This window comes from Pleurodeles waltl, chromosome 4_2 (assembly GCF_031143425.1).
Source record: "Pleurodeles waltl isolate 20211129_DDA chromosome 4_2, aPleWal1.hap1.20221129, whole genome shotgun sequence".
In the NCBI taxonomy this organism is placed as follows: domain Eukaryota; kingdom Metazoa; phylum Chordata; class Amphibia; order Caudata; family Salamandridae; genus Pleurodeles; species Pleurodeles waltl.
In genome coordinates, this window is record NC_090443.1 from 257,036,373 (window position 1) to 257,180,551 (window position 144,179).

Here is a 144,179-nt window from a genome sequence, read left to right on the forward strand (position 1 = left end):
CCCCTAGTCTTACAAAGTACAGGTATTCATCTTGTTTTTCTTTTTCTGGTTCGACTGTAAATACTGCAGTCTTTTGTGAAGTATAAGTCTTTTCTAACCATTCATTTAGTTGTTGGACTGTGAAACCCTGCAATGAGATGTTCCCTGCATGCATCATTGGCGAATGCGAGGTGTTTGTACTCATTGTCTGTGGAGTTAAAACTCCTAACCCTGCTTGACGCATTGCTTCGATGGGTGCTCCCACTGGACTAAGGTCCATTAAAGACCTCGGTTGTTCAACTGCTTGTTCTCCTGGGGCCATTATCTGGGGGGTTCCCATAGACCCTCCTCTTGTCGCATTTTGAGTCATCACTCCCTGATCACATACGCCAGGTTTACCCTGTGCATACAATGTAGTTGGGATAGTAATTTCGGAGTTGATTCAATCTGTATTAGCTTTGGCTTTGTATATATCGGGTCTGGCGGTACAATCAGATTTGTAGTAGTCTCAAGTACTGTTACGTCTGGGTAGATTCTCTGTATCTGCGGTGAAGGTTGCAACTGTATCGGTACGTCTGGTGCAGTGGGTACACTGACACCATTCTGTATCGAAACCGTATCACTAGTCTGTACCGTATCAGCAATTCCCTTTTCCTGCGTCTGGTTCCCAGGATCCATGCTAGTGCTTGGAGCACTGTCGCTCACCGCATAAGGTGTCGGGCAATCGTGCAACAACCTGTCAATAAACTCCTCATCGTCTGAATCATCTTCCTCTTCCCAAGATCTTTTATTCTCTTTAGATTTGCCTGAGTCTTTATCTGTTTTACAGGAGGTTTTCTTTCCCTGTGTCTCTTCTCCCTGTGCTATTGCTGGGAACAATTTTAATCCATCTATAATCCCCGTCTCCACATTTTGTTCTCGTTATCCCACCTAGCCTCTGCATAAGATTCTTCTGCCCTTCTCAGTCTCTTCTGAAACCTTTCTTGTCTATGTTTAAGAGCCATCAAGTCCCAAATCGCTAATACCTCATACTGAGCTGGTCTCGGAAGTGGTTTCTGTGTACTTAACATCCACCTTAAGTTCTCCAGTACCTTGGGATTGAATGTCCCATGTTCTGGGAACGCTAGACATCCCTCTTTCTCTGTTAGTTTGCGCCACTGTTTCATCCATAAACAAGGCGCGACACCTTTCTCTTCCATGATTATATAAGCTGGAGCACCCTTGGGTGCTGTAGGTTCCCCATCAGTTGCTACAATATATACGTCTCCTTTCAGAGCGCTCTTGAATGCTTTAACAAAATTATTATTTTTTCCGATTCTGTCTTAGTTTTGTATTTAATCAGAAGTGACTTAGTTCACAGGACACTCTTCACCCACCTTCCTCAGCCTATTGCCTCCCACGGACGGCAGCCAATCCATGCGCGACCCCTCTCGACAACTGACCAATGTCAGCACGGCACCACTGACGTCACACTCATACACACTGCAGCTGACAAAGTCTTGCGGCTTGTCCGCTCCTCACTGAACCCATACAAACCCACACAAACTAATGCAAATTATTGCGAGCACCTTAAATGACAACACAAATCTGCCGGTTTACAACAGGAAGGGTAACACATTAGCTTCAGAACTTTACAGAGATTTCACTTGAAGCCTCAGCCGCTACTTTCTCCTTATCAGTTCCCGCATACGCAAGCAGAATTCGACCCGCAAATCCTACTCTCGACTTGTCAATGGCTCCTCCTAGTGCACTTTAGAATTTGACAAATCTCCATCGAAGGTTTCACACATACGTTTCGACTCAAACTTGACTTGTCAACCACGCCCGATTGACCTATTAAACCGCACAGATTACAACATAAACAAAAGTGTCTCCTACACTTGTCAACATACTCCGGAGTCTTAGACCTCAACAGGTCCGTACACAACAACCAACCACGTGGATAATTTTGAGCATTAAGCGCCACACTCACATGAAGTGCGCCAACTTCCCTGCTCTCATACTGTTGAGTATGCCCACTCCTACTAAACAACACATATTTGGCCTAAATACATACAAATTTCACAATCACCTGCAAATAGGCATAAGCTAAGCAAGCGCAGAACCCTTAACCTCATACATTATGGCGCCGAGAACATTCCCAACTCACTTAGGCAGGCTCCGAAATCCCGGGAAAGTCATGGTGAACTTAGAAACCCATCATACCTCCAATTTGCATTATCACAGAAAAACAAATTAAACAATAACTCTCCGTCCTAGGGCCCCCAAGGGCCAAACCGTCGCTCTGCTACCAGAACTGCTAACGCATCCCTTTATGTCAATTTATACACATTAGGACTCGTTTTAGGCCAATTAATCTTTTGACCCAGTGGTGACACCGTATGACGAGATAACTGATCAATATGTCAAGCAATATATCGATGATGTCACCAACATTTATCACCACAATACACTTTATTTTGGATAAAGACATTGATCAAACTGTCAACGCAACCATGAACTTTCAGCCATGAATAACCACACCCTTTGATAGAATTTTATGAATTTTATTCCCTATTCATTACAATCTACTAGCAGAAGTGTCAATCTCAGAACCAAGAAGCATAAGACCATAGTCACAACATGGCAACTGTGATAAGATTTCATTAATGTGAGAATCACAAACATAAGAACATAACACAGTGTAAACATAGATCAGAATACAAAGAATATTCCGTAAGTCTCAGTTCAGCATAGCGCAACGTCAGTCTTTGTCTATTTATGCCAGTCAGAGTGATCACCTATCCTAACCACTAATTAGCATCAGCATGTTGGGCTTCATGCAAAATAATTTAGAACACCAATTTAGAAAACATCGATCTATGGCCTCTATTCAAAAATACAGCAGTTGGTACCTAGAAAGGAAAAGCAAGCAGACAGATTACAATAGCATTGTCATAATTACCCTCCAAGTATTTAGTCAGCACACAGGATAAGTCTTCGTCTTCAGGACATCAGTCGAATCGCCATCCGTTTAACTTTATCTAGAGGACAAGGGACACTTCCCTCATAAGGAGGAGAAGCATAAAAGGGCAGTCTATGGGTGAGGATAGGTTATTAAGTCTCAAAGTCACCAAACAGAGTGACAAAGTTTCTGGATAAAATCAACAGCACTCCCTACATAGTTCTTTCTGTCCCTTCTGTGTCATGAGTTTTTATCCCTTTTTCGTAACACCTTCCCCCAAAATTCTATTGGTCATTTACTATACCCACTATCTTTAACCTCTCAAATTATACATTAGGTAATTTCAATTGTCACCCCACGATAATTTACAACACTTTGATTGGTCTTCATAATTGACGTCTTTGTAGGTGGCACATCCGGGGTTACTTCACCGTTTTGGCAATTTCTCGGGTCACAAGTTCCTTTATCCATGGTCAAATGCCCTTGTACATTCTTTCATTTACTTTTGTTTCTATTTTGTATATAAAGTTATACCAAAGCAGCAAGCATGCGGATGGGAACGGAATCACAAAAGATACATGAATCTACCGAGTTGGAAGAAAAGAACATTTTGTAGGGTCATGGCCCTTTACAAGTCAGCACACTGAAAAACAGAGAAAAATGCTTTAATATGAGAGCTAGGCAGCCGAGTCTACAACTTACGCTAACTTAAGGCCTATGAACTTTTAACACAAACGCAATATCATAAATGTTAATACAAATCACAGCATGAACAGTTTTACTTATCATTGTTAGCTTCACGTATATAATTTTGACCACACACGTTATAGTCAAATTTTCAGAAGCATATTTTAAGCATTACTCTAATTATTATTGTTTTCTATGCAGCATTATTGATCTTTAACATAAGCATTTCACGTCTAGTATATGTAATATTTAAACTACGCTCTCTCACTTGTGTGAGTGCCTGTGGGATGTGTGGTGCTTATGTTTGCCTGAGCTTCCCTTGTGTGTTGAGGTGTGTGCATGCTGGTCTGAAGGTGTGCTTGGGATAGGCTGAGGTAGAGGGGATTGGGTCTGGGTGGAAGAAGTTGGAGGGGAGAGGCTAGAGACAGGGACAATGGCTGCCATCAGTGCTGAGGGCAGAGTCTGAAAAGCTCGCTGAAGGACCGCCTGACCAGAACAAATGCCCTCCAGGAATGCATTTGTTTGTTGCAACTGCCTTTCTACACCCTGGATGGCATTCAAAATGGTAGACTGCCCAACAGTGAGGGACCTGAGGAGGTAAAAGGCCTCCTCACTGAGGGCAGCAGGGGTGACTGGGGCAGGGCCTGAGGTGCCTGGGGCAAAGGTGATGCCCACCCTTCTGGGTGAGCGGGCACGAGGCAAAGGCTGAGGGGCTCCGGGAGGGCAGTGCTGGTAGGGGGGGTGTACCTGTAGATGCGGGGGGCACAAATGTTGCCGCCAGCACAAGGGCACTCCCATCAGAGGACGAGTCTGTGTCACTGGTGTAAGCTCCTGTCCCCGCCGTGGTGCTCCCCTCACCCTACGTCCCACTGGTGAACTCCAAGTCAGTAGTCTCACCCTCCAGGGTCATGTGGGATGCAGCTCCCTCCTGCTCCGTTGCCACTGCTCCTCCGTCTGATAATGCTAATGCACACAAGAACAGGGAGACCACAAAAAGGGGGGGACGACAGAAGAAAGACATGTTGAGTGCATGTATTACCACTACCGTTGGCGGACACGACAGACATAGAAGCCCCCTGCATTATGCCCCGCACTTGGGCTCCACTGTTCAATCCCTGGGACATGGCCTACAAGGCTATGGCCGACATCTGCACACATAGATGACACAGAAGCCTGACTAGGTGAACTTGGCACTGTACACAGGTGGGGTGTGGTGGCCTGTGACTGTGACAGGGGAATCGACTGTCCAGAGGTCCCCGATGGGCCGGGCTGGTCATCTAGATCCAGTTGGACAGAGCTGATGTCATCACTGTGGGCCTCTTCTGTTGGTGGTGTGGACATGTGTGGACCCTCCTGTCTGGTGACGTTGGGTAGAGGTCCTGCAAGGGTATAAAAGGATGTTTATTACATCTGTGTGTGCTATGGTGTGCAATAGGTGGGTGACCGTGTACCCTAGTGCTTGCATTCCTGTGTGGGACCATGTGTGATGGTGGTTTAGCGGGGTGTATGGGTATGTGCAGTGGCCATGCATTGGTGATGGGTGTCCATGCTTTCTTATTGCATGCAGGGCTTGGTGTTGGGATGTGTGGTTTGTGATATTGGGACATTTGTGAGGAGTTGGAGTGATGGGGTGAGGGCGAGCGTGGGGGTATGTGATAGCATGCAGGTAGGGTGGGGGATGTAATAGTTAAGATTAGACTTACCAGAGTCCATTCCTCCATCTACTCTTGCGAGGCCCTCAGGATGCAGAATCGCCAAGACCTGCTCCTCCCATGTTGCTAGTTGTGGGGGAGGAGGTGGGGGTTTCCCGCCAGTCCGCTGAACCGCAAGGTGGTGTCTTGAGACCACGGAATGCACCTTCCCCTGTAGGTCGTTCCACCTCTTCCTGATGTCATCCCTATTTCTTGGTGCTGTGCCACTGCGTTGACCCTATCCACTATTCTTCGCCATAGCTCCATCTTCCTAGCTATGGAGGTGTGCTGCACCAGTGCTCCAAATAGCTGTGGCTCTACCCGGACGATTTCCTCCACCATGACCCTGAGCTCCTCCTCAGAGAACCTGGGGTGTCTTTGCCGTGCCATGGGGTGGTGTGGGTGATGTGTGGGGTGGTGTGTGTAGTGATAAGTGGGGTGATATTTAGTTGTGTGTTGTGTGAGGTGCGTGGAAGTCCTATGGGTGATGGTATTGTATGTCTGTGGATGCTTGGTAGTTGTTTGTGGTGTCTCTCTCTGGCCTTCTCTTGGTGATTCTGGTCATAGGGGTTTGTGGGTGATGTGGGTGTGTGTTTTATATTATATTGGGTGTGTGGGAGTGGTGTGTGTATGTTTATCAGGTGTGTGTATTTGGAATTGCCCAATGTGGCTGTGTTTTGTAAAAGGGTGTGTATTTTGAGCGTGGCGGTGTGTACCGCCAATGGAATACCGCGGTTGAAAGACCGCCGCGTGGATTCGTGTGTTGTGATAGTGTGGGCGTATTTCTGTTGGTGTGACGGTGGAGGTTTTGTTTTGGCCAGTTTATCAATGACCTTTGGTGTGGCGGACTTGTGTGGGTGTCTGAATTTTGGCGGATTCCGAGCTGTGGGTCATAATAGCTGTGGCTGATTCCCGCGGCCGCTGCGGTGTGTTGGCGGTCTTCTGCACAGCGGTAAGCGGCTTTTACCGCCAATGTTGTAATGACCGCCATGGTCACTTCTTTCACATGACAAAATGCATGGGAGTACACAATGTACTGCAAGTGTACAAAAATACTGCTGATATCCGGTCAATCAGCCAAACACCAGTTTAGATAATTAAACAACCCAATGCTGATAGTACACCCTAGAAGCCTAGGATTCTACACAATAACACAAACACAGATGAGTAACAGATAACACAAGATAACAACTGCAATGCAAAGTGATAATCAGGGTGCATGCTACATCAAAATATTTTTCACTCATTTTCTATTTCAGCTGATCAGGGGTATGGGATCTAGCCATGGATCATGACCTCATTTGCCAACCCAAGCACAGCAGCAGAGCGTGCCCATAATGTGGCATATCGGAAGACACACACCATAGTAGAGAGGACTTTTGGCATCCTGAAGTCATGATTCAGGTGCCTCGACATCACCGGAGGCAGCCTCTTATATTCACCTGAAATGGTCTGCAAGATCATTTTGACCTGTGCCATCCCGCGCAACATATGTGTAAGGAGGAACATTCCCCTCTATGAACCAGAGCCACAAATGCCTGAAGAGGAGGATGTTGTCCATCAACATGAGGGGGACCATCCAAACACTGCAGCATGATTGCGTTGGAGACAACACATTGTACAAAACTTCTTTTAACTCTACTCACCATCACCACTGTCTTACCATATGTCATTAAATACCTCACTTCGGGCCAGATGTAGGTAAGTTCAAATTTGCGACTTGCAATTTGCGAGTCCTACCGACTCGCAAATTGCAACTCGCAAAAGTGCATGCAGAAAGGTGTCTCAGACACCATCTGCGACTCGCGATGGGGTCGCAAAGACCCACCTCATGAATATTAATGAGGTGGGTCGCATTTTGCGACCCCATGCACTCACAGGGATGGGGGCCTGCTGGAGACAGCAGACCTCCATGTCTGTGACTGCTTTTTTAATAAAGCACTTTTTTTTTTTTGCAGCCCGTTTTCCTTAAAGGAAAACGAGTTGCAAAAAGAAAAACTTCCGAAACCATTTGGTTTCGGTTTTTTCAGAGTAGGCAGTGGTCCATAGGACCACTGCCTGCTCTGAAAAAACATTTATTTCGTCATTCACAAAGGGGAAGGGGTCCCATGGGGACCCCTTCCCTTTTGCAAATGAGTTACCACTCACTTCAAGTGGGTGGTAACTGCGAGTTGGTTTGCGACCGCATTCGCGGTTACAAAGCAACTCAGCATGGCGATGCGGTCGCAAATAGGAAGGGAACACCCCTTCCTATTTGCGAGTCGCAGCCTCAAATTGCGAGTCGGTACCGACTCGCAATTTGAGGTTGTGCACTGAGTTAGGCCATTTGCACATCGCAAACTGCGTTTTTCGCAGTTTGCGACGTGCAAAAGGCTTTCTACATCTGGCCCTTCATCACTAAATCATGGTATGGGTAATTATTTATGCATCACTTGATCCCCAGGAATCATAATCATAGTTTAGCCTCGAGGAGCATTGCAGATATATAGTCTAGGATACTGAAAAAGCCACATCACATTTGATGGGTATGAACGTACACCCAAATTCACTCACAGTGGAAATCCTGTCCATTTCACATTTGAAGGGCAATATCAGAGTAGCACAGCTATGGCACACATCCATGTTGGCCAAATGGTTCATTGCAGCATATAGAACACAACTAAGACACCATCAATCATAAGTTAAAAAACTGCTTCAAACATGAGGAAGTGGATGTGCCATTGCATTGGTAACAGGAATGTATGACCAGACCCTTGACAGCAGTAAGTGCAACATCATCTATCTCTCCAAGGAGCATGTATGACAAGAAGTCCATCTAGGCTGAAAATGGACAGCACGAGTGTCCCAGGTATGACATGCATTGCTCACAAGACATACCCTGCACATGCTACATCAGGTTATAAGTCCTGCCACAGTCATGTTTTCACTCTCTCCCCACCCTTCTCTAGGGCGCCCTGAAAATGGACTATCTGTACCCTGATAATCCTTCATCTACACACACCCAGAATCACATTTTGACTCCAGTGTGCTTCCCTCTTTAGTATGGCATGCCATAGTCCTAGTTCATCTGTCTGCATGGACTTCAGGTCCATTAATGCACTGCCTGGTAGTCTGTAGGACCTGTAATCACCTGTCCATTGCTTCCCATGTGAAAGGTACTGCTGGCCCTTTGAACTGGATTGTCACCTTCAGGACTTGTGAGAGACTGAAGCTGCACACACCTGTGAGCACTTCCATGCAGAGCAGCCATTTGAACCTGCACTGCCATTGCTGCTGCCTGGAACAGCTTTGAAGCTGCCATTTTATGTATATCCTCGTTGTGCAGTGCCGTATAAATCACTTGTCTAACACAGGCCTTAGGTTATTGTGTAACGTTGCAGCCTACAGCACAAATACAGTTTTTAGTTTCCACAGTGTTGTTCCAGCTTTTCCCATTCAGAGTCTGCTCACTGTGCATTTGCCATGTTCATGTTAGTTCCTGACAGAGCCTGCATCCTGTTAGCCTGATTGGGTCCTGTCTTTGTGTTACCATAGAGGTTCAGTGTGGCTACAATTGTTTCATAGTTGCTTTCCATGCCCTCTCTTTCGTCATGCGGTATTGTGTCTGGTAGGTCTACGATGAATCCCCAAATAGATTATATTGTCTAATCAGTTTACTTATTGTATCATGGTCTGGGACATGTATTCTAATGGCCTAATCTCGGCCCTATCCCTTGTGTGGGTCTCATGTATGCATGAGTGACAAACACTGACAGTGTACCATGGCTGTATCCTTGGATTGGGTATGGTGCCTTCAGCACAACAAACAACGTTTGCTAATGTGCATGAAAGGAAAAAACATTTTTGTGCCCTGACGGTCCACACACAGATTCACACTGACGGCAAACCAATGATGGTGCTTTCGTGGTGAGATTAATCAGCACAGACGCACTGATGTTCCCTGTTGCAGTGGGAATTTCAGAGGCCACCCTGTGTACAAATGTTGTGATGAAACCTGCAGGTTTCTAATTACTGGTCCATTACGTTTGTGAGCACACCAAGGTTGCCCTGTTGTCAGCCTCATAAAACTTCTGCAGTGCCATAGCCGGACTATCCCCATGTGTGTTGTCAATTCCTCTTTGGCTTTCTGTCAATTCTGCTTTGAAGGATATTCTGTTAATGCAGGGAATGTCTCCAAAGACTCATGGCTAGACCTGCACATAACTGTGACAACATGGAGGCCGAGAACACATGCAGCTTGGTCTTCTGGTCCTCCACTGCCACAAGAAAAACATAGGTCATTTTTATGAATCAAACTGTAGAGTGACTTTACATTTTTGGATTGGTTTTGGGACTCTGTGTCAGAAACACTGTACCTACATAGCATTTTCAAATGCCTGACTCATGGGTAGTATACAAACAAGTGACCAGTGACCAGGAAGTGGTATCCAACATTCCAGTACATGTGATGGATTACTCTTGTAACTTTGCCATTATCAAACATCCTATATCTATCCTGTGCATAGTTTGTCATGGGAGATGTTTTGACCCAAAAGTCAGGGAAGTTCACACAGCATTAGATGCTACTTGTATGACAAACACATACTGACTCATTTCCACACTGAATAGCATCTGAGGGTTATCTACATTTACAGCACATGCATACAAGCACATTAATGAATGCATGTCTTGAGACATTCACACAGAGGCCCACCAACAATTGAAATAGCCAATTCACACACATAAACACACAGGCCATGAGTGGGTGTATTAAGTTGCGTATCCTTGATATCCTCTATTTACGCACCACCTGCTCAAACTCGGTCATACCAATTTTCATCCAAAATGTTTGGGAAGCAGCTGCGTCAGTTAAGACTGCTCATCCGGTACAACAACATGAGTATTATGGTCGACAGTAGTGTGGTCTGCCACATGTGGCCAAACAATGGAACACACAATGCAGGCGCAGACAGACTATCTCTGTACAATTACAGCTTTCATGTACGTTAACAATGATAGAAATGACACAAACACAGTTAAAGACAGATATTTTGATGCAAATGTGTAAAATAAAAACACATATGCATAAAGCTTTGCTGCATATGCATTGAAAAATGATGCTCACAGCCATTTTACATCCATTGGGCCCAAGTGGTAATTCCTACACTGTACCCAATGAATTTGGTTACCAATGAAAAATATATGGAAGTATGAATGTGTGCAAATTTTGAAGCATGTGCGTCCCAAAATTTTGACGCACAGCCCGTAAGTGTCATAAAGGTTTCACGCATCATAACAAAAACGCACCGCATTTGAGACAGGAAGTGATGTTTTAGGATATCCTGTTTACAGAAATGATACAGTGGGTGTACTTTCACTTTCACTTTGCAGTCTATGATTTTTCTAGACTGTGTGGCTGTGCTGAGAGTTTTGTCTGTCTGAATTGTGCTTTTGTCCCCTGTGTGCCATCCTATATGTCATCTGTTGTTTTAGTAATTGTCTCAGTTGTTCAGCGTAAGTATGTTTTTGTCATATTTGGTGTCTAATTTTGTCTTTGTACTGTTGGGAGTGTGTAGTGGGTATTGTTAGTTTGGGGATAGTTGGGCTGTTTGTAGGTTACTTTACTTTCATTTTCCTCACTCCTTTCCCTGTTTCTTCCTCTGTATCCTTTCCTATTAATATTATATTGGTCATGTTGGGTAGGCCACGTCTGGGGAGAATGGGTGAGCTGGGGGCATTCATTTGGCTGGTGTGCACTTCCTCCTCCTGATGATTGAGGCTGGGGGCAAGGTGATACAGGGGTTTCACACGGAGGCAAGGAGGCTCAGGTGGTTTAAGGTGCTGTAACACACAGCGCAATGACCACCAACTCAAGCACTGCTGGGCTGATCTTGTTGCCAGAGAGCAAGACCTGCTGGACCACCTGGGTGTGGTGATCGGTGGCCCTGTTGGTGAGTACAATTCAGAGTAATGTGCACATTTAAATGCTCTGTAGTGGCATTAGCAGATTCATTGATGTGCTGCATGCAATGTTGTTGGATATGTGGAATGCAAGTTAAACATACAGTGGCCCTGAGTTATACAATATTTGCTACACATTACCGCAAAATTGTTGACGCAACAGCAGCACAAACTTACAAAACACAACTTGATCTTGTAAATTAGTGCTGCTTTGATGTCAATAGATGATGGTAATGCGGATCTAACATATGTTTCATTCATGGTCTGTGAATGTACCAGGAAAGAGATGTATTTCACAAGCTAAAGCAAGGAATTAATGTTGTCCCCAATTATTTGGAATACATGTCTGAACTGTATTCCTGGCCATACATACAAAGTTCTTCCTAATCTCAGGTAATATCTTAGGCTGATACTTTGACTTGGTTTGTGCCGCAATTAAATTAGAAATGGATGCCAAAGTAATGCACTAGGGTTCATATCTAAATGTTTGGTGCTAATTTCCATAGCTGTAGCGTAAAACCTGAAGCTAATGCTGCCAATTGAGGATTAAAAAGTATATCTGGCCCGCTGTTCATTGTTCCTGTGTGTTTTAAATTGCCTTGGGCACAATAGCTGGAACAGAGCTTATGTATTTGCCATCTGTGTTCGTTTATAGCCATGCAATTCTCATAAGTGATTGGGTCATCATGGGATACCTGAAGTTGGTGATTGCTTGGTCACAAATTATTACTTGCATTATGTTGTGCAAGTGACCCCTGGCCGATTCCATCATGCATATCAAGTCCCCAAATACTTTGCAACTTTACGTTTGGTACACCCCTGCTGATCTAGTGCAGCATATGTACAATAGCTAACTTCCCATTATGAAGGCTATCACAGACATGGGTGTATGCTAAGATCAGAAGACCAGCATTCCTGTGACTGCTGCCATTCCCTAGGTACATACAAATTGAAGCCTACATCATCAAGATTTCCATGGTAGGACATTTGCTAAACCATGTTTCAATAATGGGACAGTGTCAATTTACTGTATACCCGCAGATCACCCAACTTGGCTGATGTAAGATGATGAATGTGGCTAACTGTGAATTCCAATACCCAATATGGGTACACAGGAAAATGAGTGCCACATTTCAGGTGCAATGACTACACCTGTGCCCATTTATTCTGTCACGGATGACCAAATTAAACACTGTCAGCATATATTTCTTTGTTGTAATATTTTCAATTAAATGGCCAATCCATGTTTAGCGTCAGATTGACATCAAGTAACACACATTGATCCCTGCCATTATGGTGTCATAGGGGGCATATCTGGCTCAGGGTACACTGTCAATTTAGCATATGTACCCTACACACAACACAGGCTAACATGTAATGGACCATAGAAAGCATAATAATTCATGCGCTAAACTCAACCCATATGAGCATCACACAGTAACTGATTTTCCCTTGATGCACAAGCAACAACACCTGAGTGACTGGTATTGCACTGCACCAGGAATGTGGCTTTGCATGTCTCGCATAACAACAAAAGAATAAATGGAGTACACTCTATAAATGAGTCTACAACCAATTGAGGAATCATGTTTGTCACCACATGATAGTTAGGGCCACTGCATGTGTGCAAATGTGTGTGTATCACTCACTGGAGTGATAGGGTCTTTACATGATTGCAGTGGTATCTTTGTTGGAGTGTCATCATGCCTGAGGGGCTAGACTTTCAGATATAATGTTACACAGTAATTTTAGTTCAAAGTGTTGTACAGTGCACAGACATAGAGCGCATTTCACCCTTCCATGCTTTACAGGTGGACCTGCCCCCTACACAATTGGAGAAGTGGATCGATTTGCCGACCCAGACATATCCAGTAAGTGTTGATATTTCAGTTCTGTGTTGTGTTTGCAGCTGTTGTGTGAATGACTCCTGTGTGTTGGACACATAGCAAGGTATGAAGATCTGGCACTGACTTGACTGGAGTTTGACTTGTTTTTCCATATTTGAGTTGGACAATCAGTGGCGTAGAGTCATATTTTGGGATTGTAGTGCATCCTTGTAGGCATGGCCATGTGAATAGGGTGACATTTGTTGTTGCATTTCTTGTAATGAAAAATTTGGAGAGAGCCATTTTCATGATTTAGTCAGCAAGGTTTACCCTGAATCACACAGAGTAGGGATGCCAAAGTATTACCCACAGACTTGAACCTCCCTGTTCACTCATGAACATGTTATACTGTATGTTTGACTTCCTAGCAGCATCTAGCTCCACATGTTGTGCTACATTTATGTGGCACTTGAGTACAATGTCATAGGTGTGCATGCAGCTCATGCCTAGATGGGTGCTTGCATCTATGTGCTTGTTGTAGGACAGGTATTGGTGGTATCAAATGATGTTGACAATTGTCCGCAATTAGGAACATAAATGTGGATGTGATCGTACAATGTTTGTGTCTATCCTAGTTGAACACCCTCCTTACCTGTGATGGACTGACTAAACCCATGGACATCTGTCCAAAGCTTCCTGGCTGTCCTTGATGTTTGAAAGTATGTGTTGCTTGTCTATTCACCCCGAGGCACAGCCTTAAAGTTATGAAATATATGTACCTAGGTGTGAGGAACCAAGTGTAGTACACAGACATGTAATTCTGAAATTCATTTGTTCCAACCTAGGATACCCACTCATGATTAGAAACTGCATACCATCTTGGTAATTCCATTTACAAATCACAGATCTTGTGGACCTCGATTGTCATCCAGAAGATACTCATTAGTTGGCCTGTCACATGTGGAGGACGTGCAGCATTTGTTATGTGACTAATGGCAGAACAATGATACTTAGAGCATTTAAGTAGGTACACATCTTTTTGAGCATTGCCGTGCTGTTAGATAGGACATGTGAAGGCTGCGTTGGCATGTACTTCCTCAGGGAGAATCTGTGATCTGTACTGTGATTTGGCCTGTTTAAGCTAAATTAGATTATTTTTTTGATTATCATCAGTAGCTGTATAGCACAATGATGTAACTAATGTTTGTCTTTATCTTTTTTAACAGCAGCCAACATGGTTGCCAACCAGATCCACGAATTCCAGAGGAGGGTGATGCGTTACTGACACATTCTGGATGTTTAGTCTGGGTTCCGTCACATGGCACGACATTATTGCCATGAGAGAGCCACCAGGGTGTGGAGTGCATTTGCACAAGGGGGCCCATCTGTGTCCACAACAGCCGCCACCACCAGCCCCACCACTCTGACCCAAGTGGCAGTAAGTATGACAGCCACCACTGCAGGTCCGTCAACATCATCCGCTCCTGGACCGCTGACAGAAGCCCCTGCACCTCTCCATCCAAGCATGGCACTGGCAACTGCACAACCCTCCACAACTGGCACACAGACCACACCTTCTGCAGTCATTGACAATGTTGAATTTCGTAATATGCAACATGACATGCAACAAATGTTGCGCAGACTGGACAGGCTGCAGCAGGAGGTGTCCCGGATCAACAGGAGAGTGCGTGGGATAAAGAAGACCCTGCGGAGGGCAAACTTGTGACATTGTAACCCTCCCCTCCCTCCTCTTTCCTGGTTCTTATATTTAGTTGGTTTAGGGGCTTAGTGTGGGTTAGAATAGGCTGTTAGTTTAGTTAGTATAAGTGGGTTGGGGTGGAGGGTATGATATTTTTACATGTGTTTTATTTGTGGGTGGGTGGGTCTATGATGTTGGGGTTTTTGTGTATTAAAACATAATAAAAAACACAAAAAAATTATATTAAAAAAGAAAAAAAATGTATCAATGGTTTAAGATAAGATAGTATGTGTTTAGGTTAGTATATGTTGTCCTCCATGTGTCCCATCATATAAGGGAGGTGGGGGGTTGATGTTTAGAGTTTTTAGTTAAATGTGATAAGTAAGTTTAGGGTAGTTAGGGCCAGTTGTGGGTAATGTGTAGTTAGGATAGGTTATGCTAGATAAGATGTTTCCCCTAGTTTTTAGCATCCTTTTTTTTACAGTTAAATAATATTTAAGTACTCCTTTACAGTATGTGTCATATGCTTGGGTATCAGGGCCTTGGCATGGGTGAACAGTGTCAATTTAGTATTTACATTTGTGTTCCATCCTGCATCCAAATCCCAATTGAGCTGTCACATTGGCAGCTACACCAAAGCTACTTCGCTATGCATCTGCCATCCATTGCACCCACCACTCAAGGTTACTATGGTTCCCAATGTGTAGTTAAGTTTGGATGTATGTTTTCAATCTGTCATACTTTGAGACCAGATTTTGTATTGAGGACAATGTTGTACGTCTGCCTGCAGCCTGATGTTCATGTGAATCCTGATAAGGTGAGTGATGGTATAATCTCATGTAATATAGTATACATAACTCACACCTATTATTTCTTACATTGTACTGCCAGGTTACTTATTTGTCCATTCACTCGTACACATCCATTCCTGCTGTATAGTGTGTGTGATGAAATTTTAGAGTCAAATGTCACATACCTAAATATTGTCTAGAAGACAAATTTTGAAGACATTGATTTTCTGCTTAGACATCCCTTGAAGCAGGATTTTTCTGTTCAACACAGCATTATACTGTAATTTTCCATTTACTTCAAATTTAACCCTCAGGAAGGGCAGATGATGGTACAATCCAGACCCCAGTGCATAGTTATCAGCCCACAATCTTTCAAGGCAGTTGTATTGACATTCTATGGGCATTCACATGAGGCAAACATCACTAATCTCCTACACAGTTGATGTGTCACACTACACAGAGACAAAGTAAGTGCTATTTATTTTAAAGTGCTGTAGTGCTTTACGTAGTCCAGGATTGTGAGTCCAATAGTGTGACGCCTTCTATTGTGATACTACACAAGTGCAAAAGGACATGTCATTGGGCATGCTGGGGTGAAGTGTCATACAGTGCAGAGGGACATGAATTGCAAATGAGGTAGTGGGAGACAATCACAGAGCATAGTGTCAAGGTAAATAGTGGACTGGAGAACAGTGCTTGTGAGCAGCTGTTGCAAGACTGGCATGTTACAAAGCAGAGGACCTTGGTTATAAGTGCCCAATTGGCATGGACTAGTGCTACCGGGTACTCTTATGGGTGAAGGTGATCTGTTCCATGTCTTCATCTGATGTGTGTGTCGTCTCCTCTGGTGGTTGTGGGTTTGAAGGGGCAACACATACTTCAGTGTTTGAAAACGTGTTGTCAGAAATCCCGGTAGCTGTCAACTGTGAGGCTATTAAGGGCATTACTGCAGCAAGGAGGAACTAATGGTTCTTAAATATAGCAGCTACATCACTGTGGTAGGAAGCCAGGTCAGCCCTGAAGAGGTCAATATTGCATTTGTACACATGTTGAAAGGTTTGGTGTGCGACTCCCTTACTGCTGTGCTGATTTCCTTCACACTCTTTTGAAGTTCTTGCAAGATAGGTGTTCACCCTTGCATGGCTGCTGCCTGTTCTGCAGATGACATCATATGCAAACGCACCCCCTCTAGGCTGGCTACCATATTTTGCATCCCCACCCGCACCTCCTTGGCCCGCTCCCGCTGTACTCCAACTACAGTCCTCTCAAAGCTGGTGCCAGTGTTGTCAGAGTCCTCAGCTGGGTTGGAGCTGGCAGGTCGTACAATTGGGGTGGTGGGTGGGTCCTCTGTGATGACTGCTACTTCTGTGCTCCTCCTTGCGACTGAAAGTGGGGTCTGAAGGGTTCCAAGGACATCTTGGAGGGTCTGCTGGCTAATGTTTGTCAGCTCATCATCCATGTCATCAGGGAAGTCCAGGACAGGCATATCCCCAGGAAAGCCTTGGTCCTCTGCAATGAGGTATTGTACAATTTGTGTGTCTGTGTTGTTGCATTTGTAATGTGACGTGCCTGACTTCCTATTAGTTGCACATTGTGATCTTGGTTCCTGTTCATTGTTCCTGTCTTTAAGATTAGCATTCTCCCAGGCCTATGCCCCGCCTGCATGTCACACGTAATGTGGGCAGTTTGGGGAATTGTCTGTGTCACATCCTCTAGGTGAATGTTCTGCCCACATTTTATGTTGCCACCTTCTTGTACAACTCAACCCTCCGTCTACCTCCATTCTCATGTTGTGGCCTTGCAATGGCTGTGGGTGTTCTGATGGCACTTGCACCACACTTAACAATCTGGATCTGCCCTACTCTCAGATATTTCACATACAGCTGTATGTTGCTGAAACCTAGCATATACTATGTATAGCATTGGCATGGCACAATACGGGTGTGCGCATTGGTAGTGTGTACTGCTGAAGTTGGGGAATGTGTGCTACATAGGATTGCACTGATGGTCCTAGCAGTGTTCCATTTCCTCTTCTGACTGTGCGGGTGTGTTTCACTAGCGGAAACATATGTCCTCCCCCTTAATGCTGTTGTCTTAGCAATATGACAGTTGGGATGTTGTATGGTGGCATTGCAGCTATTGTGACCCAGGCACAGGGTGGACCCTGACATGTGCAGCATGGGTATGACATTACTGCTGTGTACCTCATATTGTTTATGACAATGGCTGATGTTTGTAGCGACTATGGACATTTGCATTTGACAGGATTCGCACTTTGTTAGGAATTACAGGGGATTGATAACGTTGTCATCCTGAATCCTCTAATTTGGGTGTGTTTGATCCATGGGGACGTAACTGCCATTAGCTACTTGACCTGCACACACAGCAGAGGTGGTAGTGGCAACTGTTGTCAATGTTAAATTCCACTTGTGGATATGGCCTGAGACTGTTAATTGAGCCGTAGTTCATGTAGCGAGAATAGCAGCTGTTGTGTGACAGCATGCCAGTTTTACGTTGTACCCTACTCTCCTGGACTGGCTTTGCTTTTCCAACATCCTTGGCATGCCAGCATACCCCAATGCAAAAGTTGTTGGTGTAGTGTTGCGCTGTGCACCAGGTTTACCCTGTACCGCCCATGCCCCTGTGCCATGCCCCTTTGCCCTTTCCACTGCGTGATTATCATGACTTACATGCATTGTGTAGTAGGTATGCCCCCCCGGTTGCAGTTAACAATTAGGCATTTTTGTTCCCCATGCCACTTACCCTGCATCTGTGTTGTCTCGTGGTAGCCTGCGCTGTCCTGTCCTTGAATCCCTGTGACGATCTCCTCTGGGATGACGGCTGCCACCATCTCCTCCATGTGGTCCTGGGCCTCCTACTGTGCTGGACTCCCACCTCCAGTCTGCAGTGCTGCCTTCCTGTTCCTTGCCATCTTTCCCTTGGTCCTGCGCTTGCAGTCTCTCCAGCGTTTTTTGCACTTGATGACTGTTCTCCTTACTTCTGCAACACTGTTTATCTTATCAACAATTTGTTGCCAAATTGCCTCTCTCCTACTAATTGGCAATTTAGAGGTGACAAAAAATTGGTGCTGGTGTTCCGTCACCTCTTTCACCAGTATTTCATGATCCTCTGCAACGAATCGACATTTCCTTTTCTTCTTCTCCCTCTCCTGGGTCTTGTGTGGGTCCGCCTGGCTGGTTACTGGTCGGTTGTCATCTTCCTGGGCTCTCTCGTAGCTTCTGGGATCCATTTTGGCTCTCTTTTGCACATTTTGCTGTGTTTGTGATGCTTTTTGCCGCAATTGGGGCAAAACCAGGTGCGTATCCTGTTTGTGATGTCGTAAACCGGATAAAAGTAATTTTCGCTGCATTAACATTGTTTTTCTTTACGACGTGGCGCATTGGTTTGAGTAAAAAAAAATGACTCTAACCAGTGGTTTGCGCCGCCGAGCGTCAAAGTATAAATTTGACGCCTGAGTGGCGCAAAGAAATGGCGTTAGCCGACATTAAAAATTTTGACGCCACAAAGTATAAATAAGGGCCTTCGGCCCATTTTTATACTGTTTTAGTGCCGCTTTGTGATGCAAAAGCAGTGCAAACGTATAAAATACAATTTTAGCTTGAAAGTTTGCACTGCTTTTGCATCAAAAAATGACACAAATGTGGCGCTAAAAAAGTATAACTATGGCCCTAGTTTGAAGTACCACAAATCTCACATCTTGCATCACAGAATACCAAAGTTTCTAATTGCATGGAAGAGTTCCAGTCTACTTGTTCATTCTCACCTTGCACTTCAAAAGAGTTGATGAAATAATCATTCTGAAGGTGTGAATGCAGCAGAGATTGCAGACAAAAAGAGATTGACGTTCTCCTGCTGAATTCCAAATCCAAAATGCATAAGGTCTGAACAAAGCAGAGAGAGGAGTCCTCAAGATAGGAAGATTAATTTATTCTTATATGAATAGTAGACTACTAGTCTCTTTGGCACGTTATTCCTGTTAAATAAAAAAGGAACAATGCATCTTACACTAAAAAAATCACCAAACACTCTTTCTTGGAAGTGTTACCAGATGGATATGCAGTCCATGGTTGATAGACTATTCTCAGTAAAAATGTATACCATTTCCACCAGTGTCACATTAAAATAATTTTCTAGCTATTATATTTTTTGCAGTAATGTTGAGTTTAATGTGGAAAGTGCAATGAAATCAGTTTTAAGAAATATCATATAAACAGGATTTAGCAAGCTTGGAAAAGTCATTAGATCTAGATTAAATATGGCACCTATGCTTGGGCAAAATTCTGCTGTAGAAATTTTTAAACGTTCTCAAAAGTTTGTGTATGTGACTGTTAGAAAGTGTTTTATTGATAAGTGCAGGTAAGAACCAACACTTAGCAATAGGCCACAAACCCACACTAGGTCCAGTCAGGGTCTCAATAAATTCATCCCAGCTTGGCAATGGGCAGTTAGGCTTAATTTAGGAGACAGGTGTGTAAAGCATTTAAAAATCACAACATATAAATAAGTAAAACACAAAACACAATAAAAATCCAGTACCAATGTAAAACTGATAGATTATATTTTTATCATTAAAATGACACTAAAACAACAAAATTCCAATAAAGGGATCCGGAAATATGAATGTTTAAAGAATATATTTTTCTAGCGCATAGAAATCAAAAGTGCTAATCTGGACATCTGGCCGCTCTCAACTGGGGCAAAGGCAAAATTTGAGGCCAACTGCGATGGAGCCCTGCTCAGCAGCAGTGAGTGGGAGGCCTCGGTTAAAGTTTTCCCTTCGGACATAGGGGCGTATTTCTACCTTTTGACGCAAAACTGCGCAAATGAGTTTTGCGTCAAAATGTTTAGCGCTGGCTAGCTCCATTTTTTAACGCCACCCGGGCATCATATTTGTACTATGACGCTAGGAGGCGCTAAAAACTGGTTAGAGTAAAAACTTGTGACTTTATCCATTACGCCTTGTTGTAAGGCAATATAACATTAACGTTAAAAATGACTCCAGCCTGTTTTATGACACGTAACCATGTCGCAAAATTGAAATGCACAATTTTTACCTGCATTAATGTCAAATTCAGATGTTAATGCAGAAAACAGTGCAAAGGAGAGGCAAAATGAACCCAGAATGCCAAGAGAGACCCCAGGGTGACCCAACACAACCAGGAACAAGCCAGGAGGACACACACAAGTCCTAGGGGCGGGAGAAGAAAAAGTGCAAGTGTCGTTTCAATGCGGAGGAGCATGAAATTCTTGGGAGAGGGGTGACGGAGCACCAGCAACAACTATTCATCACCTCCAAATTGGCAATTGGCAGGAGCGAGGCAATCTGGCAGCAGATAGTTGACAAGATAAACAGTGTGGCAGAGGTGAGGAGAACTGTAAATGAGTGCAAGAAACGCTGGCATGATTGCAAGAGAAGGACAAAGGAGAAAATGGCAAGGAACACGAAGGCAGCACGGCAAATTGGAGGTGGAAGTCCAGCACCAAACACGGACCTGGACAAGATTGAGGAGATGGTTGCAGCAGTCATTCCAGAGAAACTGGTCACTGGTATCGCAGGACAGGACAGCGCAGACTACCAGGAAACACCACAAATGCAGGGTACGTTGCATGGGAGAAAATAATGCAAAATTGTCAAGTGCAAGAAGGGGGAGGCACATAGGACACACTCATTGCATGTCAAAGGAGCACAGAGGGACACATTGCACATGAAGCAAGTTGCACCATTCAAACGTAAGCAACATATGTACATACACCTTGGCGGTGCCATGCACCACAACACATAAACAACGTGGACATATGTTAACCACCAGGGATAAATACCTACATACATACATATGCAGCACATAGGATGGAAGGCGTGTGTAATGACTCTGCCCCTGGTTGTTTCATCACTACATCCCCTGCAAATAGTCAAATAAACCCTACCAACAAACCCAACACATCATAGACTAGGAAGTCAGTCAATACCATTCCTGGGGTTATGTCATGGTGGTGTCCCTTGTACAAACACCTTGCAACAGCCTTGTCTCATTGTCAAAACACATGTGTGATGCATTTTATAGCACACAATACATTGAAACCTTTCCCAACAGTACCCAGACATGTGCTGGAAGCACCAACACCCCACACATAAACAACACATCCCCATAAGGCAGCCACAACTCCATCATGCAGTAAGGATGCCACTCTGGGTGCATGAAAAATTAATCTGGGCAAGCCCTGGGGAAATAGAAGGGTTGTCCTGCATCACAGAAAACATGCTACTACCCAGTGTGGCTAACCTGGTGTTATTTGGAGCCGCACATTTTGACGCTGATCAGGAGTGTGCCACTAGAGAAAATATGTACTACTGAATGCAATCTGTAGGTCACAACAAATACAGGCTGACCCCCGCAACTACTCACACACAACCATGTGAGACACATAGGAATGAGGAAATAACCACACAAATACAACACATGCTGTACATCTGTGAACATAATTATGTACAATGTCACGTTGATGTACGGGGATGATGCATGGGTCAGTCTGGTATTGGTAAGAATGATAGTGCAGTGTACTCTTTGCGTTTGAGAGTATGAGTAACATGCTGGGATGGCAGGTCGAAATCTGTATCCTCGTGGTAGCTCTGTGGGGCAGTTACCACTACATTGTTGATGAACCAAATAGAGTAAGTTCCAGTCTTAGGGTGCATTGGGTGTGACAGGAAATGCTGCTCTTAGCTCGGCAAATAAGGCAGTGGAAAGCACAAAGAGCCTGGACATGGGGCCCCCTGCACTGCCGATGCCAGGTGCATGGGCTGTACAGGGGCACCCAGACACACACCACACCACATGACCACCAACCTTTGCTTGGGGGTTTCACTGCCATGCAAAGGCTGGTGGAAAAGCAGGAACATACCTCCAATAGCAAGTCAGTGATGTGACATGTTAACTGCAACAACATTGAAAGATTGATTTACACCATATCATTGCAGAGGATGATGGCTCTCCTGCTGATCTGCCTGTCCTGGAGTTCCCCGATGACCTGGATGACCAGCTGACAACCACCAGTCAACAGACCCTCCAAGAAGTCCTTGTATCCCTCCAGACACCACCTCCAGTTGCAAGGAGGACAAATAATGTAGCATCCACCCAAGATGCCCCAACCAACACTCCAATAGTACGACATGCCAGGACCCACACAGCTCAGGACTCCGAGGACACATGGACCACTTTTGGGAGGACAGTGGTAGAAGTTCAGTGGGAGCTGGCCTGGCAGGTGTGGGTGGGGATGGCAAAACATACTGACAAACAGGTAGGAATTGGGGGTAACATGCCAAGAAAGATGTTACTCTCCTACAGTATTGCTTTTGCGTAAAAAAGGATAATGCAAAGGCTGACATAACCTTACATAGATCAGGCCCAAACTTCCTCATTGTTAGAAATGGGGTCTTTGGTTGGCAGTCAGGTTACCCCTGTCCAAGCAAGGACCCTCACTCTAGTCAGGGTAAGTCACACACAATCCAAATTATCCTGTGCCCACCCTCTGGTAGCTTGGCACTGAGCAGTCAGGCTTAACTTAGAAGACTGCAATAAATCATACAATAACACAATATAGCACCACAAAAATACACCACATAGTGTTTAGAAAAATATATAATATTTATCTGGATATTTGCAGGTCACAACGATAAAAGATGCAATAAGTAAATGTAGAGGTATCACTGAAAAGTGATATAAAGTGTCTTAAGTCTTTTAAAAGCAAACAAAGTCTCTTTCAAGCACAAAGTGCCTGGTTCACATGAAAAATATCTGCAAAGGTCCGCAGAGGAGGAGAAGCGTGGAAAAAAAGGGGTGTGTGTCGATTTTTCGGGGCGCAAACAGCGATGCGTCGCATAGTTTCCATTCAGGGACGGCTGTGCGTTGATTTCCGGCACTCGGTCGTGGATCCTCTTCGGGTTGCAGGGTTTTCAGATGCCCCCAGGTCTGTGTGTGGAATCCTGGGCTTGCAGAGCGAAGTCCCAAGCTCTGCGTCGTTCCGGTGGGCGTTGCAGGGAAGTTTCTCCCACAAGGCAGCTGCTGCGTCAATTTCCCCTCTGGAAGTCGGGCTGTGTCGTCCCAGGTCAGCTGTGCATTTATCTGGTGGGCCGTGCGTCGAAGTTCCAGTCGCAACACAGGCGCTGCGTCGATCTTTTCCTTGCGAAGTCGGGCTGCGTCGTTCCGGTTCGGCGTGCAGTGAATTTCTCACCGTGGGACAGGCTGTGCGTTGGTTTTTGTAAGCGGTGCGTCGAAGTTTCTCCGCACAAGGAGTCCAGTTGCAAGATAGAAGTCTTTTTGGTCCTGAGACTTTAGGGAACAGGAGGCAAGCTCTATCCAAGCCCTTGGAGAGCACTTCTTCACCACAGCCAGAGAGCAGCAAGGCAGCAGGCCAACAGCAAGGCAGCAGTCCTTCACAGAAAGCAGTCAGGTGAGTCCTTTGGGCAGCCAGGCAGTTCTTCTGGGCAGGATGCAGATTCTGGTTACAAGTTTCTTCTCCAAGACGTGTTTGAGTTGGAAAGGGCAGAGGCCCTGTTTATATACCCAAATGTGCCTTTGAAGTGGGGGAGACTTCAAAGAGTGGCTTAGAAGTGCACCAGGACCCCTTTCAGTTCAATCCTGTCAGCCGGGGTCCCAGTAGGGGGTGTGGTAGTCCTTTGTGTGAGAGCAGGCTCTCCACCCTCCCAGCCCAGGAAGGCCCATTCAAAATGTAGATGTATGCAAGTGAGGCTGGGTATTCTGTGTTTGGCATGTGTCTGAGTGAATGCACAAGGAGCTGTCAACTAAACCCAGCCAGACGTGGATTGTAAGGCACAGAAAGATTTAAGTGCAGAGAAATGCTCACTTTCTAAAAGTGATATTTCTAAAATAGTAATATTAAATCCAACTTCACCAGTCAGCAGGATTTTATATCACCATTCTGGCCATACTGAATATGACCTTCCTACTCCTTTCAGATCAGCAGCTACCACTCAAACAATATATGAGGACAGCCCCAATGTTAGCCTATAAAGGGAGCAGGCCTCACCGCAGTGTACAAATGAATTTGGGAGTTTTACACTACCAGGACATGTAAACTACATAGGTACATGCCCTGCCTTTTGCCTACACAGCACCCTTCCCTATGGGTTACCTAGGGCATATCTTAGGGGTGTCTTATATATAGAAAAAGGAGAGTGGCAGTGGCAGGTCGTGCAATGGCAGGCCTGAGACAAGGTTAAGGGGCTACTTAAGTGGGCGGTACAACCCACTAGTAGCATTTAATCCACAGGCCCTTGACACATATAGTACACAGTACTAGGGACTTATAAGTAAATTAAATAGTCCAGTTGGGTATGATCCAATGTTACCATGTTTAAAGGGATAGAGCATATGCCCTTTTTGCACTGGTTAGCAGCGTAAAGTGCGCAGAGTCTAAAAACCAGCAAAAACAGTGTCCAAAAAGTGGAGGGAGGCAGGCAAAAAGTTAGGGGTGACCACCCTAACGCTGTCAGGTCTAACACTCATCATCTGTGTCTATTTCCAACCATACTTCACCAGTAACTTGGACGTGTTGTTGGGAGGATGGGATGCTGTTGGCAACCGTGAGGGGTCAGAGCTGGTATTCATCTCCCCCTGAGCATAAGGGAGGACGGCCATGCAATCCATCATCTCAACTGTCCTGACATCCACCAAGGCCTGCCCACTCATACATGGAGTCAAGGAGTGGATCATATGTTAGGAAGGCTGACAACTAGGAAGCTGGTATCCATAGGTCAATCACATCTACATTCATGTGTCCAGGTGTAGACAGACATCAATACCAGATCTGCCACTACTATTCCTTTCACACCCATTTCCATGCCAGCACACATTTGGGCTGGACCTGCATGCAAGCCAATTACATTCCACATAAGTGTAATATACGTGGAGTGCAAAAGATGGAGCACCATGGTAGGGGAAAAGTGCCAGCCAAGACCTCCAACTTCATGACAATACAGGGATGCCCCAAATTGGGTTCAATATGGTGCATCCTTGTGTTGTGAGAATGATGGAGTATGCCACCGCAAATATTCTCACAGTCTTATGCACATATGGCCCAACATGTGGCTTTTCACCACCTTGTGTACACAATGCTGACCATTGTGCACCACGAGCCTCACAAGATGTCACCCTCTGGTGGTGCATGGGGATCTTTTAAATGGGCCTTAATGTCAGCATCCAGCCTACTTTGATATCTGATCATTGGACAGCTTATCACATCTGGCATTGTATTCAATACAGGACTCACTCACACCAAACCCTGAATTACTTTACAGGACACACATTGTCACACTTATGGGATACATCTGAGTCCTCAAATCACACCACTACCCCAATCATTTAGGGGGCAGGTCCACCTGTAAGACATGAATGGTAAAGCATGCTTAGTGTCATATCACTGTCACTACTAGTGGACAACAAATTTCAGTGTGACCTAGTTGAGAGGAGTGAGCTATTTATCCTAGTGGAAAAGAGTGCAACAGACACTCCACTACGATCACACAATGACACAGACACTCAGGTGAGTGAGAGCCACACATCTGAACACTAACACTGGGCCAGAGACTCATATAATGCTACACCCTGTAACATCCATTTGTGGGCCATCTATAGCAGATGGAACAACATGGCATAAGGGGGAGTTGTGTAAAAAAAACATGACTCTACCCTGGCGATTTGCAAGACTTATGACTCAGGTACGCAAGCATGGCTGCAAGGCACTCAGAAGCACTTTGTGATAGATATACCGCTCAATTGTAAGTCTGCAGTGATCATGCGTTGATTAATCTATGCTTGATGTGGCAAAGTTGTCTAATGGTATCAAATGCCCCATAGTCATTGCCCCCTAAGGTGGGTAAACCACCTTTGCTAACATAATGGCTGGGGCAGAGGTCATGAGCGTGAAATATTGACAAAGTTGCACTATACATGCATTGCACCACTTTATTGACACAATCCAGAGAAAATATGGTAGGCTGGCGGTGCCTTGACGTTTCATACATGACACTATGCCGGGGCACAGGTGTCGCTATGGGCTCTGAAATGTGTGGCTTCATGATGGTTGTGCAGGACTCCTCAGACATCTGACCTGCATTGGTATCATGGTTGGACATGTGAACTACAGGCCAAGACTGGTACAGATACACTTCATTCTGGTTGCATGCAACCTGTCCACAAGCATTACATGCAGCACTCCAACTCATCTGCTACTGTCATCCAAGAGCAGTGAACAGTCAATAGTATGCAAATGGGAGACTCACCAACAGGGCCGCCGATCTCAATCGCAAGGCGGTCGAGCAGATCATGCTCCCTGGCCACCAGATCTGCCCAGCAATGTTTTGGCTGGTGCCCATTTCTGCCGATCCTGTAGACTCTTTTCAGTTGATGGAGCACCTTGCCACACTGCAGCCGCCTGGCCTCGGTCCGGTATCCCTGGATGACACCCAGACATGTCGTATATGGTCAAAGTTGACCCCAAATACCAAGAACGAAAAAAATAAATGGAAACTTAACCCCACTAACTAATCCCAACTATCCCAATTGAGTAACTACCCCGGACAGACACCTCATAGTACAACTACGAATATAGACACAAAATCACAACTACTGGCACAAAATGCACACAATATATAACAGGACATGACAGGAGGGACATCACAAACTTCAATACACAATCAAGACACAACCACCTGTTCCAAAACACAACCACAAGGTCAGAAAGGCACAGACTCTAAAGAGAAAGTGAAAAAACACACACTGCACCATATTTGTAGACAGAATTTCCTATTACATCAGTTCCTGTCCCTGTGCATCACGTTTTTCAGTTATGCGTGTATTTATTTGACTCATTTGACATTTGTGTAGTTTTTTTTAGATGCATAACGAATGTGCCTCGTTTATATTGACGCATGACGCTTATGCGTCGATTTCAGTGAAAGTAGCATTGAGAGGAGTGCGAAGGTGGAATTCACTCCAAGGGCCCATGTGTCATTTTCTTTGCGTTTGTGAATTTTTTAGATGCATTTGTGTCATATGTCTTTACTCAATTCCTGATTGCGTTTTTTTTTTTGCATTGTCCTTAGATGCACCCTGAATCAGCATACATATGACATGGGCTGTGCTGCAGTGTGGCATATTGGGCAGGGCCACATTTGGTAGTCCATGCAACAATGTGATAAGGGTCTGTTCCACCAATGTGTGTGTTACAGAGTCAACAGCATGCAAATTGTTGTACGTTGTGCATATACAGTATATGCATGTGTGACAGCAGTGTATCAGTACAATGAAATAGTTCTGATTTGTGATTGTGTATTGTTTTTGTCTGTGATTTGTGATGTTGTTATACAGAGCATAATATTTAAACTACATACACAGGTCAGTCATTGTTGATAATGGGTGAACCATTGCCAGGAAACATTACCCGACAACTGTCTCCGTATGTAGATTTTGAGTTGATGGAGACTTGTGTGAAGCCTGCATATTTGTCTGACATGTGTACATCTTTGATACCTAGTGTGTATGACACACTCTGCCTACATTCCACCCAGAATATTTTTTGCTCACAAAAGATTGATTGAACTTGTTGCAATTACCAATGGTTGTTGGTTTTGTGTGGTGGAACTACAGCCCTAGCTGCATATGGTCTCGTCCATACTGATGTGCATTCCACAGACGTATCCGTGCAATGTGTGAGGTCATGTGTACACTGTGTCAGGATTGGGCCCCATGGCAGTTGCAGAACAGATTACCATGGATATTTCGCGCAGGCCCAGCTTCTACCATTGGTTGTTATGCCTGGGCAAATCATGATGACCATAGTTAACAATGATGTCCCCCCCTTGTCACACATGTTCCTTGCAGCCATTGCAACTCTCACAGAGTTGTGACAGTGTTCAGTTCCAACATGACTTAATTTCTATTTTTTGACATCTACTTTCTCATGTGTGGGCCCCTTGCATACATCCTATTTGGACATGATGTAGTTGTGTCTGATGACCTACTAATTTACAAGTTGGCAATGTGGGTGTACAAAGTATATTGTGGTCCATAGATTGTGTACAGTTGTCAAATACCAGTGATGAGGCGGTTAGTGATGTGTGTGATGGTGACAGTACAATCTTACACATCATATATGATGTTGGAACAGTGCTTGTCAGATTCCTATTTGTAACATGATCCCTGAGGTTTGACTCACATTCTTATGGTATATGCAGTGGAGATTGAAAAGACCAAAGCAGGGTTGGTTGTATTAGTGAAGTGTTTGTTTACAAAATCAACAAGGTGAATTCAGTGGATATTGAGAGTAAAAGTTGTCAACTATGTGCTGTCTCCGGCGTACCCCAGCAGCTGTGTTTTGCTGTTTCCCCTCCATATCGTCACCACCATACTCATCCTCCAGCAGGTCATCTACCTGGTCATACATAGGAACGTTCATCCGCACACATATGTTGCACAGGATAGCACGTCAGGGTGATTTTGCACACAATGTGTGGAGCATATAGGAGGCTGCCTCCTGTGAGGTCCAGGCACCTGAATCTTGTTTTCAGTATGCCAAATGTCCTTTCCACAATATTGCGTGTTTTACGTTGTCCCTCATTGTATGCACGCTCTGCTGCTGTGCTTGGGTTTGCAAATGGGGGTCATCATCCCCGGCTGTATGCCATAACCCCGATCCACTGCAAAAGATAAGAGGTGTAAGTTGTTGTTTAGGCTTGCAACAGGTTTGCCATGTAGCATGGCAGTTCTTATTTTGAGTTGGTTGTGACTCATATATTTTTGTGGTATGGTGTGAGTTCCTGGACTTGTGCAAAATGTTCTTAGCACTGTGTTGTTGAACATGACAATCTTGGGTATTGGCTGAAGGACCCAGAACATATATTTTAGAATCCTAACTGATGCTCAGTTTGTATGTACTGTGTGTTGTGTAGTGCACCTTTGCATCAGTGTGATGTCACTAGAGGGGACATGACATATCCTCACAACACAATGGGATCACATGTGGTGACAATGTGGTAGCCCTACAGAGCCTGGCCATTTTGACATGTGTCATTACACATGAAGTGCAACACTTAAGCTAAGTGACAATGCACAACACAGCTCCAACATTGACAGCATGTGTTGCAAAATTTCACTGTGCAGGAATGCACCATGTGTGACACGTTACTAGGCAACCCTTTGTTGTCCCCTGCACAGTGACTAATATGCAGCCATGCACTAACACTACCAACCTTGCACCAGGGTGCTTGGCTATCTGCCCTGTGGAGGTGGATGTACAATTGGTTCTTTCTGTATGTGAGGGAGTATACAGCATGCATAGGTGGCACATTCATATGAGGTCAAATCACAGACTATTTTCTTATGCAACCTGCAAACGGCACCCCTGGGGTGGTGTTTGTTGTTGGCACTGCCACAGGTTTTAAGTGACTTCTGAGTCAGCATTATCATGCTATGTATTTTGTGGTGACAGACCTGCAATAACACACATTGCAAGCCCCTTCCATGCTAAGTGCTGCATGGGAGGTTGGCCGATTTACAATGTGGCTTCAAGTCACAAAAGAGTGGTTATCTGCAAACTTGTACATATAGTGCAGGCCATGGCAATGGCACTGGGGCTCTTACATAGATCCCTTAGTGATCCTGAGTGGTAGCTGATGTTTGCGCTAGCCATCAGGTGCCCAAGGGTGTGTATCCCATTGTTTCAGGATGATCAACATTACCACTGGTGTCTCTCCTATGTTCGAAAACATGAATCATCATTTATACTGACCACACATGCACAGTGCAGGCTATAGGATGGAGCTCAGCTACTTAGCAAACGTGTCCCTTAGCACAGTGCATGTAAGGTCAGTGATGTCCTAAATACTCCTACAGGGTCCCACTATGGCATCCATGATATGCACTGTCTAACAGTGACTCTGCCCCATGGTGGGCCATGTATTGTTTACAGTACAGACATGATGGTGTTGTGGGTCAGTAAGTGGTGCATGTGAGGTGGCACTACAGTAGGTGTGGTGCCACTTCTCACAAATCTGGCACATGGTATGTGATGGCCATTAATGTTGTATTCCTATGTGTGTGACCCAATACATTAGGCAGATGTATAAGCACACAACAGGTAAGTCAGGCCTGTGTTGATGAGATGTAGTTGGTATTGGCACCAGTTGTCTGGCATTTGATGTTTGTTCTGGCAGAGACTTGCACCGCATGATTTGAGGGATCTGTGCCTATGTGTGACTTACGTTACATGAGCATGGTGTATGCTGTTGACATTGCTGTGCTATTCTTTGTTTGGTGTACTGTGTGTAAAGTATATGTAGTAGGCAACCTGTGGGCACTTGTGGTGGTTTGTGTACATCTCCTGTTTGCAAAGAGTACATATCTCCAATTGTCCTTCACGTGGTGTGCCTGCCAAGTTGTGGGTGTGCTACGTACATGTAGATGTATTTGTGTGTGGTTTGCACTGACTGTGCTGTACTGTAGCATGGTGCCTATGTGTTGTTACCTGCACATCTGTGTTACCCTGGCCATGTGTTTTTGGATTGGTATATGTCTTGTGTATCCTACAATATTGGTGTGTTGTGTGTAAATTGCTAGGTTTGTTGACTCACCCACAAGTAGGACAAAAACATATTGGCCATCCTGGAAGTGTTTGTTGATCCTGCTGTGCCTGAATATGTAGGCGTCATGGACACTTCCAGGATACTAGGACAAAATATTTGTAAATAGTCCCCGGTGGTCCACTATGGCCTGCACATTTATGGAATGCGTGTGTTTGTGATTCCAGTATAAATGCTCTGTTGCTGCAAGTGGAACAAGTTGGACATGGGTGCAGTCAATTGCAGTGAGCATATACAGGAAGCCATCAGATTGGTAGAACCCCTGTTTTATCTCCTGCTGCATTTGCTGGGTGTTGGGGAAGCTGATGTGGCGGTGTGTTAGAGAGATAATTGCATATAACACCTTTGGCAGGAACACTGAGAATGATGGATGGCTGTGACACACCAGCAACCAGGGCACCCGTAGTTTGAAATGAGCCACTTGCCAGCATGTGCAGGACAGCTAGCAGCTCAGCTTTGTCACAGGTGGTATTTTATGTGGGGTCTGCCGGCTGGCTGTGATCTGTGGCTCAATGTGGTATATGGCTTGCCAGTTGAGTCTGTATGTCCTTATAATGTCTTATTCCCTGAAGCCAAAGAGGTTTGTCCTGTTTCAGAATATCCCCTTCTGCCTTCTGCACTGCCTTTGTGGGCCCCGTTGTGGTGGTGGTGGTTGCTGTTGTTGTTTAAGTCCTCTGCGTCATCTCCCAGGCTGGAGCAGTAGCACTTCATCTTGTCTTGTTGGTTGGTAATGTTGCTTCTGTGTGTTTTCCTTAATTAGTGGTGTGTGGGCCTCATTTGAATGCCTGTTCTGACCCAGGTGTTAAAATGTGCCCCAAATCAGAGTTAACGTCATTTTTTGAGTCCGGCTCCCACCCCTGCATCATTTTTGACCGGGGAGTAAATATGGCACTAGGGGCTTAGAGTTGTTTTTTGGATGGGAACACCTACCTTGCATCTCATTGACGCAAGGTGGTTTCACACATCCAAAAAATGACGTTAACTCCAATGTTTTGACACTAGACGAATCTAGCGCCAAAATATAAATATGGAGTAAAGTTTGCGCTGAATTAGCGTCAAATAAATGACGCTAATTCAGTGCAAAGCAAGTATAAATCTGGACCTCAGTCTTTTTCTTGAAGATTTTCTGGACTGAGGCAAACTCACAAGTGGAATCCGATCTTCTTGAAGCCCTCTTCAGATATGCGTCACAGTAGACCTCGATCAGGGATTCTACATTTGAACTTAGATGATTTTTTGGGACATAAACCTTCACCCGGGACCAAGCTAAAATGGAAGCTGGCCTCCCTGAAGCCCTCCTCGTATCCACTGCACGGTAAGCCTCCGTCAACTTTTTACATTCGGACTTAAAACATTTTTGCAGCTTTTTCTCTTGAACGTCGGACGACCCGCCACAGCAAGCTGATTTAGAGCCATCTTCGTTGGATTGTCTTTACATGAGTCCCCGGTTGAATCCTGGTAGTCTGGGGCTCTGGAGCTTTTCAGTGGGACAAAATCAGCAAGTCAGGTCGGGTCGAAGTCGATGTAAGCCAGCTTGAATCACGACGTCGGGTCGGTCCACTTTTTTTCCAAAGTTGCTCCAAACTTCTGGATCTTCTTCCAGAAGTTCCTCCAAGGTTCTTCAGTATTCCACAACTCATCCCCAGGTTCCAGAAGCTCAGAGTTGCTCCTTGAGGGTTAGGACTCCAAATCCCAGAATGCACTTGACTAAAATCCAAAAATAACCGCTGGTCACTGGTCAGCTGGACAATTTCTTCAGGGCTTGATACAAGGGACTCTGGCAGCTATTTTCTACCTGTAGCAAACAGGGAGTCCCTCCTTGAAGCAGTAGAAGACAGGCAAAGTCCTTTTCTTGGTGAAGCCCAAAGTGTGCAGCTGGTGCAGTCTTTCTGAATGCAGTATCCAGGTGCAGGCCAGAGGTCCAGCAAGGCAGTCCTTCTTCTTCTTATCTTGTTCAGTAGGTATCTGAGGTGGGGTTTAGCTCTTCCATATTTATTCTTGCTCCTGGGGTGACAAGAGAGGGGTGGCTCTGTGCAATCATGTGCAGGCTACCACCATCTTGCGTGACCACCCCCTGGGAAGTGTGGCAAAAATCAATCCCAGGGAGCCACATTCTCCAAAAATCCAAGATGGCAAAAATTCAATCTGCGAGGTTAGCTCTGGTTGAGCTCACCACCTTGTGTGGCTAAGGTTCCCTTAACACACCCCTTCCTTAATCTAATCAGGGTCACCTGGTTGTATGGGGCTGCCAGAAATGGGGAAGGTACAGTTGCTGTGCCAAATGGCCTTCCTTCCTTTGAAGTCCAGTTTAGCTGCTCTCCCCTCATCCTGCTCTACCATCTGCTGAGGCAGATCTTCTCCCACCAGAGGCTTTCTTTGTGTCAGCCCAGGACATTTCACACCTCTTCAAGGCAGCCTGGCTCGGGCTGCCAGAGGCAGACCAATCAGAAAAGGGCACTGCAGAACTGAAGCTGGTACCTTTTAGGAAGAATTCTAAAATTCCTTCCAGGTACATGTTGTATTAAATTCAACAGTGGCAAGTTGTTGGATTTATTGTAACTTTTAGTTTGGCACTAAACATGCCACATTTAGCTCCTTCTTAAGGAAAATAAGACTTTATTATTTTAAAATAAAGGCCCTCATTACAACATTGGCGGTAAAAGGCACTTACCGCCGTGCAGAAGACCGCCAAAACACCGCAGCGGCCGCGGAATTCCGCCACAGCTATTATGACCCACATTTCGGAAACCGCCGAAATTCAGACACCCACACAATACCGCCACACCAAAGGTCAGTGATAAACTGGCGAAAACAAATCCTCCACCGTCACGCCAACAGAAACACGCCCATGCTATCACGACCCACGAATCCACGCGGCGGTCTTTCAACACATACACACACCACTCCCACACACCAAACACAATATAAAACACACACCCACATCACCCACAAACCCCTACAACCACAATTCACGGACGAAGGCCAGATAGACAGAGAGCACAGCAACTGAGAACCTCACCACACAGAGGCACACAACACCATCACCCATACAACATTACACGCACAAAACACCACACACCACTACACATCACCCCACACATCAACACTTACACCACCCCACACATCACCCACACCACCTCATGTCACGCCAAAGACACCCCCGGTTTTCCGAGGAGGAGCTCAGGGTCATGGTCGAGGAAATCCTACGGGTAGAGCCACAGCTCTTTGGCTCACAGGTGCAGCACACATCCATAGCCAGGAAGATAGAGCTATGGCAAAGAATTGTGGACAGGGTCAACGCTGTGGGACAGCATCCAAGAAATCGGGAGGACATCAGGAAGAGGTGGAACGACCTACGGGCAAAAGTGCATTCCGTGGTCTCCAGGCACAACATCACGGTACAGCAGACTGGCGGCGGACCCCCACCTCCTCCCCTACAACTAACAACATGGGAGGAGCAAGTCTTGACCATCATGCATCCAGAGGGCCTCGGAGGAGTCGGTGGAGGAATGTACACTGGTAAGTCAAATCTTAACTATCATATCCCCCACCCCACCTGCACGCTATCACACCCCCCCACCCTCACCCCCTCCCCTATCACCCCAAATCCTCACTAATGTACTAATAACACAAACCACTCATCCCAACACCAGCCCTGCATGACACAACAAAGCATGGACACCCCTCACTAAAGCATGCCCACTGCACATACTCATAACACCCCCTAACCATCATCACACAAGCCCCCACACAGGAATGCTAGCACTGGGGTACACGCTGACCCACCCATTGCACACCATGACACACACACATGCAATAATCATGCTCTTATACCCCTGCAGGACCACTACGGAACGTCACCACACCGGAGGGTCCAGACAACTCCACTCCACCCACAGAAGAGGCCCACAGTGACGACAGAAGCTCTGCCCTACTGGATCCTGATGACCAGCCCGGACCATCGTGGGCCTCGGGACAGTCGGTTCCCCTTGCACATGCACAGCCCAACACTGACCTTCCACCCTCTAGTTACACCAGCACAGCACCCACCCAGCGGGCCCATACCTCCGTACCCAGGACACATCAATCAGCGGTGTGTCCACCACTACAGGGAACCCAGGATAACCCACCACCCCAACAGGGACCTGGGGGCAGTGGTGGTGGGCACACGGTCCAGGGGACGGAGGCACAGGAACACAGGGGAACTGGGAGGGCTGCTGTGCGACAGGGGGCGGACAGGCCAAGGGAACCCACTCTCCACGAGGCCCTCTCCTCCATCATGGGAGCATACCACCACTCCCAGAAGACGATGGCGACGGTCCTGGCCAAGTTTCAGGAGACCCAGCGCCTGCAGGAGGAGCAGTATTTGGGGTTCAGGGAGGAGCTCAGAACCATCAGCTCCGCCCTGGGCACCATCGTAGGGGTGCTGAAGGACATACAGCAGACCTTGAGGGACACCGTGGCACTCCAAGGGGCCCCTGACACTAGCATGGACGATGAACTGCCCACCACCTCCGCCGGCGCTAGTGGACAGGACGCCCCGCCACAGGACCACCACACCAGCACCCCACCCCCTGCAGACGGACAACCAGCACGCAAGCGGGCCCTGAGATCCAGGAATAGGACAGAGCACGATGGCAAGACCCCCAACAGGAAATGAGACCACCCTGATTGTCCTCACACTGTCCCACTTTGTTACCCTGTCCATACTTTAACTGCCCCAGCTCCACTTCCTATGCCCATATGAGCAGTGCACCTGTGTGTCTGATGGACTGTACTCTGCCATGGACATTCCTCCACCGTCCCCATCACCATATTACTACCCCCCTCCATTTTTGAGCACTGAAATAAACACCCTTGAACCACAAAACAATCTGGAGTCAGTCTGTGATTTGGTACATGTGTATAATCAATGACAGCGTCAACATGCGTTTCAAATTGTAAAGCCAACATACCTATGTCACACATCACAATTCCTTGAAGGATGCAAGCAGATGACACACGTTGCTAACCACACCTGTGAAACCGTAATGGACAGGTACAACTCAGTGACCAAATAATGCTATGAACTGACAGACAGGATAGAGTTAGCAGTGTGAAAGTGAATGTCATGGTAAAAAGAAAACTGTTCTCACCTGTGTGTCACTGGAAATATTGCTGTATGACTGACTCCCTGTTGTCTATGTCTTCTTCCTCAGCGTCATTCTCATCACTGTCCACAGGCTCCACAGCTGCCACAACACCGCCATCTGGACCATTCTCCTGCAGAAAAGGCACCTGGCGTTGCAAAGCAAGATTGTGAAGCATCGAGCGGGCGATGATGATCTGGCACACCTTCTTCGGTGAGTACAACAGGGAACCACCTGTCATATGCAGACACCTGAACCTGGCCTTCAGGAGGCCGAAGGTGCGTTCGATCACCCTCCTAGTCCGCCCATGGGCCTCATTGTAGCGTTCCTCTGCCCTGATCCTGGGATTCCTCACTGGGGTCAGTAGCCAGGACAGGTTGGGGTAACCAGAGTCCCCCAATAGCCACCCACGGTGCCTCTGGAGTTGACCCATCATATACAGGATGCTGCTATTGCGCAGGATGTAGGCGTCATGCACAGAGCCAGGGAACATAGCATTTACCTTGGAGATGTACTGGTCTGCCAAACATACCATCTGTACTTTCATGGAATGATAACTCTTCCGGTTCCTGTACACCTGTTCACTCCTGTGGGGGGGGGGGGCAGAGCTACATGGGTGCCATCAATAGTACCTATGATGTTGGGGATATGTCCAAGGGCATAGAAGTCACCTTTAACTGTAGCCAAATCCTCCACCTGAGGGAAAACGATGTAGCTCCTCACGTGTTTCAGCAGGGCAGACAACACTCTGGACAACACGTTGGAAAACATAGGCTGGGACATCCCTGATGCCATGGCCACTGTTGTCTGAAACGATCCACTTGCAAGGGAATGGAGCACTGACAGCACCTGCACTTGAGGTGGGATTCCTGTGGGATGGCGGATTGCTGACATCAGATCTGGCTCCAACTGGGTACAAAGTTCCTGGATAGTGGCACGGTAAAACCTGTAGGTGATGAGTAAATGTCGCTCCTCCATTGTCAACAGGTCCACCAGCGGTCGGTACACTGGAGGATTCCGCAATCTTCTCAAATGTCCAAGCTGACGGAGCATAGGAAGGACAACAGCGGCCACAGAGTAAACAAAATCCTAGGTATGTACCCACAGATACACAGAACACGACAGCAAAGACAATTATCATCCTGTTTGTGTGTCGAGTGTAGGCCTAGGTATGTGTGACGCAGTTGCAAATGAAGCCATGTGGGCCCCTGAAATGGCGGCTGCCTGACCTCTAAACTGTCACAATGGGATGTGAGGTAACTGCGCTGGCGTTGTACACCGTCGTGGTAGGCGGTCGAAGACCGCGGCGCAATGCTGCATTGGTTAACATTGGACCCTATGGGTCCCAGGAGCCAAAGACGAAGTGCGCCAGCGGTGATGATACGCACCGCCGCGGATGTCATCGCTGCGGACGTGACCGCCATTTTCTCTCTGTTCAATCACTTGATACCTGATCTTCGACAGGAGAGGACCTACACTGCAAGTGCTGCTGTGACCTCGGTCTGGAAGAGACAATGGCTGCTGTGTCTGGGGAAAGGGCCCCTGCCTTCACTGCTCAGGATTGGAGAAACTCGTGGATGGGGTCTTCCCCCAGTATACGCTACTCCACTGTCCTCCAGACCAACAGGTAAGTACACAGGGAGCACGTTGTATGGGCTATGCCTGGGTTCAGAGTGCTGTTTGTAAGAGGGAAGGGGGCAGAGTGCAGTGAACATGAAGAACTGTAAATGCATGTGCCACATGGCAAGGGCAGGGATGTGGGCCACTCACTTCGACGGTGCTCTTGCTAATGACTTCTCTTCTTCTCCTGTGCATGTCTTGTAGTTCAGCGCCCACCACAAGAAGGACATTTGGCGTGCCATCGCCAAGGACGTCCATACCCTGGGGGTCCACCAGAGACGGGGCACCCACTGCCGTAAAAGATGGGAGGACATTTGCCGCTGGAGCAAGAAGACGGCGGAGACTCAGCTGGGGATGGCCTCCCAACGTAGGAGGGCTGCCCGTCGCCCCATGACCCCCCTGATGTTCCGGATCCTGGCGGTGGCCTACCCTGAGTTGGATGGGCGCTTGAGGGCATCACAGCAGACACAAGGGGGTGAGTACACCCTCATTCTGAGGACTTTGCGCGCAGTTGAGGGGTCTGGGTGTGGGAGGAGGACTGTGGGTTTCCCTAGGCCAGGGCGACTTCCATAGGCTAGGCCCCTCCGTAATGCAGGCCATGTGGCACTCCACCCCACCGCAGTAGAGTAACAAGTACAGGTATGCATGCCCCTGTGGCATCCATGTGTGCAGATGTCCACCATAGCCATGTAAGCCATATCCCAGAAATTGCATCTCTAGAGGCCAGGAGCATGGCGTATTGTAGGGGGCTTCTGTGTCTGTATTGTCCGCCAACGGTAGCGGTAAGCCATGCACTCAAACTGTCTTTCTTCTGTTCCCCCCCTTTTTGTGCTCCCCCTGTTCTTTTGTGCATCAGCATCATCAGGCGGAGGTACAGTGGCACTGGAGCACGAGGGAGCTGCATCCCACATGGCCATGGAGGGCCACACCACGGACTCAGAATGCACCAGTGGGACGGAGGGCGAGGGGAGCTTCACGTCGGTCAGCGGATCACCAAACAGCGACACGGACTCGTCCGCCGATGGAAGCTCCCTTGTGGTGGCGGCACCATCTGTGCCCCACACTTCTACAGGTACAGCCGCCACCTCCCCGACCAGCACCGCCCTCCCAGCAGCCCCTCAGCGTTCGCCCCATGCCCGCTCACCCAGGAGGGTGGGCATCACCTTCACCCCAGGCACCCAGCCCCTACCCCTGTCACCCCTGCTGCCCTCAGCGAGGAGGCCATTGACCTCCTCAGGTCACTCACTGTTGGGCAGTCTACCATTGTGAATGCCATCCAGGTTATAGAAAGGGAGTTGCAACACAGTAATGCATTCCTGGAGGGCATTCATTCTGGTCAGGCTGCCCTTCATCGAACCCTGCAATCTCTGGCCTCAACACTGATGGCAGCCATTGTCCCTGTATCTAGCCTCCCCCCTCCAACTTCCTCCACCCAGACCCAATCCCCTGTACCCCAGCCCATCCCAAGCACACCATCAGACAAGCATGCACACACCTCAACACACAAAAGTAGCTCAGGCAAACATAGGCACCACACATCCCACAGGCACTCACACAAGCATCACACACATACAGACACAGCAACATCCACTGCCTCCACAATGTTCCCCTCCTCATCGTCTCCCTCCTCCCTCCCAGTGTCGTCTACACTCTCATCTGCATGCACTACATCTACAGCCACTAGGACTCGCACCAGAACACCTAGCACCACACCCCACTCACCTGCACTCACCACCCCCACTACCATTTACACGTCCCCTGTGTCCTCTCCCAGTGTGTCTGTGACGCCCCCTCCCAAAGTACACAAACGCGGGCACCCACACACCCAACATCCATCCACCTCACGACAGCCTCCAGTACCTGCACCTGCACCCAAAACACCTAAAGTGACACCTCCTACAACCACCTCCTCTTCCTCCACTCCCAGACCCCCTCCAGCTACCCATCCCAATGTTCATCATAAACTCTGCCTCAGCAACGTTGACCTCTTTGCCCCCATCCCCACCCCTCCAATTCATAAGTCCTGTAGTAGCACCTCAGCCAAAAAGACTCCTATACCAGTGGTGCATGTTCAAGGTGTGTGGAGTGCACCGGCCACCAGGGCAGCCAGTGTGACAAGGAGCCAAAGCACTGCCAGTCCACCCCCTGTAAAGCATCTCAAGTTGGAAAGTGGCCGACAGGACAGGGTGAAGACTCCTGGCGGCAAAACTGCTCACAAGGGTCCCAGGGGGATTGCAGAGTCAGCTGTGACTCCTCCAAAGGTGGTGAAGGGCCAGAAGAAGTTTGCACAGTCTGGTGAGAGCAGCACGGTGGAGAAGGGCGCCATCCACCCGGCGGCCGGGACGCCACCGCCAGCACCGTCGTCACTGGTCAGGAGACCATCGCCGGAGTCATTGCCCAGGAGGGCAGGAGTATCGTCACTGGTCAGGAGACCACCGCCGGAGTCATTGCCCAGGAGGGCAGGACTATCGTCAGTGGTCAGGAGACCACCGCCGGAGTCATTGCCCAGAAGGGCAGGAGTATCGTCACTGGTCAGGAGACCACCGCCGGAGTCAGTGCCCAGGAGGGCCCCGGCTCCCACAGCTCCGCTGGGCAATGAGGGGCCGTCATGCCACACACCAATGCACAGGTCAGAGACCGCCATGGCAAAGCACCGCTGAACAAGGGAATCACCGCCATGGTGAAGACCGCTGAACAGGGCAAAGCACCGCTGAACAGGGCAGAGAACCGCTGAACAGATCAGAGACCGCCATGGCAAAGCACAGCTGAACAAGTGAATCACCGCCAGGGTGAAGACCGCTGAACAGGGCAAAGCACCGCTGCACAGGGCAGAGAACCGCTGAACAGATCAGAGGCCGCCATGGCAAAGCACCGCTGAACAAGGGAATCACCGCCATGGTGAAGACCGCTGAACAGGGCAAAGCACCGCTGCACAGGGCAGAGAACCACTGAACAGATCAGAGACCGCCATGGCAAAGCACCGCTGAACAAGGGAACACTGACACATCAAGCATCGTTATCACATGTAGAGCTGGGACTGTGACGGAACAGGAACTGTCACGAGGAGCCTAATGCAGTGTGGGCACCATTCCCCTTCCAGAAGCAGTGGAGACTGTTATCTACTTGAGAGACTGTGACTTTGCACTCCCCAGGATTGAACAGTGGGCAAACCACCCACTGTAGAGACTTGAGAGACTGTGGCTTTGCACTCCCCAGGATGCAGCAGTGGGCAACCCACACACTGTAGAGACTTGAGAGACTGTGGCTTTGCACTCCCCAGGATGCAGCAGTGAGCAACCCACCCACTGTAGAGACTTGAGAGACTGTGGCTTTGCACTCCCCAGGATTGAACAGTGGGCAACCCACCCACTGTAGAGACTTGAGAAACTGTGACTTTGCACTCCCCAGGATTGAACAGTGGGCAACCCACCCACTGTAGAGACTTGAGAGACTGTGGCTTTGCACTCCCCAGGATTGAACAGTGGGCAACCCACCCACTGTAGAGACTTGAGAAACTGTGACTTTGCACTCCCCAGGATTGAACAGTGGGCAACCCACCCACTGTAGAGACTTGAGAGACTGTGGCTTTGCACTCCCCATGATGCAGCAGTGGGCAAGCCACCCACTGTAGAGACTTGAGAGACTGTGGCTTTGCTCTCCCCAGGATGCAGCAGTGGGCACCCCACCCACTGTAGAGACTTGAGAGACTGTGGCTTTGCACTCCCCAGGATTGAACAGTGGGCAACCCACCCACTGTAGAGACTTGAGAGACTGTGGCTTTGCACTCCCCAGGATTGAACAGTGGGCAACCCACCCACTGTAGAGACTTGAGAGACTGTGGCTTTGCACTCCCCAGGATTGAACAGTGGGCAACTCACCCACTGTATGGACTTGAGAGACTGTGGCTTTGCACTCCCCAGGATACATCAATGGGCATGGAGCCCCGTCGTGGATCTGGCTTTGCAGTCATCCGGCTGAGGTGCCCCCCCTTCCCTTTCCCCTGAGGTGCCTGTAGTATTTCTATCTGATGCCCCGGCAGTGTTCTCTCCGATTGTGGTCAGGTATCCTTTGTGGGTCTCGCCCATGCATTTTTGGACTGTTGGTGCACGGACATTGTTATTTACATATCTGCACTACTTCTCGTATTGTATGTAATTATGACAGATTTTCAAATATATATCTGTATATTTTTTTATGACATGTATATTGCCACATTACAATGTTTGACCGAATTTCGCATTGTCTTTTCATTCTTCCGGGTGGGATTGTTGGTTGTTACTGTGATTTTTTTGAATGCATTGGTGTGTATGTTGTAATATGAGAGGGTGGGGTGGGGGTGTTTGGTGGGTGTCCCCCTAACTTTTGCCTCCCCCCTCCCCCGTGTCGTAGGTGCAGTACTCACTGTTGTCTTCGGCACCTACGTAGCTGTTGGTCGTAGAGGAGCAGAAACACAAGGGCAGGGAGTATTTGGAGTTCCGGCTCCATGGAGTCCTCGTTCCTCGTGGGATGTGTTCAGGTGAGCGTTTTCCCATAGCAAAAGCTGTTTCCGCCGTGTTTTTATCCACTGAGAATCCGCCCCGGAAAAGGTGGCAGATTGGCGGGTTGTAATACTGTGGGCGGTACATTGTCTTCCGCCTGTCTGTTGGCGGTGACCGCGGCGCTGCTTGTTTGCACCGCCATGGCGGGAGGTGTGTTAAAGTGGCTGTCTTTGTTGGCGGTTTCCGCCAGGGTAATAATTCCCTTTTTTTGTCCGCCGGCCTGTTTACGGTATTTCCGCAGCTTTAACACCGTCCGCCAGGGTTGTAATGACCACCATAATAAACTGCTTTGGCCTGCAGAAAAACCATGCATACGAGTGTTGCAAATATAACATAATGAGAACCTCATTATGCAGTACAAAAATCAAACAAATCATAAATGAAGGGGAGCAGACATAAGAAAACAATAAAAAAATATCTCTCAATAGCCAAGTGAAGGGTTCAAACTAATTTCCAAATCAACAGGAGCTGCAAAGAGGGTATGAAAGAGTTGTTAGATATATGTAGGGAATTCAGCGTTTGAAATAGCCAAGCTGATTCCTCTGATGCGTAAGTTATTGTCCCAGCTGCATTTTCCCCATCGTTGACATTCTGAATAATGGTCTGTGCATTTGCTTAAGGGCTGCCACCCTTTCACAAACCGTTTCTGTTCCTGATCATCTTCCTCAGTTGTGCCCTTCAAGTAGGTCCAAGCATCCCTCCATTTTGTTTAGGTAGTGGTCCAGGTCGGCTATAGATTTGTTAATATACTCCCTAAACAATGTTGTCTTCTTACAAAGTTCACAGATACAATTATTTCAGTCATGTTTGGTGACAGGGGCCTACAAATTTATTGTTGATGATGAATCAGAGTCTTTCCTGTGTCAGGACGAAGATGAGTGAGCTTGTGGCTCGGCCAGCAGCACATCCTTTAAATTGGTTCTCTTTTGTGCCTTCGATTAGGTGGAAGCCATAGCCAAGAGCAGAGGACAGGGGTAGGAGGATGGGCCACAGCTCTAAAATAGTCTTGAATGCTACATGATGTTTGATTAATTTTGGAAATCAACTTAGTGCTTGATGTTTTTTTTTAAAATAGTCAAAGGGAGGTGACCAAACCCCAATGGGAGCAAAAGCTGATGCCTCAAGACTATTTAACAGTCATGCATGAGGAATTCAAGGTCAGGGTCCTTTACAAGGAGCCCTCATCCCTACCTCCACCATATGACCGAATAATCCACTTAGTTGTCCAATGAGAGCTGTCAAAGCTCAGAGGACACATCAGGGGAGGCATGCCAGCATTTCTGTTGGGCGCCTACAAAGCAAGAGCATCCAATGGTTACAGTCACTGGAACCGATGACCAGGCTTGAGGCTGCCCTCACATCTAATGGCACTTCAAGTGGCAGGTACTTAATCAGAGATGCAGTACTCGACTAACCGGGCTCCCACCACCTCTTAAAAGCTGTGGGTCGGCATCAGTTGGCTCACCAACAAAGCCTGCCGTTCAGTCTGGTGTCCATTCTGCATGCACCTAGTCTCTTAGGAGGTAGGCTTCTGGCTCTGTGGTACCTCCTGGGTGCACGTCACCTCCCCGCATAGGATGACTTCACAGCCAATCCAGCTGCCCCTCAGCAGATCTCAAAATGATTAGGCTGGAGATTTAGGTCCCCCGGTATGTCTCCAGCAGGCAAGATGCGTCAGGTGTCAGGTGTCAGGCGTCAGCATCAGCCACAAGATCCGACAGCCAGATAAGCCAGAATCAGAGAAAGCCTCATGGGATCAGTGCTGTATGTTTGATCCAGCGTCAGGCACCTGCTTCCGGGTTTCGACTGACACGAAGTACGTTATTTCAACGTCACGTCCTTCTTCGTTGTCTTGTCATCTAGAGAGTGGAGGAACCAAAACTGATCAGCAGATGGGAATAATGTGGCAATATTTAAAGTTCAATAAAACGAGGGCGGGCAGGAGCAGCTTCTTATCTGTCTTTATCTCCTGATGTGAGGCCACTTAGAGTGTCATGTGAAGACAGAACACACCACCAGGAATGTAACAATGTGCATGGTGCAGGGAGCAAAAGGCTGCTGGTGACCGAGACTCAGCTGCAGCGCAGGCAGCAGAACGGAAAACAAAGAGCCATAAAATTCCGATAAGGATGCAGAAGTGCCTGCAAGAAGCAGGTTTGCCAACAGCGTCAATCAGATTGAGGACCCACTGAGGATTCTTCAGCAAACTTCGACATGAGAATTAGCGGCCCCTGTCAAGTGCAAAAATAACCGGAGATAGAGGAGCGCCCAGAGTCTCTGAGAGTAGTGACGCAAGTACGGTTTGTGTGGTTCAATCTGGTAGATGCCCACCCGCCGTCTCCGCTGTCACCACCGCGCCGCGGAGGTCTCTGGCCGCCAGCCGCCTCGGATCGTCTTGGACCGGGTCGGGCGTGCCCACCAGCGGTCGGAGGGTGGAGCAGAGCTCCGAAAAAGCACCTAAGCACCAAAGCTCCGAAAGCTTCTGCTGGACAAATACCGCACAATAAACACCGGAGCACCGCAGGAGCCAGCTGGCGCGCCGGCTTCTCCCATCCCCACCAGACTCCCCAGACCCACCGGCGGCAGCACCCCAACACCCCAGGCAAGCAGTAGCTGTCCCCTGTGACCCCTCCGCGGACCCCTGAGGAAGCAGCCCGAAACGCAGGTGCGGCTTGCAGGGGGCGAGGGGGCGAGTGCCTCTGTCCTTGGATCCCTGGATCCTCATTGGGCTGAACTTTGAAGTTGAACTTCAGTAGCAGGGCCTTGGTGGTGGTGGTGGGGGGAGCGACACTGGGCTCCAGAAAACTCCAGAAAACTCCAGAACACCGTCTTTTGCCCGCCGACCCCCGCAGCCCCCTGCAGCTATGCAACGCCTGCCCAACCTCCAACCTTGCACAGCCCAACCTGGCCAGGACCCGGACCACACCTGCTAGGTCACGCGCAGCAGTCCTGGACTGCACTGGTCGACAACCGTGGCAGTGCAACCACAGAGCGGAGTATGGAAGTGCGTGCAGAGATGCGTAAAAGTGCTCTGTGTCCGGCAACGGCAGCGACGAGCAGCGAAGCAGGAGCTCGGCCTGGACTTGCGAGCCCACTGATGATCCACGTACCAATCAACAAGCCACAAGCCATAAACCAGGACCGCAGTTCAACCCAACTCAACCTCACCAGGAACAGAAAGAGGTGAGAGGCGGCCCGGCGGTCCGGCGGCCCGGCAAAACCCCTGAGAGCCATAGTATCGGAATCACTGCACCCGCCTTTTCGGCACCAAAGGCTAGCAGTTCCTAACCTGCCTGCCCGCCTGCCCTTCGACAACGCAAGGAGAAAGCAAGCAAAGTGGCATATCACCCATAACCCCAATTCCAATAGGAGGTTATGCAGTCAGCGAGAAAAAGGGCGAGTGAACACTCCCATTTGCCTCTCAACAACCACTCTTAACCACTCTCAACTGAAAGCTTTCTGAAGGTCTCTTTGAGTAGACCACCCTGCCACCAGTAAACCAGCAAACAGATTGATCGACCAGAGGTAGGAGCATGAGATCAGGTAAAGCATGAAGTAATGCCACCAGTCAACCCACAAATCAAACGAAGAGGAAAAGAGAACCGACTACTGATGGTGTAGCAGTAAAAAGGAGAGCAAGCAGTGACCTGGACTTGAATCACCCCATTTCACGCAGGAGAAACTCCCCAGGCATTGGGCCAGGCAGGGGGGAGGTTGAACAATTCTCTAGCACTGAAGAAATAAACTGGGGAAAACCAGACGCTATGGAAGAGGGGGACCCATCACCTAATCACGGCAAGATAACTGACAACTTTGCTGCTGTAACAACTTCTGGTGCCAGAAAAAGAACCAGATCGCCAACACCAAGCCATCAATCCATAGGGGGCGGCCTATCACCCATCTCCGATTTGCAAATGCCAGGAATCCTCGGAGAGAGTCCCAGAGTGAACACACCTGTCCCCATCCCCGTCCCTCTTTCGCCAGCAATAGTGATCATGAGGAAGCAGCCTCTGAAATTAGATGATCCGGACACAGCGCAGGAGCCCCGCACTTTGGCACCTGGAGCACCCCCACTTTTGGGCAAGAGAGAACCATAAGGAGCACCAGTGCAGATCCCGCAAAGCTCAGTCGAACATCCAGCTCAGCAAACCAATCGATTCTGGACTCAGAGATGGTAGCAACTGCGGAAATCCTAGAACAAGACCCCTGGCAAGGCGACCCCCTGTGCCAAAGCCTCAAACTCCATTCGTTCCCAGCATTTGGATGTGAAAGTGAGGAATTAGAGCTCTGGAATACGGATCAGGGTTGTCCATCTAGACTACCCGAGAAAGAAACTGTGATAGTCGCTCCGATCCACACCCATAAAGCAACTAAAACTTAAAGTACCCCAAGCAGGGACTACAAATCCAACCTGCAACCACAATCACAACTACGACCCATGGGATGTTATAAGGGCAGATGACATGTGGGCTGCAATCCCAAACTCAATGCAAGCAACGATTATGGCTCTGCAGTTCCCCTCAAATAAAATGGATATTCAAGTAGACTTGTTAAATACAATGGCAGTATTTGTCTCCGGTATTGAAAGCAAACTGGAAGAGTTAAACGTCTTAATCACAAGGGCACAAGCTAAACAAGCCAATGACTTTACCATCTGCTCCTTCAAGGATGTAGTAGATAAATTGTCTAGAAGGTATACTTAAAGAAATCGTCTCAGCCCGGAACGATGAACACACACATACAACTCCCCTCTCTACCTTGCTAACATCTGACCCATTTGTGCAAAACAAGAGGAAAGGCCACGCTCCCCTCAAACAACCTCACCGTCAACCATAAGAGAGAAAAGATCTCAGGCAGAAAGTATTGTTTCAGCAAGCTTCAGAATGGAAAACATGGAGAATCACTTTTCATTGCAAACTACTGCCAAACCTGGGAACTGTGAGAAAACCTCAACACGGGTTCTATCAAAAAGAGAGTGCAAATGGGCAAGAAAAGGAAGGAGATCTGCTCGATCACTTCAACTATCCATCTCAAAAACCACCAAAATGATTTCATATGAACAAAGTCAGGAGCATTTGGCTCCAAGTGGTAGGCAGAACGTCGATATCCACGTTCCAGCAAGTACTAGCATCGACACAAAAGCTGGAGCGAACACCACCTCTGACCCAATAGGGGTCATCCAGCTATCAAAGCCCCCGTTGGGTCCCCCCACTGTGCTTGGCAATCCTACGGACAATCGTACAAGTCCCTAAGGGGACCAGCAGAGCACAAAATCCAAAACCATTACGCTCTGACAATTCAGACAGCCACAGCAGGCAAATTCAAGCGGCAAGAGGAATGTCCACGGCACAAGGCTGGGTGAAGTGGTCTACGTGGAACATATCGAGCACGCAGAGCAAATCCAGTCCCCTCAGGCAGGTACCCAAAACGACGAACCAAACCTCCAGCTGCTCTGGGTTCCGGAATTCACCTCAAGATCTCCCACCGATATTCTTAATTGCTCTACTATTCTAAGACTCATAAAGGCACTCCTGGATCTACTGCACGTGGCCTTGGATGACATCGCTGCAATAAAATGTATCCAAGCCAGAGGTAGCCAACACACGGACCCAATGCTTAATTTCTTTGCAGAGCCGGTCCTACCCATGCAGATTATGGAAAGAAGGGACCTATTGAAAGCCTGGGGTATTGAGGTGGTCATTTACAAAGGTGAACGATATCCACCCCCACTATTAGACTCTCAAAATCTGGAAACGCCAAAAGGCATGCGGCCCATCTTGCATGGAGCATGCGCAGCCACCCCTGACAGCAGAGTCCCTGCAGAAACCATTATCGAGAAAAGGCTTCCCAAATCCCCGTTGCAAGTCCAAATTTGGAAGGAAGAAGGCAGGAAAAGACTGGTTCGTGGTCAAAGACCCCTCCACGGAAGGGAATGGGTAGTGCCAGCTCCTCCCCCAGGAGCGATGGGTAACAGCTGAACAGCTGGAGAATCATTTACACAAGGAACATTGAACATCTGCCCGTGGAACATAGGTGGCCTGCGGAGCAAAAATGGTGGACCGAGAGGTAACAAAGTATTTTAGCACTTTTTATATCATACTCCTACAGGAATCCTGGGCGATGGAATCAATACTGTTAGTAGGATTTACAGAATATCGCAGTCCAGCCACAAAAATGAAGAGGCCCGGCCGGCCAAAGGGAGGCCTAGTGACATATATTAGCACGAGCATCCTAGCAAAGATCTAAGAGCACAAGGAGGAGGACCTACCCTTCCAACTTATCAGGCTTGATGGATCGGGAAATAACATACAGGAACCAATGATTTTGGTCAATACATACATCAACCCAAAAACCAAAACAATTGAAGAAAATAAGCTATTACCCGAACTGATAAGGATGAAAAGTAGGGTACAATCAGCATATTGGCTAATATCAGGTGATTTCAACCTCAACCTATTCCACATTCCTGGCAAAAATCACATCCAAACAGTGCAACAGTGTCCACCCAAACCCTCCCAACAAAAAACAGGAAGGACAAATTTGGTGAGAGTTTCATACGCACCTGTGAAGGTGTATGCCTTTTCGCATTAAATGGTCGAAAGCTGCCTGACATCCCACCAGCATGGACAAGGTCCTCTGGGAAAACAGTCTCCCACCTAGACTATACACTGGTAACCCCCGCCCTGTACAGATTAGTGAGTAATTTCAGCATTTTGGACTGAGTGGAAAGTAATCACAAGCCACAGGTAATCGGGATCTGCTCATCACCACACAAGCTGGAAAAACGGTAGCCCTGGAAGGGGCATTTGGCACCGAAAACCTAAAACGGCTTAAATGGTCATCCGATACCATTGTAAGCCAAGCAGAAGGCTAGAATCAATGGCCACAGGCAGAGTGAATTTGACAACAGTCGTAGAGAACTTTGCCACCGACCTTATTAATAAAGTCAACGTAGGAGGCACGAGAAAAGGAGCTCAATTGATCCACCAAAAGCGTCTACATCTACCACATTCTGTATGGAGAAGGAAAGCAATCTTAGCTAAACTACTAAGGCAAATGCAAAAATTCCCAGACAATAGACCTCAATAGGCTGCCCTGCGAGAGCAAAGGAAACTTTTAAAAAGTAAATTATGGTCCTTTAAAAAACTGCAGCAGGAGACGCTTAGGGCCAAACTAAACTATGCATCTAAATCATCTGACCCCAAAAGATTCTGGAAAATCATCAATTCAATCGACAAGGGTCCAATTGCAGCTAATAAAGCAAACATTTCAGAGGAAGCATGGGTATGCCATCTAAAGTCGCATCTAAAGGAGTTGGACACCAAATCGTGCTGCAAACCCAGGGGTTTTTGGAAAGCCACGAACCCAAGGTTGTAGAAAGCCTAAAGATCTCAGCATCGGAATTAATAAACATTATTGGGAAGTCGCAAACTGATTGCGCTCCAGGGCCTAACGGTTTACCAGAGGCACTGTTCAACCAGGAAAAAGAAAGATGGGCCAATTTCCTGGCAACAATGTTCAACTGTGTGCACACAACGGGAATTGTCTGGGCAACCTAGAGAGGCTCAATAATTCACCCCATCTACAAAGGAGGTAACACGGCTTCTCCAAGTAATTACAGACTCATAGCTCTCCTAGATGCCGACCATAAGTATTTTTCATCTTGTGTGTTAAACCACCTAGAGACCTGGATTACAGAAAAAAACATTCTGCCATTCAATCAAAGTGGTTTTTTCCAAACATCAAGGAACACTAACAAACCTCATGGCACTGGGACTCATTAACAACAGAGCAAAAGCAACCAGGACTCCCACCTATTTGTGTTTTGTTGACTTTAAAGCTGCCTTTGATTGTGTTTCCCGTGGTAAACAGTGGGTTAAACTGTAGCTTTGGGGGCTTCCAGCTACTATTTTAAAAGCCATTGAAATGATTTATTCTGATATATGGGTGAAGGTAAAACTAGGGGGCTGCTCACATCTATCCAGGGCGGTTAAAACAACAGCTGGTGTTAAACAAGGCTGTGTATTGGCCCCAACACTCTTTAACCTGTATATAGCGGATCTGTCTGCAAAGTTAAACATGGAAATATCCCATTCCCCCTCACTGGGTGGCCAGCAACTATCTAATATGTTATATGCAGATGACCTATTACTAATTAGCAACACCAGAATAGGCATGCAGAAACTGCTAAACAAATTAGAAGAGTTTGCAAGGATAAATGAATTAGACATCAACCATAACAAATCAAAAATGATTACCATAAATCGCAGACCAACCGGCCAGAGTAAATGGTTCCTAAATGGAAAGACCCTGGAGGAAGTAAGCTCCTACAGATACTTAGGAGTCGTGGTCGACGGCAGGTGCAACTTTGTGTCACAAAAAGAAGCAATAAAAAACAAGGCACAGACTCTTGCTTATGCCTTCTGCAAGCTCTCTAATTCAATCTGTGGCCATGCCTTGAATCCCTTAGCAGCCATAATGAGAGCTAAATTATTACCAACCCTCTCATATGGGGCAGAAATAATGAGGGGTATGGAGGTACCCCTTTTGGAGAAGCTTTTGATAAAGACGTACAAGCATGTCTTTTGGCTACCAAGGCATGCCTCCACAGCCCAGGTCAGACTAGAATTTATGTTGGTTAAACAGTCGCTGGCTCGCCCAGCAGCATTCATCAAATGATGTTACAAACTGAGCTGCGCCCAAAAAGGGTTTCTAGCCAACCTAGTCTGGCAGGAAATCACCCTAGAAAGAGGGAATGGAAACTACAAAAGGAATCTGGAAAAGAGTAAAAGCTTCTTGACTGTAGGTGGGGTATGGGAGCAGTCGCTTACCATGACAGCTTTTAACAAAGCAGTCAATAAGTCAAGTAAACTTCTTAGCTGGTTAAAAGACAGAGAGGTTCTGACCAAAATGTTGCATGGCTGGCTGACCCTTAATCTGTATAATACTCTTAAAGAATCTACACTTATGGCCACCCCCTACTCACAGAAAATTAAGCAACACTTTCTAAGGCTCAGGCTGGGTGATGTCCCAACGCCAGATCTCCTGCCAAATTGGAAGAAGGGGCCACGAGCGGGCATACATGAGTGCCACCTTTGTCATATGGCGGAAGAAAACTTGGTGCATGTGGTCTGCATTTGCCCGGCACTGGCTGTAGAAAGAAAACGCTTACTGAAAAAAGAACTAAATGGCCTAGGGATTAGATCCTGTAGACAAGCACTAATTGAAGCATTCAACCCACAAAACACCATATTGAATATTAGATTGGTTCAATTTTTGGAAATCTAGTCCGATAAAATAACGTCGGCTGGAACAAGCCTGTGATAGGGAGGGCACAAATAGAGACATAATCCACCTATTCTGAGTAAACACATCAAAGAAAGAAAGGTAATTTGGTAACATCGCCACACAGCTAGATCGCTATGAAGTCCTGCACCAGAATCCGGAGTCAAGTAGGAGCATTTTAAATTTGTGGAATGTATTTAGTTCTTCCCAGTTTTATAAATTTATGTAATTCATATGTTTCAGTGTAGTAACATCGTTCTGTCAAATTTTATGTTGAAGGATTAGTTTTATGGTTTTAATTAACTAATAAAATAAACATTCTCTCAATTTATTATCATTCTTACTTTCCTGTATGTTTGATCCGGTTCTACTTCAGTAGCTCCTGGCAGAGTCACAGTCCCGCACTAGCCCGACCTTGTGCATCTCCTCAGGGAGCTGCTTGCCAGCAGCTTTTAGCTCACCAGAAAACTTTGACCTATAGGCTGGTGGCCAACTTGAAAGTGGTACACCCTCTGAGGAATCAGCTTCATTCCAACAGATTGCCCGTCACTGCACGTGATAAATAGCTGCATCAGGACCCACAACACAGATTCTGGTGGTATCTGGTGTCTCTCAGGCATATGACACCCCCATTTCTACTTTTTGGGGCAAAAGTCCCACTATGGAGCTCAGAAGAGGCGCATCCAACTGGTTTCTCGTCTTGGCCATGCCACTGCTTTTTATTTCTTTTAAACAAGAATAGCAGTACATGGGCCCAAAATCATGGGTATTCAATATGCTCTACATTTGTGGTCATGTTAGTCTCAGAGGGATTTCAATAATGTGTGTTCTGAATGATGCTACCCTCCCACCTCTATTCAAATGAAGGAAAGGGAAGAGGAGAAGCTGACTGTGTGTCAGACCAAACTCTCCTTATCACAGCTACCAATGTAGTACCTTACACACTTGAGAGAGGGCATTTATCCTGGGATTCTGCTTAGAAAAGGGCATATATACTGGGTTGCATTGAGCCAACACCAGGCGATTAGATGAGAAGGAGTAACTATTAAAGATCACATAGTCACCACTCCGCATATCACAATTTTAGCCTCACAAATATAGATCCAATTGAACCCTGAATACCAGTTAGGCACACTATTCACTCCTCCAACAAAAGCGTTCTAAGAGGAGCCCTATGTGTATCTCAATGTTACCATGCTGAAGGAGTTGACCAATGATGAAGCATGTTCCCTCAATTAATAGTGGCCTGTGTCCTGTTTAAATAAAGAACCCATGTGTGCTGCGATGGCTCCAGTAACAAACCCATATAGGGCACTCGATAATCAGATTTTCTATTTGTCAGTGTGTCAGATATTTCAGTGGCATAAGATAAACTCTTCACCATTACAGGCTGTGACTTAACCATAAGTTTAAGGATGTTGATTCCAAATAGAAAAGCGTATATATTCTGCAGTGAAAGTGGTTGCTTGAGTGATTGTGATTGGGTTTATATTAGGGAGATCCCTGATTTTCTTCTGGAAGAACCTGACTGGTCTTAGTATATGCTTCTGATTTAGCAACACTCAAACATCTACCCAAATGGAGATCAGGGTTTGTTTCAACTTTAGAAGAAACAAAAGTAACAATAAAATACATACTGAAAGATTTTGAATGATACAGGTAAATACACATCACTCACAGTTCTAGCGACCTACAATGTGGCTAAGGAGTGGGGCAGGATAAGCATACTCCACTCACCGACCCACCTGTACACACCATGCACCTACACCCACCCTTTACATGCCCACACACTGACACATACCCATTCACAGCACATAGCATATAGTGATATATACACATACATTCATACACACATGCACTACCCAAACACAAAAAAGGTACTGAACAGGCCACTGCTAAGATGACAGTTCCAGTGGGAGGGGAATCAGAAGGCATCAGAGGGAGCTCAGCTTCAGCAGGGACAGCAAGAAGATCCTGCTTACTCATCTCATTGACTGTCTTGGTCAGCCAATGAGAAAAGGACCTTCTATCACTTGTCACAGAGTGGGATGGGGTCAGTGAGAGTTGCTGACCACAACTCGCTCTGTGATGAGACGTCACTGATTGACAGTCAGCCCTGAGCTTTTCAGAGCATAAAATTGAAACACCCAAGTCCGAATCAATTGGTGACATGCCCTCTTGTCATTAGGAGAGATCTCTCAGAGGTGTGCCAAACTGAAGAGGTCACACCCTTTTGACTGTGAAATCTTCAGCCCAGCACAGCTTGGCTCATACTATCAGGCACCTGTGTATTTAGCACATTAAAATGCATGGCTGCCTGACCCAACAATGAGGAGTGTCTGTCAGACTGACCTTTTCTCAACCTGACAGACACTCTTCATGCTTTGCAAAAAGTTTGGGTGCCGGCTGCATCTGACCCATAGACACCTAACTAATCAGCCACTCTCTTCCGAATAGGAAATTTAAAAGAGGGCAAAGCCGGCTTCCTGGCAGCAACAGAAATGGTGGAAAAGAAGGATCTTCTGTCTAAAACTGCCTTTCTAGATGGAATTGCTGATGATAGAGGGTCACACAACATTGCTGCTGGTTCCCCACATCTGTTAGTAGAAGTAACAATGACAAAAACAAACCTTGGCTGAATGCAGCTTTAGTGAAACCTGCAGTGGCTCAAAATGAGGTGAAAAAGTGACTCATATAAGGAAGAAATTAAATGAAAGCAGTTCAGATCCTTTAGTTTTAACCTCCTCCAAGGTATGCTTTCAAGTCATGAAAAGTAGTACCTTCAGCTCACCTGGATCACCCCATTTATGCATAGTGGCATCTTCAATAGCAATGTGCCAAGGCAGCTCGTGAGGTAAGAAGCACTGTAGCACACCCCAAGGAGGCAGGACACACAAAAATGATGGGTTAAATCAGGTTCCTTCAATAGCATTTATTTGAAATACTTGTACGTTTGAGTACATATGTATGTCACTTAAGTTGCAGTGAGATCTACTACATAATTTTCTGTTTTTATGTTTTTGTATGTTGTGTTATGTTATGTATTATCAATTTGGAGAGCACACTAATCACCTGCAAGAGTATCCAGCCACATGAGCAGGCGTTCAGGTGTGTAGCCCCTTCAAAATTATTCGAAGAGCCAAGTTTTCTTGCAAAACTCAAGTAGCAAGGAGGAGGCTCTGATGTGTTGTGGGAGTTTGTTCCATGTTTAGGTGTGATGTAAAAGAACGAGCAACTACCTACACTGCAAATGTGAAATCGGAGCAGATGCGAATGAGAGTGAGGCTGAGTGTAGGTGTTTGGTTAGGTTGTGGAAGTGTATGCAGCTAGTATATGGTCTTGATGAATGGGTCTTGTTTTGTTTTGGGATTGTAGGTGTGCAATGAGGAGTTTGAATAGCAGTATTTGTGAATGGGGAGCCAATGTAGCTCCCTGAGGTGCGGGGGGTTGTGGGTGCTGCGAGGAAGGATGAGTATGACTCTTGCAGTTGCATTCTGGATGGTCTGACATCTGTCCAGGAGTTGCTTGGGAATTCTGGTGTACAATGCATAGCCATAGTCAATAGTCAATAGTCAAGTGTAATGAGTTCTTGTGTGATGGTTCAACTGGTGTTTTTTGAGAGCCACTCGAAGATTTTTCATAGCATTCGTAGGATGTGGAAGAAATAGGAGTTCACTGCATTGATTTTTGCTGTCATGTTCAAGTTGTTGTCCAGGATGAACCCATAGGTTTTTGGTGTGATTGGTAGGTGTTGGTGTGGGTCCTACTTCAGTTGGCCACCAGTGTCCCATGGGGGTACTTGTTTCCAAAGACTCATACATCTGTATTGTTGGAGTTCAGTTTCCAGCAGTTGGTTCTAATTCATTCCGCTACCTAGGGCATGCAGTTGGTGAAGTTGGTTCTAGTGGTGGGATTCTTGTCCCTTAGAAAGAGGATGAGTTGGGTATCATTTGCATAGTAGATTATGGTGATGCCTTCAGACCTTATAACCTTATGATGTTGGCAGGTGGCATAATGTGAACAGGGTCCGCCTGGGTGACTCCACATGCAAGTTTCTTGGCCTCAGATGTGAAGGGTAGTAGTCTGCCTCTTTGAGTTTTCCCTCTGAGGAAGGAGCAGATCCAGTTGAGTGCCAGAACTACAATACAGCAAGCTCCTGACATGTTGCATGTGCTGCAACACTTGATCACGTATGTTGATCCATGTATGAGATATATTTATTGAGCCAAACAAAGTAAGCCTATTGTATATATTCCTTCTGTATTTTCTCTACACTTAGATTTTTGGATGTGTCCTTTTCATCAGCAGATTATTACCACATTGGAAACTGGACATATGTCAAACCTCAGAGCTCAACATGGAGATGAGGAGGAGTGAGGGGTATCTATCTATCTATCTATCTATCTATCTATCTATCTATCTATCTATCTATCTATCTATCTATCTATCTATCTATGTATCTATCTATCGTGATAATTCTAGACCTCTTCAGAGGTTAACAATACAACATTAGTTTATTTAGAGACATCAATAAGCAACCCCCCAAATCACCATAAAAAAATATATATATAAATGCAAAGCTATAAAACTATTAAAACATAGAAATATTAAAATTGATATACATGTTTTAGGGAAACAGCATAAAAAACTGAGCTCAATTCACTGAAGATATAACAATTTTTATAAAAGAGTGCATGTAGAAACTTTCTCCATGCGCTTTTAAGGCATGATACATGAAAATGACATGATTCATTTCTTGAATGTCACTGTGACAAAAGATGCAAGTTTGTTACCTATATGCCAGTTTGCTTCAAGCCCTATTACAAACTCTTAGATCAAGATCATTTGTCCTTATCGATAAAAGCATTCATCATACCTTATGGGTAAGTGAAAGTTCAAGGTAGGGTTTTTATTTTTTTAAGCTAAGCAGAGTTCAAAATCATATTATCTAAATTTATTTAGATGGGAGCAGTGATGTTTGAAAAGGCCATCTTGCTTTCAGGAAGGGCATGAAAACATTCTTGTTCTGCTGATTTAGGCCCTCATTATAAACATGGCAGCCCGTTCCGCACCGCCAGCGGTGGCGGTAGAAACCGCCAACAGAGGAGCAGTCCGGACCGCCAAATACTGAACCAAACGTAACTCACGCATCCCGCGCACCACCCACCACCTGGAAAGGAGTCCCGCTGACGATGGCAGAGACCGCCCCCAGGCCATCGGAAAGGACCAACCCGCCCATCAAATAATGAACCAACATTCTGCCGCCAGTTCCGGGGCGGGAACCATGGCCACACAAAGCCAGGCATAAAAGAAACAAATAGAAGGAAACACTCACTGGAGCTCAACAAAACGTGCAGCGGCAGCCATGGACAGAGAGCTGCAGATCATGCCAGCCTTACTCATTGCCATATATCTACACGACCGAGACCGCTGACGAAGACGACAACGGTGAGTACCGCAACCTACGACACAAGGGAGGAAAGGGCAAAGTTACATACTCACCCACACCATCCACCCCGCAAAGCCCCCCCAACCCTTCCCAGCAGCAATAGTCAGACATCTCACACCAAGAGGGACGTACCCGACCGAAGGCCACTGCAACTTGGCCATAGGACATACAATAGCACCACAGCCATAAATTATTTAAACAAACACCAGGGTGGAACTGAATGCAGCCCAAACACAGGCCACACCGAAAATTTATTCAGTAGCTCACTGAGCTAAATGATGAGAACAGGGCCAATGGCGAGTCCATAAAAAGTCCATTTTCCTTGGCCACAGCTGGCCACACCTGACTCCCACAAGTGCTGGGTGCTCCACTCAACAGGGCACCATAGGGGAATCCAGGCACCTCACGGAATGGGGGGGTGGAGATTTACGACGGGTGGGACTTTGACTTGCATGAGGAGGTTGGAGGGGGTGGGCTTCTCCTTTGAAAGGGGTGGGGTCTGTTTGGCTCTGGCTGAGCAGGATGCCTTAGGCCTTCTTCTTAACTGGAGAAGGGGCATGGGAATGGGAAGGCTGGATGGGGTGGGCTGCGATGTTGAAGGAGCGGAAAGGGCAAGGAGGTGGGCACGTTTCGGGACAAGATGGGGTGGACCAGTGGGTTCGAACAGGTCTACACGGGGAAGGAAAAGTTTCTTGGGAGCAATTGGGGTGGGCGTGGATGAGGGCGTGGGAGTGGAGGCAGATGGAGTTGATGTATGGAGGGTAGAGGTGTGTGTTTAGTGGGTGCTGGTGACTGCTCAGTATGCTGCAGTATGGTGGATGTCTGATGGGTGGGTGTCTTGGTGCGTTTGAGTGTTTTGGGAGGTGGGGGAGGGGACACAGTGGGAGAAGACAGACAGCTAGTGTGGATTTATGTTGGGTGGTTGTCTGCAAGTCGGATGAGTGTGCTGCATGTGTCAACCACAGTGGAGGTGGTGAGTGCAGGTGTGGTGTATGTGGTGCATGTATGGCTGTCTGCTATTGTGGTGCAGGAAGAGGAGCAGTAACAGTGAGTGAAGGTGCAGTGCATGAGGGTGTGCATGCAGAGAGGACAGACAGGTATGCGGAAGAGGCAGGCACACTGGGGGAAGTGGACGTTGTTATGTGTGCAGGTGTCTGTTGGCTGTGTGAATGCTTGTGGTGGGCTGTGTGGTGCTTGTGTTTGGAAGTGTGTTTTTGTGTGCTGATGTTCTTGACTGCGTGTCTGAATGTGTGCCTTGGACGGGTGAAGGGAGTGGGGTGCTGGAAGGAGTAGAGGAGGTTGGAGGGGGGACGGAATGGCCAGGGAAACTGGCTGCAGTCCAAGAGGAGGCCAGAGCCTGAAATGATCTCTGTAGGGCAGACACAGCACCGTGAATGCCATCCAAATAGGCATTAGTCTGCTGCATCTCTGATGCTTGCCCCTGGATGGCATTGACGATGGTTGTCTGCCCTACAGAGATGGTTCTCAGGAGGTCAATAGCCTCCTCTGTGAGGGCAGCAGGGCTGACTGGGGCAGTGGAGGAGGTGCCTGGGGAGAAGGAGACACCCACCTATCTGGGTGGGCGGGCACGGCCAACTCGGTGGGGAGCAGAAGGGAGGGCGCTGATGGTATGGGTGGTGGCGGAAGATCTCACTGTCGTGATTTGTCCACTAGTGTCCGCCACCGCCGGAGGACCCCCATCGGAGGACGTTTCAGAGTCATTACCCCATGTGGTAGTAGCCTCCCCCGTGGAAGTCCCCTCACCCTCCCACTCACTGGTCCCCTGGGCGTCCATTGTCTCTGCCTCCGAGGATCTGTGGGCCTCTGTCTCCCCACTAGCCGGTGCCTCAGCTCCCTCGCCTGATGTTGATGCTGTACCAGACACACAAAAGAGAACAGGGATGGGGAGACAAAACAGGAGATACACTTGTAAGTAGCTGAATGCTGATACACAATGGCCAGACATACACCTACCCAGCACACATACCCAACAGGCAGCACCGTGCACTAGGCCCATGACCATGGCCCTGACTACTGAGCAGCATAGTGACCTACACCCAAATCCTGTCATTGCATTGAAGCTGAGGTAGGTAAAACCTGACAGGGACACCCCTACACCCTTTGGGGAGCAGACAGTAGCTGGACACCGGTCAAAAACTCTGCTGTAAGCACAGTGAGTCCTATTGCACACACACTCATCCTTCCAGGCTGAAGTATAGGCTGTGAGTACTCACCCCCTTGTGACTGCTGTGCAGCCTTCAAACACCCATCCAGGTCTGGCTATGCCACTTCCAGGATCTATCACATGAGGGGGGTCAGTGCCCGACGGGCACCCCTTCCACGTTGGGAGGACTTCCCCAGCTGGGCCTCACTGATCTTTCGCGCCCAACGCCACAGGTCCTCCCACCTCTCACAACAGTGGGTGCTCCGCCGGTTGTAGACCCCCAGGGTCCGTACCTCCTTGGTGATGGCATGCCAATGTGCCCTCTTCTGGTGGGCACTGAACTAGTAGGGAGACACAGAGAAGAAACACAGAGGTCAGGCACCTGCACAATGGCAATAGCTGGCTGATTGGTAGACATAGGACAGACAGTACTCCCAGACATGCAGGACAGTGGCATGCAGCATTCCATGCACCAAGCCCCATCCTGGCTCACAGGAGCGCACATCAAAGCAATCCATTCCATCCATTACACACACAGTGCCCCCCAAACCCGGACTCACCTGTACCTCTGGTCGGCCGTTGAGTCTGCCGTACAGGGGCAGGACCCCTTCCACCAGTTTCTCCAGTTCTTCCTGGGTGAAGGCCGGGGCCCTTTCCCCTGCACAATGTGGAACATCCATAGCCAGAGGCAGGCCACGGCAGTACACAGAGTGGAGTACTTGTCTGCACAGGATCAGGGAGTCAAGTGATCACACGATGACGAACGCGTGTACGTTCCGCGGCGGAATGCACTGTCACCGCCGGCAGCGATCATGATACGCCAGGATTCCCCATTGGCATCTATGTTAGCCAATGAGGGTGCGAACAGCGGTCAACACCGCCGTGCGCTGTGACGTCGACCGCTAGTGGTCTTAGGTCACTTCCACAATTAAGGGGCAGAACTACATTGGGCAGACATTTTGCCATCACCTACGCATCTTGAAATTCAAGTTACTCACAATGCTGGGCCTACTAGCCATATGAAGCACCTATGTCTCTATCCATAAGCACACATAATTTACTCCGTTCCCTCTTAGTGATGTCAATGTACATCTGTCAGGTTGCAGTTATTGTACAGACACTACTATGAAGAATGCAGTGATTGTGTTTAGCAAATATGCCAGTGTATGTGGGCACATGACTCTTTGTTCTTAACCCTCACAGGTACCGACCCTTGTGGCAAGGAAGGGCACCACCTGTGTACAGACCAGTTGTGGATATGGGGACCATGGTGGAGCGTCACATCTTTATCACTTACAGACTCACATGTGCAACTATTCAGGACCTATGTGCATTACTGGATCCTGCACTGACTCCCGGAAATCGTAATCAGCATGCCATTTCAACTGAGGTGCAGGTGCTCTTCACACTCCATTTCCTGGCCACAGGCTCATTTCAAGTGACAGTGGGCATGGGTGCTGGTTTCTCACAGCTAATGTTCAGCCAGGTACTTACAAGATTTCTGAATTGATTTGTACAACATCTGCAATCCTATGTGCGATTCCCTCAAAGTGCTGAGCTCCCTGCCATCAAGTCAGACTTCTATGCCTTTGCAAACATTCCCTATGTTATTGGTGCCATCAATGGAACCCACATACCCATCATCCCCCCAAGAGTGAGTGGAACAACTCCAAGAGGACAGAGGGTGGATCATAGGTAAGTGTGCCTGTCACTAACTGACACATTGCAGAAAGACAGCCTGTCAGACAAAGGACATTCCAATGACGACTCTGTATTGACCATTTCTCTAGGTGATTCTGGCTATCCAAACTTGCGTTGGCTCCTGACACCAGTGAGGAATCCCAGGACGGATGCAGAGAGGAAATACAATGAGGCCCATGGATGTACTAGGAGGGTGATAGAGCGTACTATAGGTCTCCTGAAGGCTAGATTCTGGTGCCTATATATCTCTGGGGGTTCCCTGGCCTATGGGCCTGATAAGGTGTGTAGGATAGTTGTGGCGTGCTGCATGCTGCACAGCATGGCAGTGAGACATTCAATCCCCCTTTTGGAGGTGGAGGGTGCTATAGGTCTTGATCTGTTACCTCAGTGAGGATGAGGAAGTGGAAGATGTCAATTCCAGAAACCAACTGATACAACTCTACTTCCATTAACTGTCTGTGACTTCAGCCTGTATATGTGGTTAGTGACTGATACTGTAAATGTGCCATGTCAACTAGGGGGAATTGTCATGATATGCGAGTCATGGACCTCTTCAGCATGGTACAGACAGACAATATAAGCATTCCCTTCTTGACTATTTTGAAACACACTGTACCACTAGCATGCACAATTTGACAATGAAGTTTATCCCTTCCTGTTGCATCATTACTCCACTTTGTTCAACATTGAAGACAGGGGACAGTGTTACAGGTGAGATATGTTGTTTATTGGTGGAATACAGTGAAATGAGCTATGTACAGTGATGGAAGTCGTTATGGTTGGGTGTCCTCAAAACCGACTTGGTGACAGGCCTGTTTGATATCATAGGTGGGTCCTATTTGTAGTTTAGTACATCATTTAGCCCTCAGCTAAGTGCAGTTGGTGAATGGGTGGGATGGTTGCTTGACAGCAGTAGCAGTGTCATTTGTTGGTAGGGGGCTTGTTCTTAGCTGGGTTTCCAGTGCCAGACCTTGGCCTGAGACTACGTTTGGACGCCTGCTGTGGAGCTACTTGGGGTGACATGGTTGACCCTTGTGATTCCTGGGAGGGTATTTCTTGTGCTGTTTCAGCTGCTTGGGACAACTGTTGCTGGTTGTCCAGGGCTGTTGTGGGTGCCTCTTGTCCGTTGTGGGTGTTTGAGGGTTTGTTGACCAATTGCATCAGTGCTCCAGCAATGGTGGCCATTGTGGCATTGTGTTCTTTCCACTGCTTCAGAGCCTGTTGGTGGTGTTCCAGCTGCATCCTCTGACTTTTCTCCAGGGTGGTTACAATATGTGCCAACCTGTCTTGGGTATGTCGGTATGCCCCCAATACCTCTGCAATGACGTCCTGGGCTGCTGTATCTATTCGGTGCCCTACCCCTTGACCCACTGGGGAACTTGACCTTGCCCTGGCCCCCTGTGCCTGTGTCCCCTGCGCAGGTCTTGACGTGCCACTAGTACTGGGACCCTCGTCTTGCTGCATGTTGGGGGTGGAAGACTGTGGTCTCTGTTGCTGTGTTCCACCGGTTTGTGCCCTGGGTCCACTGGTGTGGGCACGCCTCCCCTGGCCTGCTGGTCTTGACTGGGTGTTAGAGGTGACAGTGTTTTCCTGGGTGGGGCTGCTGCATGGTGAGCATCCAGGGCTGTGTGAGGGGCCTTCCTGCTCATCAGTGTCCAGGGATCCTTCACCAGTGTCCTGTGATGTGCCTCTGTCTCCCTGGAATGCTGTGACACTCCTTTTCCCCCCCATTAGGGTTGCATGTGTGGTGGTGCCTGTTGGGAGACATAGAAATGTTTGTTACATATGCATGAGGGTTAGAGGTGGGCTGTACTGTGCAATTTAGTGCAAGTGTGCCTTTCAGTGGCCTTCAGAGGTGCCTTTGTGAGGTGGACATTGCATTTAGTGGCAGTAGTGGGGTTACATTGTGGTGGGGGTTATTATTCCATTGTGGGTAGCGGGAGTGATGTGGGCTTGGTAGTGAGTTGTTGGTGATGCAGGGTGGTGGATGTGGTGGGTAAGGGCTGGGAGGGGTGTGGGTCTAGGTTGGTGTGGGTGGGGTGGTTCATGCATTACAGGCATGGTGTATATGGGGTAAATGTAGACGACTTACACAGAGTCCATTCCTCCAGTGAGTCCCTCTGGGTGCAGGATGGCAAGTACCTTCTCCTCCCAGTCGGTGTAGTCGGGTGGTGTGGTTGGTGGTCTCCCCCAGTCTTCTGCACTGTGATGTGGTGCCTGGATGCCATGGCCCGGACCTTCCCCGCTGGTCGTTCCATCTCTTGCGGATGTCGTCCCTGGTGCATGGATGGTGTCCCACTGCATTCAACCTGTTGACAATGGTCTGCTCCATTTATCGGCCGATATGTGTGTGCTGCACCTCGGAACCGGATATTTGTGGCTCCACTTTTAGGATCTCGTCCACCATGGTCCTTAGCTCCCTTTCGGTGAAGCGTGGATTTTTTGGGGGGACATGGTGAGGGTGGTGGATGGCGTCGGGACTGGGGACGGTGTTTGGGTGCTCCTGTGTGGGTCGCTATTCGTGTCTTGTCTGCTGGCGTTCTCTGTCTGGTTCTGGTGCTCTCCATCTTCTGGTCCTGGTTTCCTTGCAAGGGATTGTGCGGTGTGTCTGAGGGTGTTTTATGGTGTTCTGGATGTGTGTCATGTGTGTGGGTGCTAAGCCTATCCAATGTGTGCACTGGTTGCTGTTGGGCCCACTTGTCGCCCGTGGCGGTCGCAGCTGCCAATGGTCATCCGGCCTCCACTGTCCGCTGAGGTGATTTGTGCATCATTATTAGTGAATACCAAGGGGTACTTGCACCTTGCACCAGGCCCAGTTATCCCTTATTAGTGTATAGGGTGTCTAGCAGCTTAGGCTGATAGATAATGGTAGCTTAGCAGAGCAGCTTATGCTGAACTAGGAGACGTGTGAAGCTACTACAGTACCACTTAGTGTCATATGCACAATATTATAAGAAAACACAATACACAGTTATACTAAAAATAAAGGTACTTTATTTTTATGACAATATGCCAAAGTATCTTAGAGTGTACCCTCAGTGAGAGGATAGGAAATATACACAAGATATATGTACACAATACCAAAAATATGCAGTATAGTCTTAGAAAACAGTGCAAACAATGTATAGTTACAATAGGATGCAATGGGGACACATAGGGATAGGGGCAACACAAACCATATACTCCAAAAGTGGAATGCGAACCACGAATGGACCCCAAACCTATGTGACCTTGTAGAGGGTCGCTGGGACTATTAGAAAATAGTGAGAGTTAGAAAAATAACCCTCCCCAAGACCCTTAAAAGTGAGTGCAAAGTGCACTAAAGTTCTCCTAAGGACAAAGAAGTCGTGTTAGAGGAATAATGCAGGAAAGACACAAACCAACAATGCAACAACGATGGATTTCCAATCTAGGGTACCTGTGAAACAAGGGGACCAAGTCCAAAAGTCACAAGCAAGTCGGAGATGGGCAGATGCCCAGGAAATGCCAGCTGTGGGTGCAAAGAAGCTTCTACTGGACAGAAAAAGCTGAGGTTTCTGCAGGAACGAAAAGGGCTAGAGACTTCCCCTTTGGTGGACGGATCCCGCTCGCCGTGGAGAGTCGTGCAGAAGTGTTTTTCCGCTGAAAGAACGCCAACAAGCCTTGCTATCTGCAAATTGTGCGGTTAGCATTTTTGGATGCTGCTGTGGCCCAGGAGGGACCAGGAGGTCGCAAATTGGACCAGGGGGTAGAAGGGATGTCGAGCAAGACAAGGAGCTCTCTTAGCAGCAGGTAGCACCCGTAGAAGTGCCAGAAACAGGCACTACAAGGATGCATGAAATGGTGCTCACCCAAAGTCGCACAAAGAAGTCCCACGTCGCCGGAGAACAACTTAGGAGGTCGTGCAATGCAAGTTAGAGTGCTGTGGACCCAGGCTGGACTGTGCACAAAGGATTTCCGCCGGAAGTGCACGGTGGCCGGAGTAGCTGCAAAAGTCGCGGTTCCCAGCAATGCAGTCTAGCGAGGTGAGGCAAGGACTTACCTCCACTAAACTTGGACTGAAGAGTCACTGGACTGTGGGAGTCACTTGAACAGAGTTGCTGGATTCGAGGGACCTCGCTCGTCGTGCTGAGAGGAGACCCAAGGGACCGGTAATGCAGCTTTTTGGTGCCTGCGGTTGCAGGGGGGAGATTCCGTCGACCCACGGGAGATTTCTTCGGAGCTTCTAGTGCAGAGAGGAGGCAGACTACCCCCACAGCATGCACCACCAGGAAAACAGTTGAGAAGGCGGCAGGATCAGCGTTACAGAGTTGCAGTAGTCGTCTTTGCTACTATGTTGCAGTTTTGCAGGCTTCCAGCGCGGTCAGCAGTCGATTCCTTGGCAGAAGGTGAAGAGAGAGATGCAGAGGAACTCGGATGAGCTCTTGCACTCGTTATCTAAAGTTTCCCCAGAGACAGAGACCCTAAATAGCCAGAAAAGAGGGTTTGGCTACCTAGGAGAGAGGATAGGCAAGCAACACCTGAAGGAGCCTATCAGAAGGAGTCTCTGACGTCACCTGGTGGCACTGGCCACTCAGAGCAGTCCAGTGTGCCAGCAGCACCTCTGTTTCCAAGATGGCAGAGATCTGGAGCACACTGGAGGAGCTCTGGGCACCTCCCAGGGGAGGTACAGGTCAGGGGAGTGGTCACTCCCCTTTCCTTTGTCCAGTTTCACGCCAGAGCAGGGCTAAGGGGTCCCCTGAACCGGTGTAGACTGGCTTATGCAGAATTGGGCACATCTGTGCCCAAGAAAGCATTTCCAGAGGCTGGGGGAGGCTACTCCTCCCCTGCCTTCACACCATTTTCCAAAGGGAGAGGGTGTAACACCCTCTCTCAGAGGAAGTCCTTTGTTCTGCCATCCTGGGCCAGGCCTGGCTGGACCCCAGGAGGGCAGATGCCTGTCTGAGGGGTTGGCAGCAGCTGCAGTGAAACCCCAGGAAGGGCAGTTTGGCAGTACCAGGGTCTGTGCTACAGACCACTGGGATCATGGGATTGTGCCAACTATGCCAGGATGGTATAGAGGGGGCAATTCCATGATCATAGACATGTTACATGGCCATTTTCGGAGTTACCATTGTGAAGCTACATATAGGTAGTGACCTATATGTAGTGCACGCGTGTAATGGTGTCCCCACACTCACAAAGTCCGGGGAATTGGCCCTGAACAATGTGGGGGCACCTTGGCTAGTGCCAGGGTGCCCTCACACTAAGTAACTTTGCACCTAACCTTTACCAGGTAAAGGTTAGACATATAGGTGACTTATAAGTTACTTAAGTGCAGTGTAAAATGGCTGTGAAATAACGTGGATGTTATTTCACTCAGGCTGCAGTGGCAGGCCTGTGTAAGAATTGTCAGAGCTCCCTATGGGTGGCAAAAGAAATGCTGCAGCCCATAGGGATCTCCTGGAACCCCAATACCCTGGGTACCTCAGTACCATATACTAGGGAATTATAAGGGTGTTCCAGTAAGCCAATGTAAATTGGTAAAATTGGTCACTAGCCTGTTAGTGACAATTTGAAAGAAATGAGAGAGCATAACCACTGAGGTTCTGATTAGCAGAGCCTCAGTGAGACAGTTAGTCACTACACAGGTAACACATTCAGGCACACTTATGAGCACTGGGGCCCTGGGATACCAGGGTCCCAGTGACACATACAACTAAAACAACATATATACAGTGAAAAATGGGGGTAACATGCCAGGCAAGATGGTACTTTCCTACACAACCCCCCCCCAAACGAAGGACAATAAGACTAGCCATGACCTGATGAGTCTTCATTATCTAAGTGGAAATATCTGGAGAGTCCATCTGCATTGGAGTGGCTACTCCCAGGTCTATGTTCCACTGTATAGTCCATTCCCTGTAGGGATATGGACCACCTCAACAATTTAGGATTTTCACCTTTCATTTGTTTTAGCCAAAGTAGAGGTTTGTGGTCTGTCTGAACAATGAAGTGAGTGCCAAACAGGTATGGCCTCAACTTCTTCAGTGCCCAGACCACAGCAAAGGCCTCCCTCTCAATGGCAGACCAACGCTTTTCTCTAGGGGTCAACTTCCTACTAATAAAAGCAACAGGTTGATTCTGGCCCTCAGAATTAAGTTGTGATAGGACTGCCCCTACTCCTAATTCAGATGCATCAGTTTGGACATAGAATTTTTTAGAGTAACAAGGGCTTTTCAGGACAGGTGCAGAGCACATGGCCTGCTTCAGCTCCTCAAAAGCTTTCTGACAGTTTGCTGTCCATAATACCTTTTTAGGCATTTTCTTGGATGTGAGGTCATTAAGAGGGGCTGCAATGGAGCCATAGTTCTTAATGAACCTCCTGTAATAACCAGTGAGGCCTAGGAAGGCTCTCACCTGAGTCTGAGTAGTAGGGGGGAACCCAATCAATAATTGTTTGGATTTTCCCCTGAAGTGGTGCAATCTGATCCCCACCAACAAGATGTCCCAGATAAACCACCTTACCCTGCCATATCTGGCACTTTGAAGACTTGATAGTGAGGCCTGCCTTTTGCAGGGCCTCTAAAACTTTCCATAGGTGGACCAGGTGATCATCCCAGCTGGAGCTAAAGACAGCTATATCGTCCAAATATGCTGCACTGAAAGCTTCCAGCCCTTGCAGGACTGTATTCACCAACCTCTGAAAAGTGGCAGGTGCATTTTTCAAACCAAAAGGCATTACAGTAAACTGGTAATGGCCTCCAATGGTTGAAACTGCAGTTTTAGGTTTAGCATCTTCTGACAATTTGATCTGCCAATACCCTGCAGTCAAATCAAAAGTGCTTAGATACTTGGCCGATGCCAGTGTATCTATGAGCTCATCTGCCCTGGGTATAGGGTGAGCATCAGTTTTGGTTACCAGGTTGAGACCTCTATAGTCTACACAAAACCGCATTTCCTTCTTTCCATCTTTGGAATGGGGTTTTGGTACAAGTACCACAGGAGAAGCCTATGGACTTTCAGAGTGCTCAACCACTCCCAGTTCTAGCATTTTCTGCACCTCTTGCTTTATGCAGTCCCTGACATGGTCAGGCTGCCTATAGATCTTACTTTTGACAGGTAAACTATCTACAGTATCTATAGTGTGCTCACACCAAGAAGTGGTACCTGGCACAGTAGAGAAGAGTTCAGAAAACTGACCCAGGAGATTTATGCAATGGTCTTTCTGCTCAGCTGTAAGACAATCAGCCAAAACTACACCTTCCACAAGAGCATCTTGTTCTGTGGAAGAGAAGAGATCAGGTAGAGGATCACTGTCTTCTTCCTGTCCCTCATCAGTTGCCATGAGCAGGGTGAGATCAGCCCTCTCATAGTAGGGTTTCAGGCGGTTGACATGGAGCACACTAAGGGGACTCCTGGCAGTGCCTAAGTCAACTAAATAGGTGACTTCACCCTTTTTCTCAACAATTGTGTGGGGTCCACTCCATTTATCTTGGAGTGCTCTTGGGGCCACAGGCTCCAAGACCCACACTTTCTGCCCTGGTTGGTACTGAACCAAAACAGCCTTCTGATCATGCCATTGCTTCTGGAGCTCTTGGCTGGCCTGAAGGTTTTTACTGGCCTTTTTCATATACTCAGCCATCCTTGATTTGGAGCCAAGTACATAGTCCACAATATCTTGCTTTGGAGCTTTTAAAGGTTGTTCCCCACCCTCCTTGACAAGTGTTAGTGGACCCCTAACAGGGTGACCAAAGAGGAGCTCAAAGGGGCTGAAGCCCACTCCTTTCTGGGGTACCTCCCTGTAGGCAAAAAGGAGGCAGGGTAACAGGATATCCCATCTCCTGCGGATTTTTTCAGGGAGACCCATAATCATGCCTTTGAGAGTTTTGTTAAATCTCTCCGCCAGTCCATTTGTTTGTGGATGATAGGGTGTAGTGAACTTGTAAGTCACACCACACTCCTTTCACATGGCCTTTAAGTATGCAGACATGAAATTGCTTCCCCTGTCTGATACTACTTCCTTTGGGAAGCCCACCCTAGAAAATATTCCTAGGAGGGCCTTTGCCACTGCAGGTGCTGTAGTGGTCCTTAAAGGAATAGCTTCAGGATATCTTGTGGCATGGTCCACTACCACCGAGATAAACCTATTGCCTGAAGCAGTAGGAGGGTCAAGGGGGCCAACTATGTCAACCCCTACCCTTTCAAAGGGAACCCCAACCACAGGCAGTGGAATAAGGGGTGCCTTTGGAGTGCCACCTGTCTTGCCACTGGCTTGACAGGTTTCACAGGACTTACAAAATTCCTTTGTGTCCTCAGACATCCTAGGCCAATGAAACAAGGGGACAAGTCTGTCCCAAGTTTTCATTTGTCCCAGGTGTCCAGCTAGGGGAATGTCGTGGGCAAGAGTTAGGAGGAACTTTCTGTACTCCTGAGGAATCACTAACCTCCTGGCAGTTCCAGGTTTAGGATCTCTTGCTTCAGTGTACAAGAGGTTGTCCTCCCAGTAAACTCTGTGAGAGTCACTGACATCCCCATTAGCTTGTTTGACAGCTTGCTGTCTTAGACCCTCTAGTGTGGGACAGGTTTGCTGTGCCACACTCAGCTCCTCCCTGGCAGGCCCCCCTTCACCCAAAAGCTCAGCAGTGTCTGCTTCCAGCTCCTCTGGTGTAGGTTCTGCACAGGGTGGAAATTCTTCTTCCTCAGAAGTAGAATCCACCGTAGAGGGAGGGATAGTAGGAAGTGGTTTGCTTCTACTAGCCCTAGCTTTAGGGAGCACTTGGTCCATTGTTCCAGGATCCAAGCTTCCCTGTCCTTTTTGCTTTTGGCCTGAGCCCTGGTTAAAGCAAAAATATGCCCTGGGATGCCCAGCATTGCTGCATGGGCCTCCAACTCCACATCTGACCAAGCTGATGTCTCCAAATCATTTCCTAGTAGACAGTCTACAGGTAAATCTGTGGCTACCACAACTTTCTTTGGACCAGTAACCCCCCCCCCAGTTGAGATTTACAACAGCCATGGGGTGGCTAAGTGTGTTGTTGTGAGCATCGGTTACTTGGTACTGGTGACCAAGTAGGTGCTGTTCAGGGTGGACCAGTTTCTCGATGACCATAGTCACACTGGCTCCAGTGTCCCTGTAGGCCTGAACCTCAACACCATTTATTAGGGGTAGCTGCTTGTACTTATCCATATTAAGGGGACAAGCAACTAAGGTGGCTAAATCAATAGCCCCCTCAGAGACTAACACAGCCTCTGTGGCCTCCCTAACAAGGCCAACCCCAACTAAGTTACCAATAGTGAGCCCAGCTACTCCCTTGGATTGGCTATTAGTAGGTTTGCTCCCACCACCACTGCTATTAGTAGGGACACTAGGTGTAGCAGTAGGGGTTGTAGTGGTAGGAGGCTTGGTGCCTTTCTTTGGACAACTGGGATCTGTTGTCCAATGGCCTTTTATTTTACATAAATAGCACCATGGTTTATTTTCCTTGTTTTGATTAGAAGAGGATTTGGGCCCACCACCCCCACCAGAGTGTTTTTGTGGGCCTGATGAAGACTCATTTTTAGATTTGTCCCCACCCTTGTCTGAAGACTTACCATCCTTCTTCTTGTTGCCATCTTTGTCACCCCCTGTATGAACATTTCTGTTCACCCTTGTTCTGACCCATTTGTCTGCCTTCTTTCCCAATTCTTGGGGAGAGGTCAGATCAGAGTCCACCAAGTACTGGTGCAACAAATCAGACACACAATTATTAAGAATATGCTCTCTCAGGATCAAGTTATACAGGCTGTCATAATCAGTCACTTTACGGCCATGTAACCACCCCTCCAAGGCCTTCACTGAATAGTCAATGAAATCAACCCAGTCTTGTGAAGACTCCTTTTTGGTCTCTCTGAACTTTATCCTGTATTGTTCAGTGGTTAAGCCATAACCATCCAGGAGTGCATTCTTAAGTACTGTAAAATTATTGGCATCACTTTCTTTCACAGTAAGGAGCCTATCCCTACCTTTTCCACTAAATGATAGCCATAGGATAGCAGCCCACTGCCTTTGAGGGACATCCTGTACAACACAGGCCCTCTCAAGTGCAGCAAACCACTTGTTAATGTCATCCCCCTCCTTATAAGGGGGAACTATCTTATGCAGATTCCTGGAATCATGCTCTTTTGCAGGATGACTATGGGGAATACTGCTGCTGCCACCATGGGTTTCTAAACCCAACTTCTGTCTTTCCTTCTCTAATTCTAATGACTGTCTATCCAAATCCAGCTGTTGCTTTTTAAGCTTCAGTCTGGTTTGTTCCACCCTCAACTTATTGAGTTCCCTCTCTAACAATCTGTCATCAGGGTTGGTGGGGGGGGACATTCCTAGATACAGAGGTGTGATGGGAATGAACAGAAGGAGACCTGTCCCTTACAGAGGGCACCCTAACAGCTTGGCTAACAGAAACATCACTACCACTGTGGTGTGAATAAATGCTTTTGCTATGATGTGAGACAACACTATTTGTATGGTGTGGCTCTCCATCATTACCAACTATGCTAGACTGTCTAGTAATGGGCAGGCCAGGGAGTTTATTTCCTGAATCTTTTCCTGGGGGAGTCCCTGGATCAGATTGGGAACCATTAGCTACTTTTTCAACAGATGGGGCACTTCTTGCTTTATCTTGTTCTCTAAGCATGTTAAGTAACAGTTCCAAGGAAGGATTCTTCCCTACACTCAAACCTCTCTCTATGCAGAGACTCCTTGCTCCTTTCCAGCTAAGGTGATCATATGCAAGTTTGGACAGATCAACATTTTGGCCTGTGCCAGACATTTTTAGAGAGAGTTAAAGTGATAGGAAAAGAGAAAAAAGTTTTCAGAACTTTTTGGAAAGACAGAAAAAAACTTTTTAAACTTTTAAGAACTTTTTGAAAGTTTAGAAGTACTTTTCAGCACTTTAGAAAAGAGTGAAAAGAGGAAATGCAAAACTTCTTAGCTATGTGTACACACACTGAACTTGTTTTGTATATTTTTCTCTTATGAAAAGTACAATGACAAGAGTGGTAAGTAGTCTCAAAGCACTTATCCCACCGCTGCACAACCAATGTAGGAGGCTGGACTGGCTTGTAGTGAGTACCAAGGGGTACTTGCACCTTGCACCAGGCCCAGTTATCCCTTATTAGTGTATAGGGTGTCTAGCAGCTTAGGCTGATAGATAATGGTAGCTTAGCAGAGCAGCTTAGGCTGAACTAGGAGACGTGTGAAGCTACTACAGTACCACTTAGTGTCATATGCACAATATCATAAGAAAACACAATACACAGTTATACTAAAAATAAAAGGCACTTTATTTTTATGACAATATGCCAAAGTATCTTAGAGTGTACCCTCAGTGAGAGGATAGGAAATATACACAAGATATATGTGCACAATACCAAAAATATGCAGTATAGTCTTCGAAAACAGTGCAAACAATGTATAGTTACAATAGGATGCAATGGGGACACATAGGGATAGGGGCAACACAAACCATATACTCCAAAAGTGGAATGCGAACCACAAATGGACCCCAAACCTATGTGACCTTGTAGAGGGTCGCTGGGACTATTAGAAAATAGTGAGAGTTAGAAAAATAACCCTCCCCAAGACCCTGAAAAGTGAGTGCAAAGTGCACTAAAGTTCTCCTAAGGGCAAAGAAGTCGTGTTAGAGGAATAATGCAGGAAAGACACAAACCAACAATGTAACAACGATGGATTTCCAATCTAGGGTACCTGCGGAACAAGGGGACCAAGTCCAAAAGTCACAAGCAAGTCGGAGATGGGCAGATGCCCAGGAAATGCCAGCTGCGGGTGCAAAGAAGCTTCAACTGGACAGAAGAAGCTGAGGTTTCTGCAGGAACAAAAAGGGCTAGAGACTTCCCTTTTGGTGGATGGATCCCACTCTCCATGGAGAGTCGTGCAGAAGTGTTTTCCCACCGAAAGAACGCCAACAAGCCTTGCTAGCTGCAAATCGTGCGATTAGCGTTTTTGGATGCTGCTGTAGCCCAGGAGGGACCAGGAGGTCGCAAATTGGACCAGGAGGTAGAGGGGACATCAAGCAAGACAAGAAGCCCTCTTAGCAGCAGGTAGCACCTGGAGAAGTGCCAGAAACAGGCACTACAAGGATGTGTGAAACAGTGCTCACCCGAAGTCGCACAAAGAAGTCCCACGTCGCCGGAGAACAACTTAGGAGGTCGTGCAATGCAGGTTAGAGTGCCGTGGACCCAGGCTGGACTGTGCACAAAGGATTTCCGCCGGAAGTGCACGGAGGCCGGAGTAGCTGCAAAAGTCGCGGTTCCCAGCAATGCAGTCTAGCAAGGTGAGGCAAGGACTTACCTCCACCAAACTTGGACTGAAGAGTCACTGGACTGTGGGAGTCACTTGGACAGAGTTGCTGGATTCGAGGGACCTCGTTCGTCGTGCTGACAGGAGACCCAAGGGACCGGTAATGCAGCTTTTTGGTGCCTGCGGTTGCAGGGGGAAGATTCCGTCGACCCACGGGAGATTTCTTCGGAGCTTCTAGTGCAGAGAGGAGGCAGACTACCCCCACAGCATGCACCACCAGGAAAACAGTCGAGAAGGCGGCAGGATCAGCGTTAAAGAGTTGCAGTAGTTGTCTTTGCTACTATGTTGCAGTTTTGCAGGCTTCCAGCGCAGTCAGCAGTCGATTCCTTGGCAGAAGGTGAAGAGAGAGATGCAGAGGAACTCGGATGAGCTCTTGCACTCGTTATCTAAAGTTTCCCCAGAGACAGAGACCCTAAATAGCCAGAAAAGAGGGTTTGGCTACCTAGGAGAGAGGATAGGCTAGCAACACCTGAAGGAGCCTATCAGAAGGAGTCTCCGACGTCACCTGGTGGCACTGGCCACTCAGAGCAGTCCAGTGTGCCAGCAGCACCTCTGTTTCCAAGATGGTAGAGGTCTGGAGCACACTGGAGGAGCTCTGGGCACCTCCCAGGGGAGGTACAGGTCAGGGGAGTGGTCACTCCCCTTTCCTTTGTCCAGTTTCGCACCAGAGCAGGGCTAAGGGGTCCCCTGAACCGGTGTAGACTGGCTTATGCAGAATTGGGCACATCTGTGCCCAAGAAAGCATTTCCAGAGGCTGGGGGAGGCTACTCCTCCCCTGCCTTCACACCATTTTCCAAAGGGAGAGGGTGTAACACCCTCTCTCAGAGGAAGTCCTTTGTTCTGCCATCCTGGGCCAGGCCTGGCTGGACCCCAGGAGGGCAGATGCCTGTCTGAGGGGTTGGCAGCAGCAGCAGCTGCAGTGAAACCCCAGGAAGGGCAGTTTGGCAGTACCAGGGTCTGTGCTACAGACCACTGGGATCATGGGATTGTGCCAACTATGCCAGGATGGTATAGAGGGGGCAATTCCATGATCATAGACATGTTACATGGCCATATTCGGAGTTACCATTGTGAAGCTACATATAGGTAGTGACCTATATGTAGTGCACGCGTGTAATGGTGTCCCCGCACTCACAAAGTCCGGGGAATTGGCCCTGAACAATGTGGGGGCACCTTGGCTAGTGCCAGGGTGCCCTCACACTAAGTAACTTTGCACCTAACCTTTACCAGGTAAAGGTTAGACATATAGGTGACTTATAAGTTACTTAAGTGCAGTGTAAAATGGCTGTGAAATAACGTGGACGTTATTTCACTCAGGCTGCAGTGGCAGGCCTGTGTAAGAATTGTCAGAGCTCCCTATGGGTGGCAAAAGAAATGCTGCAGCCCATAGGGATCTCCTGGAACCCCAATACCCTGGGTACCTCAGTACCATATACTAGGGAATTATAAGGGTGTTCCAGTAAGCCAATGTAAATTGGTAAAATTGGTCACTAGCCTGTTAGTGACAATTTGAAAGAAATGAGAGAGCATAACCACTGAGGTTCTGATTAGCAGAGCCTCAGTGAGACAGTTAGTCACTACACAGGTAACACATTCAGGCACACTTATGAGCACTGGGGCCCTGGGATACCAGGGTCCCAGTGACACATACAACTAAAACAACATATATACAGTGAAAAATGGGGGTAACATGCCAGGCAAGATGGTACTTTCCTACAGTGTTGGGCCGGGATTCCCACCGACAGGGTCCTGGCGGGGAGTGGTGGTGTGAGAATGTTTGGCGGGTTGTGTTTTTTGTTCATTATATGGCAGGTTTCCATTCACCGCTGCCGGCGGGATTCTGTTCACCGCCGCCACGGCGGTCTTTCCCGCCATGTTCATAATGACCGCCTTAGTTTGGATTGGCTGTTACCCCGCCTTTTAAATAAAGCCCTCTTCTTTTATTCTCTAGAGTGAAAGAAACGATAGTTGCATATGATGCTATGAAAGACGAGATCAAAAACATGGCCAGCACAAGAATCAAATTATTAAGGGGCTTATTTACAAAGACCTTGCGCCTCTGTTGTGTCATTTTTTTCACATCTGCGGTACACTCTCTGCTTCATATTGCCCAATATTTACAAAACTATGCATTTGGCCAAACGAATCAGTTTTTGATAGCTTTTGTGAAAAACTACCTGCTCTAGAACAGCTGCGGCACACAGTTTATAATATATGCAGGATAGGCTTTCACTGCTCAAAACCCACATTGAACGGACTCATTAATATTTACAAGTTTTTCAACGTGTGAAATATCTTTGAAATGTGTCTCACTAATCCTGGAATCCATCAAAATTCCTACACCTCTTCAACCCAGGCTTAGGAACCAATACAGTGGCTGTGTGACAGGAATTTGACCATCTGGAGTCACATTACACACTGGAATATATCTGTATTATATCTACTAGTAGTAGGTCTACACATGTGTCAATCATGTTGTAGGGCCCCTTGACCAACCTGGGACCATGGCACCTATGCTACCATCATCCACTGCAGCAAGGCAATGTGATGTTGTGTGCTCCTAGTGAGGAACAGGCCAGTATTGTCACTTCTCCATGGAGGAATGGGTTCCCACGTCCAGCCCGGTGTACTCCAAGTCTCAACAGGTAAGTACACACATAAGTACAAACATAAGGAAGGTAATACATGAATTGCCACTTTACATTGCTACATATACTTGTATTCACTGGCATTACACTGTGATTCACTATGTTACACATACATAAGTCACTACATACACATAAGTAAACTATGCCCACTGTGAGACCTAGCCATACTTCATACATTACATCCAAAACCAATGTCAGTCATAACTGCAGCATAATCTCTGACTTTTGAGCCATTACTGAAATTGCAACAGTCGTAAGGCCAACTTCAGCAATGCGACACTTTGGGCGCTGATGCAATGCGGCAAACTTGTAAATACGACGCATCCATGGCTTCGTAACCTGTCTTGCTGCAGCACAGGAATTTTTGACCCATCACTGCTGCAACGCAGCGATGCGTCGGTTCTTGTAAATGATGCCCTAAATCTAATGAGAACCATCTCCACATGTATTTATAAATTGATGATCAAAGTCTCTGAGTAAATAAAGCTCTATTCATACAAAAACGTAGAAAAGTATAGGCAGACATGTATGCCTCAATCTGTGCACAAAGTACAGGGTTCCAGGTGCTTTTCTGGGAAGGTTATCTGACTTTTAATGAAGGGTATGAAAGTTCCTATTCACCTTGTGCACAGTCCACCATATCAGAGCGTACTGCCCGGGAGACTTGAACCTTCTGTGCAAATGCATTCATATTTTTCAGTGGGAAGAATTTGTTTCCTAATTGAGAAAGGGTGTCACATGTCTTTCACATCTGGGGAAGATCCGTACCCCTTTGCATTTAAAAGGTGAATTACTTAGCTGTAGTAAATCTCTTACACTCTCCAGCAAGTGAAGAGGTCAGAAGGAGTTTGGGAATGTACACAAAAGTACGTTTGTACAGGCTGCAAATCTTCAAAGTAAAAATACTGTTGGCATTTCCCACTTCCCACACGTTGAGTCGGATTTACAAGTGATAATTTCTCTGAGCTCTCCTTGTGAATTTCTGGCAGGTATCTTTGTTTTGATGAAAGCGTCTTCATTGGAAGGTACAGAAGGTTGAATAATGCAGTGGGATAGAAGCAGGTAAAAGGTCATATGTGTATGCTGAATGGATCTCTACCTCATTCTTGTTTGTGTCCACAAACGTTTGTAAAGGTCAGTTCATGCTTATTTATTTTGCATACAAAGACAGAACACCTTTGTTCTAAATAAAGTACATCACTGTCTCTGAACCCTTTGCATGACGACATGGTGGGCATGTGAGCAGGAGCCACCTTCGGGGGAAGGGCCAACACTCCCACCATGGGAAAGTTCAAAATATGCCCCCCTGGGATGGCAGTGGAAGCGCTTCCGCTGCCACATCTGCTGCCACCCTCGGCTATCTGATGATGTCAGCACACATACCACGTCCAGCATCATCAGGCCAAAGATGCATGAAGACATTTGCCTCCAGTGCCAGAGAAGACAACAGGTGAGTTAGTTCTCCCGGGAGGGGTGATAGGCTTCAAAGAGGTACCAATGGGAAAAGAAAGAGTTTTTCCTTTCCCAGGTTGTCTCTTTGAAATGTATTACTGCTGCACGATCATGCATGAGGTCATGATCGTGCAGCAGTAATAGCAACTGGGCCACCGTGGAAATTTGTGTGTGTTGTGTAACGCTTTGGGGAGTGGCCCTTCAACAATTTTGGATCCCCTTTGGCGGGCAAGCATTTTGGCTGTTTCTCCCCCTTTGGGAGCATATCAGTCATTTTCTTAGGCCACAAGGCCACCAGGTATTTGCATTTTGACCATTTTTAAGAGCAGTGCCTCGAGCAAAGGTCGCTTCCTTGTAGGGAGAAATTATTTTGTCTTTTTCTGCTTTTGGGGGTTGTTTCTGCCCTTGGGGGCAGATTGGCCATTTTTTAAAGTCCATCTACCCCTGAGGGGCAAAAACCACAAGGTTACCAGGGATTTAATTTTGGCCATGCTGGGGAGCAGGCCTTTGGGCAAGGGTTGCTTCCCTTTTGGGGGAAATTAATTGGCTGCTCATGTCTCCTTGGGGGCAGATCAGCCATTTATTTAGGCCCATCTGCCCCCAAAGATGGGCAGAAACCACTAGGACACCAGGAATTCATATACTGGCCATTTTGAGGAGCGGCCCCTTTGGTAAGGGTCATTTACATCTACCACCAGAAGCCTGCCCCTACGTGCTTGTTATTACGAATGTCCCTAAGCTCAAGCCCATCATCCCAGAATCATTCACAGAACTGAAAAACAAGGTTATTCATTGGTTGCATAAACATGCTAGATTCGCATTCCATATGATACCCTCAATATTAATGGTGAGGAGGGTGGGTTGGGTGGGTCCACTCAAAAACCCTGGTACTGGGGACTGTATTGTTATTAACTTTAATGCGCCCTCCCTTGTTGAACAGCTTTCCCTAAATGCATGCCATCTCAACCCCCTAGGGGGGGCCACTTCACTTTGCAGGCTTCAGGCCTTTTACCCCCATAAAGCTGCACCAGGCTTCAAGGGGGTGACAATGACATCCAGAGATTTTCCTAGGGCTCAGATGCCAACTGATTCCCAGCCAAGTTGCAATCCTGCCTCGCCCACACTCTCCGAAAACGATTGACTATTACACATGACTTTTCTTAATTCCCGAGGTTCAAGCAACTGGAACAAAAACTATCCTATAGCTGGGAAAAATGAAACTTATAAAACAGGGCAAATCAACTGTGGGGACGAATATACTCCCATTAGCAACACTAGTGAGTCTACTCTAACTCCCGCTCTCGCCCAGTCAGACTATCTTAAATGTTCTGAAATCCATATCGGGGGAACAGATAAGGAGCGCAGGGTGATTGAGATTAATTTAGCTATAGACCCACTAGATCACAGCAAACCCGCAGACCCACCTCTACTCCAGGTATTTGATTGGCTTAGGCCACCCCCTGTCCTAGATGGGGCTGGAAGCACCCTAGACACGACTGAGAAGGGCATAATGCTTCCCCACGGTACCCTAGCCCCGAGAGAGAATCCCGTGGCTGAAGCTCCCCATAACAAACCAGATGGCTTAGATACCATCCTCAGTTGGAACATTGCCGGGTTGGAGAGTAAAATGAACAACCCTGAATGGGGAAAATTTATAGACAAACATAAAATATGTCTCTTCCAAGAAACATGGGCGCTGGAGCCTAAATATAGAATCGGTTACAAAAGCTACTGGGTTCCAGCAAATAAGGTGAATTCAGGGAGACCCTCAGGTGGCCTGCTAATATGGCTCAGCTGTTCTCTCAAATGCCAAATTGAACCAATTGACTTGGGCTGCCCTGATCTAATGGGTCTATCAATACCATCCCTTAGAGAGAAACCACTTTTAATAATTAACATCTATAATAGGAGCCTGGGCAATAAATATGAGTCCAACGCACTGACTATTTTAGACAATTTTCTCACCGATAAATCACCCTCTCATTTTATTCTCATTGCCGGAGATTTTAACACCACTTTTGAACCCTACTCGCTGGCCCAGGAATTATATAAAGATGAAGATGCTCATTGGGGCATCCCCCAGCTGGTGTCAAGCAAAAGACCTAAAATCAACAGACTATCATACCAGCTCATGGACATTACATTGGCACATGGTCTCCGGGCTTGCAATGGCCGTTCCCGCTCGGATCTTAACCTTCACCCCACATTCAAACGTGGGTTGCAGAAGAGCCAGATTGATTACATCTTGCTCGACATCCGCCTTTGGGGTCACATGGTCGATATGAACATCACAGAACATGAGGAAAGCGACCATGAACCATTGATTTTATCACTCAGGAACCTACTACCCCTACTTGAAGCCTCCTGCCCCAAGTCCTATAGACAGCAGCTCGTACTGACCAACAACAGGCGAAATGTTAGATGGAAATCCCTGAACACTGACATAACCACTTTGGCAAAAGTGTACAGGCAGCTGGTGGATCACATGGAATATATACTTCAACCCACGAAAGATAGTGGTGGGCTTATAGCAGCCCACACACTGTTTTTTAACTCTTTAAAAACTCTACTTACTAAAGAGTCGGCAACAGAGCCTAAACAGAACTCTAACGCAAGATGGTTCAACCCTGCATGCAGAGAAGCACAGCACAGCACAAGTTGCTGAGAGCCCTAAGAGGTGGCCAGATGGATTATATAAGGGAAGCTAGAAAAGACTACAAAAAGGAACAAGGTAGAGCCCGTAGGAAATGGGATGAATCAAGATGGGTCCTCCTCCTGGAATCTGCTAAAACAAACGACACCACGAAATTTTGGCAATTGGTAGCTGATGCCAGCAATGAACCACACCGTTCGCCTGGTGCCTCAATACTCCCTGCAGAATGGTCCGACCATTTTTCCCAATTATACCTGGGGACCACCGATGCTGCTTCCCGGGATCTGATCCATATCATGACCTCCGAGACCCCCAAAATTGAATTCACTTTGGCAGATACCAAGGCTGCGATTGCCTCAATGAAATGGGGAAAGGCCCCCGGCCTTGATAAAATACCAGGAGACCTTTACAAGACGAATCCAGATGTATGGGCCCCATACCTAAACCTCATTTCCAATGAGATAGCTGCTGGAGCACCTGTTCCGAGCTCCTGGTTGGGAGCAGAGATAGTCCCCATTTTTAAGAAAGGCGACCCCTCTAACCCTGCCAACTATCGCCCAATCTCCTTACTCGACAACTTCCAAAAAATCTTTGCAAAGCAAATTTTGTCCTGTCTAGAAGACTGGATTTTAGAAACAAACGCCATCTCTGATCTACAAGCAGGGTTCAGACCAGCAGTCAGTACTATAGATCAGGTGCTAAGATTTTTAACAATAAAATGGAAAACTGTAGAAATAGGAAGGGGTAACCTTTACGTAGTTTTTATTGATCTCAGAGCCGCGTTCGACCTGGTCCCCAGAAACCAGTTATGGCTGACGCTAGCCAATATGGGTGTCCCGCATGGCCTCCTGAAACTTATTACCCGCCTACATGAAAATACCTATGCCCAAATCAGGAACGGCAAGAAGGGTGATCTCACAGAACCAGTGGCTATTGAGAGGGGAGTTAGACAGGGGTGCGTCCTGGCCCCAACTCTCTTCCTATTATACATAAACAACTGTATCAAGTACTTAGCAAACTGCACAAATGATTCTCCCAAGCAGGCTGGAACCAAAGTCCCCTGCCTACTCTACGCAGATGACACTATTCTTTTGTCTAAATCACCCATGGGAATTCAAAACTTGGTAAATCAGTTTGGTGTATACTGCAGAAACTATGGATTAGACATAAACCATAAGAAAACCAAACTTATGATATACAGCGCCCCGAACAAGAAGCTCAGCGCAAACATAAAGATGGATTTAACTCCCCTGGAGAGAGTAATGGAATATGACTACTTGGGCATTAGACTATCTGACAAGGGCAGCTGGGAGCCAGCCATAAGGAAAGGGGCACTAACAATTAGCCAAAGATGTGGAGTAATAGGACGCAAAGCTAGCACTGCCACAAGCCCCCCTCTGATCCTTATCTCTGAAATATATAAAGCACAAATCCGTGCTGCGGCCCTATATGGAGCAGAACTTTGGGGATTACACAGACAGATGGATACTCTCCAAACCAAAGAAAATAACTTCCTCAGACACATATCTAGACTGGGGAGGGGCACGCCAATGCTCCCCCTCAGACTGGACCTGGGCTTAAATAGTATCAAAGACATAGCATATCTAAGACCACTCCTATATTGGGTCAGACTATGGAAAACAGACGAACTTGAACCCTACAGGGCAGCAGTTAAAGAACTATTACCACCTCATCACGGATGGGAAAAGGTACGGTGGCTCAGGGAGATGAAAGCGGCATGGACCAAACTGAGTCTATCCCAGTACTGGGAGAACCCCGAGATGATTCCTGGCAGTGCTAAACGCCTGATCAAAGAACATTATTGGGCAAAAATCAACGAGGAATCTCTCGGTTCAAATGTGTCAGGTCGGCTGACAGCAGAATTCCTGCTGGTCAAACACGTTCCTTCCCTGAAAGCTCCCTGGATCTACCCATACCAGCCCGTGCTCGCTCTCTACTACTCCAGCTCAGGTACGGGACATTGGCGGTTAATAGCTACACGGCTGGTTGGTTGACTAACAGTTCCCCATCGGACAAATGCATAAATTGTCATTTATGCAAGGAAACAGCTGAACACATCCTATTTTTCTGCCCTCTGTACAAAGGCCCCCGAGGGAAGTGGATTATTCCCTTGTGCAGAACACTCCAACCACTATCCCGCAACAGTCTATTCAGAATATGTAAATACGACACTTCCATACTGATAATCAGCGCTGTTTCTAAATATCTGGCAGCAGCATGGAAAATTCGTAATAGGACTATTCTAGATTTTAACTCACTGTTTGAAGAGCTGTCTTGAAAACAGTAAACCAGCATCCTGTTATATCAGCCTTGGGCTCTAATTGTAAACCGTGACTTATTGAGCCCAAAAGACCGTATTTCTGAATAAGTGCTACATTGAGTTATTTTAACTAAAGTGTTTTATAAATTTAAAATTATATTTAATTTTATAATTGTCAAGATGCAATTTATTGGATTAATTAACCCAAAAGAACTAATTAACCTAGAGCATCATCTACCACTGTCTGACTTCTTAAATTTTTAATCAGTTTTACTGTCTGGAGTTTCAATGCCTGATTTTATATAGAGATGTGCCACACAACAGCTTTTACGTTATTATTATTTTACTGTTCAGGGTTATGTACAGGGTAAGATCCAGAGACTATTCCGAGCACCTCTTTCACCCCACCTATTTATGTAATCTTTCTCAGGCAGCTACTGGACCCCTACTTTTTTTACTATTGTTCCTTTTATTGTGTACTGGTTTATGGTTTTTATCTTTCTGTACGTATGTGTATATTTTTAAATCTTTTAAATGGCCCAAATTTGGACCGAATAAACTATTGATTGATTGAAGGGTCATTCCCCTCTAGGATAAAATTATTTTGGCAATTTCTTCTCCCCTCACAGGCAGAAATGCCATTTTTTTCGGGCCATCTGCCCCAAGGGGTGCAGAATCCACTAGGCGAGCCGGGATTCATGTTTTGGCCATGTTGGAGAGCGGCCCCATGGGCAAGTGTTGCTCCATTTTAGGGGGCAATTATTTTGGCTATGAGGCCCATGGGGCAGACAACCTCTAGACACCAGGGAAAGTTTCTGAATGCTTATTGAAATAGTTTGGTTGACAGTCTGCATGTACTGGCATTTGGCTGGCTGTGTGTGTGCTGGCATTCGGCTGGCGGTATGTGTGTACTTGCAGTTGGCTGGTGGTGTGCCTGGACATACGTTCGGCTGGGAATGTGCATGGACTGGTATATGTCTGGCGGTGTGCGTAGACTGGTGCTTGGCTGGCAGTTTGTGCAGACTGGTGCTTGGCTAGCAGTATGTGTAGATTGGTGCTTTCCTGGCAGGTTGTGTGTGAACTGACGCATGATTTGAATTTGTGATCATATTGCTTTTTTCCTCCTTTTTATTCAACTGCAAAGCTTTTGATTCCTTTTCTGTGACTCCTGCTTGTGGTTTTGGCACTGGTAGATCTGCAGTTTGCATAGTTGCCTGTGTTTGATAAGTAAAACTTGTTTATACTGTTTACTCCAAATGAGTATCATTACCACACATGAATGAGCTTATTGTAAATGCTGTAACAATAGCAGCATATTTTGCTTACATTTTATTGTGTGCTAAATTCTCCCTGGATTTGTGCACAACATATATTATGTTGTTTTATGTGTAATTTTATTTAGTTTTTCCTTCGTAGTGGGATATTGTTGGGTCTTGCTGTATCCGTCCAGAATAGGTCCTGGTGAGTCTAGTTTTCCCTGGCAAGTGAGTGGTGTCATTTTTGAGTTTATAGTTCTTTGTGATAAAGCCACAGTTTGTTTATTACTTATTTTACACTGTGGTGGTTAATGTTGACTTATTTGTTAAATTACTTTTATTACTAAGGATTATGGCTAGCCAAAGGATTACTGCTCAGCAGGTTATTGGTATGCTTTTTGATTCTTCCTCTGACCATGATTTTGTGACTGACTCTGCATCTGAGACAGAGGAGGAAGTGTACATTTGTGGCAGTGAATTTTCTGCCATAGAAGAACCATATGATGATGAAGCTACTCTCAGTGCAGAGTAAGTATCTGTATGAGGCACCAGGATTGCAGCCTGGGACTGAAAGGCTCCCCATTGGAAGAGCTGAATTCTTAGTTTCCCCAACCATAGTGCAACCAACATTGCCTGTCTTTACTAGTGTAGTCGGGTGTAGAGTGAATACTGAAAACCTTTTGGCTATACATTTCTTTCAGTTGTTTATGGAGGATGTATTTTAGATGAGATTGCACAACAGACTAATTTGTATGCTGAACAGTATTTGAGAGACAACAGTGCCAGACATCAGCCCCTCTGTAGTGCTACCCAGTGGATTCCCACAAATCTAGATGAGTTGAAGAAGTTCTAGGGTTCAACTTTTTTGATCAGTTTGATAAGGAAGCCATCACTTTCTTCATATTGGTCTATCAGTTTTTTTATGGCAATGAGCATATTTCCTGCAATCATGAGTCGTGATCAGTATTTGCTTTTGCTTCAGATGCTGCATTTTGTTGATAATGCTTCAGTGATGCCACAAGATCACCCTAATTGTGACAGTATTTTTAAGGTTTGGCCTGTCCTTGATCACTCTGTAGATCGCTTTTCAGAGATCTGTGTTCCAGGGAAAGAAAAAGCTGTGGATGAGTCTTTGGTCCTGTTCAAGGGTCGTTTGGTTTTTAGGCAGTACATTCCTGGCAAGAGAGTATGTTACAAAATTGAGATGTACATGCTGTCTGAGAGTAGTACAGGATATGTCTATAATTACGGGGCATACACTGGTGTGGATTCTACTATTTCCCCAAAAAATGTTGTCGTCTTTTGGAGTTAGTGAGAAAATTGTGTGGAAACTTGGTACACAATTCTTTTTCAATGGTCACAATTTGTACGCAGATAACTTCTACATTGGTATGCAATAGTTCAGCCAACTGCTCAAAGTGGACACAGCTGCTTGTGGCACAGTTCACTCTAAACATGAAGGTTCTCCAAAGGAGCATGTTTGTAAAAAAACTTGAGAGGGTACAGTGCAGTGCCTTGTGTAGTGATGAACTGCTAGCTGAGAAATTAGCAGACAGGAGAGATGTCTACATGCTGACTACCATCCATGAGGAAAGTACTTCACCTGTGACTGTTTGGGGACAGGTTAGTGAAGTGTGCAACCCTGTGATCATTTTAGACTACAATAAGCACATGGGTGGTATAGATAGAATAGGTCTGAGGTTGGAACCTTACACTACTGTTCGGAAGAATAACATTTGGTATAAGAAGTTGACTTTCCATTTGTTTATTCCTGCAACCTTCTATGCTTTTGTTGCATACAAGGATTGTCAAAGATGACATTTGCTCAGTTTCAGCAGTCTGTAATAGGGAGCTTGTTTTTTTCGAACAGGCAAGTGTCCATAGAGTTGGAGTGGTGGAGGATGTGACTGGATTAAATGATCACTACAATCCTGATTAGATTCCTGCCACACCAAAAAAAAAACAATACCTGTAAGAGATGTAGAGTCTGTATGGAAAGAGATGTGGAGAAAGAGAGTTGTATGCATTGCCCAGAGTGTTCTTCTAAACAGGGGCTATGTGTGCCCCCATGTTTTGAATTGTACCACATACAACAAAGTTTTTGGGAGCAACCGTGAGCGTAAAGGTGAAATTACTGCTCTGTAATGCTTATTTTTTTGTTCAGTTTCATGGTTGTCATCAGTGTGATTTCTTTAGTTAGGGCTGTTGTGTTTGTAGTTTAGAATTTACTTCCAATTGGTTCGCATTTTCTATTTTGTTAAACAAATTTGATGGCGGTGTGTGTGGACTGGCACTTGACTGGCAGTGTGTGTGAGCTGATTCTTGGCTGGCGGTGTTTGTGAACTGGCATTTAACTGGCGGTGTGTGAGTAGTTACATGCTGCTGGTAACTATACATACTGCTATCCAAATGCCAGCTCACACACTCCATCAGCCACCATCCAGTGTGATTGCTGTGCCAGTCACATGGGCGTATGAAAGTGATCGGACCTTGAATGGCGCTGTCTTTTAATGTGAGTGTTGTAATATGCTGGGCAGTGGCTGGCAGCATGAATGGTCTTGTGTGTGTCATGTATGAAAGGTGAGTCAATGGACTGTAAAGGGGTTGGTGCCTTGATGCAGCTTTACAGTCTTCCAGTATTAGAAATGGGGTCACTAGTTGGCAGTCAGTTTACACCCTGTCCAAGTAGGAATCCTCACTCTAGTCAGGATAAGGGAGATACCCAGCTCAGATAACCCCTGCTCACCCCCTTGGTAGTTAGGCATGAGCTGTCAGGCATATCTCAAGCATTTGCACATAACACAGAGTAATACAGTGAAAACACTGCAAAAGGATACCACACCAGTTCTAGAAAAATAGCAAATATTTATCTGTGTAAAACAAGATCAAATGAGAAAAAAATACATACAGTAATAAAGATTTGAATTTGGAAAGAATTACTTACAAATACAGTTCCTTGAAGTTGAAAGCTCTATCTGAGACTCTCACGGTGTTGTGAACAACAAATACAACAGTTCAGGCTGGTCGTGGGCCTGGTACGGTGTCTTTTTTAGGTCTAGAGCTCGCCCCCCGCGTCCGCAGCACCAACCTGCTGTCTCCTGCCTCTGACCCCCGCCCACGCTGCTGCTAGCGTGTTCGAGGCTCTCTTGAGCCGTTGTGCCGTGTATTCCGCCGTCCTGTAAGTGGTTTCTGTTTTCTTCTGCGCCTCGCCTCTTGCGCGTCTGCCCCCGTTGTGCCCCTCTGATTGCTGTGCCCCAATTGTAGTTTGTGCCAAAACTGTATTTTGTGACTGTTTTTCCGTTTTTGTGCCCGACTTTCTTGTGCCTTGTTTAAGTTGTTTTTTGCCCCTTGGGCGCTCCCCCTTGCTCTCCGCTCCCTGCCGCTGCCTCCCTGCGGCCCCGTCCCCCCCACACCCCCATTCGCCGCTCCCTCCCGCCTCCCGCCTCCCAGCTGCTCCTCCCTCCCCCCTCCCTTCTTAATGGCTGGCGCTGCGTGTCGCGAGTGAGCGACCTCTGACCTGTTTTAGGTCTAGAGCTCGCCCCGCGCGTCCGCAGCACCAACCTGCTGTCTCCTGCCTCTGACCCCCGCCCACGCTGCTGCTAGCGTGTTCGAGGATCTCTTGAGCCGCTGTGCCGTGTATTCCGCCGTCCTGTAAGTGGTTTCTGTTTTCTTCTGCGCCTCGCCTCTTGCGCGTCTGCCCCCGTTGTGCCCCTCTGATTGCTGTGCCCCGATTGTAGTTTGTGCCAATACTGTATTTTGTGACTGTTTTTCCGATTTTGTGCCCGACTTTCTTGTGCCTTGTTTAAGTTGTTTTTCGCCCCTTGGGCTCTCCCCCTTGCTCTCCGCCCCCTGCCGCTGCCTCCCTGTGGCACTGCCCCCGCACCCCAATTCGCCGCTCCCTCCCGCCTCCCGCCTCCCAGCTGCTCCTCCCTCCCCCCTCCCTTCTTAATGGCTGGCGCTGCGCATCGCGAGTGAGCGACCTCTGACCTGTTTTAGGTCTAGAGCTCGCCCCCCGCGTCCGCAGCACCAACCTGCTGTCTCCTGCCTCTGACCCCCGCCCACGCTGCTGCTAGCGTGTTCGAGGCTCTCTTGAGCCGTTGTGCTGTGTATTCCGCCGTCCTGTAAGTGGTTTCTGTTTTCTTCTGCGCCTCGCCTCTTGCGCGTCTGCCCCCGTTGTGTCCCTCTGATTGCTGTGCCCCGATTGTAGTTTGTGCCAATACTGTATTTTGTGACTGTTTTTCCGATTTTGTGCCCGACTTTCTTGTGCCTTGTTTAAGTTGTTTTTCGCCCCTTGGGCGCTCCCCCTTGCTCTCCGCTCCCTGCCGCTGCCTCCCTGCTGCCCCGCCCCCCGCGCCCCCATTCGCCGCTCCCTCACGCCTCCCGCCTCCCAGCTGCTCCTCCCTCCCCCCTCCCTTCTTAATGGCTGGCGCTGCGCGTCGCGAGTGAGCGACCTCTGACCTGTTTTAGGTCTAGAGCTCGCCCCCCGCGTCCGCAGCACCAACCTGCTGTCTCCTGCCTCTGACCCCCGCCCACGCTGCTGCTAGCGTGTTCGAGGCTCTCTTGAGCCGTTGTGCCGTGTATTCCGCCGTCCTGTAAGTGGTTTCTGTTTTCTTCTGCGCCTCGCCTCTTGCGCGTCTGCCCCCGTTGTGCCCCTCTGATTGCTGTGCCCCGATTGTAGTTTGTGCCAATACTGTATTTTGTGACTGTTTTTCCGATTTTGTGCCCGACTTTCTTGTGCCTTGTTTAAGTTGTTTTTCGCCCCTTGGGCGCTCCCCCTTGCTCTCCGCTCCCTGCCGCTGCCTCCCTGCGGCCCCGCCCCCGCACCCCCATTCGCCGCTCCCTCCCGCCTCCCAGCTGCTCCTCCCTCCCCCCTCCCTTCTTAATGGCTGGCGCTGCGCGTCGCGAGTGAGCGACCGCTGACCTGTTTTAGGTCTAGAGCTCGCCCCCGCGTCCGCAGCACCAACCTGCTGCCTCCTGCCTCTGACCCCCGCCCACGCTGCTGCTAGCGTGTTCGAGGCTCTCTTGAGCCGTTGTGCCGTGTATTCCGCTGTCCTGTAAGTGGTTTCTGTTTTCTTCTGTGCCTCGCCTCTTGCGCGTCTGCCCCCGTTGTGCCCCTCTGATTGCTGTGCCCCGATTGTAGTTTGTGCCAATACTGTATTTTGTGACTGTTTTTCCGATTTTGTGCCCGACTTTCTTGTGCCTTGTTTAAGTTGTTTTTCGCCCCTTGGGCGCTCCCCCTTGCTCTCCGCTCCCTGCCGCTGCCTCCCTGCGGCCCCGCCCCCCCCCGCACCCCCATTCGCCGCTCCCTCCCGCCTCCCAGCTGCTCCTCCCTCCCCCCTCCCTTCTTAATGGCTGGCGCTGCGCGTCTGCGCCGCTGGCGCGCCAAAGGCGTGCCAGATGCAAGCCCGTCTGCGCCCGTCCGCGCCTGGACCGCGCCCAGCACAACCCCCCCTGGTCCTCACGCCCCCGCAACTCCTACTTCCGATACTCTGCCAGCGATCTCCTCGCCCTCAACCCTGGCCCCTCCATAGAGTGCTTCCTGGCCACCCCGAAGCACACCAAAGGACCTTTTTCCTGCCGCACCTGCAACTTCTCCTGCAACAGAACAACGAAGCCAGCAACAAACAACACTAACCACCTGCACTGCATCCTCCTTAACACACGCTCCGCACGAAAACACGCCATCGAGCTCTGGGACTTGCTCGACACCACCGCCCCAGACGTGGCCTTCCTGACCGAAACCTGGTGGAACGACTCTTTGGCCCCTGACATCGCTATCGCCATACCGGACGGATACAAGATCACCAGAAGAGATCGAACCAACGGAATCGGCGGAGGAATAGCCATCGCCCACAAATCCACCCTCAAGATCCACACCCACACGGACGACACTCTCAAGACAGCCGAACACCTTCACTTCCAGATCCACAAGGACCCCAACACGACCCTCAGAGGAACCCTCATATACCGCCCTCCAGGACCAAGAGCCCCTTTCAGCGACACCATCTCCGACCTCGTAAGCACCCACGCCCTCGCCTCTCCAGACTACATCCTCCTGGGAGATCTAAACTTCCACCTTGAAAACAACAACAACGCCAACACCGCTTCACTGACCACCAACCTCCACAACTTCGGACTCCACCAACTGGTCAACACTCCCACCCACATCGCCGGTCACACGCTTGACCCCCTCTTCACCTCAAGCAACCACATCTCTTTCAGCCACACCTCCGAACTCCAGTGGACCGACCCTCACTGCGTCCATTTTACCTTCAAGAAAAACACCGAACACCACCGCATCCCTCTACCACCTCACCGCCGCTGGGGAAAAGTCACCAAAGACCAACTAACCAGCTCCCTCGTCAAACACCCACCACCCGACTCCAACGACCCGAGCGCCGCCGCCATCAACCTCCATCAATGGATCCTCGACTGCGCCAACACCTTAGCTCCACTCAAGAAACCCACCACCAACCAAGGAAAGAAAAAAACAGCCTGGTTCACAGAAGAACTGACCACCTCAAAACGCACTTGCCAGAAGCTCAAGAAGAAATGGATCCTCGAGCGCACTCCCGACAACCTTGCCACCCTCAAAGACGCCAACCGTGATCACCAACAACGGATCCGACTCGCCAAGCGCGCCCATTTCACTGAACGCCTCAACAACAACGCCCACGATTGCAAAGAACTCTTCGGCATCGTGAAGGAACTCTCCAACCCTAACGCCAACATCAACGACGTCCCACCCTCCCAGAAACTCTGCGACGACCTCTCCACCTTCTTGCACCAGAAAATCGCAGCCATCCACGACAGTTTCAACACCGCTCCTCCGCCAGACCCCACCCCTGACGACGCCGCCCACGCCTGCCGCCTCACCGCCTGGACCCAAGTGGATGACGCCGAACCCTAACAACCATGAATTCCATCCACTCAGGCTCTCCCACGGACCCATGCCCACATCACGCATTCAACAAAGCCGACGCCACCATCGCCCCCATACTCCGCAAGATCATCAACCTCTCCTTCAACACCGCCACCTTCCCGGACAGCTGGAAGCACGCAGAAATCCAACCCCTCCTCAAGAAACCCAAGGCTGACCCCAACGATCTCAAAAACTTCCGACCGATCTCTCTCCTCCCTTTTCCAGCGAAAGTCATCGAGAAGATCGCCAACGCACAGCTCGCCCACTTCCTAGAAGCCAACTCCATCCTAGACCCCTCTCAATCTGGATTCAGACGAAACCACAGTACCGAGACCGCACTCCTCGCCGCCACTGATGACATCAGACAACAAATAGACAACGGCGAAACCTCAGCCCTCATCCTCCTCGACCTATCAGCCGCCTTCGACACAGTCTGCCACCGCACCCTACTGGCCCGTCTCCACGAAGCCGGCATCCAAGACAAAGCCCTCAACTGGATCTCATCCTTCCTCTCCGACAGAACCCAAAGAGTCCGGCTCTCCCCCTTCCGCTCCAAAGCCACCAACCTCATCTGCGGCGTCCCCCAAGGCTCCTCTTTCAGTCCAACGTTGTTCAACGTCTACATGGCCCCCCTTGCAAAAGTGGCCCGTCAACACAACCTCAGCATCATCTCCTACGCCGACGACACCCAGCTCGTCCTCTCCCTGACCAAAGACCCCCTCACTGCCAAAACCAACCTCCACGAGGGACTAAAATCCATCGCCGAGTGGATGAACAACAGCCGCCTGAAGCTCAACTCCGACAAGACGGAAGTCCTCATCCTCGGACGCTCCCCCTCGGCCTGGAACGACTCCTGGTGGCCCACTGCACTCGGACCCACCCCAGCCAACCACGCAAGAAACCTCGGATTCATCCTCGACTCCGCTCTCACCATGTCCAAACAGGTCAACGCCGTCTCCTGTTCCTGTTACAACACCCTCCGAATGCTCCGCAGAATCTTCAAGTGGATTCCAATAGGAACCAGAAAGACGGTAACTCAAGCCCTCGTCAGTAGCAGACTTGACTACGGCAACGCACTCTACACAGGCATCCCAACAAAAGACATCAAACGACTCCAGCGCATCCAGAATGCATCCGCCCGCCTGATCCTCGACATACCCCGCCGATGCCACATCTCCCCCCACCTGAAAGACCTCCACTGGCTCCCCGTGGAAAAAAGGATCACCTTCAAACTCCTCATCCACGCTCACAAGGCTCTACACGACACCGGACCCACTTACCTCAACACCAGACTCAACTTTTACGTCCCCACACGTCAACTCCGCTCTGCCAACCTCGCCCTCGCCATCGTCCCCCGAATCCAGCGCAAGACCTCTGGCGGCAGATCCTTCTCCTTCCTTGCCGCCAAGACCTGGAACTCTCTCCCCACCTCGCTACGCCAGACCCAGGACCTCCTCACCTTCAGGAGACTCCTCAAGACTTGGCTCTTCGAACGCTAGCAGCTCCCTCCCCCCCCCCTCAGCGCCTCGAAACCCTGACGGGTACATAGTGCGCTTAATAAGTTCTCTGATTGATTGATTGATTGAGGAAGACCCGCAAAGAGTACCATGGAAATATAGGGCACTAGGATCAACACAATGAGATCCGGAGTGCAGCATCACTGACCTCGGCAATCGCTGGTAGGCATTAGTTCCGGAGGTCATTGCAGAGGTCGTCAGCCCTTGAAGTCACTCAATTTGCAGATCGAACTCCGGGTTGATGACAAAGAAATGAGCGCTGGCATTGATGGCGTCCGGGCTGCAGTGCAAAGCAGGACAATGTGATGTGTGGTGCCCACAGGTCAGGGTGCAGGCAGCGGCTCAATGACAGTGTTCTGCGATGTCAGAGAGACCAGGGCTGCGGTGTGAAGTGAGGCGGTGCGATGTGTGGTATATCCAGGTTGTGGTGCAGGCAGCTGTGTCATTGTTGCTGAAGTGCTGTTGTCGGTAGGCCTGAGGCAGCAGTGCGAGGCGGGGTGGGCTCCGGGCAGTGCCCACGGGTCACCGTGCAGGCAGGGGCATCTGTTGACATTGCTGGAGTCAACGGCACAGGCGTCGGTGGGCCAGGGCTGTGGTGCGGGGCGGGATGAAGCTTCGTGTATCTCACGAGTGGTGTCCTTGGGTCAAGGTTCAGGCAGTGGCGTTAGCATCGGTGTAGCATGGCGTCTTCTGGGATGCCAAGGCTGCATTGTGAGCAAGCAATGCGTAGTACTGAACCACAGGTCACAGTGCAAGCAGCGGATCGCTGACGGCGTCAGGTGGTGGTGCGAAGTGGGGCACGGCTCTGTGCAGCATCATCAGGTCGCGGTGCAGACAGTGGCGTCATTGATGACGTCATGGTGATTGTTCTGTTGCAGCACAAAACACACAGTTCCCAGTGATTTAGGCAGATGAACATGAAGTGTCTGAAATCCCTGAGACTTCTAACAGTAGGCAAGCTCTACTTCAAGCCCTTGGAGAAACTTCACAAGCAGGATACACAGCAAAGACCAGTCTCTGTCCTCTTTATGGCAGAAGCAGCAACTGTGGACCAGCCAAGCAAAGCACACAGAGCAAAGTGGCAGCACTCCTACTCCAGCTCTTCAGTTCTTCTCTTTGGCGGAGGTTCCCGTTGATCCAGAAGTGTTCTACAATTCTGGGGTTTTGGGTCCACTACTTATACTCATTTCTGCCTTTGAAGTAGACAAACTTAAAAGTAAAGTCTTTGTTGTTCACAACATCCTGCCTTGCCCAGGCCTGGCCCCAGACTAATTTCTAGGGGGTTGGAGAATGCATTGTATGAGGACATGCACAGCCCTTCCAGGTGCAGGTGTCAGCTTCTCCCTCCCCACACTGGCCCAGGAGACTAAACAGGATATGCAGTACACACCTAAGCTCCCTTTGTGTCACTGTCTAGAGGGAATTCACAACAGCCCAAATAGCTGTCTGACCCAGATGTGGATACCACAGGCAGGCAGAGGCACAAAAGGGTTAAGCTAGAAAATGCCCACTTTCTGAAAGTGGAATTTTCAAACAGACAATCTAAAACCAATTCTACAAAAATATATATTTTTTAATTGTGAGTTCAGAGACCCCAAACTCCAATCGCTATCTGCACCCAAAGGGAAACTACACTAAAAAGATATTCAATGGTGGTTCCCATGTTAACCTATGGGAGATATAGGACTTGCAATAGAGAAAAATGAATTTTGCGGTATTTCACTATCACTGGATTCAAGCTAGCCTAGCTGATGAAGGGTGATACCCTGAAACAGGTCCTAGGATGCATGTTTCCGGTCCAAGGAGGACATGCCTTGCCAGTTCGGGCTGGGCTGTTCCCATGAGGAACAGGGTCAAGACTGATTTGCAAATGGCTGGATCCACACTGGGGTGGTGTAGTGAGCAAAAAAACAATGGATTAAACCCAGATCTGTGTGACTGGGGGTGAATGTTTGATTTGCTCTGCTTTCCGTCCATCATCTGTTCTTTTGGCATTTGTCACCCCAAGTGGGAAAGGTATGCCTAGACGTGGATCACGTGCTCACTGAGCCACTGGATTCAAGCTAGCCTAGCTGATGAAGGGTGATACCCTGAAACCGGTCCTAGGATGCTTGTTTCCGGTCCAGGGAGAACCTGGCTTGACAGTTCGGGCTGGACTGTTCCCATGAGGAACAGGGTCAAGACTGATTTGCAAATGGCTGGATCCAAACTGGGGTGGCGTGGTGAGCAAAAAAACGATGGATTAAACCCAGATCTGTGTGACTGGGGGTGAATGTTCGATTTGCTCTGCATTCCGTCTATCATCTGTTCTTTTTGCATTTGTCATCGCAAGTGGGAAGGGTATGCCCAGACGTGGGTCCCGTGCTCCCTGCGCCACTGGATTCAAGCTAGCCTAGTTGATGAAGGGTGATACCGTGGAGGCGGTCCTAGGATGCTTGTTTCCAGTCCAGGGAGGACCTGCCTTGGCAGTTCGGGCTGGACTGTTCCCATGAGGAACAGGGTCAAGACTGATTTGCAAATGGCTGGATCCAAACTGGGGTGGTGTGGTGAGCAAAAAAACGATGGATTAAACCCAGATCTGTGTGACTGGGGGTGAATGTTTGATTTGCTCTGCATTCCGCTCATCATCTGTTCTTTTTGCATTTGTCACCCCAAGTGGGAAGCGTATGCCCAGACGTGGGTCCCGTGCTCACTGCGCCACTGGATTCAAGCTAGCCTAGCTGATGAAGGGTGATACCCCGAAACCGGTCCTAGGATGCTTCTTTCCGGTCCAGGGAGGACCTGGCTTGGCAGTTCGGGCTGGACTGTTCCCATGAGGAACAGGGTCAAGACTTATTTGCAAATGGCTGAATCCAAACTGGGGTGGCGTGGTGAGCAAAAACACGATGGATTAAACACAGATCTGTGTGACTGGGGGTGAAAGTTTGATTTGCTCTACATTCCGTCCGTCATCTGTTCTTTTTGTATTTCACTATCAGGACATGTAAAACACACCAGTACATTTCCTACCTCTTAAATACACTCACCCTACCCATTGAGCTACCTAGGGCCTAGCTTAGGGGAGACTTACATGTAGTAAAAAGGACGGTTTGGGCCTGGCAAGTGGGTACACTTGCCAGGTCGAATTGACAGTGCAAGACTGCACACACAGACACTGCAGTGACAGGTCTAGGCATGTTAACAGCCTACTTATAGGGGTGGCACAATCAGTGCTGCAGGCACACTAGTAGCATTTTATTTACAGGTCCTGGGCACACATGATGCACTTTACTAGGGACTTATTAGTAAATCAAATATGTCAATCATGGACAAACCAAGCACCAATACAATTTACACAGGGAGCACATGCACTTAAGCACTGGTTAGCCGTGTGCAGTGCGCAGAGGCAATAAACCATCAAAACAGATCTAAATAAATAGGAGGAAGAAGGCAAAAGGTTTGGAAATAACTCTGCAAAAGGGGCCATTTCCAACATCCAGTTATTACCTTCTGGTTATTAACACCAGTAATTAATAACCTCTTGGTTATTAACAGTGTATAAAAAAAAAAATTAATCCCTCGTTAATAAAATTTTATATATTGAACCATCACTCTCCCTCATGCCACAATCAAACAAGCATGTGTGTGTACTTGATGAATAGTTGGTTGTGCAGTGATATTTGTCTTTTCTGTCCTTTTCTGCCAGGGTATACATTGTCTCTACATTGTCTGTTGATGTGAGTGTTGTAATATGCTGGGCCCCCAGCTGGGGTGGTGTGAATGGTCTTGTGTGTGCCAAGTATGTAATGTGTGTGAATGGACTGTAAAGCGCTTGGTGCCTTGACAAGCCTTTACAGCTCACAAGCTGTGAGTCATTGGTTTAGTTTTTTAACCCTCTAGTTATTAATAGTGTATTTCATGTCTGTGAAATTTCTTGTTAATCACATTTTACATATTAAATCATCATTCACCCTCGTGCCAAATCCAAACAGAATGTGTGTGTACTTGATGAATAGATGGTTGTGCAGTAATATTTGTCTTTTCTATCGTTCTCTGCCAGGGTGTACATTGTCTCTACATTATCTGTTGATGTGAGTGTTGTAATGTACTAGGCCTGCTGCTGGTGGGGTGAATGGTCTTGTGTATGTCACACATAAAAGGTTTATTAATGGACTGTAAAGCGGTTGTGCCTTGACACTGTTCTACAGCTCACGAGCTGTGTCATTGGTTCAGTTTTTTAACCTTTAAATTATTAACAATGTAATTCATTTTTGTGAAATCTCTTGCTAATAAAAATTTCCATTTTGAACCACTTTGTCACCCTCGTGCCAGATCCAACCAGTATGTGTGTGTACTTCAGGAATAGATGGTTGTGAAGTAATCTTTGTCTTTTCTGTTTTTCTCTGCATGGTGTACATTGTCTCTAAGGGAAATCTGCCAACTCTACATATTTTTGTAAACTAGAAACATAGGGGAGAACAGGGTTGTGTGCCGCTTGTGGATCCCAACACGTTTTCTTTCCCACAATGCTTTGCAAACCTCAACATGTGAATAAAATTACACATTTTCCTTGCATGTCTGTGCCATATTATTTCAGCATCAGAAGGAAACCAAAAACGTCCCTTCCACCCAGCATTTCCCCACTTGACCCAATAAAAATGCTATCCCACTATTGTGGTTGGGTCTAGTGCCAGCGAAAGGAACTTATCAAACTAACATCAATGGGAGTCCTCACAAAGGGACCCTCCTTGACTTTGGTTAGATTTGTACTGGTGCAGGCACTAGGCCCAGCCACAAAAATGAGGTACCATTTTTATCAGGCGATTCAGAGGAATGCTGGGTGGAAGGAAGTTTGTGGCTCCCCATGGATTTTAGGACTTTTCATCAAAAACTGTAAGGAAAATTTATTTTTTTTGTAAATGTTTCAGGTTTCTAAGGGATTCTGAGTTACAAAGTGTGTTGAGATCAACACAAGTCAGCCCACCATGGATACCCCCAGGCATCTAGTTTTTAAAAATGTTACAAGTTGGCTAGGTTTTACTAGGTGACAGCTAAGCTAGGATCCAAAGTCTAGAGCTACCCATATTGGTAAAAGGGGGTCAGTTTTGAGTGGAAAAATGTGCAGCGTCCATTTTGCATTTTGGATTGTTTCCTATCATGGTATTAGGCCTACCCACACAAGTGAGGTACCATTTCTACTCGGAGACTTGGGGGAATGCCGGGTGGGAGGAAGTTTGTGGTTTCCCTAGAACTTTCTGTCACAGAAATGTGAGGAAAATGTGTTTTTTTGTTAAAGTTTCAAATTTGCAAGGCATTCTGGGTAACAAAACGTGGTGAACGCCATGCAAGTCAGCCCACCATAGATACCCCTAGGTGTCTAGTTTTTTTAAATATACAGGTTGGCTTGGTTTCTCTTGGTGGCAGGTGAGCTAGGGTCCAAAATCTAGAGCTACCCACAATGGGAACAGAGGGTCACTTTTGAGTGGAAAATGTGCAGCGTCCATGTTGCATTTTGAGCTGTTTCATGTTGCGGGCACTAGGTCTACCCACACAAGTGAGCTACCATTTTTATCAGGAGATTTGGGAGAATGCTGAGTGGAAGGAAGTTTGTGGCTCCTCACAGATTCTAGAACTTTCCATCACAGAACTCTGAGGAAAATGTGTTTTTTGTCAAGGTTTTTGGTTTGAAAGTGATTCTGGGTAACACAGTGTGGCCAGAGACATACAAGTCATGCCACCCTGCATGCCACCAGGAGTCTAGTTTAAAAAAAAATTATATGTTGACTAGGCTTCCCTAGGTGGCATCTGAGCTGGGGTCCAAAATCTATAGCTACCCACATTGGAAAAACACGGTCAGTTTTGGCTGGAAAAATGTGCTGCATCTATGTTGTGTTTTGAACCGTTTACTGCCACAGGCACTAGGTCTACCCACACAAGTGAGGTACCATCTTTATTAGGAGACTTGTGGGAGCATAGAATAGTGAAACATTTGTTATTGCCAATTATATTTCACTGCATTTGTGCCTTTCAAATGTAAACCAGTGTATAAAAAAAGATGACATTATGAAAAATACATTCCAAATCATTTGATTGTACAGGCACCCATAAATGTATTTCAACAGTTATTTTCATTGGGAAATACTTGAGGAATCTACACATATGATGATGAATGTTATCTAGTTTTCAGAAATGCATAGTTTTCTGAATCACCCATTTGTTTTTCACACTGGTTTCCACCACAAACTGAAAGAAGGTTGAAAGCACAAAAAAAATGGAAAATAGGCTGCCTCTTAGTAAAATGCCATCACTGTAGTACAAAATTAGTTTTTTGATTCAGCTCTGCACATTCCTGAAAGCTGGGAAGATGGTGACTTCAGTACAGTAAACTGTTTGTGGATGTCATGTTACGGAAAAAAAAACAGACACTTTTATCTGGAGCACTTCTTCCCTATTTTTTTTAAACTCGAGCTTTTGCTATATTTTGCCTATTTTCTTGGTCCCCTCCAGGGAAATCCACAAACCCTGGGTGTTTTTAGATCCTCTATGATGTTGGAACAAAAGGATGCTAATTTGGCATGGTATCTTATCTAGAAAAAAGTTATGGAGCCCTAAGCACGACTTTCCCCAAATAAACATAAAAGAGCTCAGCACAAGGAATGTCGGGGTAGGCCTAGCAGTAAAGGGGTTAAGTGTATGTCTGCTCAATTAATGGCAATACAAACAAACAAATACATCTAATGTTGAGATGAGAAGTCATAATATTTCCGTTGTGGGTGGCTATAAAAATACTATTAGTACACAAATAAAACAATCTAAGTGTTGTGGTGTGAGTTAGTTATCTGCTTCTTGGAGCAGGTTTCCTCTAACTTAAATAGTTTATTTAAACCAAAAATGAAAATCAGTATGGGTCTCAGAATTTGCAAACTGCACTTCAGGGCTAGGGATGCACTATATAGATACCTGCGATAAAAAACATAATGAACTCGACATGGTGACAGAGATAATCTGCACCTTGGTGCTGAGTTCACACTATAAGTTATTATAAATGAAAAAAATAAGAACCAAAAAAATCCTATCTGGTTGTGAGAGTTTGGAATAGGACACCAAAGATAGATTACAGTTTTTGCCTAATTGTACTATGAGTTTGGCGTGACGTTCTCTCCATACAGGGTAGCCCTTGACAGGAAAGGTATAAGAAATTCCTCATTTCAAAGCTCAATGTAAAGCCTGAACATGATTGCTGGGGTTAGGTACGTATTAGAAAAGGATTGGTTAGAGAAGCTATGTATGCTTTGTGGGATTCGCTTTTAAAGCTTCCCTGTGACTAGGTAAAAATAGTTTATACTGGATCCAGTTTCAGCAAATAATGTTGAACGTTATGCAGGTCTGATTGAGAATTCAAGGAAATAATGGTAGTAAAAACAAATTACCAACTTAAGTCAAAAGACACCATTAGACACACGTATGCAATTCCAACATGCAACTGGAATTTGAATTAACCTCTACAGCGCCTGCTATATAAGGGTGCACGTGTATCCTCCATGCTACTAGGAATTACAGCATGCCCATCAAGGAGGATCTTTTGCCTGCAATTGATCTACCATCTGCATTAATCCTGTGATAAGACTCTAGATAGTAAAGGTTGCTCTACGTATGAAAACATGCACAAACTGCTACACAATTAGAAAGGTTGGCTTGCATGGTGGCCAATCAGGACATAGGCCTCGAAGCATCCTTTGTTGGCACCAAGATGATACAGCACTGGATACGAGTCAGAGCATGCTAAGGATGCTGACCGAACGTTCAAAGGGGGACTATCACAGTCTTGCGGCAGGATACTGTTAAAGTGATTACATGATAAATGAAAAGCACTAATACAGTGGCTAGTTAGTGTTTTAATTGATTTCTAATTATCTTGATGTAGCAATCTTGTTTTAATACAATTACATTCCAAAACACTGCACAATTTTAATACATCAATGGGAATCCAATTAGCCTTTAATTAGGGCCTAAGTAATTGAGTTAATTGCTTGACAGCTGAGTTAGTCCGAGTCTAATCAAACCTCATTGAGTATTCTCTTAACAATCAATATCTAATTAATGCATTAAAAGAGCAGCCATAAATCAACATTAAATGAATACTTGAGCATTTTCAACGTCCTTCTTGATAAAAAAAGGAGCTAGATAATATATGGCCCCAATTATGCCTTTGAAACTGATGGCTTATTTTTTTGTTCATTTTGGTCTTAGGGGAGGGGGTGCACTTAGCTATTTGCGACTAATCTTCTTTGTCGTGATTACAGTGCCTGCAAGACTCATATTTTCCTCGGTCTCGTGCCAGATGGGATGTGAAGCATGTCCAAGTTGTTCCTCAATGTTTATTACGCTGGGACCTCTAGAGACATATTTAGATTCTTATTTTGAAGGTCAGAGGGGAAACGAAATAGAAAAAAGCAGGGTACGATGGAAAATGATAAGCGGGACAAATGGCTTGAGGAGCTACGTTGAGTGGATACGAGAAAGCATCAAATGTCTTTTAGTCTGGATGATTAACTATACAGTGAGTCGAAGTAAAAAAAAAACAATGCTGCTTAAATGTCGCTCCTCTGCACAAGCCTGGTGGTGGCAAACGCAGGGTTTTGGCAGCATTTCAGTGATGTTAAGGGATTGGCCTTCTGTTTTAGCGCCTGTACCCTGGTTTTGGGTTTCACTAGCTGGATACCCCAAGCGAGATGTATTATCAGTACGAGGGCAAAAGGCAAGAATTGAGAACCTTAGGAAAAGCAAGTTATGTCATCCACGAACACTTTTAGTAAAATGTGTTATTGAAAGATCAAAGGTTATCACATTATCTCAGGATCGGGGTGAATCGAAGCATGGCCATCTGAAAAAATATATTAACTGGTAACAAAAGGTAACACCAGTTCATCTGTATTCATAATTAACAACTTGCTCATCTCCCATGTTATTATAGATGAAGGAAAAGAAAAGATAATAATACATAGCAACCCCTCCCCCACCAAAACAATCTCACTGTCGTACACCCTCGTAGTATTGGACCCAGGTTGCAGGTACTCTCTTGGCACCGTTTTAGATTCCAGGAGACTTATGGGATTGTATGTCATAGTGACTGTGTCACCCTTCGATCAGTGTAGTGCTGGGCAGGAGCTGAGGTGAAAGTGCAATAAAAGTAACTAACTCTGACCAATCAGATTCGGACAGATGAGGCTGCAGGAAGGAGTAAGGGAATGTCAGGTTCCGCCCTCAGAGGCCTGGTCTTATACAGCTACCCCGACGGTTTTGCTGCCACCCCACAGAATATGGCTTTGCGTCCCCTGCCCCACTGACAAGCTCTGATTCCAAATGTGTCCAGGGCTACTTTTTGCGCTAGTCCTAGTTGTCGCCTAATACACTGTGGGCCTAATTCACAAAGGGGTCTCCACACTTGTGGCAGAGGCCCAACAGTCCTGGAGGAGTCTCCTCACTAGGGACGGAATCTCCATAATGGGAATTTTCATTGCGGTGATTCCACCCCTATTGCTGAGACTTCCCCATGACTTCAGGGCCTCTGCAATGAGTGTGGAGGCCCTTTGTGAATCAGGCCTTGTGTGGTGGGTTGAGCTGGGTCAATCTGTGTCCATCCCGAGGCAAAAGGAAAACTTTGATCAATTGCACCAAAGTTCTTGTGAGGTTTGAAATGGCAAGGTTTGCTCAAAGTCACTTGGCACATCAAGCATCTGTGGTCATCCTACAAAAGGTGGTCACTGAAAATGTTGACCAGAAGTGAATCATGAGCTTTTGGGCTCCAGGATTAGTGCTTTCAGTGACTTTTGCCTTGAGAAGTCTTCATGAAGAAGCACATGATTTGCTACACCATCGCAAAAGACCGAGGGCCAACCAGGAATTTTGCTAATAAAGGAAGTACTGGGATAATAAGCTCCGAAGTGGAATACACATGACAAAAAAGTAAAAACTATTTGAAGCCAAGTGCATGTATTTATATTAAAGACTCTGGGGCATGTTTAAGAGCCCCTAGCGCCTCCTTGTGCCACGTTAGCATCATTTTTGTTCACGCTGATGTGGCCCAACGAGCCCAAAATCCCTGCGCTGTATTTACAGGGTGGGCAATGCATGCATTGCACCACTTTGTAACCCTTTGAGCTATATTATGCCTGCACCAGGACTAACATATGCAAAGGGGGCATTTACCCATTAGGGGGGGGGGGGGGGCTGGAAAAATGGCACAAAGAAATCTAAGAGATTTCTTTGTGTTATTTTTTTCACCAATTTTACTGCCTGCTCAGAGCAGGTGTTAAAAGGAGGCACACCATTGAATACACTTTCCACTTTTCGTAAATATGTCCCTCTGTTTGAAAACTTGGTGCTTGTTTAATTTGGAAAGACTTTGATTTGAAGGCCAAAAGCATATTATAAACTCATGTTGTTATCAGTGGTTTTCCTGAAAAGAAATAAAAAATATTTTTTTTCCAGTCTTGTTGAATTACTGTTAGGTTTGTTGGGTGACCTGATTGCCGAGGACAGTACACAAGAGGATAGTTGAGACTGTTTAGAGAATTCATACACTAATCAAACCTCATCAATGTATCGTCACTATTTTGTATGTGCAAATACTAAATTAACAGAGGTCTTTTAGAGACCATCAACTCAGGCTCAACCCCTATTTCTTATCCACCACGAATACCTTGAGAGTGGTTTTCTAAAATGTTTTGACTGACAAACGTAGTCGCCATCCAAACTGGGTGGAGCAGAAAAGACACCTTAATTATTTGTTTACCAGTTTGTGTGTCTATATTAATCCTGAGTACATCTCCAACTAGACCTAGGCCCATATTTATACTTTTTTTGCGTCGCATTTGCGTCATTTTTTTTATGCAAATGCGGCGCAAACTTACAAAATACACATATTTTGTAAGTTTGCACAGCTTTTGCATCAATAAATGGTGCAAATGTGGCACAAAAAAGTATAAATATGGACTCTAATGCATTTAGACTTCTTCTAACTCCCTCCCCGTAAGGCTTGCTGTTGTTTGCCTTTTGAGCTTCTCTCGTGGTTACTGCTTCAAGCTTGGAGTGGCAAGAAGTTGTATTCTGCTGCCAGGTAGTCAGGTCATGACATGATTACACTTGTAACTGGGAGTCTAAAAACAAGGAGGTATATTTTCAAGGGAATGTGGTACACTGAAGCTGTAGAGGTATGCTTTAGAAGAAAGGGCAAATGTAACAGAATGGTGAATATGGATATGAAAAATACTAGTGCAACTATATAACATCAGAAACAAAATTAGGCCAATCAAAATCCTTGTGTTTTACAAGAACTTCCATCACATTTAAGAGACCTCAAATGGCCCAGTGTGAAGCGTTATGCAAACAGTTTACTAAATAAGTAGCTTAAGGAGCATGCAGGTACACCAGATCTGATTAAAAAGTCACACATGGCGTGAGACCATCACTAATGCCGGAGTGCCCGGATTGTGTAGCCAACACAGTCAGTTGTGTGAGCCTCTTACTGAGTCTCTGAGGTCAATAAACAGAGATATAAAAGTTAGCTCAACAGATAGTGCTTCTGGTCAGACAAATAGATATCCAGACGGCTGTTGAGGCTTCAGATGCAAGAAAGAACATTGTGAAATGGGCTTCCTTGAGGTGTGGGCAGGTCTGACTTTTGAGTTGCAAGACCTAATGCAGATGCACAAACTAAGGCTTATGAAGCAAATTCACTAGATAACTCACATGTGAGCAAACGACAGGGCTCAGCAGTACCCAGGAAGCAGAAGACGTATGTTATTCATCAATAGGCTTTTCCAGCCTATGTAAATTTGAAAGATCCCCTCAGCAAATATTGCCAGTTTTGTTGTAATCATTTAGCAGTATTCCACTGAACTCAACAGACAATCAGCTTCAAAGGTTATGTTACTTTACCCTTTTCCCTTCCGAGAATTGAAATTGCAATCCTTATGAAGAGCCTAACCCAGGTAGCTGGACTGCCGCCTGCAGGATGACACTACATAAAGCAATGGTTTAGTTTTGCTTCTCATGATGTACTTTGTTCCCTGATCCACCATAAGAGACAAATGTTTCGAGCCTAAATCAGCGGGTAGTCAAGAAGCCGGTCTCCTCCGCTGCATTTCAACAGCACAGAGTCCCACTTCTGTCTCGCAGTCCCAATCCCTTTCAGCAAACAATATCGATTTGAGGGCACTGGCCGAAAGACCATACCCTGCACTCCCTGACAACCTGACAGATCCTTTCGAATGGCAAGCGTATAAACAAAGGACCATTGCTTGCATTTTCCCGGTTCACAGTAGGCTTTAGACTCCCCCCGATGAAGGCCTGTTGGTGAAGAGACGGACAAGGAATTTGTGGTTTGCAGTGACTCTGCCCGATGTGAAAGATGAAAAATTGTTAAGGGATGTGCGGCAAGTCATTTTAATCTCCCCGCTCTGAGCAATTTCATAATTTCCTTGCTAAATGTGCTACTTATAGAGGACCTGTGTAAATGCTGACTACACCTGATATAGGAGAAAGTCCATAATAAGAAATATCTGCCTGACATCCCAAGGTCAGTGAGAATGCATTTTGGCGAATTTCAAATTAAGGAAAACTCTTGTTCTTAAAAACAAATCAGAAGATGTGACCATAAAACGGAAGGAAAAGGGACACATAACACAAGAAAATAGCACCACAGGAAAACAAGAAAGGAGAAATAGGGAAGGATCAATGGCAAGGAAAAGAGTTAATATAATATAGCAAGAGATACGGTCAGAGGAGATAGCACATTGACAAGGATAGATGTATGAGATGATAGGCAGTGCTAGAGATGCTGTAGTAGGGGTAGAGGCACATGGCTAAAGGGAGGGGATAAGGGTACTAGATTATGGGTAGTGATTCAACTAGTATGGTAATGATGGGGCAAAGGTTTTACGGCAGAGGTGACATCGTCAGGTATATGTATAGTCAAGGATAAAGCTGCTGGGTTATATGTACAGGTATAAGTACTTGAAGTGGGACTTTAGTAATATCTAACTATTCTACATTTTTGGGTGAGGGCTAGATCACAGTGAAATGTGAAGGCGAGGGGTAAAGAAACTAAAAAATATGGAGGAAGATGTTGGTGTGTAGAAAGAGAGAGAATAAAAAGACCTATTCTTCTTGCCTCTTGATAAGTTAAATGCCTCACCTTGGATATGGAACGCAGTTTGCTGCATGTTTTATCTCCACCGGACAGGGTGTTTGTACGTGGTCTGGAGGAGCATAGTGTGAGCTTCTGCCAAAGTGACAGCAAAATATCATGTTGGTAGACCTAACCGCGCTGCCAATCTGAACACTCTTGACCTATGCAAAGGCATTTTTTGGACATTCCTGTTCTGAACTACGTCGTCTCTTCACAGACCTCGGAGTGCATGGTCACCTAGTCTGCTTTTAGCGCTTCACAAACATTTTATGATGATGACACAGTGTTCCATTTTTACTCTGTAAAATTGAAGGATCGCTCTATGCTTCGATATGTTTGGTTTCAAAATGTTGAATCGTAAGTATGTAGGTTACATATCAGCCCTAGTTGAGGACTTACACAATGTTGCTCTTAAAGCACAGGCTTCATACACAGGATACTTTGTGTTACCAAAGCCAGAACAACTTTCTTTGCAGATGCAATGCAAAGTCATAATTCACAAAGGTGCCTTACGATTCGTATTTACAATTACAAACCCCAATGCACACATTGCAAACCCTTGTGAAACACAAGGGAAACGCTTTGTCAAAGGAACTGTAACCGTGTGATTCGCATCAGTGTGCACACATGATTTGAAACCATGTTTCTCAATATTTACCAGTTTGAACTTTGTGCAGGCTGGGTATGCTGGACGGGAAGCCATGTGCCCTTGCCCTTCATGTTCTCCCCGAGGTCACAATCAAAAAGGAACACTGTTGCAGTGCAGGTGTATTATGAATGCAAATGCTGGAATGAAAGTTTGCTGTCCATTGCAGGCCTCCATTCAGCTTTCACCACTCGCCAAATGATGTCAAGCTGATTACTTCCCCATTATTATCAATGAGCCAGGCAGTTTTCACATTTTGTGAAAGTCCCTTCGCACTAGGAAGAGATGGGGAATCACTCATACTGCAGGGGTCGAGGACGATCAAAGCACCTTGCAAAGCATGTTGTGCTACAAGCCTATATGAGCACGAGACTGAATGTTTAGGAGAAACCTTATGCACCGTAATGCTCTAATGTGACTACAGAGATCTTTCCATGGAATGTAGAATTGGGGAATCGTCATGCTGCATTAGAACGTTTCTGCTATTGTATACCTTCCTTAGGCTACGTCTCTGAGACTGGACTGAAAGCTATTTAAATACTCAACCCTGCAGGCACAAACATGTGAAAAAAAGTGTGCGTGTCATTTTCTAACACCTTTCCTCTTCCCACAACTGTGGCATTTGCTGCAGTTTCAGACCTTGCCAAGAGATAAACTGCCAACGAACCCCACCCAAATATATCAACTAGTGCCATCCTCTGACTGCCCACTGTGTGGCACTGCTGCACTAGCACCTCTGTCCATCATGAAATGCCGTGATGGCTGGTGGGGCAAATAGGCACCACCCTGTGCCCGTATCAATCGCTGGGATAAAGGATTGTATCTGAAATTCGAGACCCTTTCCTTCTGTGAGTTAAATACAGCCAGGTGCCACTTCAATTGTTCCATCCTCGTTGCTGCCAATTTAGCTCTCTAACCTTAAGCAAGGTCACAGATTCCTGTCTGGTAAAATCTACAGAGCTCCTGCGCGCCATTAAGGCGAAAAACAGCAAGAAAATAAAAACCCTTATAACATGCCTGCCTCTTTTAAGTTCAATCAAACTTTCTATGTCAACCTGAATGTAAATCTCAGCTGTAAATTGGTTTAACAAGGTGCAGCCGCTTTCTAAATTGTTTCATCTATTCAGCATTTAAAAAAATCATTTCTCCAGCTCCCTTTGATTCAATCTTGTCTCCATTCTCGCTGGTCCATGGGGCATTGCAGCAGACGCATCCTGCAGCTAGTTACTGCCGCCGCGACAGTGCGTGAGCTGTCAATTTATTTTCATCTGAGCAATGGCGGCAGTGAAATCTGACATGGGCTCTGCTTTCCATGGGAAGTTTGTAAGATGGCATTTAGTCAGATGGGGCCTATCAGTTTGATCTGTAAAACGTGGAATTGTTTAGCTTCCCTTTCCATAAAACTGCATGGTGCAAATTCATAAAACCATGGGCCTCAGTTGCAAGAATCTGACGCATGGGATCCAATGGGTGAGATTTCTTGCACTGCCCTACGATCCCTAACAACGCCATGGATGCGCTGTTTTTACAATACAGAGCTCCATGGCACACGTTTTCACAGATGTGTCAGAAATTCTGATGCATCTGTGGTGCTAAACTGATGCATTGCTGGACTGGTGTCAAAAACATTACACTACGCAGGCAATGCGAGGAAGGCTCCCATAAAGAAAAGCCCAGCATCAGTTCAACACCTGCTCTGAGCAGGAGTTAAAATTCCAATGCAGTGAAGTCACAGAAGGACAAAGTGAAATGTTGTAAATCTCATTGCGTCAGCTCAGCGTGGCTTTTCCCAAGGGAGCACCTATCTTGCATACTTTAAGCTTTACAAACTGACACATTTGGCCCAATTCATCCATTTGTAAATGTAAAGCAATGCTAGAGCCGCCGTTGTGTCACAACAAAAATGACGCAACAGTGGTGCAAAGGCCTTGTAAATGAGGCCCCATGTAACCATAAATTCGCATTTACGGTCAAAAATGAAATTTATTAGGTATCCAGAAAAAAAAATCTGGCAGCAGTGTTGGACAGGGGAAACAAAAGCAGCCCAGGCAAAAATGCTCAAAGGAGCCCCAATCTCTTCCCCTCCTCGCATTATTTCTCTCTTTCTCTACATCCATCCTGTCTCCCCTTCTCCATCTCTAGAGTTTCATTTACTAGAAACTGATGCATCGACATCAATGAGCTAGTTTTCTTGTGCCAGCCCCAGACCCCTTAATGACGCCATGGTAGCTCTGTATTTAGAATACAGCGCTCCATTGCGTACGATTCCACAGATGCGCCAGTATTTCTGGCGCATCTGTTGGCACAAAAGTGGTGCAGTGCTGGTGTAGCATTGGTAAACTGAGGCTACTCTAGCAATGCGAGGAGGATCCCATGTACAATCCCAGTATCACTTTAACGCCTGCTGTGAGAAGGCACTAAAAAAGTGACACTGTGAAGCTGCAAATAGCATAGTTTAATGTGGTAAATGTTACTGCTCTAGTTCTGCGTGGCTTTTGACGTGGGAACGCCCACCCTGCATACACTGTACCTGGAGCAGGTATAAGTGGCGCTGAGCTTTACAAACTGGCGCAATGTTGACATTGCACCAGTTTGTAAATGTGGAGCAGTCTAGAAGACTGCTAGCACCAACGCAGCGTCACAAAAAAGTTACACTACGGCGGCACAAGGGAGACTTGTAAATAAGCCCTCTAATCTCTTGCTGTCTCTGTCCACTCCCCTCTTTCACCCTCTCTCTCTTCTGCTCTGGTTATCCTCGGGATTTAACAGAGGTACTAAACAGCTTACAACTGTGCAGTAGTAAACACCCAGGGAAGAGGTACGGAGTGGGTAGGCCATGTCGTGGTTTGTCATCGAGTCTGTGAGTGTACACAAACTTGTGAGTTTGTTTGCATTCGCAAACTCCACTCCGACTCCTTCCCAGCTTGAAAATGGTCGGAGCTTTACTCGTGCTAAGAGCCTGAGTAACTCCCTCCCGGTGTGGGATGGGAAGGGGAACGTAAAACCTTTAAAGATCATGGAGGAGTAGTGGAAGGAGATTCTCAAAGGAGTTAAATGTTTCCCTATGAATAAAAGGAAAAATAAAAACATTTTCAGTACTGAAAGTATATCTCCACACTGGTCAAATAGCAAAAGTCACATGATATTCCCAGCAGTATTCCTGGAAACGTTTGACTGTCGTACCTTTCCAGGCATGCAACTTCGAATGTTTGTGAAACTCGCAAAACTCATAAGTGCACCTTAAAGTATATTATTTTATGTACAGGAGTAGGTTTATGGGTTTTCTTTGTGAATTGGGTGCCATGTGTTCCGTCTACATGAGTAAAATGTGGCGATGCCCCATTATCAGCCCTGTGTCTCCCCCTTTCCCATGGAAACCTTTGGCTGTCAATTTAGGAATATTTCTACTGGCGTATGTATTATAAATGCCTGTAAACGTCGGGAAGCATACACGCATGACATGTGTGCCCTTCATAAAACGTGTGCACTCCTACTCATGTATTTAGTGCGGTTCGACACTGCCCATGTTTTGTTCACCCAAGGGTGTACAAAAGTGGGTTCATCCACAGTGTCATAGGAGTAGCAGAGGAAGTGAAATTTGGTAACCACTTTAAACGAAGTAACATTTTTGATTATTGACATATGTTTGCAAATGCATTTCCCTCACTAATCTGACTAATTTAAACAAATATTGGTCATTCATAGGTAATGGATTATCAGACGAAAAGTGTACCAAAGCTTCAAGGTATTACTGGATGCGTGTAGAAACTTTGCAACATAGAAATCACAGGTAAACAGTGCAAATTGCCACAACCTTCTTAACACTGAGGCCCTGATTTATACTTTTTGGTGCAAAACTGCACTAACTCAGTTTTGCACCAAAAAGTTTAACACCAACTTGCACCATTTCTGTGCACTAGACAGGCACCATATTTGTGGAATGGTGCAAGCCGGTGCAAAGGGTAGGCTAGCATAAAATAAAATGACGTTAGTCGGGTGGGGCTGGCAGAATGGAAGAAGGGTGTTTTGCACCAAAAAAATGACATTAGGCAGGTTAGAGTTAAAAAAATGACTCTAACCTGCTCAGAGTCACTTTCTGACGCAAAACCATCCATACCACATGACTCCTGTCTTAGAAAAGACAGGAGTCATGCCCACCACTCCAGTGGCCGGCACAGGGGACCAGGGTCCCCTGGGCATGGATATTGCACCCTGTGCCATGTATGGGGGCACATTTCAGGGCCCTTTATGGCAGTTTAAAAAATAAAATGCAACACTTACCTGTACTTACCTGGGATGGGGTCCCCCATCCTCCGCAGTCCCTCTGGTGTGTGTGGGGGTGTCTCTGGGGCCCGGGGAGGGCACCTGTGGGCTTATTCCATGGTGTTTCACCATGGAAATAGGCCCGCAGGCCCCCTAATGCCTGCCCTGACCCCAGCGTTAAAAAATGGGGCAAAGCAAGCTTTGCCCCATTTTTTGACCCCTCCTTCCTCTTGTGCACCATTTTTGCACGGGAGTATAAATATGGTGTTAAGGTCATAGAGTCATTTTTTGCACAGGAACGCCTACCTTGCATCTCATTAAGGCAAGGTAGGATTTAACTTTCAAAAAATGACTTTAACGCCATAAATTTGGCGCTAGACGGGTCTAGCACCAAAGTAGAAATATGGAGTTAGTTTTGCACTGAATTAAAGTAAAAAAAATAATGATGCTAATTTGGTGCAAACAGCGTATAAATATGCCCCTGAATGTGTTTTGTACAAAGGGGGATGCTCCAGTGGCACTGTGCCATGTGCCGTAAATACAAGGTGACATTAGGCAAATTTTTGTGGCTTAACACCACTTTGTAAATACGCCCCCATTCACACGCAGCACTTTGGCGTGGAAGGGGCGTGCAGTGGGGGTTGCTGTGGGTGTTCCAGATTAACAAGAAATCGTAAATCTGTGGCAGCGCCAAAATCTAATGCCACTCCAGGGGTGGCGTTAGTGTGGCGCAATGAGGAGAAAGGCTTCCTTTTTTGCTCTTTCTATGTGGGCTGCGTTCTACAGCACACACAGGAGGAGATTACCATTGAAGATTGTTTTTGTGCAGGAAGGTGTCCCTTTCTACAGAAAAACAATCTCCCCTGCAATGTAGCCATCCTTGCACCATGGCACAAGGGTGTGCTAAAGAGCAAATTGCCATTTAAGATTATTTTTTGTTCAGGAAGGTGTCCCTTTCTGCACAAAAATGAGCTCCCCTGCAATGCGGCAATCCTCGCACCATGACGCAAGGGTGGCTGCGTTGGCGCAAGGCAGCTAATTTAGCACGGTGCAGGGGGAAACCCAGCTATGTGCCAAATTTTTGTAAATACGGTGCATCCCTCTGTTTAAGAAAATACGGTGCACCAAAATTGGCAGCACCGCGCTGCACCATTTCTTTGTGACTATGCCCTATAGTTCCTATTATGTTTCTAATTAGGGTGGCGAAAAAGGGGGTATTCATCATTGTATGCTGATACCATAGATATACGTACAAACATGCTGACTTTCTTATTTCACTCATGAATAAGAAAGAAATACCTGTTATTTCCCCGGGGGATAGTAAAGTAGTCACATTTGTTGATGAAGTTCCTGCGTGAAATGGTTTATAAGGCAAAGTACATAACATTGTTATTTGACTCATAATTATTTTTCACTGTGAACATTCTGGACACAATTTAAGAGAATGTGAATGAACAATTTAAATATTGATCAACCTAATATTAAGTTTCAGGAGCCTAGAAGTTTCTCTGGGCGCCAGGATGAAAAAGCAGAAACATTCTAGGCCAAAACAGAGGTTTGCACTGTAACGGCCTCTTCGGAAAAGTCTTTTAGAGTAGGTGAGTTGTACTACAGTAGTACTGCTTATGCATTATAAAAAGCTTTTCACAAACCTGCGGGTGATGACTTCGACCTCCTTTTCTCCTACGTTTTATATAATAAAAGGGACTTAGGGAGGGCCATGCTAATATTAATACACACCCTCAAAGGTGTATGCCCATTGCTAGCCACATCCTACACTTCTAAAGTTACTACAGCCCTGAAGGTCGCAAACAGGAGTAAATTTACTCCAGGCCAGCCCAGAAGTAACTCTAGCACCACACATTGCCAGTCACTGTTACTGCTTACAGGAGCGGCGCACGGGGCTTAGTTGGGGCAGGGTAGGGGGCGTGGGAGGCACGGGGGCGTGCTGGAGCAAATGAATAAAACAAAATAAAATGCCAGAGCAGATCAGGATTGGCTAGAGCGCCCAGCGAGTGTGCTCCCAGGCAGACTGGAAGCCTGTGTATGCTCCCTCCAGACCAGCAACACAGAGCCTACTGTGCATGTATGTTTGGCCACCCGAGACTGCCGGCCAAACATACATGAGCAGTGAGGAGAATGCTCAGTGCACTCCCCTCATCTCGTCATCCCCAATTCCCCACCCTTTTAACAAATGAAAAGATAATAAACATAGTTTATTATGTTTTTGTCTGTTAAAGGTGATTTGCAGCGGCTGCTGCTGGTGGGAGGGGCACTCCTCCCCCTAACGGAGGAACCGGTCTAACTGCTAATCATTTCCATAGAAAGTACTGACGTACTGACAGCAAGGAGCATATAGCGCCCCCACTATGCACAGTTTTCTCATCAATAATTTTAATACAAATGTTGCTATGATAATATCAATGATGCCATAAAATGTGTCATGAATGATGTAATATGTGGGGTAAGTTGCTATGCATGTTAAGGACCCAGGCCATAGTTACCATAGGGCGCAATTATAGTTACATGACTATACCAGATTAATTTCTATTGCTTTGTGCGTGTAAATTCAGCACCTAACTCTAACGTCCCAGTAACCTTTTTTTTCCAGTGAACTTTAAATTTTTAAAAAATGCTAATTCCCAACAATAATGCCCTGTAACTTTGATTTTTTCAGTGAATTTGTACGTTTTTTTTAACGCAGTAGGGGTTGTCCGCAGGGCCTGGCCACCCCTTGCTGCACCCCCTTCAAGCATCCACGCCGAGGATGACGCTTGGCTGAGCGTGGCAGGTGTTGGCCTGCAACCAGGCCCTGTGCGCAACTGCCGTAGGCTTCCTACCCCACGGAAAGCCTAGCCAAAGATTGTGCTTGGTGGGGGTTGGCCACAGGGCCTGGGTCGAGCTCAACCAGCACCCCGGAGGAATCCAATCCTGGACCATGCACAGCCAATGGCTGCGCATGGCAAAAGTTGGCCAAACCCCCTGTAGATACTAAACCATTTGTCACGCAGGGCCTTCAACTAAACAAACAGGTTTCTAGGTAATTTTACACATTTGCAAACTTTTAGCAGTTAAAAGGGAGACCAACACGCTGATGAGAAGGAAAAACCCACTCATCACATTCACTATAGAAGACATTGCATTCAGCTCCAACAAGGATTTCGGATAGTTTTTTAAAGTGGAATTGCAGAGAAAATACACTTGTGTAGTTAATCCATATTAGCTTTTATTGGAACTCAGGAGTTGAGCTTAGACCTTTGCCTTGCAGGTCTGTGCCCCCATCACCTAATGACTTTTAACCTCCTTACCATGCTTTACTTTAGTCTATTTATTTCATTATTTCTGTTAAATGGCTGCCATTGTTTATAGTTATAAAATGTTTTGATTTGCGTAATCAGTGCCACTCTGTGAAGGTGTCACTATCAGTGTCATAATCAAGTGATGTACGTTGGTATTCATATCATGTCTCTTTCTCACTTACGTGTGACAGGAACATAATGTACACTTGTTGGGGATTGTTTTCATAATTGCTGCTGCAAGTCTGCCTCCTTATCAATTGTTTGGGAACATATCTGCATCAGGGGTCCTCGTGATCTATATAAATACACCTCACACAGACAAAGTTATCAGAGGTATTCCCACCAGACGCTATCTACGACACCTATGCTTCACATCACCTCTCTGCAGAAAACAGCCTTTTGTGTCACCACTGACTCTGAACTAGAGGCCTCATTACAAGGTAGCAAGGGGTGAGAGGTTCTTCTCATGGACATAGTACTAGCAGATTAGGTTTATTACACCTAGCTCTCATTAGGTTAGGGATTAGGGGCCAGATGTACGTCCCCGAGTTTTGCGACTCGCAATTTGCATCACACTGTTTGTGATTCGCAATGAGGTCACAAATGACCTAGCTCATGAATATTCATGAGGTAGATTGCAATTTGCCACCCCATTTAGAATGGCAGCACTCACAGGGATGGTGGCCTGCTGGGGTCGGCAGACCACCATGTCTGTGACTGCTTTTAAATAAAGCAGTCTTTTTTTTAAATGCAGCCCGTTTGCGAATGCATTTCAAAAACAAAAATTACAAGTTTTCTTTTCATTCATGGGACCACTGCCTGCTCTGAAAAAATGTTTCAGATGCATTCACAAAGGGGAGGAGGTCCCCTAGTGACCTCTTCCCTTTTACTAATGGGTTGGCACCAATTTGAGACTGGTGCTAACTGCAGTCACAAAACAATCCAACATCGGACTGTGACTCGCAATTAGGAAGGGAACCCCCCCTTCTGCGAATCGGGCCATTTGCGGCGAGAAAAAAGGTACATACATGTGGCCCTAGGTTCTCTATGCTAGGGATTTTACATTTCATCTTTATTGCAAGCCGGTGGGGGTCTTTGTATTCATGACTCTCATCCTTACAATTATGCTTCTTTTATTGTTTGTTATCCTAATCATTGCAGCTCATGCATTTTACCGTAGATTGCAGTCTTTTCAATAAACCTATTGAAAACTCTCCTGCATCTCCTTCATTGTCTGTGTGTGATTGAGACTAACGTGAGAAAAGGGTAATTTCCGTTCCACTACGACTCCCCTGAGATGTCGCAATCTAGAGTCCATGCATAAGGCTGCCAGAAATCACCTTTTACTGTTTGGGTTTTTGGTGAGATACTGCTTGTGAGACCGGAGGGTTGGGCATTCAGTTGCGACTTGTTGTTGGACTGACTTAGTCACCTACAAACAAAAGTGCTGTCATCCATAACTAAGCAGTCTTGCCTAGGAGCGAGAGTCTAACTACAAAACTTGTTTTGCCTAATCCAAGAACAAAATGTATATATTGTACTGGGGGGTCCTGTGGACCACCCCATACCCCCGGGACCACCACAACCCTGGGGTTAACATAGAATTATGTGGACGGTCTGCAGAGCCCCCCGCAGCCCCAGGGACCACCACCTCCCTGACGTAAATAGTGAAAAAAATGCAGGAGGTCACATGGCCCCCGACAGCCACAGGGACCACCACCTCCTCGGGGTTTAAGTAATTATGAATGAAAGGGACCGTGCACCCCCCCCCCACAGCCCCACAGACCACCACATCCCCATGGTAATTTAGGTAAATTATGTGGGGGATGCACTGCCCCCCTGCAGCCCTGGGGACTACCACCTCCCGGGGATACAGTTTAAGAATGAAGGGGGTCCATCACAGACCCCTGGCCTTGGTAGATCATCACCTCCCCAGGGCTATTTACATGTTGGAGGGGGGCATGCAACCCTTCCCTCAAGGTGCCATTAATGGCCCAGGGGGCCACCAACCACCCAAGGCCGGCTCCTTCTATGTCCCGGAGGTCCCACCCTCGGGAAATAGATGTTTTCTGTGACTTTGTGGAAACTTTGCCAGTTCCCGCCAAGTTACAGCAAACACTCCACTTGCAGCAAGTGAGAGCTGTCAAACACCTCTTACATGCTGTGAACGGAGGATTCCTCTGTTTCCCTGCCCATGTGCATAGAAACAGAGAAACTGTTGCTTTGCACACAGGGAGATGGAGCTTTAGCAGCTCTCTGTGTGCAAAAGCAATGGCAGCTCCCACAGAAGTCAGGGAACTGGCTGGGACGGCAGGCCTTCAGGCTCCCCCTTAGTCCCCAAGGCACAGTGGGTGCCTTGTGGGGCAACCAGGATTGATGGCCAGGCCCTAGGGAATGGGGTCCCCGGAGCTTAAATCGGCTGGGGAGGTGGTTGTCCGGCATCCCTTCCCCCTAAAAAAAAGTAGATAGTGAGGCTGAGCCCCAGGTATGGGGTCCCCGGGGCCAGAATTGGCCAGGGGAGGGGGGTACTCCTCCCCAAAAAATTTATAATAAAAGGTCAGGCACCCGGGGATGGGGAATTATTAAAAGTCTAGACCCTGGCCTAGATGCTCATTTAACAGAAATCAAACCTCAATAGGAAGCACTTACAAATATAAATGTAGCAGATGCCTCGGTTGAAGCTCCACTTCTGGAAAGGACAAAGGCCCTACGCAGTGTGGGGTTGGATGGTTAGGGATTTGGCTGCAGTGTCTGGCCACAGGCCAGTACCTGCGGACAACCCCCACCGCGCAAAGCCGAAGACCGTGTGGTGCAGTGAGATTTTCGTATAGTAATGAAAATTACTTTACAGTAAAAAAACATAGAAATTCACTGAAAAAAACAAAGGTTACAGAGATGTTCTAGCTAGGAAATATAATTTAAAAAACATAGAAATTCACTTAAACAAACAAAAGGCTAATGGGACATTAATTAGGTTCTGAATTTACTTGCACAAAACCATAGAAATTCAGCAGTTAGAGTTATTTGAAGTAACTATAACTTGCGGCCTAAGGTAACAATAACTCACACCCTGTTACTGCTGAAGAGTGGAGATTATTGAATCTCAGGAGTTTTTGCCATTCAATGGCTTCCACGAACATGCAAATTGAACAGCTAGGGCGAGGAAATGTTTTCCACAATGGGCAGGAAAAAGATTGGTTTGGCTTTTCATGCATTGCATGGATTTGATGGATTGTTATGCTCTGAGAATGAATTTTATTTAAGGATTTGGCTCCTGTAGGTAACCCAGAACAGCTCACCTAGATAGTGATGTGTCAATATCTTCCATCATATTGAGCCCATAGTATTCACGCCACCATCCCCTTACTTTATAAAATTTCCGGGGGCATCCCCTCCTTTGGTGGGTTACCTTTTCGGTGACCATTTAACAGTCAATCCTCCACTGCCATTGTTGTTTAATGGGTAGGTCTTTGGTGGCCCATGCCTAGCTGCATCCCTCTTGGTCTCCACTAGGGCAAGGGAGGAAAATAGAAGTTTAGGGCGTGGCATGTCAACTTCACTGAAACTCCCCAGTAGTATGAACTTTGGGTCAGTAGGTATTGGAGTCCACACTATGGGGGTTATTCCAACTTTGGAGGAGTGCTAATCCGTCCCAAAAGTGACGGTAAAGTGACGGATATACCACCAGCCGTATTACGAGTTCCATAGGATATAATGGACTCGTAATACGGCTGGTGGTAAATCCGTCACTTTTCCGTCACTTTTGGGACGGATTAACACCTCCTCCAAAGTTGGAATAACCCCCTATGTGTGAGAGTTCGACAATGACTGTTTCCCAGTATTGCCTTATGTGGGTACATTCCCAGAGAGTATAAATGAAGGTTCCAATTGCCGTAGTGCAGCATAAGCAGTGTGGCATTGGTGCACAACCCACTTTATGTAATCTGTGACGGTTGCAATGAACCCTGTGTAGCATTTTGTATTGTATCAGCAGTAGTCTTGACTTTATAGCCACTTCTCGTGGGTGCTTCAGAGCTGCCTCCCAGCCTATGTCCTCCATGCTACCATTATCTTGGTGCCATTTTTCCCTTAGCAGGTCTAGGGTATCTGTCATGTTGTTATCAATAGTACAATATGTGACAAACACTGCTCCGCACCCCAGCTCCTCCTTGAGCATACTGCCTTCCAGTATAGTCCTGCATGTCTCCTCGCTGTATTCCCTCTGCCTGCTATGCATGTTTCAAGCTAGCATAGTGGAGAAACTGTGTGTGATGAAGGTGATATTCTGATTGCATGTATGCAAACAGCATCAGCTCACCTTGCTGCAAGATATCAGCTAATTTGGAGATGCCAATGTTGTCCTATCGCTCAAAACCAGTTAGCTTTCATTATTTTGTGCCAGGCCTCCAGGGCTACCCTAGTAGTGAGCAGGAAGGATCGAAGGTCCTTGCCACCCTACAAGTAGTGTAGATATGTTCTGGGCATTAGTCGGGCCCCTTCCAGGTGATATGTGGTGTGGTGTTCTGAGTGTGGGTTCATTCATTAATAACAATTAGGTGGGATGCCCAGCAGTATTCTTCAATGTCCGGGAGGGCCAGACCTCCATTGTATTGGTTATGTTGGTGTGCCCTGAGAGATACTCTCAGATGCTGGCCACCCCATAATAAGTTTCATAGTATCTCATTTATTTTAACAAAAAAAGGTGTGGGGATGGGGTGGTATGTGTGATCACTTTAACTATAGCTGACCTACCCATCAGGGTCCGGGGGAGGGTTCTCCGTCTGGCCGTATCGTCTTTGAAGTCCCAAAGGATTCGTCCTGCATTGTGGTGCATGCACAGTTAGGGGAAGGGGGTGAGAAGTATCTAAACCCATCCACCACCACTTTCAATCCTGATGGAAGCACAAGTGGATTGGTCGAGCCTGTCGGGGCATATATAACAGAGACTTATCCCAATTTATTGTGCATCGAGAGTATGCTCCGTATTCTATCAATGTCCAAAAAGTGTTGGGATAGTGCGCTCGGGATTGGTAATGAAAAGTAGGATTTCGCCTGAGTATGCTAAGATTTTTTTCATCTATTTCATCCCTCTCTTAGATGTGGAAGGGGGGAGACAGGGCATCCCTGTCTCATGCCTCTGCCTATTGGGAATGTTGTTGACATAGTCCTGTTCACTCTAACTGTGGCCACGGAGTTTTTAGAGTAAATCCGCTGATTTCATAAAACATGGGCCAAAGCCAAGCTTGGCGAGTACAGGTTCAAGAAAAGGCCAATGGACTGTGTTGAATGCCTTTTTGACATTGAGGGAGAGGAAGTAGTGGGATTTGTGCCGGTGGTGCGTGGCATAGAGCCAATTATGTGCTCGCCTGAGATTCAGGCGAGCATACCTCCTGGGCATGAAACCGGTCTAGTCCCAGTGTATCAGCGGGGTGAGCAGTCAGGATCAGTGCCAGTATATTCGTCTCAACATTAAGCAATGATATTGGTCAATACTAGCAGCATTGGTCTTTGGCTTGCCCATCTTTAGGAATAATTAATATAGTTGCTTCCGGAGGTCTGGGGGAAATTCTCCAGCCTCCAGAGCTTAGTTGTAATGACCAAGAGGGTGTGGGCCCAGCAATTTAGCATAGCGTTTAAACATTCAGCTGGAATCCCATTGGGTCCTAGAGTTTTTCAAGGGCAAAGTGTAGTGATGTTAGAAATGGGGTTTCTGGTTGGCTAGGGTATGCACCTAAACCAGGAAGAACTTACCAACTCTAGTCAGGGCAAGGGAGTTACACATCCAAGATAAACCCTGCTCACCCCCTTGGTAGCTTGGCACGAACAGTAGGCCTATCCCAGCGGCAATGTATAAAGCGTCTGCACAACAAATACAACACACTTGACGCAGTATCCCCCCCACAAAGGAAACACAGCACCAAGTTATATGAAAGTATACTGAATTGTACACAATTCAATTATTAGACCAAACACAACATGTCAGTAATATCCTGCTACCTTAGCAGTTGTCAGAACGGTGCACATTAGTTACTCTGCAGAACCAGCAGGAGTCACATATAACACACACCCCTTCTGGTTTTATAACGTGATCTCTGGGGGCCCCCCTGGGCCTCCACTGGCCCTTCCACAAGGGGAGGACTACAACAATGCCCCAAAAGAACAATAATGGGGCCCAGCGAGGCGGGGAGCCTCCAATGAGGCTTCCATCCGCTCGCCCTTCACCATGCCCAAGGATCACTGGAGCCTCACGTTCCTGTGGCAGCGACTGGGGGTGGAGGGTTCCTTTCCTTACCTCCTCTGTATCCTGCTGTCCAGGTGGCCCTGGGATCCGGGGGGAGACCTCCGATGAGGTCTTCCTCCCTCCTGTGGCCGTCACTGAGCACTCGCCCACACCCAATCTGGTGCGCGAGTGTCTCTGCTCCCGGCCGGGTCGCAGCAGTGATTATGCCTAAGTGTGGGCCTGCTGGTGCCCCGGGGGTACTCCTGAGAGCACGCTTCACCACGGGGGCATAGTTGGAACGCGTTCGCTCCTGTTTGCTGATCAAAGGCACCCTACTGGTCACAGCAACAGCGCGTCACTCACGCTTTTTTAAAATAAGGCAGGTTGTAGCGGTGAAATCGGCACAGACAACACACTTTCCAAAGAACCAGTGATTTACAGCCACAGTGTGCCCCAGACTCTACACAAGATAGTTGAAAAGTGCTCTCAAGGCTCTATATCAGGACAGGAGAAGCGCTCCTCATGCACTTAAGGTAGAGTTGCGGGGGTCATGGGCCACAGCACCCTGCCCCTAGGGGACATCAACAACTGAAAAAGGAGCACAGGTGGCAGTGCTCAGCAGCAGGCCAGCAGAAGGTGGGTGCAGGCAAGTAGCAGTTCCTCCAGGTGACCAAGCAGGTCCAAGGTCAGTACAGCAGCAGCAGTCTATGGCGGTTCCTGGTGAGTCCCTTCAGCAGAAGTGTGTCCAGTTCCAGGTAAGTTCCAAAGTGTCACCAAATTGTGGGAACAATTCCCCTGTACTTATACTCAGTTTTACAGTGTGTTACACATGAAGGGGAGAGGAGGTTCCAACCAGTTACAACTGGTTCTGGGAGGGCCCCCTATCTCCTCCAGCACAGGCTCCAAACATCAGTTGGGGGTAAACAACCCTATTGTGTGAGGCCAGGGCACAGCCTTTACAAATGCAGGTGTGCCCTGCCTCTTCCTTCTCTCATCCCAGGAAGGCTATTTAGTATGCAGATGCACCTCTGTGACACCTCTACCCTCCCAGTGTACAAGCTGTCTGAAAATTATACACACACAGCCCAACTGTCACTCTGTCCAGACGTGGACTGGAGTCAAGCTGCAAAACACCAGAGTCATAAGCACAGAGAAATGCTCACTTTATAGAAGTGGAATTTCTGCAATACTAATAAAAAATCCACTTACACCAGTAAGCAGCATTTCTTACCGCCATTACAATCATACCGAACATGCCTACGCTACCCCTCATAAATCAGACAATACCCCCAACATATAAGGCAGGGCATTTATAATGCAATCCTATGAGAAGGCAGCACTCACAGCATCGAGACACCAAGTTAGGCTGTTTGTCTCTACCAGGACAGGCCACACAATCTGGCACATGTCCTACCCTCTACATATATAGCACCCTTCCCATAGGGCTAGGAAGGGTCTACCTTAGGGGTGACTTGTGTGTTGTAAAAGGGGAGTTCTGGACCTGGCAAGTAAAGTTAGATGCCAGGACCATGTGGCAAAAAAGTGTGCACACAGGCCTTGCGCTAGCAGGCCTGAGGCAGGTTTGAAAGGCTGGTTCAGTGGGTGGTGCAAGCAGCACTGAGGCCCACTAGTAGCATTTAATTTACAGGCCCTGGGTATAGAGGTACCACTGTACAAGAGACTTACAGGTAAATTAAATATGCCAATTAGGTATAAGTCAATCATACCATCTTTAGAAGGGAGAGCACCTGCACTTTAGCACTGATCAGCAGTGATATAGTGCTCAGAGTCCTAGAGCCAACAGCGAGAGGTCATAAAAAATAGGAGGAAGGAGGTAACAATTCAGGAGATGAACCTGCCACAAGGGCCAGGTCCAACAAGCAATCACTGCTATTATTTCTCTAAGGGTCAATTCTTCTTCTAGGGATTCCCAAGCAGTCTCATCTAGGACAGGTGTGAGGACTTTGTCTAAATAGTGTGACGTGATGTGATGGAGTGTTTGGGCCCTGTAAAGTTCTTTATAGCATTGTACAAACTCACCCGCAAAGAGAGTTTCCTCTGCTAAGATGTCCCCATCTGATCCCTAGAGGGACCTCACCCATTGAGCCCCTCCTTCCCTCTTGCTCAGCCATGCCAAGAGTTTCCTGGCCTTATCTTCTGCCTCGTGTAGACGGTTTAAGGTTGCGAGCTTCTGTTTCTTTGCCTTCTCCTGACCAAGGTCCCTATATTCTGTTTGGAGTGCTGCAATGCAGTGCAGTAACAGAGGATCTTGTTCCGTACTAGGGGATCCCTCTAAATCTAGGATAATCGTTTCCAGTTTTTCAATATCCACTTTCTTCTTATAAGCTATCCTATTTTGTGCCTTATCATAGAGTACTCTTTTGAAGGCTTCTCATAAGACTGCCCTGGACTTGACTGTACCTTGGTTGTCTTGAAAGTAAAGCTATATTGCTGATCTGAGGCCTCTACCAATGCCTTTGTCTTGCAGTTCCCATCCGGGCAGCCTCCATGCAGTATCTTTCTGAACCTGTGTGTGTCCTAATTTAATCAGTAGAGGGTAGAGACCGTGGAGGCCCCATGCCATATACTCACCCCTCTCCCAAGCTTCTCATTTAATCTCTCGGTACGATAATGTAGTCTAATCTTGAAAACATACATTTTGCCATTGTGCCCCCCTGTTCTATCTATAGCAGGGTTCATCATGTCATTAAATTCCCCGCCTATTATATGGGCTGTGGTAGTAGATTGTAGCAGGATGTCTGATACTTTGGTCAATGTTAGTTCTTATAGTTGGGGAGGTGCATATGTGCAGCTCAGTGTCATGTTTGGACATCCCTTGCATCCCTCCACCCCCACATACCTGCCTCCCGGATCTATCCATGTGCAAACAATTTGAAATGGGATGTGTTTTCTAATCAGTATGGCTACCCCTCGGGTGCCCTGGAAGAACCCTGCATGTGCCAGAGTGGTGTATGTGCTGCATCCTAAGAACCTGCAGTGAGAGCCTATCATGTGCATTTCATGGAGGAAGACAATATCAGAGTGGAGCCATTCCAGTGGATCCAGCGATCACCAGCCCTCAGTTGATGTTATTACCAAGACAGTTTACATTCCCAGTTGGGACCTAAAGAAAGGATTCCTCCATTATAGCTTGTGTTCCGATTGCAGAGTCTGTGATGTGTAACTTTTGATGTGCCTCTGTGTGTCAACCTGAGGGTTCGGCCTTGATCTTGTGCAAAAATGAACTAGCAAACTATTAGTCAAACCCCAACTGGTGTCCCCGTCCCCATACCCCTCATGAAACTTCCCATGCGACAAGATATTATAGTCAATTCCTCCATGGCAGGGAAAGTATACGAGAGGTCTGTGGCCCACCCCCCAGTAATCAAATTTGAACGTCAACAATGATGATTAACAAACCATCCTCCTAAAGATAGGCAGGAGGGAAAGGGAGACGGGAGGAAGGAAGGATGGGAGAGGAAGAAAAGGCACTGTACTCCCCAGCAGTGAGATCTCTTGAAACAGGGAGTAAGATGCATCAAAGTCTGTGGATTGAGCTCCTTCCACATCTTCTTGACTGTTTCTGTTCTGATTTGGGCTGGGTGTCACTCCCGAACCATAGGGGGTGTATCATCTTCCATGCCAGAAAGTGATTTGTTGTTGTTGGTGTGGTTCAATTTGCTCTCTGTCTCTTCGCCCTGGTTTCCGGAAAGTCAGGTGAGGGGTTTGCAGTCCAGTTCCTCTCCATGTCTGGGGTGCATTTGAATGGGGTCCCCTTCTAAGCACCTCCGGGAGGGGGGTTCTTCCAGCCATTCCCATGCCTCCTTTGGTGGTGGAAAGAAGGTGCTTTACCTTCAGTTTAGCTGGGAATAGTAGCATGTAGTTCAGATAAAGAGCTCTCAGTTTAGACTTGACAGAATCAAAGGTCTTGCATTGGGCCTGTACCTCATGCGAATAATCATGATTTTCATATCAAACTTCCCCCTTGTGATGCATCTCTTTGAGGATCAAGTCTCTGTCCATAAAGTTGAGTAAACGTGCTGTCATGGGTTTTGGGGTAGCGCCGGATGGGGTCCTGACTTCCAATGCCCTGTGTGAACGTTCGATCACGAAACAGGGGGAGAGCTGTACCTCTGGGAGGGAGTTCTTTACTTATTTGGTCTAAGAGGCACCAGCATCTGAACTCTCTGCACACTCCAGGAAGCCCACGAAGTGGAGATTGTCCCTCCTGGCACAATTTTCTGTGTCCTCAACTCTCCAGTGTAAGTCTTCAGTTAGCGTCTGGAGTTTAGAAACCTCTTGGTGAAGGCGGACTGAAGAGTCCTCCACCTCTGCTATCTTTACTTCGGCCATAGCGATCCTCTATAAAACATAGTGCATGTCCAGTCAGAGCAGGGAAACCTCTGATCTCACCTCACTTACCCTGCCTTCCAGTGCCGCCCTGGAAGCCTGTATTTACTGCAGTAACCCAGCATTGCCAGGCATAGAGGGGCCCACAGGTTCTGTTGTTGCGGCGGGATGGCCAAGTATTAGTCTATCTACCCTGCTTAGAGGGTTGATGTCCCTGTCCTAAGCCATGGTAGGGTATCTCTGGGTTTTAGGATCTCAATTGAAAGAGTTGCTGTCCAGAGCCACTGTTAATAGTGGAGGCCATTATGGGGACATGTCTTGGGGGAGAGAGCAGAGCATTATGTATTCCACAGTTGTGGCATTGCTTCACAAGAGCTTCCACTCTGATCACCTGAGATTGGTCTGGGGGTCCCTTCTAGAGATATTTTCTAGTGTGTTGTGACAGGTCAGATAATCCGCTGGTCATCCACCCCCTTGGGTCTTGGTCTGCGGAGTCGGGGTTGGGGTGGGTGAGGCACGACCACAGGTCTCTTGGTATGGGAGGGGGCTGCTTCGTTTCTGTTTGTAGAGCGGCATTTTCAGTTAGTCGGGCAATTATGCTTTATTCGGCATCTGCCAAAGAATCACATAAAACACATTTACATTTACCTACACTTAAAATTCTAATAGCATATAGCTTCACAATAAAACCAAATCATGTTATAAAAAGATAGAGCTAAAAGAAAAAAAAATTAAAATAGAAAAACCTAAAAGAGCATACCCTTTCTTGCTCATCACCAGTAATCTGACGTCGTTCTAGACTCAGAAGGTGACCACAAAGCAATTATTTAAAAAACATCAACCATTTCATAACGTTTCTTAATAGCTAAAGCAGATCTGATGAAATCTAAAATAGAGAGGAAGAATTTAATCGACAATTATGTTTGTATATAGGTCGTTGCTTCCTTATAATGCCAAACCTTTACCCTACACAGCATTGGCAATATAAAAACTGATCTTAGATCAGCATACAAAGTGCAAAATAAGATAAAGTGACTTGTGCTCTACTTTGATTTTGAGTAACAAGGGCATTGGGGCAACTCTCTGTGCCAGGTACCCTGTTATTTTCAAGATGTACTGCAATTTCCCATTTTTGCATGAACAAAGTATTGATACACTAGTTATTCATGTCAATAATGACTACACAGAATGGATGGCATAATGGACATTTAAATCTGTGATTATGATGTGAATTTATTTCAAAATAGCGGCCAAAAGCAATAAGGTATTGTAACCTGGAGGGCGCAGTCCTTTTTTAATCTCCACTTTAACCCTCATGTGGCAATTTGTAACACAATTTAAATGGATTTGCCATTTTGTGCATTTTACCTGCAAACATTGAAAAAGGACGTAGTCAAAACATGTCTGCTGATTATTAAATTAAGAGAATGATCCAGTGAGTGCCTATTTTGTTTTTTGGTATATATGCCACCACGTACCTATAGTTTGGATCTAGTTTCTATAGAAAAAGTGTTTTCTACTTGCCCATATCTTTGGCACTGGTTGGCTAATCTTCACAAACGATTCCAAAAAAATACAACGCTCATGTCAGCGACTGCCTTGAAAGTTCGGGGTGATCTGTCAAGCAAGGGCAGAGAAAAAGGGTTGGTCCCAAAACATGCTTTCTTCATCTTAATTTCCATAGGGAATTTGAACAAGAATAGAGGCTAAACCCCTGGAAGGAATTACACCAAATTTGACAGAAAGACCAAATTAAAGATAAAAAAATAGCCTGAAAGGGGTCCATTGCATACCACCACATCCCTGGGGAAAATACAGCATGGTAGGAGGGCCTCGCAGCCCCCTCATGGAGCTATAGATGACCCTGGGCACTGCCCACTCCCAGGGGCGGGCTCCTCCTATGGCATGAGACATAGTAGTTTGCTCTGACTTGGCGGAAGCTCTCATTTGCTGGAAGCAGAGGTTTCCTCTGTTTCCCTGCCTGCAGAGATGCTGGTAGGGAAACAGGAAACAATTGCTCTCACAGACAGAGAACTGCATCTTTAGCAGCTCCCTGTCTGTGACAGCAATGCCGGCTCCCACAGGAGGTGAGGAGCCAGCTTGGACCGCTGGGGCCTTGAGGATCCCCCCATGGTCCCATTGCACACTGCCAGCCCTGAGGGACACGCAGGAGAGAAGTCTGGACCCACGGCACATTTGCCCAATGAGGTGGCACTTACTAACTAACCAGTGGAAAGTGCTACAGTTGGGAAGACATTTTGTGCAAACTGTGGACTCTTGTTGGCTAAAGGAGCAGGTGAGCTTCCCTTCTGCCATGATGATCATTTCACAGAAATAAAATCTCAGCTGGAACCACTTACAAATATAAACAAGCAGGTGCCCCAGTTAAAGCTCCACTTCTGGAAAGGACAAATGATCCAAACTCCTGGGCCTGGCGAAGGCAAAGCAAGTGTGTTTACTCCACAATTCCATGTTGAAAAACGATCTGAAATCTTTTGTGGAGGTGAATACATCTTTCATCTATTGGTGAGCAATCAGACACTCTCACACCCACTCTCTCACACCCACTCTCACCCCCAGACAGACACTCTAACAGCCACTCTCACACCCAGCAACATCCTCTCACACCTATTCTCACACCCAGAGAGACAGGTCCTGCAGCCAACTTCAGCTGCGCATGGCCAAAGGCAGTCTGCAGCATGGGGTTTGGTGGTTAGGGGGTTGGCCGCAGGGCCTGGCCACAGGTAATAGTTGGATTAACGTACAGTAATGAAAATTACTTTACATTAAAAAAAACATAGAAATTGACTGAAAGAAAACAAAAGTTATGGGGGAATTATAGTTCGGTTCTGAATCTACTTGGACAAAACCATAGAAATTCAGCAGTTATAGATAGAGTTATTTCAAGTAACTATATAGAACTTTTATAACATGAATAAAAACATCCATGAAACATTAGAGGTTTTGCTTGCCGGTTCCAGAATTGATGTATAGGTCATGGCTCTGGTTACCTTGCTTTAGTTTTCATGGATGAGTTTGAGAGATCGTAGTACTATGGTAATGGGTTGGTGCTTCCAGCTATGCCAGGTACTCGCTTTCACTAGCCTCTACAGCTTCCCCCAAGGCCCATCCCAGATGATCTCTGCTCTGCCCTAGTCAAGGCTCCTGAAGAGAGCGAGGTCATTGTCATCCTGCAAAGGTTTCTGTGAGTTTGCACTGTGTGCCTCTGTGCTACATCAGTTCTCTGGCTTCAGCTTCATTTGAGGTCAACGTATATGCCATATGTAGAATGTAGATGCTGTGTTTGGTTGCCTAGTTAGAGCAGAGCAATAATATGCTGCGTAAAACTTGTTGTTGATCCACCATTGGCTATTTTACTTTTGATACATTTATTAAGAGACACATCTAGATGCGTAAAGGAGAATAGCACACACATGCTAACTTGCAAATATTTGCAAAGCATAATGATGGTTTAAAAAAAAACATAATTTTGGGGTTGAGGGTGGGATATATTTTCCTGATTTACTTATATTGCAGTGGGGAAGTCAAGGGGTTTCTCCCTGAATTGTATGTGTTGGCATGCAAGTAGCAGGGGTCATGCAGTGTCCTGCGGTGCTGGGCAGAAAGCGCTGCAGCAGGGGTACGTGTCCTGGACAGATTAATGACTCTGTCCATGGTTTTGGGCCTGGTGTGGGACACAGTGATGTGTGCAGTGTGTGTGAGATCGCCACCTGCCAGTAGCATGTTTGCACTCTGTGGAGGTGTGCTTACACAAAGCAACAGATCAAGAGTATGCTGAATGCGGGGTGTGTGTGGGAGGTGCTGTATCAAGGGGGTTCTTGTGTTGCTGTGAAGACATTTGGCACATACAAGACTTGTTTTTGGGAACTGACAGAGTGGGCAGAACTTCACAGAATATCACAGGGTTCCTATGTAACTCTGCGGAATTCCTTGGAGTACAACTCTGTGTGTTCCCCCAGACCTAGTAATTAGTAGTGCATGGTAAGGGCATGCGTTATAGTTACTTGAGCTAAACCACTAAGAAACACAAAGGATACAGGGACATTATAGTTAGAAAATAGAATAAAAAAAAACATAAAAAGTCACCTAATAAAAATTAAAGGTTACAGGGACGTTATAGTTAGGCTCACATTTTTAACATTCAAAACCATAGAAACTCACCAGTTAAAGTTATCTCATGTAACTATAACTTGTGCCCGAAGGTAACTATAACTCACACCCTCGCCATGCACAGCTAATTACTCCACAAATGATGGCGCTCATGACATTTTTGATAACATCACTGGTAATATCAATAAAATATTTGCATTCAAATTTTTGATGAAAAAATGAAAAAAAACTGTGCATGCCGGGGGCTCGAGTTATAGTTACCTTAGGGCACAAGTTATAGTTACGTAAGATAACAATAACTATAACTGGTGAATTTCTATGGTTTGGTATGTTTAAAATGAAAAAAAAAACATTTATATATATATATATATATACACACACACACACACATATACACACACACACATATATATATATATATATATATATAAACATGTGTGTGTGTGTGTGTATATGTACAACAAAGAAGAGAGAACTCTGCGAAGTTCCCAAGTTTAGGTGGAGACCAGCACCAGTATATACCACCCTACAACACCAGTGACACTCTTAATTTGCTCACCTCTGATGTCTGTTTTTCTAGCAAAGTTTTTAAGCCGTAGGATTAGCACAGTGCCATCCATGCTGTGCTACAATGGGACGATGCCTTTCACCACTTGAGACACTCCACTATGCTTATAAAATCCAATGATGGACCTCCAAAGTTATCCTATGGGAGAGAGAGACCTTTTAGTAATGAAAAATGAATTTAAGGGTTTTTTACTACCAGGAGATTTAAAACAGCCCTCTGGCCTGTCCAGGGCCTACCCTAGGTGTGACATAAGTATTTAAAAGGAAGAGTGGTGCCTGACAAAAGGTATATTTTGCCAGGTCGAAATGGCAGTTTAAACTGTACATACAGGTTGTGTAATGGCATGCCTGAGACATGTTTTAAAGTGCTACAAAAGTGGATGGCACAACCAGTGCTGCAGTTGCTCTAGCAGGATTTAATTTAAAGGACCTGGGCACATGTAGGGCAATTTTACTATGGAGTTATAAGTAAATTGACTCTACCAGTTGGGTAAAAGCTCAATATTACTATGTTTAGAGGAGTCAGCACAAGATTCTTAGCACTGGTTAGCAGTGGTAAAGTGAGCAGAGTCCTAGTATCAGCAAAAACAAGGTCTTAAAAAGTGGAGGAGGAAGGCAAAAAGTTGGGAAGAACACCACCCTAAGGCCGTTATGTCTACAAGATAGCTTAATTCATGAAGCTGTAGATCATTCCCAAAATGCTCTGCTGCTTGATAAGGATAGGATCTTGCTTATGTGGATGAGGAAGCCATCCTTAGTGGAACAGGTTGGATGAGCGACTGGGTAACCTGGCACTCAACAGAAGAACAGTTTACGACTACCAATATGGGTAAGAATCTTGGACAGAATGCAGGACAAGTTTATGTCAACATGAGAATATAATATTGCCCCGATAAAGTAGATGTTCAGTTATCTGGGGCCATATCATAATAGGCTAAGGTGGCTCAACGCAGAGCTGATAGTCAGTTTTAGTCACAATTCCACTGGCATCAACCAGGCAGCTGTCTGACTTCTGACTCTCTTTTTGTAGTGTCCATTTCCATAACCAATTTGGTTACAGTGGGCAATGGATTCTTTCTCGCAGCAGCTACCATGCTGTGGAATACCCTCACACTTCACATATGTGCTAAACCAAACTTACTTTGTTTTAGAAGAATACTAAAACACATTTCTTCATTATGTGACTGTTACTTTACTGTGGTGGAGTGCAAGCTTAGGTGCTAAGAGGCTTTGATGAATGTTGCGCTTCAAAAGCGCCATGTCATAGGCTATAGACCATGGGGCATATTTACACTTCCTTTGCGTAGAATTAGCGCCATTTTTTTTAATGCTAATTCAGCGCAAACTTAACTCCATATTTATATTTTGATGCAAGACCCATCTAGCACCAAAATATTTGAGTTAAAGTCATTTTTTGGATGTGCGAAATCACCCTGCGCCAATGAGATGCAAGGTAGGCATTTCTGTCCAAAGAATTACTCTAAGGCCATAGCACCTTATTTATCCTCCCGTGCAAAAAAGGTGCCTGCTTAGCACCATTATTTAACGTCTGCGTCAGGGCAGTCATTGAGGGACCTGTGGACCCATTTCCATGGTCAAACACAAAGGGAAAGAGCCCCTAGGTGCCCATCCCAAGCCCCAGGAACACCCTTACCCACACCAGAGGGACACCAGAGGATGGGAGGACCCCATCCCAGGTAAGTAGGGTAAGTAGAGGTAAGTATTTTAAATATGAAATGGCCCCCCCACATGGCACTGGGTGCAATGGCCATGCCCAGGGGACCCTTGTCCCCTGTATTGGCAATTGGGGTGGTGGGCTCAACTCCTGTCTTTTATAAGACAGGAGTCATGCTGTACCGATGGTTTTGCATGAGGCAAAGATGCTTGGCTGGTTAGAGGCATTTTCTTAGCTTCTAACCAGCCTAACGTAATTTTTTGGTGCAAAAACCCTTGCCCCATACAGCCACCTCCAACTGGATAACGTAATTTTCCCAGATGTTAGCCCACCCTTTGTGCCAGGTTGCAGGATTCCATAAAGTTGACACCCGGCTGATGCTCTGGAATGACACAAGCAAAACTGTGTTTGTGCAGTTTTGCGTCAAAAAGTATAAATATGGGCCCATATCTACTTGCTGTGTTTAAAGTAAATTAATTGAACCTTGAATTTCTCTGAGTCTGTGCTTTAAAGTTTAGACAGAAGAGCTTGGAAACAGTTATGTCTCTCTGTTGCTGTAAACGTGTGTGTGGATGTCTAGCACAGACTTTGCCCTCAAAGGATATGCTCGCATGACAATCTAGTACAAAGCAGCAGAAAGCACTATTTGTGCTTCAAGAAGGGTAACTTTACAGCACAAAAAAGTTTTCTTCTGGAATGTAAATATCATAGTAATACTTTGTGCTGTTTTGCATGATTGTGCGATGGTGCAATGTCGATAAATCTGTGCAACATAGTTTTGCCTGACAGGCCTCTAGAATGGGTTGCACCCCATGGTATAGGTTTCTTATGCACAACTTACTTAAAACCAGTGTTCCTTTTTAATTCTATCCAATGTCCGGGAGCATTGGCGTTTCAACCAAAGGCTGAGTTGATATCACTTCTCCTAAATATATGTACACTTTAGACTGATCAATACATGTATCCATCAGTTTCAAGGTAAATGTCTGGATGCATATGCTAAAAATTGTTTATATATATATGAATAAATGTGGTAATTGTATAGTGTGAGCCTGGCTAAGAGTGTATGTATGTATTGTAAACAGGGCTCCTGGTTTTATGGTGTTTATTGTTTTGGCATTTCTTTCTGTATTTATCCATATTTGGTTTTTTGCTAGTTTTATCTGTATGCATTCATATTTTGTTTTTATAGTTTTGTGAAAAAATGAAGCTAAAAGTGGTGTATTTACACATTTATGTAACAAATAAAAATACACACCTGTTTGAACGCCTGATAGGTTCCAAGGAAACAAACATCTACAGATGCTACATCAACTCACTTATATAAAATTTTTAGTATTGAGGGTGTACATATATTCTGCTATTAAATTCTCTTTTAAGAAAATTCCTTTCTTTTTTAACCCTTTTACCTGTCACTCAGTACAGTTATTGACCTGATAGTCATGAATGACAGCCATTAGCATCATTAAAAAAAGACCCCAATTTCTAGTTCAGTTTTATCAACATTTAAAAATAAATACAGACAGAAAAATAAATGTTTTTTGGTCTGTATTCATCTGCAAAAATCATTAAAAACGGAAAACAGAGGCCCATATTTATACTTTTTGACGCAAAACTGCGCTAACGCAGTTTTGCGTCAAAAAAATTAGCGCCAGGTAACGCCATTCTGAAGCACCATGCGGGCGCCGTATTTATTGAATGACGTTAGCCGGCGTTAGCCGCCGGCGCCGTCTGGTGTCTGTTAAAAAAAACGACATACACCAGGCAGCGCCGGCGTAGGGGTATATGGGGCTTGGGCGTCAAGAAATGGGGCAAGACAGGCTGAGGCAATTTTTTCGCCTCAACCCGATTTGCGCAATTTTTTTTTCACTCCCAACCTCCATAGAAATGACTCCTGTCTTAGCAAAGACAGGAGTCATGCCCCCTTGCCCAATGGCCATGCCCAGGGGACTTCTGTCCCCTGGGCATGGTCATTGGGCATAGTGGCATGTAGGGGGGCACAAGTCAGGCCCCCCTATGCCACAAAAAAAAAAAAAAAAACACTTACCTGAACTTACCTTAATGTCCCTGGGATGGGTCCCTCCAGCCTTGGGTGTCCTCCTGGGATGGGCAAGGGTGACAGGGGGTGTCCCTGGGGGCATGGGAGGGCACCTCTGGGCTCCTTCAGAGCCCACAGGTCCCTTAACGCCTGCCTTTTGCAGGCGCTAAAAAACGGCGCAAAATCGGCCGTACGTCATTTTTTTGGACCCGCCCACTCCCGGATGTGAATTTTGCCCGGGAGTATAAATCCGACGCACATGCCTCGGAGTCGATTATTTAGACGGGAACGCCTACCTTGCATATAATTAACGCAAAGTAGGTGTCCACGCTAAAAAATGACGCTAACTCCATGGACTTTGGCGCTAGACGCGTCTAACGCCAAAGTATAAATATGGAGTTAGTTTTGCGTCGAAATTGCATCAAAAAAAACGACGCAATTCCGGCGCAAACGGAGTATAAATATGCCCCAGAGAGCCTTAGTAATAAACCATGATTCCTCCATCATGGCAAAACTGATCCATCCTTCAGTCCAGCGGTTAACAATCCACAATGTTTAGGGTGTGGCTTGACAGGCCACCATCCTTCTTGACTGAAGAAGGCCCATTGGCTGCCCTTCAGTCCTCCGTAATCATTTCCCCATGCTGCATCATCGAATAGCCCTCCATCAAGGTTAGTTTGATGGACAACCATCTGTCATATTTAGAGTTGTCCACCATAAAATTGGCATCAAAGGTACAACAAGACAGAACATAGCATTGATGGATGGGGTTTCCAATTTCAGATGACTCATCAACACCACCCAAAGCTCCCACTATAAAAGACACTCCTCAAACCATATAGACCATTTCTCACTTACAATACGCAGCAATACCTGAGCTCCTGGGTACAAATACATGAAGACGGCTGGTAGAAACAACCCAGATTTTCATAAGAGTATTTAAAGCTAACTGGGATGGTGGATGAGTTAATTTCTCAAACCACAGATCTTTAGAGCAGAGGAGCGGAAAACAGCCATGAGTCAAAGAATGACAATGTATGCTAGAATCATGGATAAGATGAATGTTATCTCAACTACAAGATGCTTGCAGGAGGAATCCATAAGCAAAGGAATGACCTCTCCATTTCCTCATCTTCAGGCCACACCATGATGCCCTCACAACTCATTGTGGGTACCCAAGGTCCCATAATCTCATGCTTTTGGGAGGAGAACTTGCTGTCCATACTCTACACTGAAGGGGTTTTGAGCCTCTAAGCAGGATGGACACTGAAAAGTACAAAACCTGGCTCTCTCTCATGAACAAATTCACTCTCTCTCTGCACTCTAGCTCTCCATTTCCCAATGACAAACAGCTAAGATGCTAGAAGTGTTTTTGAGGTGATGATGTAGAGTGCCTCCTTTCTAAAAAGTGTGATACTGTTAGAGGTGTGTGAAGAAGAAATACAAGGGAAAACCAACATTTTGACTGTATTTTAATATAGAACCGAACAATTTTTTATAAAACAAAGTAAAGAGGAGATCTCACTGAATGTTTTTATATATATCTAGAATGTATGTACAGCAAGCTGCTTCACTGATGGGAACTAGGATGACATAAAAGCAAATCTATCTCATCTTTCTCTTTGTAAATGTTGGATCTATAGATATATATATATATATACATATATATATATTGTGCTAGTATTTTGCTATCTCCAAGTCTTGTGTTTGCCAAGAAATAGAGCAGCCGCAGAAGTGTGATTATTTTTTTCTTCTAGGGTTTTTTTTACATTCCGTTGATGGATGATATTAAAAACTTCCAAAATCAAAAACATGAAACCCTTGAATCCAAAGACTAACAGTAATCCATCCAAAAGTGGTTAGTGAGTAAGTTTTAGGTGGGTACTATCATCCCACTTTACTATGCGGTCTTAATGTTGACAATATTTACCAGGCATTCTTGTTAGCTTATTTAAAGCTAAAGACATAAAAGTGATTGCTAACCTAATGTAATTAAGATTACTGATTTACTCCATTCAAATAAGAAGGTCATTTAGAGCACACATGTTTGTATGAAAGTAATGCATAATCTAAAGTGAATTTAAAAGGCTGTCATCCCCAGGTGAAGGAACTGCAAAGTTAATCTCTAGCAATGATATATTATTTAATTATAAAGCCCAATTTAGAAGTTTGACTCTTCTCCTATTATTGTATGAATGATGCATCACAAGAGGTTCCAAACCCCAGTCTACACCCAACTATATTAGAGGGTTCTAGGCATGGATGCTTAAGGTGATATGGGTGTTGCAGTTGCCCACTTTAAGCATAAGACAATTAGAATAGAGATTAAACTTCAAAATTGCAACCATAGTGTTATCAAGGATAGAATCATAACAATTTCCTGGTGGAATTCAAACATTAAGAAACAACAAGAGGTAATATCTTGTGTTAAATTAAAAGCATCTGCAAATTTAAATCAGTTGTAATTGTCAAACAATTCCACTTAATATCTTTAGCCAGTAGAATTGCAAGGCCCCTTTCACATGACCAATCCTAAACGAAATTGCAGATTTGTAGAATGATATGTAATCTTAAAAAAGTGCATTTCTTCTCACAGGAGCTCTTGGGGATATGAACAACATTGGGTGCATTAGAAATCAGATACAATTTGGAAGTATATCTGGAAGAACACTCTAAGTAATCCAACATTGTCTCTCTTTTAGTTGTCAGTTTCCTTTAAGCTTGGCATGTTTCGGTCAGAGAACTCTAAAGGGGTAGGACCTGAAGGGACGGGAACTCGGGGCAAAAACTGAAGTGCATACATAAACTTTGATTTTTCAAGGCACTTCATGAACTGCCTCACCTCCTTACTTTACACTCCTTCCATTCACATTTTCTTCCTTCGAGGGTAAAAAATTCAGAATCAAAAAGTTCATAGACGTTGTTATAAAGTTTTATAAAATATGTCCAAAATAGGGAATTACTCAGTTCAAGACCTCACTTGGACTGTAATAAACAGAAACTTGCTAAAGGGGGAACATAATATAAGTGCCCCGGGGCATGGCCAAGATGGCAGCGTGAGTGGACGCGTTGGTCCGTGCTCCGCCGCCTAGGCCCTGGATTTACTTCTCGACCCCGAGCGGGGGGGCCTGTGAGACCCAGCCGAGATGACTGAAGTTGTGGGGCACCAGGGGCCGAGCCTTAAGGACGTTCATGGCCGTGCTATTGCGCACGCGTGCCGTGTGTCTTGGGCTGGAGCCGAGGCCGGCGGTTGTGGCGGCCCGTGGCTCGCACCGAGCGACAGGCCTGGAGTCTGACCTGGAGGAGTCCCGGGAGATTGTCCTGGATGGATAGGGTACATCGTGTGGGCGGATCTGGCGGAGCTGGGGTTCGCCCGCCGGATATTTTGGCATGTGTCCACAATTACGTGCTGAAAGAAAGCATTTTGCAATGGGCACGCAATCTTCCGCAGGGTCCACTTTAGAGGCCATCAACTGCAATTATACCAGGACCTTTCGGTCCGGACCTTGCAACGACGACGGGAGTTTAAACCTATCACGGAGCATCTACGCGCGCATGCTGTCTCCTACTCATGGGGTCACCCGTTCCGCCTTGTTTTCCACTGGGGGGACCAGCTTTGCCAGGTGAAGTCGCTATCTGAGGCAAATCGGATCCTGGGCCTGGAGGGGGACGCCCAGGGTCCGGACTTGAATCTGGGCCTGGCAGGAGATCGGTTGCGCTGGCGGAGGAAGGAGAGAAGGAGGAAACAGCAGCGCCCTACTGTGTCGGAGCAGATCTCGGAATGTCAGTCGGCAGTGAGCAATGTGGCGGCTGGAACAAGTGCCTAGGTGATGGAGACGCAACGCTGTTGGGCAGTACGGGGTCACTGGTTGCGGGCCTGTGCCCATCTGTGCGGGGCCTGGGCGGCAGAGTTGGTGGACTTAACGGGCAAACTTGTGTGGTTTTACGGCCCTGCTGAGACTTTTCCTCTTTGGGATGTGTGTGAGAGGACTTTTTCGCTACGAGCACCTGTTGTGTGTTATGGTTATATGTTCGTATGCTTCACCGCGAGTTTGGTCATTTCAGTTCATAACGGTATGGCCATGGGTCTTGAAGCGGCTGAGGTGCTGTTCTGGGTCTTGGTCCCTCCGAGGATCCTCTACCCCCCGAGCGATTCTTCCCTCCGATGGTATGACAATTAAGTGCTTAAGTTTGAATGTCCGGGGGCTTAACAGTCCAACCAAGCGGTTAGTGATTTTGTCAGGTCTAGAGAAATCCGGGAGTCATATCTGTCTATTACAAGAGACCCACTTGCTGCATAAAGATGAGTTTCGCAGGCGCTCCAGATGGTTCCCTAGAGAGCTCTGGTTCTCAGCAACTACGAAGCATGCTGGAGTGGCAATATTGCTTTCGAAGACTTTTGCTGGGGAGATAGTTGGGAAGGTGCACGAAGTGCCAGGCAGGTTCTTGGCTATTAGAATAAGACTTGGGGCCTTCTATTTCACCATTGCTTCCCTTTATGCTCCGAATTCCCAGCAGGAGCCCTTCCTGAGACAGGCAGTTTCCCCTATTTTGAGCTCGCCAGATACTGCCATTTTGGTAGGTGGAGATTTTATTCTGGTGATGGACAATGAGCTTGACCGCTCGGGTCAGCGCTTTGGGCAGACCGGGGCATTGTCGGAGGTGGGGCGTCAGTGGCTGGCACAGTGCGGGCTAGAGGATGTGTGGAGGAAGTTGCATCCCACTCTCAGAGATTTCTCCTTTTATTCAGCGGCGACCAAGACTTATGCACTGCTCAATCTTTTTCTGGCCTCACACAAGTTTATGCCCTGGGTCAGGGAGGCTACGATTGAAGCCAGGGCCTTGACTAATCATGCCCCGATTACTGTAGAGATCACCATGGAAATGGGCTGAGTTGGCACTCCGAGATGGCGCTTTAGGGATTCACTGCTCCAGAGTGAGATGGTGGTGGAGTCGCTCCGGAGGGCGATTACGGATTATGTTAGGTTTAATGATGATGGCAGCACTTCCTTGGAGACCGTGTGGGAGGCGCTGAAGGCAGTGGTATGGGGTGAGGTGATGGCACTGTCTGCGAGAGCTAATAGGGCAAGGAGGGAGGTAAGGGAGAAGTGAGAGCAGAGGGTAGCTGTTCTGGAGCGCTCCCATAAATCCACTGGCGCGCCTAGAATTTGGCGGGAACTAGAGAAGGCAAGGCAACAGCTGAAGCGACTGGACTGGGACAGGGCGGAGTACGCGGTAGTGCGACTTAAGCATAAATACTATATAGGTAGCAATAGATGCGGAAAGCTATTGGCCCACCGGTTGCGAGTGCAGGATGCGAAGTAGGCGGTGAAACTGATTTGTTCCCCTTCCGGTGAAGAGGCTCGCACGAGTGATCAGATTGCTGAGGCATTTGTTGAGTTTTACCGGGGTTGTATGCAGCGGATGAGCGGGACAAAGCGATCCTGGATTCTCATTTAGAGGGCATAGCAATCATTCCTCTTGCAGACAGGGAGGTGTCCCTGCTAGACCAGCAGATAAGGGCCGAAGAAGTTATATCGGCGATCTCCCGCCTAAAGAGCAGGAAGTCCCCCGGCCCTGACGGGTTCACGGCCTTGTTTTATAAGACCTTTTGTGTAGAGCTCGCCCCGCTCCTCATGCAGCTTTTTAATTCCTTTCGGATGTCGGGAACCTTGACGCCTAGTATGCTGGATGCTACCATTGCTGTTATACATAAACCGGGTAAGGACCCAGAGGAGTGCGCCTCATATAGACCGATTTTGCTTCTGAATATAGATACCAAACTATTCACTGGGATTCTTGCTTACCGCCTTAACTCTTATATGCCAGGTCTTATCGATCCGGATCAGTCCGGTTTTATTCCAAACCGGCATTGTGGTGATAACACGAAGTGACTTCTACATCTGCTAGATAAAATAGACAGATCTCGTCGAGAGGCGCTTTTCCTCTCTATTGACTCCAAAAAGGCGTTCGATAGGGTTCATTGGCCATACCTCTTCCGGGTTCTGGAGCGCTTTGGTCTGGGTCCGGGCTTTAGGTCTTGGATCCAATGCGCCTATCGTCCCCCAGAGCGGCGGTTCCTGTTAATGGTGTGCTCTCTAGGCCGTTCCCGGTTATGCATGGGACCAGAGAAGGGATGCCAGCTTTCCCCCCTCTTGTTTGCATTATATATGGAGCCTCTTGCGCAATGCTTGCGGGATAGTCCCTCGGTTTCCGATGTCAAATTCGGCGGAGACGACCATCTTATAACCCTGTATGCAGATGACGTGATCCTTACTCTTGCGGAGCCTGCGACCTCACAGCCTGCGCTTATGGAGATATTGGCTGAGTTTAGCCAGGTTTCGGGATTTAAGGTGAATATGCAGAAATCTCAGGTCCTTAGTCTGACAGTAAGCTCGGATCACGAGAAAGACCTGAGAGCTCAATACTCCTTTCTTTGGTCGTCTTCGCGTATTTCCTATCTTGGGGTTGAATTGGCAACGTCCGCTGCAAAAATGGAGAGCTTGAACTACACGAAGCTGGTCCATGATATACAGCGAGACCTGGAGTTGTGGGGGAGACACAAGCTGTCTTGGCTGGGCAGTGTTGCTGCAGTCAAGATGACAATCTTGCCGCGGATACTGTATATGTTTCAAGCACTCCCATTATCCCCACCGCCCCGGACGATCGCCACTCTTCAATCGGCGATCCTGAGATTTATATGGGAGGGTCGGCCGGCGCGTCTCCCGCAACAGGTTTTATATCTCCCTAAGAGCAAGGGAGGACTGGCGATTCCGTGTCTTTTGAGATATTTCCAGGCAATGCAGCTGCACTTCCTTTTGGAGTAGAGCCGCCCACTCACGGAGAAACACTGGTGTTTTATGGATCAGGCGGTGGCGGGCTCTCATATATGGAAGGAGCCTTGGCTCCTGCGTCGGCACAGGGCTAGAGGTCTTTATTCTTCCCCGATCACAGGAACAACGTTACACGTATGGGATGCAGTGGCCTGCAGTTTAGGGCTGACGACTTTCCCATCCCCGATGACCCCCATAGGTGCGAATCCTGACTTCGAGCCTGGGCTCTGTCTGGAGGGTCTGAGACGTTGGTACGACGGGGGCTGCAGGAGGGTAGGAAGTCTTTTTGATGAACAGGGGGTGTTGACCTTTGACCAGATGAGAGAGGCCTATAGCCTGTTGGAAGCGGATAGGCTGATGTATTATCAGGTTCGGAACTGGGCTCTTCTACCGGCGAACAGAGCATTAATAGATAGGCCCCTTACGCCATTTGAGAAATTGCTGTTCCTAAAGAAGGACGATAAAAGAGTTATCTCTGAACTTTATCGGCTTCTACAAGGGGAGAAGCGCCCGCCTAAGTCAAAGGGACAGTTGAGATGGGAGAGGGAGCTGGAGAGAGAATTTACAGATGAGGAATGGGACAGTATATTCTATAGAATTCGCCACACAGCATACAATACAGCAGGGACAGAGACATCATATAAAGTTGCTTCATACTGGTATTATACCCCAGCATGGGACCATAATAAGTCGGATCTTTGCTGGAGGGGGTGTGGAGCTACAGGCACACTTGTGCATCTGCTTTGGCATTGCCCCAAGCTACATCGTTACTGGGAAAACATTATAGATGATATCGATACAGCGTTTCAGGTTGAAATTCCTAGATTCCCATCGTATATTTTGTTGGGGCTACTACCCAACCCCCTTGCCATTCCTCTAAGATCTCTAAAAGGGAGGCAGATGGCCCTGGCACTTAACGCAGCGCTGCAGCTGATTCTAGCTCTCTGGGGTACAGATAGGGTTCCGACGTGTGGCTCATGGCTTCAGAAGCTGTGGTTCATTCTTGCTATGGAGAAACTCACGTTAGTCTCTCAGCAGCGGACAGGTGATTTGAGTGAGATGTGGAAGCCGTTCCTTCAGATCCTTTCCGCAGAACTCACTGAGATGACATGCCCAACTTATCTGAGAGTTCTGAGGCTGATTTGAATTTCTGGTCAGAGTGCTGTGGGGGGGGTTGAATTTGGACAAGGCAGGGATAGGGTAATGGAGAGGCAGGATGATGACATGATCTCTTGGGGGGAGTCAGTGTTGGTGTGTTTCCATGTACATGTTTGTGTGGTTCTCATCTGTGGGACTAACAGCCTGAAAGAATAGTGGGCGTTGCCAGTCGGCTAATGGTTCTGCAGGCAGAGGGTTAGCAGGGATTTCCCTTTGGGCATGGCCTTTGGATTTATGGGAGGGACTTTTGCCTGCAGATTTGGAATTGTTGCTGTGCTGATACATTTTATTTCATGTCCCGCGATGAGCTGTATTTTGTATGTTTATATTTTCAAAACAATAAACAGATTTGATCCATAATATAAGTGCCCCACCTGCATTCTTTACTACCTCTTCAAATTCCCATTCCAAGAATTCACATAGGATAAAAAAAAAAAAACAACGTTTGTCAGTGTAGGCTTGGCAGTCTTGGGCCCACTGAGCACCCCAACAGGCCAATGGGTCAGAAGGCTCTGATCTCACTCATTCTGGGCTGTGCCACAAGGAAAAGTTATTCCTCCAACTTCCTAAGGAAGTTCCTCACTGTTTCGCTGCAAACATCCCAACAGCATGGCACAGATCAGAGAGAGGGCAGGACTGGGACAAAGCCAGTGGGACAGCCCAAACCCACACTCCACCTACGGCTACTTCTGAACAAGTAAGTCCAGTACTGTCAACCAAGAAGAGGAGGGTTCAACTCCAAAGTGCGTCAGGGGCATGCAATCAATCCATCAATGCTTCCGCCATTGGACACCAAGCCCAAGCCACAAGCCACAAAATCCTACAATGAGAAACAGACAAACAGATATGCGGTAACAAAAATACACAGATGTAGTGATGACTAAGGACTGAGGAGTGGAAGGAGTTAGGAGGGGCCTAATCACATGATGTTTAGGGGTAGCATACACTAATCACTTTTCTATCATATCGAAACAAACAATCTTCTGAGTATTGTTTCTTCATGTATTTATTTATTGCATCTGTACAGTGTTCTTATATCCAGATGGATGTGCTGGCAATAATGGATACTGAAAGATTAAACAGAGAAGACAGCAATATGACTGCAAATAGCCAGATTTTCAGCAGCAGTTTCAGCAAGACTAAATGGTGAGTCTCTGAGCTATCACTCTTCCAAGGTATGCCTTAGTTATTTCCTCTCCGACCTAGTTGGTCTCGCTCAAAATCTTACAATGTTTACTTCCCACTCTCTCTTCTTGGGTGACATGAACATCTGGGTACAAGACTCAGCATATGCCGACATTCAGCAAATTATTGAAAACATTGCTTCCCTAGACATCTGTGTCAAGTCGCATGTTGAGAATAAGCTAAAATAGCAACCCATGTTGGATACTGCCCATCCCACAATATAAAAAAATCCTACCAAAATTCATTCTGAAGTCTTCACTGACTTACTCCTTGCAACTGCTGACTCTCAACTGGAGTCCCATGCAACTATCTTAGATCTCAAGGAATACAAACTAAAAATTATATTCTTGCTCTCTTGTTCGCCTGTCTACTGTACCCATTAAATGGTACACTGATGGAGTCCACCAACTGAAACGACTATGCAGAGCCCTTGGGAAACTCTGGCACAAAAAATAACCACCTTTGGACTACTCCGCTTTCTGGATAAAAATGACATGCTATAAATCAGCTTGTCTCAAAAGAAAAGAAGGAAGACTTTCAAACACACATAAGGACTGTACAAACTCCACTACAGAACTGTTCCATATGTACAAGGAACTGGAGTCTCCCAGCTTACTTCCCAGCTTGTCAGCTTTCACCATCACTTACCGGAGCAAACTTATGCCTGTCTCTAAAGACAAAATTGTCACATAAAAAAGACCATCAGAACTCCCACACCTTCAGACTTGAATTAGGTTCCCAGCTCTGCCTCTCATAATGGCATAATCCCTCTCAGAGACCTAGCACCTGTCTCTGAGTCTGGCATGAACAATATACTCTTCTCTTTCACAAAATCTGCTCCTGGAATATTTTTTAAATCATGTCTTGAAATGGGCCTCACAGCTCTAACACCGCCTGTCAGTAACCTAGTCAACTCCTCTCTCACCACTGGAGTCATCCCTCAGAAACCCTAAAAACGTAATCTTTACCCCATTTCTAAAAGAGAAAAACACTGCTGTACCCGGCAATGTATTCAACTACACATCTATCTGTGTTGGAACATTGATTACTGAGAAACTCAAAAAAGGCATTACCTGCACATTTTAATCCTGCCTACTGACAACAATATCCAAATGACTTTGAAATAGATTTTAGAGCCGAATGTGGCACAGAAACCACAATTATTAATATTTAGGAAGAATTTATTAATTCAAATAATAAATGCTTCACTTGCACACTGATCATCCTAGACCTCTAAGCCACCTTCAATGCCATAGGCCATGATATCTTATTGGATTGTTTGTGCACCTTTTCCTGTTAAACCTGACTCTGCACTGTCATGAATCATGTGCTTCCTACTAAAATGTTACCACTATGAATATTGAGCCCTTTCTTCTGCAGGACTACAAATGTATGCTGTGGTGTTACCCATGGCTGTGTCCAGTCACAATCAATATTTATATGGATCCCTCATAGCTATCTTCAATTCACATAAGATATCCTTTCACGTTTATGTAGAAGACATTGAGGGCCTGATTTAAGAAAAGTGGTGCTGCTCCCAGTGCAGTGCCACTTTTCTTGCACTCTTTAGCGCCCTCCCAACGCCACTATGTGTGTGCCGTATCTAAGATACAGTTCACCATGGCGGTAGTTAGGGAACTAGCGTCAAAATATTTGAAGCTAGTTCGGACCTTTGCAGGATTAGCGTTAAAATGTTGATGCTAATCCTGCAAAGCCCCTTGAAGCCCATTATAAACAATGGTGTGCCTCCTTTTAACGCCTGCTCTGAGCAGGCGTTAAAAGTGCTGAAAAAAACGATGCAAAGAAATCTGTTAGATTTCTTTGTGCCATTTTTTCACCCTCCCTATGGGAGAATGCCCCCTTTGCATACTTATGCCTGGTGCAGCCATAATGTAGCACAAAGGGTTACAAAGTGGTGCAATGCATGCATTGTGCCACTATGTAAACTTGGCGCATCGATTTTGGCCTCATTGGGCCACATTAGGGTGAAACAATTATGCTAATGTGGTGCAAGGAGGCGTTAGGGGCTCTTAAATCTGCCCCAGAATTACATCTAAGGCAGGAGGATAAATCGGGCAAGCTCCTTAATTTATCATGAGGCCTCGCCTCTGTCCACTGGTGACCGAAGAGCATTTCATTATGTCTCAATGAAGATAAAACTGAAATCTTGCTTCTGGGACGTCAGCCTCTTCCCCCTGGCCTGCTGAACTGAGATCCCCACTTGTGGATAAAATTTGCAACTTTGAACTACTCTTTAACATTAACCTCTCATTTATCTCCTAAACAAACTATCAGCCTGATTTAGATATTGACGGTGTTACCGCCAAGCCACATCGACGGCGGACCAGAGTACGCTGTCGAGTTGATGGTGTTATGCCTGCCATATTTAAATGTGTTCCAGCTGAGCTGAAGCCTGCCACAATGGGGCACCCTTCCTAACCATCAGGCAGGTGGGTTCCTGCAGACCATATTT